This window comes from Crassostrea angulata, unplaced genomic scaffold (assembly GCF_025612915.1).
Source record: "Crassostrea angulata isolate pt1a10 unplaced genomic scaffold, ASM2561291v2 HiC_scaffold_134, whole genome shotgun sequence".
Taxonomy (NCBI): Eukaryota; Metazoa; Mollusca; class Bivalvia; order Ostreida; family Ostreidae; genus Magallana; species Magallana angulata.
The window spans coordinates 1-144,179 of record NW_026441689.1 but is presented as its reverse complement, the minus strand read 5'-3'; the positions used below and the strand labels follow the sequence as shown (position 1 = coordinate 144,179).

Below are 144,179 nucleotides of genomic sequence, written 5' to 3'. Positions count from 1 at the left end.
CTTGGTTTCAGTCTTTCTACTTCGTTGTTCGCTGAGATATACCTTGCCAGTTTACTTGTTGTCATATTATTTTTGTTCAACACGTTTTTCTACACGTCTTTTCGTCCAAGGTTCGGGTGTATGAAATGCCTGAATGCAGATACATGTATATAGGGGGTGTGTATCGATGAGCCACAACTAATATGGCGGTAGTCGGAGATAAAAGAGAAATAATGCGTATTTATGAATTCATGTCAGCTTTAAATACGAGGACTATTACATGCATTTTAATGTCTTAATTGATGTTGCTTTCTTGTGTTTGTTTGTATTTTATATTGTTTTTTTCTAGTTTATGTTATGGCTGAGGTAACAGCTTAAAATCATAATAACTTTTAGATATCAATGAATGTCTTGACAATCCTTGTCAAAACGGAGGAACATGCAGCAACAGCGATGGATCTTTCACGTGTACATGCGCATGGGCATTCACAGGGGCACTCTGTAATGAAGGTAAATGTATATTATTCTTCCCCCCTCTATCAATATTAATGTATATTTCTCTTTTCCCTCTATCAATATAAATAGGTATGCCTTGCTCCTCTGTTTCTGTGTTTCTTTCCGACTATCTTAATTTAAGTTGATGTTTATCAACTCTGATTGCTATTTCTGTATATCTGCCTTCCTCTCTCATGATTATCATTATCTCTCTAAATGAATACTTATCTTTACAGTGTTCGTACGTTTTAATAACAACATGTTATTACAACTTTATCTTTTTATATGTATAAAGAATTTAACTGTTATTTGGTCTTCCGTTTCCAATAGTGATTGTTAAGTTTTTTCTTTCTTTCTTCTTCTTCTTCTTCTTATTTTTTCCCCCTTTTTTCTCTCGTGAATTTCTCAGAGATGTCTTGATTGATTTTTATAAAAGTTTCAGGAATGACAGAAAATAAAAAGATCTAGAGAATTTTGATTAAAAATGTTCTAAATTCACTCCCGGTCGTCCGTTTCCTGCCCCGCAACAAAAAGCTTGTCACCTCGAGATCTAAAAAACGGTAAAGACTTAAACATTCAAACTTTGTGGGATGATAGACCTATACCTGTAGATGTGTTTAAACGCTTTTGTTTTGTTTGTCATAACTTCCGGTCGTCACCGGAAGCACTTAAAAAATAAATTTTTTAACGCATCAAATTTTTTGTCAATAGAATAAATATATAAGAATAAATCTATACATAGGAAATCTCTGCGATGTAATATCACGAAAACATTTCTACTTCCGGTGAGATATCTCAATTATCTCAGGTAGCTTTTTTAAAACACATTTTGTTCCCGCGAGATCTCAGAAACTATAAGCGAACAAGACACGAAACTTTCATGGATGATAGACATTTGATTGAAGATATGTTTAACCGGTTTCATTTTGTCTTCCGTCACTTCTGGTCCATACCGGAAGAGTTAAAAAAAATCGAGCTGTTTATCAGTTTAACTGTTTTCCTTTGATATATTTTAGTTAGATAAATGAAAAATAATGTGCAAAAGGCAAGTTTACAAGAAATATTGAATACAATTTACATTGAACACTTCCGTTTGCCCGTTTCCTGTCCAGAGACCAAAAACCTGATTTCGACGAGATCTCAAAAACAGTAACGACTTGAACAACCAAACTTTGTGGGATAATAGACCTATGTATGTACATGTGTTAACACTATTTTGTTTTATCCGGCGTAACTTCCGGTCGTCACAGGAAGTACACCCAATTTAGATATTTTTAAAAATATTTGGTTATTTAGCATGGAAGTAACGTTTTAGCTATAGAAATACAAAAAGTCATCTACACATGGCAAAAAAAAGATCTACTTCCGGTGAGACATCTCAAATATCTCAGGTAGCCTTCCTTTTTAAAAACAAAGTACCCACAAGAAACTGTGATAGATCAAGACTTGTATAGATAATGGACATTGATTGAACATGTGTTTAACGGGTTTCATTGGGTCCTATGTCACTTCCGGTTAATACTTGAAATGTTCAAAAGCTATAGAACTTTTTTTTAAAACTTTTAACTTTTTTAAAAACATTTAACTCAATGTGATGAACAGTAACGTACGTAGGTAAATGAACTAACATATCTACTTTCCGTTTTTTAAATCACTTCCGTTTGTTCGTTTCCGGTCCCTAGATAAAAACCTTTTTTCAACGAGATATTATAACTAACGAAAACTTGAACATCCAAACTTTGAGGAAAGACAAAATGTACATGTATCCATTTTCTGTTTACAAGATAACTGGATTTTTTGTGCAGATTAATACATGAGGAACGGAAGACCTTTTTGTTGCTATAGCAACAAGAGTCTAGTTAAGGTCTTCCGTTTCCAACGGAAGACCTTATAGTGATTGTAAGGTTTTTTATTAAGGTCTTCCGTTTTCAACGGAAGACCTTATAGTGATTGTAATGTTTTTTTATTAAGGTCTTCTGTTTCCAACGGAAGACCTTATAGTGATTGTAAGGTTTTTAGGGTTTTCCGTTTTTCAACGGGAAACCCTTCTGTTATTCTACTGTTTCTTATTATTATTTTTTTTTTTATCCGCAAATTTTGTGTAGGCCATTTCTCGTACATTTGTTGTCTGATTGTTATGAAACTTTCAGGGTATGTAGACAATGTTAATATCTCGAGAAGTTTTTTTCAAATTTTTAAAATTTACTTCCGGTTATGAGTTATTGCCCTTTAATTGAAAATTGGGGGGTCTTTTGTCCAGAGTTGATCTCGGGAACTACAAAAGATAGTTGCATGAAATTTAGCAGAATTGTTGGTAACATTTTATAGTTTTGCTGGCATGAAAAGTTTGGCAAAATGTTTATTAGTTTTTAAGCTATTTGCCGGTAAAGTTTAAGGTTTTGGGGGGTCTGAAATTTTGTTGCTTTTTGTATAATAACCTTTAAACTAAAAATATTTTGTTAATACATATAGAACAAAAGTTGTTTAGAATAACTAGAGCTTTCATTTAAAATTAAGAAAATAGGGCTGGCCCCTATAATTAGGGGTCAGCAGCTCATACACGTATTTTTCTGATAGCAAAAATCGTTTAATGAAAAAAAAATTAATTCAGTTATTGTTAATATATTAAATAATGTCATTTGGTATCAAATGAAACAAGTTCTGTGCTATATTTTTTTTCAAATTTCATAAAACAAATATGTGAGAATCGTACATGAACGAGTTAATATGTCTACATAGACACACAAGCGAACAAATGCCACTTTAAGGCCCAGGCATTTACTGCATTACGTTGTGTTGCGTCTTAAATAAATTGTTGTGATTCAATTTCATTTTTTATTCATTTATATCATTTATGAATTCAATGAACACACATTATTTAAACGTTCTATGTGCAACTATTTGTCGGGGCGCCCCTGTTTGTAACCCCCGCGCGCGCGCCGAATGTAAACAGTAACGAACGGCATTGTAGAAAAGAGAGAGCCGTAATGCAGAAGAGAAGTTGTGTATTCTTTCGGTGTACACATGCATTTTCAATTGACTGTGAAACATATGAACATGCACAGGGAACAATACTACATATTTGTTTAAGGAGGATATTTTTCTCGTGTGAATCGTTTACGAGGAAATTCTGACAGCCACACTTCTGTCGACGATCAGCCGTTGATAAGCTACGAGTAATAAAGGACAAAAGATGGACATTAAAGAGTGTGATTTATGTGGATGTTACTGAAGAAGGTGAGGCTTTTACTCCTTTTAAAGTTTCTTGTTAACTGGTTAAAATTTAGTATGTATAGATGTACATGTAAGTACGTGCACACTGTTGGATGTTTTTGTTATGGTGTGGGTGTTTGTTTACTAACGTGTAATTTTTACATGTTTCATGGATGTTTAGACTCGCTCGAGGTTCATAGGGGACTGTAAAGGGTAACTGAATTTATCTATTTAAAAAAATAACAAATTGTGAATTTTCAACTCAAAATTCAAAGCAGGGACTAATTAGAAACATATCATATATTCTTGTGCAGAAGACTCCAAATGTAGTCATGAATACCCTGTAGACATAACTTCAAGTAAATAAAATTGTATACTTCAGACTTCAGAGTTAAAACATGACTTAATATCTTTATGATGCCGATCATTGTATCATTAGAGAGGTTTAGCAGACCAACGGGTACCCGGTATATGTACTTCTACATGTAGGTTACAAGTTAGAACTATGCCTACCATTCTACCAGTTCACATAATTTTTCTTGTTTAGCAGTTATGATGTGTACTTAAATTGTCTTTGTTAATGTTTTAAATGTAATTTTTTATTCTCTTTTTTTAATCTGACTACTGGCAGTACTGGCGTGCGAGCAGTTCTCGCCGAGGACCATTTCTCGCTGGTGCACTGTTACATCATATTTTCGTATATAATTTTATGTGTTGATAAAATGACGTAACAATGCACTGGTGAGAAATGGTACTCGGCGAGAACTGATCGCACGCCAATATTGATTAATTACAGACAAAAACTGAAGGTTGCGAGTGTTATTTTTTATTGAACAACATTGTTTAAAATAATTCTTTATATATGTGACAATCAGACCGGTTTGAATACCAGTGCTAGATAGCTCAGTTGGTAGAGCACCTGACTAGAGATTCAGGGGCCCAGGTTCAAATCCCGGTTACAATATTGGTGTTGTGACCAACCCCTGGAACTAACAGGTTAACTCGATCCTGCCAGGGGTGATCTTCGAGGGTGAAGATCATTTAAGGGGGGAGGAATGTGACGGTCAGACTGGTTTGAATACCGGTGCCAGATACATGTAGCTCAGTTGGTAGAGCACTTGACTAGAGATTCAGAGGGCCAGGTTCGAATCCCAGTTTGTTCCGTCGTTATTTCTCCCATCTTTTACATATGCAGGTATATCAGATATATGACAGATGATTAAGGGTCATCACATGTTTTGCAAGATGCAATAAGTGTTAAAAACCTTTACTTTAATTACAACACAATACATTTATGTGAATATTTATGTTTCTTGTTATTATTTGGTGTGGTTTGCTTGACAGTGTCGCATAAACAATTTACCCGCTCCTAAAACACAAACTTTCTTTTTGTGGATTCAGCTTACCGCTGATTGGCTGCTGTTGCAGCAGACAAATAAGATATGCACGCACAAAACACAATGAACTTATCAGAGAATGAGCTGAGTTTATTTCAACTGTTGGAATTTGGGTATTTTTTTTAAAAATGTATACTTGTGACAAAACATATATGTGGTACATACAGCTGTAGCTTTATGAAGAAAATTTTGGTTAGACCATATATACCTATCATGCAAGGAAACGATATTTACAAAAAAACTTGCAATTTATGGCGCATGAAATATACGTTAGTTTTATAAAGATTGACATACATGTAATGTACCACATTCTGTAAAAAATAATCTATTAAAAATTCTTCATTAAGTTTACGCATACATGTTTTATGCTTATTACACATAGTATTGTTTTTAAAACATGTAATTTATAAGAAAATAAACAAAAACCCCCGCTAAATTTATTTGCAAAAAAAAAAACCAAGTAGAATTGATAAAAAATGGTATACCAGAAGCTAATACCAGTACATGTACTTTGACGCTGTTCGGTGGGTAATATTCGTTTGTAATTTACGAATTGAAATATTGACTGTTGCACTACAAGTACGGTAATAAACTCTCTCTCTCTCAAACTCTCTCTCTCTCTCTCAATTTGATAAGTGTTTATACCTATGAAAATTTTTTACTATTATATTATGACTTGATATGCAAATTTTTGATCTTGTACTGCCTAAATGTTATGTCATGTATTGGGATATGTCATACTTATTACACTGCATGGTCAGTGTATTTTTTACAGAAATACTATGCATATGTTAATGTAAACACAGCTATTACTAGTACATGTATGTAAACACAGCTAATTATTTTTTTTTATTTCAGCTCAAAACAGACTCTTGTTACCACATGGCTTTTACCGGTACCTGTTGATTATTGTGGGTCAGCTCTTGAGATTAACCTGTCACCTCTATCCACATGCAATTTCCTTGTGTTCTACAGACTTTTTAACGGTAATTCAAATTAAATCGGATAATGCATGAACAATAATGGAACTTTATGAAAGCATCATCCCATGTTGTGGTTTGTGTTTGATAAGAAATTATGAAAAACAAAATTAAGGCTATATATTTAAAGAAATTCATAATTATTGTGAACATTTGTTTTTCAATAAAAGTATGCAATTATGTTTCCTTTATTTTTTATTTTATAAAGGTATTTAGATGTGTTTACATAATTGAACCCCACCCCCCATCCAATTGTCTGCATTAAGATTACATGTAGGATATGTAAATGTACATTTGACTTTGAAATATCATCTGCTATGATAATTACTTTTGAAATGAACAAGAAACAACCTATTTCTACCTTTCTAAGGTATATATGCATAAAAAAAGGAGAAGAACATGTCAAATTTTGAACATTTTTCATGGAAATCAACTCTGTCTCCAGCTACCTGGGTGTTTGAATTTTATTTTAATTTAAGGCAGATGTCTAACTAGTAGGTTGTAACTTACTGTTTTAGCATGGTTAGATGGAGACTAGAAACGAAAATAGATTAGATATTCACTAAATATGATTGTTAGCCTACTTTTTTCATAAAAAAAAGAAATCACAAGCAGGACAGCTGTCTATTTGTTAATTAAAATGGTGTAAATAATAAAATAAACAAATAATTAGGATCAAATTTTAGAATCATTGATGATTGTTTTCAAATATGTGTGAGAAATGACTCAAGGAAATTGCCATAAGTTTCATAAAATTAGGTAAAACATTTCAAACCATGACTTCTTATGAAAATCAAAAGATTGGGGGGGGGGTATACATGTAAGGGTATTTCTAAGTGATGTGAAGCTTTTATCATGATTATATCAAGTAGGCGTATGTTGTATTGAATAAGGTTTCTTTTTAAAGGTGGTTGAACAACAGTTGACCTCTAAAAGGTCAGGTAAAGATGTTTTACTATGGAGAACCCTGTAAATCTGTGTTTACTAAAGGAAATTGGAAATGGTGGGTTCACTTAAATTGCCATATTTTTATTTAACCTCAATGGAATTGGCAATATGTGGTATTATTTTTCTCAGAATTGCATTAGCTTTCTTATTCTAAGACAAACCGTCTTTTCATAAAAATGTTAGTGTACTAAGTTAAAGGTACAATGAAGAGTTTCGGATAAAGTACCGTCAATATTTTTGTAAAATTGAGAGTGACTGTACTTGAAGGTTTATCATTGTTGCTCATGAAATGAATTTTAATGATTATCAATAGTTAGAGGGATGTCTCTTGTTGGAATTGGTAAGCAATATTTAGGCCCCTAATTTTAAGTACATGAGAAGCAGAAATAAATTGTGAAACTTGCGGCTATGACAGATGTGTTGACTTTACAGTGAAATTGAAGGTTACAAACGGGAGGTTATATAACATGAAATGTAGGTGGATGGGATATTATATGCCTATTTAGTATTTACTGGGTATGAGGACAATAGCAAGTTTATTGTCCCCAAGACAGCAACTATTTAATGAGGCAAAGCCAAGGGAAATAGTTGCTGTGGAGTGGGACAATAAACTTGCTATTGTCCGAATAGTCAGTTAATTGGTATTTCATTATACAGAAGAAAACTTTATTTGTCAGCGATGCAGAATTTCTTGATGATAAACAAATTAGAGTTAAATCAAACTTTGTATTTAATGCGGCAATCTTATTAGGTCAGAGGTGTTCCGAGTTTAAGGTGATATGGGACACTTCCATGTTGTGACGTATTGTTTATCGAAAAAAAATGGTCATCTAACTCCTTAACGCAGTGGGTTAGAGGGTTTACTAGGAACCTGTAAGTCATGAGTTCGAATCCCGCTGGGGTTTTTACAATATTTACCTTTTCAAATATTTTTAAAAGCTATTTTTTGGTTAAATATTGTAAAATTTGAAAATTCTAAACCGGTGAAAATTTTTCAATTATATAGTACTTTAATCCACATTAATATCGACAGATGTCCCATACCACCTTAAAAAGGAGGGAAATCAAATTCTGCTGATGAATGGTTTTGATGACTATTCACCATGGGCAGATAGCATGGATACTATTTTAAATTAGATAAAAAGGCATGTTTATGCGGGCGCCTTCTAGTGATCAATTTGTCCGTCTGTCCATCCGAGATTGCTTGACTGGAGCATAGCTTCTCTCCCCTTGGCCCAATCTGGCTCATACCTCATCCACAGGGTTCCTTTGGTTGAAGGATGCACAGTGACCTTGAACCATGTTTTTAGGTATAAGGTTATGGTCATAGCAGAATTATATATATAAAATCCTTGTCCGGAGTATATCTTCTCTCCCTTTGCTCCATTCAGCCTCATACTTCACCCACATGATGCCTTTGATCAAAATATATGCAATGACCTCGAATGATATTTGTAGATGAAGAGTCAAGGTCATATCAGATCACACAAAAATCCATATTTTAAGAGCATAGATATACTCTCCTTTTAGCCCCTATTTGGCTTATATTTTACCTTTACCGAGTTTATTGGTTAATGGCGTGCAGTGACCTTTAACCAAGTCTGTCAATGTGAAGGTCATAGCAGATCTTTTTAAAATTAGTTTTAGACAGTAGATTATTTTCCAAATATGCTTAATCTTTGTCAGTTTGAACAAAAATGCATGTATGTTAGGGGGAATGAAATTGAATTAAAAGTTCTATGCCAGCTGGAAAAATTTCAAGGTCAAGGTCAAAGCAGAATTCTCTGAACTAACATAAGCGGGGCCCTTTGAAATATTCACCATTTCAATGTTGTCTGGTTCATAGTAATTTTACATAGAAAATATTCACAGAGGTACAGTAAAGTAAACTTTACATCGATAAGTTTCTGACAATTAATGACGCAACGAGCACACAGTACGAAAGGTCAACCCTTTGAAAAGCAGTGAAGAGGAAAAGTTGCTCAGAATTATCTTTTAAACAAAATTGATTTTTTACGTAAATTTTAATTTTGCATTCTGGGTTAAGAAAAAAGATGTTAGTTCAAGGTAAAGTTATCTTGTACCTGAAATGAAGTCAAATTTGTTAAGTCGTACTTAAACACATTGTATTTTTGTTAAGTCGCTCTTGAAATGGTTAAGGGTTTTTGGTTAAGTCGTACTTAAAATCATTCGGATTATGTTAAGTTGTACCAAGAATCATTCGATTTTTTTTTATCTTTTTGTACTTAGGTTTCTTTGTTACTAGATTAAGAACGCTGCATCTTAGACGTACTTCTAGCGTTGCTTTCGACATTAGCGGAAAACCCACTCGTTGCTTTGCAACGAGCTTTGCTCTAGTTTATTATTTTTTTTTCCCTTTTCTTGTCCACAAGATTTCTCGGAGATGGCTGGATAGATTTTTTTGAAATTTTTTGGAATGAAAGAGAATGAAAATATCTCTAGGCGTTTTTTTTCATTTTTTCAAAATTCATTTCCGGTCGTCTGTTTCCTGTCCCGCGTTGAAAAAGCTTGTCACCACGAGATCTCAAAAACGGTAAATTTTTGAACACCCAAACTTTGTGGGATGATAGACTTATAGTTTTAAATGTGTTTAAACTATTTTGTTTTGTTCGTCGTAACTTCCGGTCGTCACCGGAAGCACTTCAAAAATAATTATTTTTACGAATTGAATTACTTTTCCATAGAATAAACATAAAACTATAGTTCTATACATAAGTTATCTATGCGATGTTATATCAACAAAAAAATTCTACTTCCGGTGAGATATCTCAATTATCTCAGGTAGCTTTTTTAAAACACATTTTGTACCCGCGAGATCTCAGAAACTATAAATGATCAAATCATGAAACTTTCATGAATGATAGACATTTGATTGAAGATATGTTTAACCGGTTTTATTTTGTCTTCCGTCACTTCTGGTCCACACAGGAAGAGTTAAAAAAAATCAAGCTGTTTATAAGTTAAACGGTTTTCTTTTGATATTTTAAGTTTTTTTGATTAACAATTATGTACAGAAGGCAAATATACAAGAAAAATTTAATGCAATTTACACTGCGCACTTCCGTTTGTCCGTTTTCTGTCCCGAGACAAAAAACCTTATTTCGACGAGATCTTAAAAACGGTAACAATTTGAACAACCAAACATTGTGGGATGATAGATCTATATATGTACATGGGTTCACATTAGTTTGTTTTATCCGGCGTAACTTCCGGTCGTCACAGGAAGTACACCCAATTTTGATTTTTTTAAAATATTTGGTTAATTAGCATGGAAGAAAACATTTAAGCTATAGAAATACAAAAGTTCATATACACATTATATATAAACAACAAAAAGTTCTACTTCCGGTGAGACATCTCACATATCTCAGGTAGCCTTCTTTTTAAAAAAACAAAGTACCCACAAGATCTCAGAAACTGTGAGAGATCAAGAAACAAAATGTATATGTATAATTAACATTTGATTGAACATGTGTTTAACGGGTTTCATTTGGTCGTACGTCATTTCCGGTTCTCACTTGAAGCGTTCAAGGAATAGAAGTTTTTTATTAACTTTTGATTTGTTTTAATATTTTACTTAATTTGATGAACAGAAACGTACCGTAGGTAAATGTACTAAAATATCTACTTTTAATTTCTAAAGTTTGTTCGTTTCCGGTACCGAGACTAAAAACCTTTGCTCAAAGAGATATCATAACTTAAATCAAAACTTGAACATCAAAACTTCGAGGAAAGACAGAACAATGTATGAAGATATGTTTACTATGTTCTGTATGATCCGGCGTAACTTCCGGTCGTCACAGAAAGTACTCAAAAATTGACATTTTGTCTTTTTTTTTTTCTTTGGAATTCTTTTACATTATATGTTATATCCACTTTCTGTTTACAAGAGAAATGGACTTTTGTACAGATTAATACATGAGGAACGGAAGACCTTTTTGTTGCTATAGCAACAAGAGTCTAGTTATTATCATTAAGGTCTTCCGTTTCCAACGGAAGACCTTATAGTGATTGTAATGTTTATTAAGGTCTTCCGTTTTCAACGGAAGACCTTATAGTGATTGTAATGTTTTTTCTTTGTTTCTTTCTTTTTTTTTCCCCTTTTTTGTCGGCAGAATTTCTCAGAGATGGCTTGATAGATTTCCCTGAAATTTTCAGGGATGAGAGAGAATGATAATATCTCGAGCCGTTTTTTTAATTTTTTAAAAATTCATTTCCGGTCGTACGTTTCCTGTCCCGCGTCAAAAAACCTTGTTCCCTCGAGATCTCAGAATCGGCAAGCACTTGGACATTCAAGCTTTGTGGGATGATAGACCTATAGTTGTAGATGTGTTTAAACTATTTTGTTTTGTTCGGCGTAACTTCCGGTTGTCACCGGAAGCACTTTAAAAATAACTATTTTTAAGCATTAAAATACTTTTCCATATAATAAATATATAAGTACAAATCTATACATAGGTTATCTATGCGATATTATATCAACAAAAAAATTCTACTTCCGGTGAGATAACTCAATTATCTCAGGTACCTTTTTTAAACCACATTTTGTACCCACGAGATCTCAGAAAGTAAAAGTGATCAAAGCAAGAAACTTTCACGGATGATAGACATTTGATTGAAGATGTGTTTAACCAGTTTCATTTTGTCTTCCGTCATTTCCGGTCCACACGGGAAGAGTTCAAACAAATCAAGTTGTTTTTCAGTTTAACTGTTTTCATTCGATAGTTTCAGTTACTTTGATAAATAATAATCTGAGATAGGCAAGTAAACAAGAAATAATAAATTAAATTTTCATTGAGCACTTCCGTTTATCCGTTTCCTGCCCCGAGACTAAAATCCTTATTTCGACGAGATCTCTAAAACGGCGACGACTTGAACAACCAAACTTTGTAGGATGATAGACTTATGTTTGTACATGTGTTAACGCTATTTTGTTTTATCCGGCAATACTTCCGGTCGACACAGGAAGTACACCCAATTTTGATTTTTTTAAAATCTGTTAGTTATTTAGCATAGGATAACGTTTTAGCTATAGAAATACAAACGTCATCCACAGATGGTATTAAAAATTTTTTTACTTCCGGTGAGAACTCTTAAATATCTCAGGTAGCCTTCTTTTTATAAAACAAAGTACCCACAAGAGCTCAGAAACTGTGACAGATCAAGACAAAAAACTTGTATGGATAATGGACATTTGATTAAACATTTGTTCAAAAGGTTTCATTTAGTCGTAAGTCACTTCCGGTTCTCACTACGAAGCGTTCAAGCAACAGAAGTTTTTATTTTTAACTTTAGATTTTTTTAAACATTTTACTCAATGTGATGAACAGTAAAGTATCGTAGGTAAATGTACTAAAATATGTACTTTCAATTTCTTTAATCACTTCCATTTGTTCGTTTCCGGTCCCGAGATAAAAACCTTTTCTCAACGAGATATTAACAACAAATTAACAAAAACTTAAACATACAAACTTTGAGGAAAGACAAAACAATGTATGAAGATATGTTTACTATGTTCTGTATGATCCGGCCTAACTTCCGGTCGTCATAGAAAGTACTCCAAAATTGACATTTTGTCTTTTTGTTTTGTTTATTTTTGGGGGAATCCCTGTACAGTCAATATAATATCCATTTTCTGTTTACAAGAAAAATGGATGTTTTGTACTGATTAATACTTGAGGAACGGAAGACATTTTTGTTGCTATAGCAACAAGAGTCTAGTTATTATTATTATTATTTTTTTCCAAGTTTTTGTCCAGAAGATTTCTCAGAGATGACTAGATAGATTTATCTGAAATTTTCTAAAATGAAAGAGAATGACAATATCTCGAGATGATTTTTTGATTTTGTCAAAAATCATATCCGGTCGTCCGTTTCCTGTCCCGCGTTGAAAAAGCTTGTATCAACGAGATCTCCAAAACGGCATAGACTTGAACATCAAAACTTTGTGGGATGATAGACCTATAGCTGTAGATGTGTTTAAACTATTTTATTTTGTTCGTCATAACTTCCGGTCGTCACCGGAAGCACTTAAAAAATAACTACTTTTTCGCATAAAGTTCCTTTTCCATAAAATAAATATATAAGTATAAATCTATGCATACGTTATCTATGCGATGTTAACTCAACAAAAAAATTCTACTTCCGGTGAGATATCTCAAATATCTCAGGTAGCTTTTTTAAATACATTTTGTACAAACGAGATCTCAGAAACTATAAGTGATCAAAGCACAAAACTTTCATGGATGATAGACATTTGATTGAAGATGTGTTTAACCGGTTTTGTTTTGTCTTCCGTCACTTCCGGTCCACACAGGAGGGGTTCAAACAAATCGAACTGCTTATCAGTTTAACTTTTTTCCATTGATACTTGTAGTGTGCTGGATGAGAAATGAAGTACAAAGGGCAAGTATACAAGAAATATTAAATACAATTTAGATTGAGCACTTCCGTTTGTCCATTTCCTGTCCCGCGTTGAAAAAGCTTGTATCAACGAGATCTCAAAAACGGTAAAGACTTGAACATCAAAACTTTGTGGGATGATAGACCCATAGCGGTAGATGTGTTCACACTTTTTTGTTTTGTTCGTCGTAACTTCCGGTCGTCACCGGTAGCACTTCAAAAATAACTTCTTTTACGCATAAAATTCCTTTTCCATAAAATAAATATATAAGTATAAATCTATGCATAGGTTATCTATGCGATTTTAACTCAACAAAAAAATTCTACTTCCGGTGAGATATCTCAAATATCTCAGGTACCTTTTTTGAAACACATTTTGTACAAACGAGATCTCAGAGACTATAAGTGATCAAAGCACAAAACTTTCATGGATGATAGACATTTGATTGAAGATGTGTTTACTTGGTTTCGTTTTGTCTTCTGTCACTTCCGGTCCACACAGGAAGAGTTCAAACAAATAAAGCTGTTTATCAGGTTAACTGTTTTCCTTTGATATTTGTAGTGAAGTCGATGAAAAATTAAGTAGAAAGGGCAAGTACAAAAAAATATTAATTACAATTTACATTGAGCACTTCCGTTTGTCCGTTTCCTGTCCCGAGACAAAAAACCTTGATTGCTGGAGATCTCAAAAACGGTAACGACTTGAACGATCAAACTTTGTGAGATGATAGACCTATGTATGTACATGTATATACACTATTTTGTTTTGTTCGGCGTAACTTCCGGTCGTCACCGGAAGCTCTTCCAAAATTTGTTTTATTCATTTTACATAAAATGAAAATATCAGTATACAATCTTACATATGTCATCTATATAATGTTAAATTGGCAAATAAATTTTACTTCCGGTGAGATATCTCAAATATCCCGAACCTTTCATGATTGATAGAATTTTGATTGGGGATGTGTTTAACGGGTTTAATTTTGTCAACTGTCACTTCCGGTTCTTACTGGAAGGGTTCAAACAAATCCTGTTTTTAACAAGTTTAACTGACTTTCTTGGAATTTCATCTAGCCTGATAAACAGTGATGTACATTAAGCAAATGCACGAGAAATACCAGCTTTTGTTTTTATTAATCACTTTCGTTCGTCCGTTTCGGTCCCGAGACAAAAAATATTGTTTCAAAGAGATCTTAGATTTGGCAAACCGTGAACAACCAAACTTTGAGGAAAGATTGACAAATGATTGTACAATTGCTTAACATTTTTGTTTAGTTCGGCGTTTCTTCCGGTCGTCACAAAAAGTACTTCAAAAATTGATTTCTTTTTCATTCTCGTTGTTTTACATGTAAGTAACGTCTGGATATATCATTCACAATAATTATCATATCCACTTTTTTTTCTATGTGAGAGAAGCAATGTCTTACAGTTAAATTGATACATGTATATCAAAACGGAAGACCTTTTTGTTGCTTTTGCAACAAGAGTCTAGTTTTTCCCCCTTTTTTTGTCCACAAGATTTCTCAGAGATGGCTGGATAGATTTTTGTGAAATTTTCTAGAATAAAAGATAATGACAATATCTGGAGGTGTTTTTTTCATTTTGTCAAAAATCATTTCCGGTCGTCCGTTTCCTGTCCCGCGTTGAAAAAGCTTGTACATTCGAGATCTCAAAAACGGTAAAGACTTGAACATCCAAACTTTGATGGATGATAGACCTATAGTTGAAAATGTGTTTAAACTATTTTGTTCTGTTCGTCGTAACTTCCGGTCGTCACCGGAAACACTTCAAAAATAATAACTTTTGCGCATTAAATTCCTTCTTCATAGAATAAATATATAAGTATAAATCTATACATAGGTTATGTATGCGATGTTATATTAACAAAAAAATTCTACTTCCGGTGAGATATCTCAAGTATCTCAGGTAGCTCTTTTAAAACACATTTTGTACCCGCGAGATCTCACAAACTATTAATGATCAAGCCACGAAACTTTTATGGATGGTAGACATTTGATTGAAGATGTGTTTAACCGGTCTCATTTTGTCTTCCGTCACTTCTGGTCCACACAGGAAGAGATCAAACAAATCGAGCTTTTTATCAGTTTAACTGTTTTTCTTTGATATTTGTTGTTAGCTCAATGAACAATAAAGTGCAAAGGGCAAGTATACAAGAAATTGTTAATACAATTTACATTGAGCACTTCCGTTTGTCCGTTTTCTGTCCCGCGACAAAAAACCTTGTCACCACTAGATCCCAGAAACGGTAAAGACTTAAACATCCAAACTGTGAGGGATGATAGACCTTTGGTTGCAGATGTGTTTAAACATTTTTGTTTTGTTCGGCGTAACTTCCGGTCGTCACCGGAAGAACTTAAAAATTTTTTAGTTTTACGTATTTAATTAATTTTTCGTAGAAAAAAGATATAAGTATAGTTCCTTTTATATGACATCTATGCAAGTTTAAACATAGAAAAAAATTCTTCCGGTGAAATATCTCGCTTATCTCAGTAAGCTTTTTTAAAACATATTTTGTACCCGCAAGATCTCAGTAACTATAAGTGATCAAAACACGAAACTTTCATGGATGATAGACATTTGATTGAAGATATGTTTACTCAGTTTCATTTTATCATCCGTCACTTCCGCTTTACACCGGAAGAATTCAATCAAATCAAGCTGTTTATCTGTTTAACTGTTTTCACTCGATAGTTTTAGCTACTTCGATAAATAATAAAGTAAAATAGGCCAAAAAACAAAAAAAAAATTAATTATTATAGACCTATGTATGTACATGTGTTCTCATTATTTTGTTTTATCCGGCGTAACTGCCAGTCGTCACAGGTAGAACACCAAATTTTGATTTTTTAAAAATATGTTGGTTATTTAGCAAGGAAGTAACATTTTAGCTATAAAAACACAAAAGGTCACCTACACATGATAGAAAAAAAAACGTAAAAGATCTACTTCCGGTGAGACATCTCAAATAACTCAGGTAGCCTTCTTTTTAAAAAAAACAAACTACCCACAACATCTCAGAAACTGTGAGAGATCAATAAACAAAACTTGTATGGATAATGGATATTGATTAAACATTTGTTTAACGGGTTTCATTTGGTTCTACGTCACTTTCGGTTATTACTCGAAGCGTTCAAGCAATGGAACTTTTTTTTAAATCTTTTAACTTTTTTTAAACATTTTACTCAATGCGATGAACAGTAACGTACCGTTGGTAATTGTACTAAAATATCTATTTTCCTTTTCTTAAATCACTTCCGTTTGTCCATTTCCGGTCCCGAGACAAAAACCTTTTTTCAACGAGATATTATCACTAATAAAAACTTGAACATCCAAACTTTGAGGAAAGACAAAATGTATATGCATGTATTAAATCAATTTTCTGTTTACAAGATAACTGGATTTTTTGTGCAGATTAATACATGAGGAACGGAAGACCTTTTTGTTGCTATAGCAACAAGAGTCTAGTTAAGGTCTTCCGTTACAACGGAAGACCTTCTAGTGATTGTAATGTTTTTTTATTAAGGTCTTCCGTTTCCAACGGAAGACCTTATAGTGATTGTAATGTTTCTTTTTTTTAAGGTCTTCCGTTTTCAACGGAAGACTTTATAGTGATTGTAATGTTTTTTCTTTCTTTCTTTCTTTCTTTCTTTTTTTCCCCTTTTTTGTCGGCAGAATTTCTCAGAGATGGCTTGATAGATTTCCCTGAAATTTTCAGGGATGATAGAGAATGATAATATCTCGAGGCGGTTTTTTCATTTTTTCAAAATTCATTTCCGGTCGTCCATTTCCTGTGCCGCGTCAAAAAGCCTTGTTCCCTCGAGATCTCAGAATCGGCAAGCCTTTTGACATCCAAGTTTTGTGGGATGATAGACCTATAGTTATAGATGTGTTTAAACTATTTTGTTTTGTTCGTCGTGACTTCCGGTCGTCACCGGAAGTATTAGAAAAATATGTTTTTTTTACTGATTTAATTTATTTTCAACAAAATAAATATTTAAGGAGGCCGATTTGGGGTTTTTTTGCGGAAAAACTACAATAGCAAAACTCTTTATTTTTTAACCATATGTAATTTAAACCAACTCTAGTTTATTCGCGAAGGTTCATGAAAATCGACCGTCTGGTTCTTTTTAGGGACCATCTCAAAATCGAGGTACATTTACTATAGGAATATATAGGAAACTGTCATTTTCCGCAAATCAATGCAGTTTTAAAAAATACTACAATAGCTTTTTTTCTCATATTGTTATATATGATTAATAATATCATTTCCTACCTTATATGTAAAATACACAAAATTCTACTGTCTGGTTTTTAATTGGGGGCCATCTCAAAATATTAATATGCACCAAATTTTGCTATATATTTGGATGATCACGAATGATGATTGGTGTAATGGATTCATTCCAAAAATGAGGAAAATGTCCTCGAGGATAGCATCATTCTGTATATAAAATTTCATCAGCATGTAGAAAAATATGCTGCTATCCAAAATCAAAAGCTGCGCAATTTTGAAAAATTGTGGCTTACATGGAAAAACATTTTAGATTAGTTTATGATATTATGATTATTACTATTCGTATTATTATTTGTTATTTATTTTTTGGTTTTTTATTTTTTTTTTGGTTTTTTCTCTTTTTTTGGAAGCAAAGTAACCATTTACCACTAATATTGAAAAATGTATGTAATTATACTTGTGTGTGAGTGAGTATGCATGTGTATAAAATTTATAACAACTGAATTTAATAATGTCAACATTAGTACTAGTATGTATGGAACAAAAACAATAAATTATAAAAAAAAAAAAAAATTTCATCAGCGTACAATTTTTACTTTTTCTTTTATGTTATTTCTTATAACGTACTCCTTCAAAGCTTCATTTTATCATAACGTCATAAAAGCGCAATGGCAATGCTCCCCTACCGCACAACGAAAAATCGTGTTAAAAATAAAAATTTCCTTTAAAAATCTAAATATTTTTATCTGTATTTTGTTAATTGTGTTCAATTTTAGAAATGATATCGAAAAAAATTCATAAGAAGTATATATCAACTGTATTATATTAGAATGCGCAAAAACATGCGCAATGCAAACTAAAGTCGGCCTCCTTAAGTATAAATTAATACAAATGTCATCTATGCGATGTTTAATCAACAAAACAATTATTCTTCCGGTGAGATATTTCAATTATCTCAGTTATCTTTTAAATAATAAATTTTGTTCCCACGAGATCTAAAAAACTACTTGTGATTAAGAAACAAAACTTTCATGGCTGATAGACATTTTGACTGAAAATGTGTTTAATTGCTTTTCTTTTGTCGACCGTCACTTCCGGTCCATACAGGAAGAGTTCAATCAAACGATCTTGTTTATAAGTTAAACTGTTTTTCTTTGACAATTTTTGATAAATTGATAGACAATAAAGTCCTGTTGTCTAATGTTTAACAAATACTGACCTTCATTTTCATTTAGCACTTCCGTTTGTCCGTTTCCTGTCTGAGCATAAATAACTTGACTCCTTGAGATCTCAGAAACGATAAAGACTTGAACATCCAAACTTTGAGGGATGATAAACCTCTCTTTGTAGACGTGTTTAAACATTTTTGTTTTGTTCGGCATTACTTCCGGTCGTCACTGGAAGCACTTCAAAAAATTTTGTTTTTACTTATTTAATTTATTTTCCGTAGAATAAAAATATTAGTATACATCTTTTAATATGTCATTTTTGCAATGTGAAATAAACAAAAAAATTCTACTTCCGGTGAGAAATCTCGATTATCTCAGGAAGCTTATTTAAAACATACTTTGTACCCGCAAGATCTCAGAAAATGAAAGTGATCAAGACACGACAATTTTAGTGATTATAGACATTTGATTAAAGATGTGATTAAACAGTTTCATTTTGTCGACCGTCACTTCCGGTCCACACCGAAAGAGTTCAAACATATCAAGTTGTTTATCCGTTTAACTGTTTTCATTGGATAATTTTAGTTATTTCGAACTAAGATGGGCAAGTAAGCAAGAAATAATTAATCTTATTTTATTGAGCACTTCCGTTTGCCCGTTTCTTGTCCGGAGCCAAAAAACTTTATTTCGACGAGATCTCAAAAACTGTAACGACTTGAACAATTAAACTTTGTGTGATGACAGACCTATGTATGTACATATGTTAGCACAATTTTGTTTAATCCGGCGTAACTTCCGGTCGTCACAGGAAGTACACCTAATTTTGATATTTTGAAAATATTTTGGTTTTCTAGCATGGAAGTAACATTTTAACTATAAAAATACAAAAGGTCATCTACACATGGTAAAAAAACAAAAGAAAAAAAAGTTCTACTTCCGTTGAGACATCTCAAATATCTCAGGTAGCTTTCTTTTTTTAAAAACAAAGTAACCACAAGATCTCAGAAACTGTGAAAGATCAAGACACAAACCTTGTATGGATAATCGACATTTGATTAAACATGTGTTTTACGGGTTTCATTTGGGGAAAGACAAGGCAATGTTTGAAGATATGTTTACTGTGTTCTGTATGAACGGCGTAACTTCCGGTTGTCACAGAAAGTACTCAAAAATTGATATTTTGTATTTTTGTTTTGTTTTTTTTCTTGGGAATTCCTTTAGAGTCTATATTATATTCTGTTTACAAGATAAATGGATCTTTGTGCAAATTAATACATGAGGAACGGGAGACCTTTTTGTTGCTATAGCAACAAGAGTCTAGTTTTTTTCTCCTGTTTTGTCGGCAGAAATTCTCGAAGATGGCTAAATAGATTTCCAGAAATGTTCAGGGATGATAGAAAATGATAATATCTCGAGGCTATTTTTTAATTTTTTTCAAAATTCATTTCCGGTCGTCCGTTTCCTGTCCCGCGACGAAAAGTTTGTGGCATCGAGATCTCAAAAGAATGTAAAAATTCTTACATGTGTCATCTCTGCAATGTTAAATTAACAAAAACATTCTACTTCCGGTGAGATATCTCAATTTTCTCAGGTAGCTTTTTTAAAACAAATATTGTTCCCACAAGATCTCCATAACTTTAAGTGATCAAGACAAGAAACTTTCATGGATGATAGACATTTGAATGAAGATGTGTTTAACCGCTTTTATTTTGTCGACCGTCACTTCCGCTCCACACCGGAAGAGTTCAAACAAATCATGTTGTTTATAAGTTAAATTGTCTTTCCTTGATAATTTTAGATATATTGTTAGGCAATAAAGTCTTGTTTTCGAATGTTTAACAAATACTAGCTTACAATTTCATTTAGCACTTTTGTTTGTCCGTTTCCTGTCCCGAGACAAAATACTTTGACTCCTCTAAATCTCAAAAACGGAAATGACTTAAACAAAAAAACTTTGTAGGATGATAGATCTATTAATGTAGATGAGTTTACATTTTTTTGTTTTGTTCCTCGTAACTTCCAGTCGTCACCGTATGCACCTCAGAAATTATTTTTATACATTAAATTCCTTTTCTATAGAATTAATATAAAAGTATAAATCTTTGTATAAGTTATCAATGCGATGTCAAATCAACAAAAAAATCTACTTTCGGTGAGATACCTCAATTATCTTAGGTAGTTTTTACTAACCTAACCTGTGTTTACTGTGTTCTGAATGATTCGGCGTAACTTCCGGTCGTCACAGAATTTTGTCTTTTTGTTTTTTTTTTTTTATTTCTTTGGAATTCCTTTACAGTATATGTTATATCCATTTTCTGTTTACAAGAGAAATGGATTTTTTGTGTAGATTAATACATGAGGAACGGAAGACCTTTTTGTTGCTATAGCAACAAGAGTCTAGTTATTTTTTTTTTCCTTTTTTTGTCCACAAGATTTCTCGGAGATGGCTGGATAGATATTTTTGAAATTTTCTGGAATGAAAGAGAATTATAATATCTCTAGGCGTTTTTTTTCATTTTTCCAAAATTTATTTTCTGTCGTCCGTTTCCTGTCCCGCGTTGAAAAAGCTTGTGACCTCGAGATCTCAAAAACGGTAAAGACTTGAACGACCAAACTTTGTACGATGATAGACCAGTGTATGTAGATGTGTTTAAATTATTTTGTTTTGTTCGTCGTAACTTCCGGTCGTCACCGGAAGCACTTCAAAAATTATTATTTTAACGCATTAAATTTCTTTTCCATAGAAAAAACATAAAACTATAATTCTATACATAAGTTATCAATGCGATGTTATATCAACAACAAAATTCTACTTCCGGTGAGATATCTCAATTATCTCAGGTAGCTTTTTTAAAACACATTTTGTAACCGCGATATCTCAGAAACTATGAATGATCAAATCATGAAACTTTCATGAATGATAGACATTTGATTGAAGATGTGTTTAACCGGTTTCATTTGGTCTTCCGTCACTTTCGGTCCACACAGGAAGAGTTCAAACAAACCGAGCTGTTTATCAGTTTAACTGTTTTCCTTAGATATTATAAGTTTTTTTAATTATCAATAACGTACAAAAGGCAAGTATACAAAAAATATTTAATACAATTTACATTGAGCACTTCCGTTTGTCCGTTTCCTGTCCCGAGACAAAAACCTTATTTCGACGAGATCTTAAAAACGGTAACAATTTGAACAACCAAACATTGTGGGATGATAGATCTATGTATGTACATGGGTTCACATTAGTTTGTTTTATCCGGCGTAACTTCCGGTCGTCACAGGAAGTACACCCAATTTTGATTTTTTTAAATATTTGGTTAATTAGCTTGGAAGTACTATTTCAGCTATAGATATACAAAAGGTCATATACACATTATAAATAAACAACAAAAAGTTCTACTTCCGGTGAGACATCTCAAATATCTCAGGTAGCCTTCTTTTAAAAAACAAAGTACCCACAAGATCTCAGAAACTGTGAGAGATCAAGAAACAAAATGTATATGTATAATTATGATTGTTTTAATATAAACGTACCGTAGGTATATGTACTAAAACATCTTCTTTTAATTTCTTAAATCACTTCCGTTAGTTCGTTTCCGGTACCGAGACAAAAAACCTTTTCTCAAAGAGATATTATAGCTTACAAAAACTTGAACATCAAAACTTCGAGGAAAGACAAAGCAATGTATGAATATATGATCACTATGCTCTAAATGATCCGGCGTAACTTCCGGTCGTCACAGAAAGTACTCAAAAATTGACATTTTGTCTTTTGATTTTTTTATTTCTTTGGAATTCCTTTACAGTATATGTTATATCCATTTTCTGTTTACAAGAGAAATGGACATTTTGTACAGATTAAAACATAAGGAACGGAAGACCTTTTTGTTGCTATAGCAACATGAGTCTAGTTATTATTATTATTATTAAGGTCTTCCGTTTCCAACGGAAGACCTTATAGTGATTGTAAGGTTTTTTATTATTATTTTTTTTTTCCATTTTTTGTCCACAAGATTTCTTGGAGATGGCTTGATAGATTTTTTTGAAATTTTCTGGAATGAAAGAGAATTATAATATCTCTAGGCGTTTTTTTTCATTTTTTCAAAATTCATTTCCGGTCGTCCGTTTCCTGTCCCGCGTTGAAAAAGCTTGTCACCACGAGATCTCAAAAACGGTAAAGTTTTGAACACCCAATCTTTGTGGGATGATAGACCTATAGTTGTATATGTGTTTAAACTATTTTGTTTTGTTCGTCGTAACTTCCGGTCGTCACCGGAAGCACTTTAAAAATAATTATTTTTACGCATTAAATTTCTTTTCCATAGAATTTAAACTATAATTCTATACATATGTTATCTATGCGATGATATATTAACAACAAAATTCTACTTCCGGTGAGATATCTCAATTATCTCAGGTAGCTTTTTTAAAACACATTTTGTACCCGGGAGATCTCAGAAACTATAAATAATCAAATCATGAAACTTTCATGAATGATAGACATTTGATTGAAGATATGTTTAACCGATTTCATTTTGTCTTCCGTCACTTCCGGTCCACACAGGAAGAGTTAAAAAATCAAGCTGTTTATCAGTTTAACTGTTTTCTTTTGATATTTTAAGTTTTTTTAATGAACAATTATGTACAAAAGGCAAGTATACAAGAAATATTTAATAAAATTTACATTAAGCACTTCCGTTTGTCTGTTTCCTGTCCCGAGACAAAAAACCTAATTTCGACGAGATCTTAAAAACGGTAACAATTTGAACAACCAAACATTGTGGGATGATAGATATATGTATGTACATGGGTTCACTTAAGTTTGTTTTATCCGGCGTAACTTCCGGTCGTCACAGGAAGTACACCCAATTTTGATTTTTTTTAAATATTTGGTTAATTAGCATGGAAGTAACATTTCAGCTATAGAAATACAAAAGGTCATATACACATTATAAATAAACAACAAAAAAATCTACTTCCGGTGAGACAACTCAAATATCTCAGGTAGCCTTCTTTTTAAAAAACAAAGTACCCACAATATCTCAGACACTGTTAGAGATCAAGAAACAAAATTTATATGTATAATTAACATTTGAATGAACATGTGTTTAACGGGTTTCATTTGGTCGTACGTCATTTCCGGTTCTCACTTGAAGCGTTCAAGGAATAGAAGTTTTTTTTTTTAACTATAGATTTGTTTTAATATTTGATGAACAGAAACGTACCGTAGGTAAATGTACTAAAATATCTACTTTTAATTTCTTAAATCACTTCCGTTTGTTCGTTTCCGGTACCGAGACTAAAAACCTTTTTTCAAAGAGATATTATAACTTACAAAAACTTGAACATTCGAACCATAAGGAAAGACAAAACAATGTATGAAGTTTTGATTTCTATGTTCTGTACGATACGGCGTAACTTCCGGTCGTCACAGAAAGTACCAAAAAATTTGACATTTTGTCTTTTTGTTTTGTTTAACTTAGAAATAATTTCTTAGGAATTCCTTTACAGTATATATCATATCATTTTTCTTTCACAAGAGAAATGGATTTTAATGTGCAAATTGATACACGAGGAACGGAAGACCTTTTTGTTGCTTATTATTATTATTTTTTTCCCACTTTTTGTCCACAAGATTTCTCAGAGATGGCTGAATAGATTTACTTGAAATTTTCAGAATTGATAGAAAATGATAATATCTCTATGCGTTTTTTCATTTTTTGAAAATTCATTTCCTGTCGTCCGTTTCCTGTCCCGCGACAAAAAGCTTGTCACATCGAGATCTCAGAAACGATAAAGATTTGAACATCCAAAATTTGAGGGATGATAGACCTATAGTTGTAGATGTGTTTAAACATATATAAATATTTGTAGTGAGCTCGATGAACAATAATGTACAAAAGACAAGTATACAAGAAATATTTAGTACAATTTACATTGAACACTTCCGTTTGTCCGTTTCCTGTCCTGAGACAAAAAACCTTATTTCGACGAGATCTCATAAACGATGTCGACTTGAACAATCAAACTTTGTCGGATGATAGACCTATATATGTACATTTTTTAAAACTATTTTATTTTGTTCGGCGTAACTTCCGGTTGTCACCGGAAGCACTACAAATAATATGTTTTTTCTTTATTTATTTCTTTTACATGGAATGAATATATCAGTATACAATCTTAGATGTGTCATCTTTATAATGTTAAATTTTCAAATAACTGTTCCTTCCGGTGAGATATCTCAAATATCTCTATGAAGCTTTCCCTTTTACAAATTTGATGCCCGCAAGATTTGTGTCACTGTAAGTGAATGAGACACAAAGCTTTCATGAATGATAGACATTTGATTGATGATATGTTTAGTGGGTTTTATTTTGTCAACTGCCACTTCCAGTTTTCACCGGTAGGATTCAAATAAATCAAATTTTTAACAACCAAACTTTGTAACCTGTTTTGTTTAGTTCGGCATTACTTCCGGTCGTCACAGAGAGTACTTCAAAAATTGGTTTTTTTATTCAATCTCGTTGTTTTACATGGAAGTAACGTCTGGATACATCATTTACAATACTTATAATATAAACTATTTTCTCTATGTAAGAGAAGCAATGTCTACGGTTAAATTGATTCATGTATATCAAAACGGAAGACCTTTTTGTTGCTTTTGCAACAAGAGTCTACTTATTAGGGTCTTCCGTCTTCAGCGGAAGACCCTTCTATTATTCTTCGGTTTCTTTTTCAATTCTATTATTATTATTAAGGTCTTCCGTTTTCAACGGAAGACCTTATTGTTATTGCTTTGATTCTTTTCCTCTATTATTATTATTATTCTTTTTTTTTTCTCCCACGTTTTCTCAAAAATGCTTCAGCCGATTTTCATGAAATTTTCAGATCTTATTTATGACAAAATTTGTAAGAAAATTACACGAGTTTTTTTTTGGTCGTCACTTCCGGTACCGAGATATTAAAGATTTTACGTTTTTACTTGTTCACGACTTTTCTCAAAAAGTATTTAAGATAGAACCTTCACATTTTCAGAGATGGTAGAGAGTGAACGGCCGCAGTGCCCTTCGCACATCCGAACGTCGTCCGTCACTTCCGGTTATCACCGGAAGGAAATGAAAAACCTTAATTTTTTAATTTTTTAAACTTGAATTTTATTTATGTTTTTATTCGATAGAGACGTCTAAAACACTTCAGAATATAAAATTCGTTTTAAAATCGATCAAAGCATTGCTGAGATTTTGAGCTCAAAAGTTCTGAAGCGAGAGTCCGCGTAGCTCAGTCGTTAGAGTGTTGGACTTGTGCCCAGGCGACCCGGGTTCCATCCCCGAGCGCCGATTATTTTTTCTTCCCTAATTTTGTTTTCTTTAATGGTTTTATATTTAACATGGTGGTTTTTATTGTTTTCCGTTTAATTTTTCTCATAAATAAAAAATAATAACAGCTTTTTTAGTACAAATATAGTTCTCGTTTCTGTCAGCAGTTTGCATGATTCAGACGCTCGTCGCATCGCTGGCATCAAAGACATGCCGCCGAAGCGCCCCTGCAGTACGACCGCATTAGAGTTCACTGGGTCGTTTTGCCGGCATCAAAGAAATGCCGCAATCTCCATGATTGTATGCACACACACATTACTTAACAATGCACAAACGATATTCTACATGGCTTTAAAAGGAGGACTGCTTAGTATTTATTCACATAATATATAGATACACGCATGCATGTATACATGCGTTTATTGACATATGTTGCTTATATATTGATTTCCTGAACACTATAAAACACTATGAAATATCTCTCTCTCTCTCACTCTCTCTCTCTCTCTCTCTCTCTCTCTCTTTTTTTCTCTCTCTCTCTCTCTCTGACAACCGGTGACTGCGATACGGTGTGAAAACTGACCACCCTTGTATCTGTGTTTGGGCCTATGTATTAACAGATGTAAACACTGATCGTTGAAATACACTGTTGAAACAAAGAGTCTGATTATTCACTTTTGATTTATAAAAATCGTTACGGCAGGGTTGATTGGGATTATAATCATATACAATCAGTCTTATAAAGTTTATATTTATTTACAAAAGTCTATAAACATGTACATGTTCGCCCAAAAGCGGGATTAGTGATTAAGCAGTGGGGTCAATAATTCTCTCTCTCTTTCTCTCTCTCTCTCTCTCTCTCTCTCTCTCTCTCTCTCATTATAGCTAGATAAACAATGAATGTGCATATCCGTATAAATTAGCCTAGCGAACATTTTATATGGGTATAATATATGTATTAATTTATTAAATCAGAATTTGAATTAATTATTCTCCCCTGGGAATAAATCCCGTTTCAAAATCGCCCTCACTTGGTTTCAGACTTTTGACGAGTCATCGGACAATATGCTTTGCCCTGCGTATAATCTCTCTCGGATGGGGATCCGATTACTATTGATGAAATAAAATCACTATTATTGATGAAATAAAATGTTTTTCTATTAACTTATATAGCAAATTAAAAATGCTGAGGTGGATTGAAAATACGCGTCATATAACAACAGTTTCAATCCAGTGTTTTCTCAGACGTCCGCGTCAATTTGTTCCCGCCCATTTCAAACGTTTTGACCTGTTGCATTCATCTCCATGTACCTAATGTTAATGCTATACATATATTAGAATAAAAGTAAATATCAAAGAAAAAATCATAATTAAGATTTTGAGATTTTTAAATTTCAAATCAATGGTACAGTGGCTTATACAGCGCTGATACATTGTTCTAACATATGTATTTTGTTTAGAAATTGTGTAATATGTGATATTTAGAATTTAATATTCTACGTTTAATATAGAAGTCACCGACCCCCCCCCCCCTCCCCATTCATAAAATCATTTAGTTTTTCTGGCCCGATTTTACTTGATCTTTGATCTTGGGCCTTTAATTTCAACTAAGTACCATTCTAGATTACTGTACTAGTTACCAGACCAATTCGTTCATTATTATTTAACAGAGTTAAGAAGTTTTTGGCATTTGAGTTTCAATTGTCGTGTTTGACATGCACTGTGAAAAAAATTCTAACTCCCAAGCCCTTCACTCTGAAAATTCGTGAAAATGAATCTCGGACCCCATTCTTATTGTCTGTCAAATATGCAGCGGATTGAACAATTAAGAGGAAATTCCTGAGATTAAACGGCGCTTATTGCCTAAACGTGGAAATGAAATTTACACAGTACACTCACCGACCCCCCCCCCCCCTTCCTATTCACAAAATTATTTAGTTTTTCTGGCCTGATTTTACTGGATCTTTCATCTTGACCCTTAATTTTCAACCTAGTTCAATTCTAGATTACTGTACTAATGATCAGACCTATTCGTTCATTTTTTAGAGAGTTATGAATTTTTGGGCATTTGAGTTTCGATTGGCGTGCTTGACATGTACTGTAGAAAAAAATTCTAACTCCCGAGCCCCTCACTTAAATCCTAATGAAATTTTATGTAAATGTACCTCGGACCCCATTCTTATTGTCTGCCAAATATGCAGCGGATTGAATAATTAAGAAGAAATTCCTGAGATCAAACGGCGAGTTTAGCCTGTACGGGGACTTAAAATTTACAGAGTACAAAGGATGTAAGCAGCCGCGTAATATTTCTGTTGTATGTATATTTCTTGTTTTCCGTTTAGTCTGTATCTACGATAGTGTGTGAACTACTTATGAATGTTAGAACTGTGGAAATTACTGTCTTCAAATTTATACGTGTTACTGATTTCGTTATTTCTACATTTATAAAGATTTTATTAATCCTGCTAAATTAAAACAGTCAAACATAAAAGTAAACGACACGAAAAAAAATTATCAACACTGAAATACATGGGTAAAATGCATCAGTCATTGTTTTAGGACTTCCCCAAATTGCTGTTAACCGAATCCTAGATCCACACCTCAAAATTCTATTTTCGATTTATTTACGACGAAAATCACCCCCCTCCAGACACAAACACGCATCAATATTTCAAATGACCTCACACTGTTACCAAACCTAAATAGTCAGACATCTTACACTTTGTTTTTCATCTCATACAAAAACTCAGCTCTTCTCCCTGGCGGAAACGCCCCAAATTCAAACACAAATTCGGGAATTATTTCGCGTCAGCCATGTTTTGAGACACCTGCAAAGGCTGTGTGTTCTAATCTCGCCGGAGCCAAGATTTGCTCTTTCTCTCCTTTTTATTTAATTTGCTAACTAAAATAATCAACATAAAAGGGTTGTTGGACTGTAGTACAAGTTGAAAAACACTCTTTAATTAAGATTTAGACAAAAACAGTCTTTGATTATTAAGGTCTTCCGTCTTCAGCGGAAGACCCTTCTATTCTTATTGTTATTAGGGTCTTCCGTTTACAAAGGAAGACCCTCTTTTTTTTTCTTCGGTTTCTTTTTATTACAGGTTAATAGACCTGTTATTAAGTCAAAAGACCTCTTATTTAATATGAAATAAAATGGGACTGGTCCTTAAAATTAAGGATCCTACAGGGTGGATAATCCTTCATCCATCGCTCTTTTAGATCACATCTGCATTTCCTGATATGTTTCGTTGATGAAGATAAAAGGCAAGGTCATTTCCTCTTCTAAAAATCGGACGGAAGACCTCCTCGTTGCTCGCAACGAGATCGTGTTATTGCTTTGATTCTTTTCCTCTATTATTATTATTATTCTTTTTTTTTTCTCCCACGTTTTCTCAAAAATGCTTCAGCCGATTTTCATGAAATTTTCAGATCTTATTCATGACAAAATTTGTAAGAAAATTACACGAGCTTCTTTTGGTTGTCACTTCCGGTACCGAGATATTAAAGATTTTACGTTTTTGCTTGTTCACGATTTTTCTCAAAAAGTATTTAAGATAGAACCTTCAAATTTTCAGAGATGGTAGAGAGTGAACGGCCGCAGTGCCCTTCGCATATCCGAACGTCTGCCGTTACTTCCGGTCGTCACTGGAAGAGAATGAAAAACCTTAATTTTTCAATTTTTTAAACTTGATTTTTTTTTATGTGTTTTTATTCGATAGAGACACTTAAAACACTTCAGAATATGAAATTCGTTTTTAAATCGATCCACGCATTCCCGAGATTTTGAGCTCAAAAGTTCTGAAGCGAGGGTCCGCGTAGCTCAGTCGTTAGAGTGTTGGACTTGTGCCCAGGCGACCCGGGTTCCGTCCCCAAGTGCCGATTATATTTCTTCCCTAATTTTGTTTTGTTTAATGATTTTATCTTTAAAATGATGGTTTTTATTGTTTTCCGTTTTATTTTTATAATAAATAAAGATAACAGCTTTTTTAGTACAAATATAGAGCTCGTTTCTGTCAGCAGTTTGCTTAATTCAGACGCTCGTCGCATCGCCAGCATCAAAGACATGCCGCCAAAGCTCCCTTGCAGTACGACTGCATTAGAGTTCACTGGGTCCTTTGCCGGCATCAAAGAAATGCCACCATCTCCTTGACTGTATGCACACAACATTTACTTAACAATGCACAAACGTTATTCTACATGACTTTAAAATGAGGACTGATTAGTATTTATTTACATAATTATATAGATAAACGCATGCATGAATACATGCGTTTATTGACATAGGTTGCTTATAATATGATTTCCTGAACACTATAAAACACTATGAAATCTCTCTCTCTCTCTCTCTCTCTCTCTCTCTCTCTCTCTCTCTCTCTCTCTCTCTCTCTCTCTCTCTAAAGTACAACTGTTTTAGCATTTGAATAAGAACTAATACAAGTAACATGCAGTAAATTGGATAGAGGCTAAATGTACATTGCGTACAAAAATTATACATGTATTTATTTTAAGTTACGGGATAATGTCTATGGATTCAAATAATTTGAAATCCATTGTTTAATGATTGTCTTCTTACTGATTGGAAGTCAACGCTAAAAAGTCATCTTTATTACAGATGGTGTACTTTTTTCTTTCTTTTTTTTTTGTGCATGTCTATATACTGATACAAATCTGTTGCCTGTCTGGGATTAAGAAAAACCTCCGAAGTTTATACACGTAACTATACAAACGAACGGGTGACTGCGACAAGGTTTAAAAATTGACCACCCGTTTATGAGTGTTTGAGCCTAAGAATAAACAGATGTAAAAAAAAAAAAAAAAAATAGTTACATCTTTCAAACAACGCTTATACATTGTTCTAACATATTTATTTTATTTAGAAATTATACATGTGTAACATGTGATATTTAGAATTTGATAATCTACGTTTAATATAGAAGTCACCGACCGACCGAGCCCCCCCCCCCCCCAATTCATAAAATCATTTAGTTTTTCTGGCCAGATTTTACTTGTATTAATAACAGAGTTATGAAGCTTTTGGCATTTGAGTTTCAATTGTCGTGTTTGACATGTACTGTAAAAAAAAATTCTAACTCCCAAGCCCTTCACTCAATCCTAATGAAAAATCGTGAAAATAAACCTCGGACCACATTCTTATCGTCTGTTAAATATGCAGCGGATTGAAGAATAAGGACGAAATTACTGGGATTAAACGACGCTTATTGCCTATACGTGGAAATTCAATTTACACAGTACACGCACCAACACCCCACCCCTCTCCTCCTTCCTATTCACAAAATCATTTAGTTTTTCTGGCCTGATTTAACTGGATCTTTCATCTTGAACCTTTATTTTCAACCTAGTTCAATTCTAGATTACTGTTCTAATGACCAGACCTATTCGTTCATTTTTAAGAGAGTGTTATGATTTTTTGGGCATTTGAGTTTCGATTGGCGTGCTTGACATGTACTGTAGAAAAAAATTCTAACTCCCAAGCCCCTTACTCAATCCTAATGAAATTTTGTGTAAATGTATCTCGGACCCCATTCTTATTGTCTGCCAAATATGCAGCGGATTGAACAATTAAGAAGATATTCCTGAGATCAAACGGCGAGTATAGCCTGTACGGGGACTTAAAATTTTTAGAGTACAAGGGATGTAAGCAGCCGCGTAATATTTCTGTTGCATGTATATTTCTTGTTTTCCATTTTGTCTGTATCTACGATAGCGTGTGAACTACTTATGAATGTTAAAACTGTGGAAATTACTGTCATCAAATTTTTACCGAATAAATTTACGTGTTACTGATTTCGTTATTTCTACCTTTTATGTTGAAATAAAACAGTCAAACATAATAGTAAACGTCACAAAAAAAAATTCTCAATACTGAAATACATGGGTAAAATGCATCAGTCATTGTTTTAGGATTTGCCCTAATTGTTGTTAACCGAATCCGAGATTCACACCTCAAAATTCTATTTTCGATTTATTTACGACGAAAATCAAGCTCGGGTCTTTTCACCCCCCTCCAGACACAAACAAGCATCAATATTTCAAATGACCTCGCACTGTTACCAAACCTGAATAGTCAGACATCTTACACGTTGTTATTCATCTCATACAAAAACTCAGCTCCTCTCCCGGGGGGGGGGGGGGGGGGGGTCTTCAGCGGAAGACCCTTCTATTCTTATTGTTATTAGGGTCTTCCGTTCACAAAGGCAGACCCTATTTTTTTTCTTCAATATCTTTTTATCACAGGTCATTAGACCTGTTATTAGGTCAAAAAACCTCTTATTTAATATGAAATTAAGTATGGGGATGGTCCTTTAAATTAGTGATCCAATGGGGTGTATAATCCTTCATCCATCCCTCTTTTAGATCAAATTTGCATTTCCTGATATGTTTCGTTGAGTAAGATAAAAGGCGAAGTCATTTCCTCTTCTAAAAATCGGACGGAAGACCTCCTCGTTGCTCGCAGCGAGATCGTGTCTAGTTATTATTCTTTTTTTTTTCTCCCACGTTTTCTCAAAAGTGCTTCAGCCGATTTTGATGAAACTTTCAGATCTTATTCATGACAAAATTTGTAAGAAAATTACACGAGATTTTTTTGGTCGTCACTTCCGGTACCGAGTTATTTAAGATTTTATGTTTTTGCTTGTTCACAATTTTTCTAAAAAAGTATTCAAGATAGGACTGTCAAATTTTCAGAGAAGGTAGAGAGTGAACGGCCGCAGTGCCCTTCGCATATCCGAACGTCTGTCGTCACTTCCGGTCGTCACCGGAAGGAAATGAAAAACCTTAATTTTTCAAATTTTTAAACTTGAATTTTATTTATGTTTTTATTCGATAGAGACGCCTAAAACACTTCAGAATATGAAATTTGTTTTAATATCGATCAAAGCATTCCTGAGATTTTGAGCTCAAAAGTTCTGAAGCGAGAGTCCGCGTAGCTCAGTCGTTAGAGTGTTGGACTTGTGCCCAGGCGACCCGGGTTCCGTCCTCGAGTGCCGATTATTTTTCTTTCCTAATTTTTCTTCTTTAACGATTTTATCTTTAAAATGGTGGTTTTTATTGTTTTCCGTTTTATTTTTATCATAAATAAAAATAATAACAGCTTTTTAGTACAAATATAGTTCTCGTTTCTGTCAGCAGTTTGCTTAATTCAGACGCTCGTCGCATTGCCGGCATCAAAGACATGCCGCCAAAGTGCCCCTGCAGTACGACTGCATTAGAGTTCACTGAGTCGCTTTGTCGGCATCAAAGAAATGCCGTCATCTCCATGATTGTATGCACACAACATTTAGCAATGCACCAACGATATTCTACATGGCTTTAAAAGGAGGACATATTAGTATTTATTCACATAATTATATAGATACACGCATGCATGTATACATGCGTTTATTGACATATCATGCTTATATGAATTTGATTTCCTGAACACTATAAAACACTATGAAATCTCTCTCTCTCTCTCTCTCTCTCTCTCTCTCTCTCTCTCTCTCACCCTGACAACCGGGTGACTGCGATACGGTGTGAAAACTGACCACTCTTGTATCTGTGTTTGGGCCTATGTATTAACAGATGTAAACACCGATCGTTGAAATACACTGTTAAAACAAAGAGTCTGATTATTCACTTTTGATTTATAAAAATCATTACGGCAGGGTGGATTGGGATTATAATCATTTACAATCAGTCTTATAAAGTTTATATTTATTTACAAAAGTCTACATGTACATGTTCGCCCAAAAGCGGGATTTGTGATTAAGCAGCGGGGTCAATAATTCATAAATTTCCTGTTATTAACTGATTGCTTATAACACTGAGTGTTTAGACTTAACACTGGGGTATCATCACACAGTGTTAGTCGGCAAAGATAAACTTGAGACAAAAAGAAAAATAATCGATGTATCAACGAAGCAGATAAACAAAATTAACAATTTCTTTTACCATATCGATTTTTGATAAACTCATCTCTCTCTCTCTTTCTTTCTTTCTCTCTCTCTTTCTCTCTCTCTCTCTCTCTCTCTCTCTCCTCTCTCTCTCTCTCTCTCTCTCTCTCTCTCTCTCTCTCTCTCTCTCTCTCTCTCTCTCTCTCTCTCTCTCTCTCTCTCTCTCTCTCATTATAGCTAGATAAACAATGAATGTGCATATCCGTATAAATTAGCCTAGCGAAAATTTTTATCTGGGTATAATATATGTATTAATTTTTTTAATCGGAATTTGAATTAATTATTCTCCCCTGGAAATAAACCCGGTTTCAAAATCGCCCCCACTTGGTTTCAGACTTTTGACGAGTCATCGGACAATATGCTTTGCCCTGCGTATAATCTTTCTCGAATGGGGATCCGATTACTATTGATGAAATAGAATGACTATTATTGATGAATAAAATGTTTTTCTATTAACTTATAAAGCGAGTTAAAAATGCTGAGGTGGATTGAAAAAACGCTTCTTATAACAACAGTTTTAATCCAGTGTTTTCTCAGACGTCCGCGTCAATTTGTTCCCGCCCATTTCAAATGTTTTGACTGTAACAGGTGACGTGCGTTAGCTGTATATTTCCAATCTTGTCAGTTAATGTTCTGTGGTCTTTGTTTTGTATCCTTGCTGGTGAGGAAGATGTATTCTTATATGCTTATGACTGCTAGTTTACAAAATTACTTATTAATTATATGAAATTCATGCACTTTTTTAAAAATCAGGTTCAGCATGTAAAATTTAGATTTTTTATCTTCTAGATATAGGAAAAATGTCTTAAAGAACATATCATTATTTTGTGATCCTAACATTAAAAAAACGATGAAAATTAGTTAATTAGAAAACATTAAATAAATTTAACGACCTGATGCATTCTTTTCCATGTTCCTAATGTTAATGCTATACATATATTAGAAAAGTGAATATTAATGCAAAAATTCATACTAAAGATTTTGAGAAAGATTTTAATTTTCAAATCAATAGTACAGTGGCGTACAGTGGCGTTCAGTGCTGGTCAGTTCTCTGTACAGTGCCATACAATGAGGATACAGTGCTTCAGTAGGACTGTATAGTGGAGTACAGTGGTAGTCAGTGAAAGGTACAGTTAATGTACAGTAAACGTCAGGCAATGTATGTCAATTTTTGGGAATATTATTGGATTTTAAATTCAGTAATCTTAATTACTGCCTTCTTCTCTCGCTCTCTGTATCAACATTTCAGTGATGATTGTTATTCTTCAGCTGCAGTGCACTTCGCAAATCCGAACGTCTCCGGTCGGCACCGGAAGTAAGCAGAAACATTTATTTTTCATTATTTCTTGTTTTTAAATATTTTTTTCTGCCATATTACAATGCAAACGCTTTAATCAATGCAGAATATGTATTTTTGTTCAAAAATCGATCCATATTAGAATAGAAAACTTTTGTCCAAGCGGCATGGATTCAATCCCGGAGTGCCGCCGACTCTTATTTCTTCCTTAATTGTGCTTCGATTCAAAATGTTGTCTCAGAAATAATGGACTTTAATTATTTTTGTTTCAATTTTATCAAAAATCACAGTAACATCGCCTTTTCCTAATATGAAGATATGTCTGTTGAAATCCTTGGAGAGGCTTACTGGAATTTTAGAAAGTGTTTAGAAATAAATAAAAAATGTCCCGATAGCCTTTTTAAGGTGTTTTCAAACGGAAGATCCTTTCAAACAACGCATATACATTTTTCTAACATATGTATTTTATTTAGAAATTGTGTAATATGTGATATTTAGAATTTAATATTCTACGTTTAATATAGAAGTCACCGACCGACCCCCCCCCCCCCTTCCATATTTACAAAATCATTTAGTTTTTCTGGCCCGATTTTCCTTGATCTTTGATCTTGGGCCTTTAATTTCAATTAAGTACCATTCTAGATAACTGTACTAATTACCAGACCAATTCGTTCATTAATAACAGATTTATGAAGTTTTTGGCATTTGAGTTTCAATTGTCGTGTTTGACATGTATTATAAAAAAAAATTCCCAAGCCCTTCACTCAATCCTAATGAAAATTCGTGAAAATGAACCTCCGACCCCATTCTTATTGTTTGTGAAATATGCAGCGGATTGCACAATTAAGACGAAATTCCTGAGATTAAACGGCGCTTATTGCCTATACGTTGAAATTAAATTTACACAGTACACCCACCGACCCCCCCCTTCCTATTCACAAAATCATTTAGTTTTTCTGGCCTGATTTTACTGGATCTTTCATCTTGAGCCTTTATTTTCAACCTAATTCAAGTCTAGATTTATGTACTAATGACCATGCAGACCTATTCGTTCATTTTTAAGAGAGATATGAATTCTTGGGCATTCGAGTTTCGATTGGCGTGCTTGACATGTACTGTAGAAAAAATTCTTACTCCCGAGCCCCTTACTCAATCCTAATGAAATTTTGTGTAAATGTACCTCGGACCCCATTCTTATTGTTTGCCAAATATGCAGCGGATTGAACAATTAAGAAGAAATTCCTGAGATCAAACGGCGAGTATAGCCTGTACGGGGACTTAAAATTTACACAGTACGAGGGATGTAAGCAGCCGCGTTATATTTCTGTTGCATGTATATTTCTTGTTTTCCGTTTAATCTGTATCTACGAAAGCGTGTGAACTACTAATGAATGTAAGAACGGGAAATTACTGTCATCAAATTTTTACCGAATAAATATACGTGTTACTGATTTCGTTATTTCTACATTTATAAAGATTTTATCAATCCTGCTGAAATAAAACAGTCAAACATAATAGTAAACGACACGAAAAAATATTCTCAACACTGAAATACATGGGTAAAATGCATCAGTCATTGTTTTAGGACTTCCCCTAATTGTTGTTAACTGAATCCGAAATCCACACCTCAAAATTCTATTTTCGATTTATTTAAGACGAAAATCAAGTTCGGGTCTTTTCACCCCCCTCCAGACACAAACACGCATCAATATTTCAAATGACCTCGCACTGTTACCAAACCTGAATAGTCAGACATCTTACACGTTGTTTTTTATCTCATACAAAAACTCAGCTCCTCTCCCGGGCGGAAACGCCCCAAATTTAAAGACAAATTCGGGAATAATTTCGCGTCAACCATGTTTTGAGACACCTGCAAAGGCTGTGTGTTGTAATCTCGCCGGAGCCAAGATTTCTTCTTTCTCTCTATTTCTTCTCTCCTTTTTATTTAATTTTCTAGCTAAAATATTCAACATAAACATGCTGGATTGTAGTACAAGTTGCAAAACACTCTTCAATTAAGATTTAGACGAAAACAGTCATTTACTATTAGGGTCTTCCGTCTTCAGCGGACGACCCTTCTATTCTTATTGTTATTAGGGTCTTCCGTTTACAAAGGAAGACCCTCTTTTTTTCTACGGTTTCTTTTTATTATAGGTTATTAGACCTGTTCTAAGGTCAAAAGACCTCTTATTTAATATGAAATAAAATGTGGCTTGTCCTTAAAACTAGGGATCCAATGGGGTGTATAATCCTTCATCCATCGCTCTTTTAGATCACATGTGCATTTCCTGATAAGTTTTGTTGATGAAGATAAAAGACAAGGTCATTTCCTCTTCTAAAAATCGGACGGAAGACCTCCTCGTTGCTCGCAACGAAATCGTGTCTAGTTATTATTATTAGGGTCTTCCGTCTTCAGCGGAAGACCCTTCTATTATTCTATTGTTTCTTTTTCACTTTTCTTCTTATTATTCTTTTTTTTTCTTACCGATTTTGTGCAGACGATTTCTCGGAGATGGCTGGGTCGATTTCGCTCAAATTTTCAATATAAACGTGTTTTTATCTAAAGCTGATACATTTTTTTTCATTTTTGAAAAAACACATCCGGTCAGAAGTTATCGTCCGTTTACGATTTTAAAAAGTCAATTTTGTCTGTCGGGTCTCTCAAAAACGAGTAAAGATAAAAGGCTGAAATTTTCAGAGATGATAGATCTACCGTTTTTCTAATGTACCTCGGTATAGAGAATGTCCGCCGTCACTTCCGGTCGTCACCGGAAGGAAATTTCAAAAATTGAATTTTTCGACTTTTTTATTTTTTAATATTTTTCTTTTCTTTTTTAAACCTTATAGTGACCCTTTTACTGATTAAGAATATGTAATTTGTTTTAAAATCGATCAAGGCATTCTCGAGAAATTAAGCGTCAAAGTTCTGAAGCGGAGTCCGAGTAGCTCAGTCGTTATAGTCGTGGACATGGCCCAGGCGACCCGGGTTCAAGCCTCGAGTGCCGCAAATTTTTTTTCTCTTTTTTTCGCTTAGATCTACGATTTTATCTTTGAATTGATAAGTTTAATCTTATCTTTTCAAAAATTGGACGGAAGACCCACTCGTTGCTCGCAACGAGATCGAATCTAGTTATTATTCTTTTTTTCCTTACACATTTTGTGAGAAGATTTCTCGGCGATTACTCGTTCGATTTCTTTTAAATTTTCAGTAAAGATGCCCCGCTGTCTGAAGTTTGTACCGCCGGAATATTTTTCAGAAATTCACTTCTGTTCGGAAGTTATCGTCATTTTACGATTTTTAAAAGTCAATTTTGTCTGACAGGTTTTTCAAAAATGAGTAAAGATATAAGGCTGAAATTTTCAGAGATGATAGACCTACTGTTTTTCTGGCGCAACACACTCAAGAAAATGTCCGCCGTCACTTCTTTTTGTCATAGGAAAAAAAATTTAAAAATTTAATTTTTCGACTTTTTAATTTTTTAATATTTCTTTTTTATATTTTAAATGTTGATAGTGACCCTCTTACTGATTCAGAATATGTAATTTGTTTTAAAATCGATCAAGGCGTTTTCGAGAAATTAAGCTTCAAAGTCCTGAAGCGAGAGCCCGAGTAGCTCAGTTGATATAGTCGTGGACATGGCCCAGGCGACCCGGGTTCAAGCCCCGAGTGCCGAAAAAAAAAATTCCTATTTTTTTTTTTATAGATTAACAATTTCGTGTTAAAAGTCGTCTTCTCTACTCAAAAAACTCACGGAAGACCCACTCGTTGCTCGCAACGAGATCGAATCTAGTTAAGGTCTTCCGTTTCCAACGGAAGACCTTATAGTGATTGTAATGTTTCTTTTTAAGGTCTTCCGTTACAACGGAAGACCTTCTAGTGATTGTAATGTTTTTTATTATTATTAAGGTCTTCCGTTTCCAACGGAAGACCTTATAGTGATTGTAATGTTTCTTATTATTATTTTTTTTTGTCCGTTTTTTGTCCACAAGATTTCTCAGAGATGGCTGGATAGATTTTCTTGAAATTTTCAGGACTGATAGAAAATGATAATATCTCTAGGCGTTTTTTTCATTTTGTCAAAATTCACTTCCTGTCGTCCGTTTCCTGTCCCGCGACAAAAAGCTATGGACAATGAGATCTCAGAAACAATAAAGACTTGAACCTCCAAACTTTGAGGGATGATAGACCTATAGTTGTAGATGTGTTTAAACTATTTTGTTTTGTTCGTCGTAACTTCCGGTCGTCACCGGAAGCACTTCAAAAATAACTATTTTTTCGCATAAAATTCATTTTCGATAAAATAAATATATAAGTATAATTCTATGCATAGGTTATCTATGCGATGTTAACTCAACAAAAAATTTCGACTTCCGGTGAGATATCTCAAATATCTCAGGTAGCTTTTTTGAAACACATTTTGTACAAACGAGATCTCAGAAACTATAAGTGATCAAAGCACAAAACTTTCATGGATGATAGACATTTGATTGAAGATGTGTTTAACCGGTTTCGTTTTGTCTTCCGTCACTTCCGGTCCACACAGGAAGAGTTCAAACAAATCGAGCTGTTTATCAGTTTAACTTATTTCCATTGATATTTGTAGTGTGCTGGATGAGAAATGAAGTACAAAGGGCAAGTTTACAAGATATATTAAATACAATTTAGATTGAGCACTTCCGTTTGTCCGTTTCCTGTCCCGCGTTGGAAAAGCTTGTATCAACGAAATCTCAAAAACGGTAAAGACTTGAACATCCAAACTTTGTGGGATGATAGACCCATAGCTGTAGATGTGTTCACACTATTTTGTTTTGTTCGTCGTAACTTCCGGTCGTCACCGGAAGCACTTCAAAAATAACTACTTTTTCGCATAAAATTCTTTTTCCATAAAATAAATATATAAGTATAAATCTATGCATAGATTGTCTATGCGATGTTAACTCAACAAAAAAATCTACTTCCGGTGAGATATCTCAAATATCTCAGGTAGCTTTTTTGAAACACATTTTGTACAAACGAGATCTCAGAAACTATAAGCGATCAAAGCACAAAACTTTCATGGATGATAGACATTTGATTGAAGATGTGTTTAACCGGTTTCGTTTTGTCTTCCGTCACTTCCGGTCCACACAGGAAGAGTTCAAACAAATCGAGCTGTTTATCAGTTTAACTGTTTTCCTTTGATATTTGTAGTGAAGTCGATGAACAATTAAGTAGAAAGGGCAAGTACAAAAAAATATTAATTGCAATTTACATTGAGTACTTCCGTTTGTCCGTTTCCTGTCCCGAGACAAAAAAACCTTGATTCCTGGAGATCTCAAAAACGGTAACGACTTGAACGATCAAACTTTGTGGGATGATAGACCTATGTATGTACATGTGTTTACACTATTTTGTTTTGTTCGGCGTAGCTTCCGGTCGTCACCGGAAGCACTTCAAAAATTTGTTTTATTCATTTTACATAAAATGAAAATATCAGTATACAATCTTACATATGTCATCTATATAATTTTAAATTGGCAAATAAATTTTACTTCCGTAAATCTCAAATATCTCTATGTAGCTTTTCTTTTTACAAATTTGATGTCCGCAATATTTTCGTCATTGTAAGTGATTGAGACACGAATCTTTCATAGATTGTTTGATAGAATTTTGATTGGGGATGTGTTTAACGGGTTTAATTTTGTCAACTGTCACTTCCGGTTCTTACCGGAAGGGTTCAAACAAATCCTGTTTTTAACAAGTTTAGCTGACTTTTTTGGAATTTCATCTAGCCTGATAAACAGTGATGTGCATTAAGCAAATGTAAGAGAAATACCAGCTTTTGTTTTTATTAATCACTTTCGTTCGTCCGTTTCGGTCCCGAGACAAAAAATATTGTTTCAAAGAGATCTTAGATTTGGCAGAGTCGTGAACAACCAAACTTTGAGGCAAGATTGACTTATGATTGTACAAATGGTTAACATTTTTGTTTAGATCGGCGTTACTTCTGGTCGTCACAGAAAGTACTTAAAAAATTGATTTCTTTTTCATTCTCGTTGTTTTACATGTAAGTAACGTCTGGATATATCATTCACAATAATTATCATATCAACTTTTTTTGCATGTAAGAGAAGCAATGTCTTACAGTTAAATTGATACATGTATATGAAAACGGAAGACCTTTTTGTTGCTTTTGCAACAAGTGTCTAGTTAAGGTCTTCCGTTTTCAACGGAAGACCTTATAGTGATTGTAGTGTTTTTTCTTTGTTTCTTTCTTTTTTTTTTCCCTTCTTTTGTCGGCAGAATTTCTCAAAGATGGCTTGATAGATTTCCCTGAAATTTTCAGGGATGAGAGAGAATGATAATATCTCGAGCCGCTTTTTTGATTTTTTAAAAATTCATTTCCGGTCGTCCGTTTCCTGTCCCGCGTCAAAAAACCTTGTTCCCTCGAGATCTCAGAATCGGCAAGCACTTGGACATCCAAACTTTGTTGGATGATAGACCTATAGTTGTAGATGTGTTTAAACTATTTTGTTTTGTTCGGCGTAACTTCCGGTCGTCACCGGAAGCACTTTAAAAATAATTATTTTTAAGCATTAAATTACTTTTCCATATAATAAAAATATAAGTACAAATCTATACATAGGATATCTATGCGATATTATATCAACAAAAAAATTCTACTTCCGGTGAGATAACTCAATTATCTCAGGTAGCTTTTTTAAACCACATTTTGTACCCACGAGATCTCAGAAACTAAAAGTGATCAAAGCAAGAAACTTTCATGGATGATAGACATTTGATTGAAGATGTGTTTAACCAGATTCATTTTGTCTTCCGTCATTTCCGGTCCACACGGGAACAGTTCAAACAAATCAAGTTGTTTTTCAGTTTAACTGTTTTCATTCGATAGTTTCAGTTACTTTGATAAATAATAATCTGAGATAGGCAAGTAAACAAGAAATAATAAATTAAAATTTCATTGAACACTTCCGTTTGTCCGTTTCCTGTCCCGAGACTAAAATCCTTATTTCGACGAGATCTCTTAAACGGTGACGACTTGAACAACCAAACTTTGTAGGATGATAGACTTATGTTTGTACATGTGTTAACGCTATTTTGTTTTATCCGGCGTAACTTCCGGTCGACACAGGAAGTACACCCAATTTTAATTTTTTTAAAATCTGTTAGTTATTTAGCATAGGATAACGTTTTAGCTATAAAAATACAAAAGTCATCCACAGATGGTAAAAAAAAAATTTTACTTCCGGTGAGAACTCTTAAATATCTCAGGTAGCCTTCTTTTTAAAAAACAAAGTATCCACAAGAGCTCAGAGAGATATCAAGACAAAAAACTTGTATGGATAATGGACAATTGAACATGTGTTCAAGAGGTTTCATTTAGTCGTATGTCACTTCTGGTTCTCACTACGAAGCGTTCAAGCAACAGAAGTTTTTATCTTTAACTTTAGATTTTTTTAAACATTTTACTCAATGTGATGAACAGTAAAATATCGTAGGTAAATGTACTAAAATATGTACTTTCAATTTCTTTAATTACTTCCATTTGTTCATTTCCGGTCCCGAGACAAAAACCTTTTCTCAACGAGATATTAACAACAAATTATCAAAAACTTGAACATACAAACTTTGAGGAAAGACAAAACAATGTATGAAGATATGTTTACTATGTTCTGTATGATCCGGCCTAACTTCCGGTCGTCATAGAAAGTACTCCAAAATTGACATTTTGTCTTTTTGTTTTGTTTATTTTTTGGGGAATCCCTGTACAGTCGATATTATATCCATTTTCTGTTTACAAGATAAATGGATGTTTTGTACAGATTAATACTTGAGGAACGGAAGACCTTTTTGTTGCTATAGCAACAAGAGTCTAGTTAAGGTCTTCCGTTTCCAACGGAAGACCTTATAGTGATTGTAATGTTTCTTATTATTATTATTCTTATTTTTTTCCACGTTTTTCTCAGAGATGACTGGATAGATTTTCTTGAAATTTTCAGGAATAATAGGAAATGATAAAGTCTAGGAAGGATTTTTTTATTTTTTCAAAATTCATTTCTGGTCGTCCGTTTCCTGTCCCGCGACGAAAAAGCTTGTCACCTCGAGATCTCAAAAACGGTAAAGACTTGAACAACTAAACTTTGTGGGATGATAGACCTGTGTATGTAGATGTGTTTAAACTATTTTGTTTTGTTCGTCGTAACTTCCGGTCGTCACCGGAAGCACTTCAAAAATAGTAATTTTACGCATTTAATTCATTTTTCATAAATTAGATATATAAGTATAAATCTATACATAGGTTATCTATGCGATGTTAAATTAACAAAAAAATTCTACTTCCGGTGAGATATCTCAATCATCTCAGGTAGCTCTTTTAATACAGATTTTGTACCCGCGAGATCTCAGTAATTATACGTGATCAAGACACCAAACTTTAACAGATGATAGACATTTGATTGAAGATGTGTTTATTTGGTTTCATTTTGCCTTCCGTCACTTCCGGTCCACACCGGAAGAGTTTAAACAAATCGAGCCGTTTATTAGTTTAACTGTTTCCCTTTGGCATTTTTAGTTAGATAAATGAAAAATAATGTACAAAAGGCAAGTATACAAGAAATATTTCATACAATTTACATTGAGCACTTCCGCATGTTCGTTTCCTGTCCCGAGACCAAAAACCTTATTTCGACGAGATCTAAAAAATGGTGACGACTTGAACAACCAAACGTTGTGGGATAATAGACCTCTGTATGAACATGTGTTAACACTATTTTGTTTTGTTCGGCGTAACTTCCGGTCGTCACCGGAAGTACTTCAAAATTTTTGTTTTTTTTCATATTTTATTCATTTTACATAAAATGAAAATATCAGTATACAATCTTACATATGTCATCTATATAATGTTAAATTAGCAAATAAATTTTACTTCCGGTGAGATATCTCAAATATCTCTATGTAGCTTTCTTTTTTACAAATTTGATGTCCGCGAGATTTTTGTCATTGTAAGTGATTGAGACACGAATCTTTCATGATTGATCGAAATTTGATTGGGGATGTGTTTAACGGATTAAATTTTGTCAACTGTCACTTCCGGTTCTTACTGGAAGGGTTCAGACAAATCCTGTTTTTAACAAGTTTAACTGAGTTTCTTGGGTGTTTCATCTAGCCTGATAAACACTGATGTTCGTTAAGCAAATGTACGAGAAAAACCATCTTTTGTTTTCATTTATCACTTCCGTTCGTCCGTTTCCGGTCCCGAGACAAAAAATATTGTTTCAAAGAGATCAGGGATGTGAACAACCAAACTTTAAGTAAGATTGACTTTTGATTGTACAAATGGTTAACATTTTTGTTTAGCTCGGCGTTACTTCCGGTCGTCACAAAAATTACTTCAAAAATTGATTTTCTTTTTCATTCCGTTGTTTTTATTAGAAGTAACGTCTGGATATATCATTCACAATAATTATCATATCCACTTTTTTTCTATGTGAGAGAAGCAATGTCTTACAGTTGAATTGATACATGTATATCAAAACGGAAGACCTTTTTGTTGCTTTTGCAACAAGAGTCTAGTTATTATTATTATTTTTTTCCCAGTTTTTGTCCACAAGATATCTCAGAGATGGCTGGATAGATTTACTTGAAATTTTCAGGATTGATAGAAAATGATCATATCTCTAGGCGATTTTTTCATTTTTTGAAAATTCATTTCCTGTCGTCCGTTTCCTGTCCCGCGACAAAAAGCTTGTCACATCGAGATCTCAGAAACGATAAAGATTTGAACGCCCAAACTTTGAGGGATGATAGACCTATAGTTGTAGATGTGTTTAAACATTTTTGTTTTGTTCGGCGTAACTTCCGGTCGTCACCGGAAGCTCTTCAATTTTTTTTGTTTTTACGTATTTAATTTATTTTCCATAGAATAAAGATATTAGTATAGATCCTTACATATGCCATCTATACAATGTTGAATAAACAAAAAAATTCCACTTCCGGTGAGATATCTCGATTATCTCAGGAAGCTTTTTTAAAACATATATTGTACCCGCAAGTTCTCAGGTACTGTACGTGATCAAGACACGAAACTTTTACTAAACATAGACATTTGATTGAAGATGTGTTTAAACAGTTTCATTTTGTCTTCCGTCACTTCCGGTCCACAGCGGAAGAGTTCAAACAAATCAAACTGTTTATCCGTTAAACTGTTTTAATTCGATAGTTTTAGCTACTTCGATGAATAATAATGTAAAAGAGGAAAATAACAAGATATAAAAAATATAAATTTCATTAAGCACTTCCGTTTGTCCGTTTCCTGTCCCGAGACAAAAAACCTTATATCGACGAGATCTCAAAAACGGTAACGACTTCAACAACCAAACTTTGTAGGATTATAGACCTGTGTATGGACACGTGTTAACACTATTTTATTTCATCCGGCGTAACTTCCGGTCTTCACAGGAAGTACACCCAATTTTGATATTTTTAAAAATATTTTGGTTATTTAGCGTATAAGTAACATTTTAGCTATAGAAATACAAAAAGTCATCTACACATGGTAAAAAAAATGTTCTACTTCCGGTGAGACATCTCATATATCTCAGATAGCCTTCTTTTTTAAAAACAAAGAATAAATAAGATCTCAGAAACTATGATAGATCAAGACACAAAACTTATATATATTATATTCATTTTTTGTTTACAAGATAACTGGATTTCTTGTGCAGATTAATACATGAGGAACGGAAGACCTTTTTGTTGCTATAGCAACAAGAGTATAGTTATTATTATTTTTTTTTTCCTTTTTTTGTCCACAAGATTTCTCAGAGATGGCCGGATAGATTTTTTTGAAATTTTCTGGAATGAAAGAGAATGATAATATCTCTAGGCGTTTTTTTCATTTTTTCAAAAATCATTTCCGGTCGTCCGTTTCCTGTCCCGCAACGAAAAAGCTTGTCACCTCGAGATCTCAAAAACGGTAAAGACTTGAACAACCAAACTTTGTACGATGATAGACCTATAGTTGTAGATGTGTTTAAACTATTTTGTTTTGTTCGTCGTAACTTCCGGTCATCACCGGAAGCACTTCAAAAATAATTATTTTTACGCATTGAATTTCTTTTCCATAGAATAAACATAGAACTATAATTCTATACATAAGTTATCTATGCGATGTTATATCAACAAAAAAATTCTACTTCCGGTGAGATATCTCAATTATCTCAGGTAGCTTTTTTAAAACACCTTTTGTACCCGCGAGATCTCAGAAACTATAAATGATCAAATCATGAAACTTTTATGAATGATAGACATTTGATTGAAGATATGTTTAACCAGTTTCATCTTGTCTTCCGTCACTTCCGGTCCACACAGGAAGAGTTAAAATAAATCAAGCTGTTTATAAGTGTAACTGTTTTCTTTTGATATTTTAAGTTATTTTAATGAACAATTATGTACAAAAGGCAAGTATACAAGAAATATTTAATACAATTTACAATGCGCACTTCCGTCTGTCCGTTTCCTGTCCCGAGACAGAAAACCTTATTTCGACGAGATCTTAAAAAACGGTAACAATTTGAACAACCAAACATTGTGGGATGATAGATCTATGTATGTACATGGGTTCACATTAGTTTGTTTTGTTCGGCGTAACTTCCGGTCGTCACAGGAAGTACACCCAATTTTGATTTTTTAAAAATATTTGGTGAATTAGCATGGAAGTAACATTTAAGCTATAGAAATACAAAAGTTCATATATACATCATAGATAAAAAACAAAAAGTTCTACTTCCGGTGAGACATCTCAAATATCTCAGGTAGCCTTCTGTTTAAAAAAACAAAGTACCCACAAGATCTCAGAAACTGTGAGAGATTAAGAAACAAAATTTATATGTATAATTAACATTTGATTGAACATGTGTTTAACGGGTTTCATTTGGTCGTACGTCATTTCCGGTTCTCAATTGAAGCGTTCAAGGAATAGAAGTTTTTTTTTTAACTTTAGATTTGTTTTAATATTTTACTTAATTTGATGAACAGAAACGTACCGTAGGTAAATGTACTAAAATATCTACTTTTAATTTCTTAAATCACTTCCGTTTGTTCGTTTCCGGTACCGAGACTAAAAACCTTTTTTCAAAGAGATATTATAACTTACAAAAACTTGAACATCAAAACCTCGAGGAAAGACAAAACAATGTATGAAGATATGTTTACTATGTACTGTATGATCCGGCGTAACTTCCGGTCGTCACAAAAAGTACTCAAAAATTGACATTTTGTCTTTTTGGTTTTTTTTTTATTTCTTTGGAATTCTTTTTCAGTATATGTTATATCCATTTTCTGTTTACAAGAGAAATGGACTTAACAGATTAATACATGAGGAACGGAAGACCTTTTTGCTGCTATAGCAACAAGAGTCTAGTTATTATTATTTTTTTCCCCTTTTTGTCTTGTGAATTTCTCAGAGATGTCTTGATGAATTTTTATAAAATTTTCAGGAATGACTGAAAATATAAACATCTAGCGGTTTTTAGTAAAAGATTTTCTAAATTTACTTCCGTTCGTCCGTTTCCTGTCCCGCGACAAAAAGCTTGTCACCTCGAGATCTCAAATACAGTAAAGACTTGAACATCCAAACTTTGTGGGGTGATAGACCTATAGCTGTAGATGTGTTTAAACACTTTTGTTTTGTTCGTCGTAACTTCCGGTCGTCACCGGAAGCACTTAAAAAATAATTATTTTAAGGCATTAATTTTTTCGGCCGTAGAATAGCTATATAGATATAAATCTATACATAGGATATCTCTGCGATGTAATATCAACGAAAATATTCTACTTCCGGTGAGATATCTCAATTATCTCAGGTAGCTTTTATAAAACACATTTTGTACCCGCGATATCTCAGAAACTAAAAGTGATCAAGGCACGAAACATTCACGTATGATAGACATTTGATTGAAGATGTGTTTAAACGCTTTTATTTTGTCTTCCGTCACTTCCGGTCCACACCGGAAGAGTTCAAACAAATCGAGCTGTTCGTCAGTTTAACTTTTTTCCTTTGATAGTTTTAGTTATTTCGATAAATAATAATGTAAGATAGGCAAGTAAACAAGAAATTGTAAATTTAATTTTTATTGAGCACTTCCGTTTGTCCGTTTCCTGTCCCGAGACAAAAATTCTTATTTTGAAGAGATCTAAAAAACGGTAACAACTTGAACAACCAAACTTTGTGGAATGATAGACCAATGTACGTACATGTGTTACCACTATTTTGTTTAATCCGGCGTAACTTCCGGTCGTCACAGGAAGTACACCAACTTTTGATTTTTTAAAAATTATTTTGTTTACTTAGCCTGGAAGTAACATTTAAGCTAAAGAAATATAAAAGGTCATATTCAAATGGTAAAAAAAATCTACTTCCGGTGAGATATCTCAAATATCTCAAATAGCCTTATTTTATAAAAACATATAGTACTCGCAAGATCTCAGAAACTGTAAAAGATCAAGACAACAAACTTATATGGGTGATGAACATTTGTTTGTCCATGTGTTTAACGGGTTTCATTTTGTCGTACGTCACTTCCGGTTCTCACTTGAAGCATTAAAAGCAGAAGACTTTTTTTTACTTTAGATTTTTTTAACATTTTACTCAATGTGGAGAACAGTAACGTTCCGTAGGTAAATGTACTAAAAATATCTACTTTTAATTTCCTCAATCACTTCCGTTTGTCCGTTTCCGGTCCCGAGATAAAACTCTTTTCTTAACGAGATACTATAGATAACAAAAACTTGAACATCCAACCTTTGAGGAAAAACAAAATGTATATATTATATCCATTTTCTGTTTACAAGATAACTGGATTTTTTTGTGCAGATTAATACACGAGGAACGGAAGACCTTTTTGTTGCTTTAGCAACAAGAGTCTAGTTATTATTATTATTTTTTTTCCCCTTTTTGTCTTATGAAATTCTCAGAGATGTCTTGATGAATACTTATAAAATTTTCAGGAATGACTGAAATTATAAACATCTAGAGGTTTTTTGTAAAAGATTTTCTAAATTCACTTCTGTTCGTCCGTTTCCTGTCCCGTGACAAAAAGCTTGTCACATCGAGATGTCAGAAACGATAAAGACTTGAACATCCAAATTTAAGTGGATGATAGACCTATAGTTGTAGATGTGTTTAAACATTTTTGTTTTGCTCATTTTTTTTTGTTTTTACGTATTTAATTTATTTTCCGTAAAATAAAGATATTAGTATAGATCCTTACATATGTCATCTATGCGATGTTAAATCAACAAAAAATTCTACTTCCGGTGAGACATCTCAATCATCTCAGGTAGCTTTTTAAAACATATTTTGTACCCGCGAGATCTCAGAACCTATAAGTGATCAAGACACGAAACTTTTATGGATGATAGACATTTGATTGAAGATGTGTTTAACCGGTTTCATTTTGTCTTCCGTCACTTAAAAACAACACAGGAAGAGTTCAAACAAATCAAGCTGTTTATCAGTTAAACTGTTTTCCTTTGATATTTTTAGTTAGATAAATGAAAAATAGTGTACAAAAGGCAAGTGTACAAAAAATATCTATTACAATTTACATTGAACACTTCCGTTTGTCCGTTTCCTGTCCCGAGACAAAAAACATTATATCGACGAGATCTCAAAAACGGTAACGACTTCAACAACCAAACTTTTTAGGATTATAGACCTGTGTATGGACACGTGTTAACACTATTTTGTTTCATCCGGCGTAACTTCCGGTCATCACAGGAAGTACACCCAATTTTGATTTTTTAAAAATATTTTGGTTATTAAGCATTGAAGTAACATTTTAGCCATAGAAATACAAAAAGTCATCTACACATGGTAAAAAAAGTTCTATCCATTTTCTGTTTACAAGATAACTGGATTTTTTGTGCAGATTAATACATGAGGAACGGAAGACCTTTTTGTTGCTATAGCAACAAGAGTCTAGTTTGTAGATTCTTTTTGTTGGATATAGTTTCATTATCATATCAATACAGGGATGCTTGAAGTTTATATTCTTTGTAAAGAAGTCGGATATAATTTTTAAAAGGTTTACAAATTCATACGCTTTATTTGATGTTGACTTATTTGAAATTATACCTAATTTTCAAACATTCAAATAAAAGAAACTGTTGTAAAATACATCAGGTATTTTAATTTTAGGTAACTTAAGGCACTCTGATTACTTATTAGAGTGATCCATGTCTTAACGGAGCCACATGCATCACAAACATTGCAAAATATGCTATTTGATGCATGTTGTAGTTTCGACATAACATTACCTTATTTCATAATACTGACAGTTAATATCACATGCCGATCATTTCTTTAATAGGAATACTTTGTTGCTGTACTGTTTACCGACAACTTTACAATTATAGCACCTTTGAACTTATATGTGCATATAGCATGGAATCCCGATCCCGATTCAGATAAAGGTGTGCTAGACTGGTTCTCTGAGCTACACATTACGCACAGGAACCAGGCTAGATCATGCCCAGGCTGAATTTTTCAGACAGCATCCGGTTTGACCTCGCTTATATATTTTCTACGTGGACCTCAGGGTCCATGCAGTTACATGCCTATCAAAACATGATCGTGTAAGTTAAAGTTTATTTAGGTTTTTTTCCAATAGAAATCATGTTTTGCTAACTGTATTTAATATTTTTTATATCTGGCGAATTTTAATATTGTACCAGTACTGAAGCATCGTATTAAAACGTTATATATACATGTACTCTGTAACTAGTTGTCTTTTATATGTAATACATATACCTTTCTTCTGTTTGTTAAAAATTAATTCAATCTTGTAAAAAGTATATCATTTCTTCTAGATTTTTTTTCATGAAAATACCTACCAAAGAGTTTTGCCAATCACAAACAGTTTTAAGTAATGTAAAACACGGGCGCCATTTTGAAACATTTTAATTGTCAGAGAGTTCCGATTGATATCTGATGAACGTTTCACACGGTTCTCGCACGCCTTGCTCGAAACGATTTACACGCTTTGCCCGAAACAATGCACGCTTTGCCCGAAACGCTAAACGGTTTTCACGAAACGCTTTACGATTCGCACGAAACGCTAAACGGTTTACACGAAACGTTTTTCGCACGTAAGTCGCTCGCTTTTTTGGTATAGTAGTACGTTTCAGGGTCTGTAAATTTGTCAGCACGCAACAATTCTAAATTGCACATAGTCTTAAAAATTTAGAACAATTTAGATAAAGAAGTTATTTTAGAGATAAGGTTACGTGCTTTGTAGGCGGGTTCGGTTTTTAAAAAAGAAGACGAATGACAGCACTTCCCCCTCTTGAGTCTGAGGACTCTGAGCGACCAGTTTATAAAAGAAGCACCCAAACTGCTTCTGGTTATCCAATGCCAACAGAAAGTGAGTTTTTAGTGGTAAAGTTCTTAATTTTCTTCTGCTAATGATAAAAGATGATACATACATGAATCAAATTTTTTAAATGTAGGGGTTTGCTTCAAACTTAGAAAAAAAACATTTTTGAAAATATTAACGATTTCAGCGTCGAGTCATACAGCTGTTAGTTGAAATTAGAAATAACTTAAGGAAAGGAGACCATGACCGGAGGGTGGAGGAGGAACAAGGAGAGTTTGAGGTCCCTGAGTGTGATCAGATTCCTGAGTTTGAGGAGTTCGACAATGCTCTAGATGATAGGGAACCACAGAAAAGATGGTTCTTATTAAAATGTTACCTTTAAAAATGATCACAACCATTGCATTTAAGTTACTGCATCAAATAATGATATGCTGTTAAAGGGATTATTTATGCTGTTGGTTAAGTACGGGTCTTCTATGGTCAAACAATATGCATTGGTATTAAATACATGGATGTGTAAATTCTCATATTAAATTTGTCAGTTTTTAACCATCTGTGCAGGGGTATATTACAAGGTTTAAAGCTTACCACGTAACTAGTGTTAATTTCCCCAAAACGTTAATACATGTATCCAATTTTACAGTAATGAAAATCAATCAATCTTGTCTTAAGAGCATAACATATATAAATTCTATCACCGTGCAGAACCTTTCACTAATTGGTTTTTTTTAATTGAAGAAAGCAAAAATGAGATTAATTGGGGGTACCAGTCTTGGAGACCATGTCAAAAATGCCATGAAAAGGTAAGAAATAATTGCTTGAAAAAGTAAAATAGAAACTGCTGGAGTTAAATTCAATCGACCATTTTCACCACCTACTTACTCAATTTAACTATCATATACACAACAGATGCATGACAAACGGTCTAATGGCGAAGATGAATCTAAAAGGGAAGAAAGGGAAATATGCCTTTGGAAACACAAACATCTGCAGAATTATCAAAGGTATGATTAGTTTAAATGAAGCACAAACAAAACAGAACATAATGAAATATTGTTTTTCCCAAATTATTTTTACAACCAAACAATTATATATTTAATAGAGTATTATAAAGAATTAATTGATTAATTGATTATGTAAATATTTAAGACGGAGTTATTCAAAGCCATCAAAATGCAACGGAAGCGAACATCTTTGATGAAATGAGCCGATACGCGCCAGGAAGAATTGGAGGAGGTGGAAGAGGAAAGGAGTCATGGTAATTAATAATTAATTTAATTATTATTTAATATCATTATCTAAGAAATAAACAGCAGGTTAAAAAGTTCAATGGGATATGAGATTGATTGGTCCTGTGATCAAATCCTATGAAGCCCAAAGGGCTGCTAAGAAGATTTAATCACGTACCAACCAAGTTCATATCCCGGTGAACTTTTTAACATTGCTGTTTAATACGTATATTTACATTTGAAAAAGGCAAATTGTTCAGACATATTAACGTCGAGATTTTATGTTTACAATAATCCAAGAGAGAAGCGATAAGCGCGTGTTATGATCGTTTGGTTCATGATAAAGTTCATACAGAATTGAAAGTTTTTGCTATTCTGTAGGTTCATAAAAGGAAAACATACTTGCAAATGTAAATATTTATAAAAATGATATTTGATAATTTCATATCTGGTTTTAAGTTAATGTAGAATCATAATACTGTTTGAATGTAAAAACAAATTCAATTTTTTTATAAAATTTTTTTTGCAGATTGGCAAGATAACCATACCCTACCCAAAGCTGTCATTATTTGTATTTTGTTGAGAAATAAACTTGAAATTATTCAATTAAGTGTTTTTTTTATGAATCTAGAAGTTTTTAATATTGTCCAACGCTGTTTCAACCTAATTGTAACGTTTAAATGAAAAGTTAATATAGTTTAAGGGTTTCAACCTAATTTCAACATTTGAAAAACAGTATCCATGCCTCAATAAAGTGTCAATATTCAACTAAATATCAACGTTATTTCAAACAAAACTTAACCTAATTTCAACCAGTTTTCGCCAAATATTCAACGTTGATATCTGATGTTGAAACCACGTTGATACTTAAACGTTGCCTCAACTTTCATATGCAACCAAAATTCACCAAGAAAAAAATCCAAGATTCAACGTTGGAGGGTGACGTTGATTCAACGTGGAAATGCCCGCTGGGTTATTATGCCCCCTGCAAACGAAGTTTGGGGGGTATATAGGAATCACCTTGTCCGTCTGTCCGTCCGTCTGTCTGTGCAATCGTGTCCGGTCCATATCTTTCTTACGGAGAAACATTGGAAGTTCTTTCTTCACACAAAGATTGCTTATGACCTAAAAGTGTGTCATGACTTTGACCTAAGGTCATTCGGGCAAGGTCAAGGTCACTGGCAGAAAAAATACAAAATTCATGTCCGGTCCATATCTTTTTTGTAGAATTATTGGAAGTTCTTACTTCACACAAAGATTGCTTATGACCTAAAAGTGTGTCATGACCATCATCCAAGGTCATTCGGTCAAGGTTACTGGCAGAAAAAATACAAAATTCGTGTCCGGTCCATATCTTTCTTATGAAGAATTATTGGAAGTTTTTACTTCACACAAAGATTGCTTATGACCCAAGGGTGTGTCATGGCCTTGACCAAAGGTCATTTGGGCAAGGTCAAGGTCACTGGCAGAAAAAATACAAAAATTTCGTGTCCGGTCCATATCTTTTTTATGGAGAATTATTGGAAGTTCTTACTTCACACAAATATTGCTTATGAAATAAGGGTGTGTCAAGACCTTGACCCCAGGTCATTCGGACAAGGTCAAGGTCACTGGCAGAAAAAGTGCAAAATATAAATCCGGTCCATATCTTTCTTGTGGAGAATTATTGGAAGTTTTTACTTCACATAAAGATTGCTTAAGACCTAAGGGTGTGTCATGACTTTGACCAAAGGTCATTCGGGTAAGGTCAAGGTCACTGGCAGAAAAAGTGCAAAATTTAAGTCCGGTCCAAATCTTTCTTATGGAGAAACATTGGAAATTCTTACTTCACAGAAAGATATCTTTTGACCTAAGGGTGTGTCATGACCTTGACCTAAGGTCATTCGGGCAAGGTAAAATGCACTGGAAGAAAAAGTGCAAAATTCGTATCCGGTTATTATCTTTCTAATGGAGATGCATAGAATGTTCTTACTTCACACAAAGATTGCTTATGACCAACAGTTTAAAAATAAATAGAGCAGTTGTTATTTAAAGAAAATGGACGGTGAAATAGATTCATCCAATATTTTCTATAATTGGAAAAATACACGCATTATGATTTTTATCTTAGCGGGGGGTATCAATTGTGAGCTTGCTCACAGTACCATTAGTTATATCATACTTTGCATCTAATGTTCAGAAGAAATGTTTTTAATTAACATATTCATTTATACACATCCTATATTACATCCTTTATAACATTTTCATCGATTGCAAATGTAAATGTTGACGCATTAAACATGCATTGGTTATTTTTTTTTTATGAAAAATCTTGATATATTTGCTTGCTCCCATTGTCTGCACTGTTTCGGAGAATGCAACTCTCATACCTTAGATATGCCTGACGTCAGACAATAATGTCTATCCTACTATATCTTATACCATGAAACCATTTATGTTTAGAAATAAAATAGTTAAATGAAACCAAATTTAAGACAATAATAATTTTATCAAAAAATAATCGAGTAATGTAATAATAAAAATGTTTAATACTCTTTTGAACGAGGTAAGTTAAATATCTGTGCATCGGGAATATTAAATCGTACGCGGAGTGTAAACCGTTACGTAAATGAACAGATAAGCGATTACATTAGATATATGTATTATAACAAATAAAGCAGTTAAAGAACTTTTCTTTTTTTTTAAACAAACATTTCCATCATTTTTCCCTAATTTATAGTAATTAAATGAGTTTAACGGTAATCGGCTGAGTTGTTCGGGGAAATATGTAAACACGATTCGAGGAAATTATAACTACTTTATAAATCCTTGTAAACGCATTGCATTAACGGATAAATTGTTTGGATTTTTTACTATTCTAATTCAATGGCCGGAACGGCCACAAAGGCGTCGAGCTGACATTTTCTTTTCTATAAAATGATATCAGTAATTTAAATTTTTGTACTAAAAGTCGTATATCAAATAAAAAATTAAATGAATTATATTTTGTGCTGCTTTAAAAACACAAATTAGTATCTTCCCTTACAAAATAGGTAGTGATTTGTTTGTAATACAATAACTCACCATGGTTACAAAAATTGAAGAAATTAAAAAAAATATATATTTTCTTCCTGCTTAAAACAGTCTTTGAATATTTTTAGGTTCATAATTTGAATACATTAACAGTGTGTCCCTAAATATAAAAATAAAACATACTTTTATTTATTTCAATTCCCTTTTGAAACAAGATTACCTATAGTATGGTTGTTTACAAACAAATCCACAACACGTGCTATCTAAAATACTCGACCAAACCAACTGCATTATTTTTATTTCATTAGATACGTTTATCGCTTATATTTATTTTGGAGACCGTGCCCGATAACAAATAAATTTACATATTAAATTTTATTTCTATCGGGCACGGTCTACACTTAAAATGTAAGCAATAAACTAAAATAATATTTAGTGGTTTACACCTTATTGTATTCATCCGCCATTTCTTGATTAAGCAAATTTATACTTATGCAATGAGTTGTCAATAACCAGAGAGGCAAAGTTGGGTTTTTTTGTACACAATTAAGTTGAATAAATGCAAAAAAAATGTTTAATACTTTAAGGATCTTATTTCTTATGCGCATTTAAAAGGCGGTGCAGAGCATGAATTTTTGGACGATTGCCAATCCAGACGATCGCTAGAAGGCTGCCGAGCATTTGCTCGACGCCGTAAAAATTACACGCATCTTTGGTAAGCTACATTTGTTAAGTTGATCTGTTCAGTTTATTATCGAGAATGGATACGTTTGTGTTCGGACATCGGAGGAATTATATTAATCGTGAAAAGTACACAAACGCCCGTTTCTTATTTAAAATTTTGTCTATCTATATATGTATGGAATCGTTCGTTGATTAAATTCTTCTGTTTTAAACGACTAAAGTCTCTAAATGAATCATTAAATATATTTGTGTAGTAATTTATCGATGTATCGTGGAACTTAAAATTTTCACAGTAACTGCCTACTTACATAATTACGCCATTTTCAAATCGACAAAAATCATGAAAATAATGCCCGTTAGGGAGGATGACAGTTGAAGTTGACACCCCGATAATTCCTTTATCAAGGAATGTATTAATTCAAGAAAACGTTCCTGCCTTGTTTTATCATTTATTCGCATCATATTTCTTCAAACATATATTAAATGACTTCTTCATAGGAATGATAAAAAACATAAAACGGTATTAATTCTTGAAGTCATAAAAAATAACAACTAAAAACGGACGTTGCCAGCTCAGAAATGTGTACTTTAAATTCTTCTTAAAATGATGTTTTATGTTTATTGTAAGTTTCCACCTTTTCGCTCGGGTTCTTTTTCGCTCACCTGAGCTGAAAGCTCAAGTGAGCTATTCTGATCACATTTTGTCTGTCATCCGCCCGTCCGTCTGTCTGTAAACTTTTCACATTTTCAACATCTTCTCAAGAACCACTGGGCCAATTTCAACCAAACTTGGCACAAAGCATTCTTAGCCTAATGAGAGTCAGAGTTGTGAAAATTAAAGACCACACCCTTTGGCAAAGGGAGATAATTAGGAATTTATGAAAATTTTCCAGATATTTTCAGAAATCTTCTTCTCGTGAACCATAAGACCAGGAAAGCTGAAAGTTGTGTGGAAGCATCCTCAGGTAGTGTTGATTCAAAGTTGTGAAAATCATGAACCCCGGGGGTAGGGTGGGGCCACAAAGGGGGTCAAAGTTTAACATAGGAATATATTTAGTAAATTTTTAAAAATCTTCTCAGAAACTAATCAGCCAGCAAAACTGAAACTTGTATGAAAGCATCATCAGCTAGTGTAGATTCAAAGTTGTGAAAATTATTACCCCCGCGGGTAGGGTGGGGCCAAAATGGGGGGTCGAAGTTTAAGTTTAAAGCCATAGCCGAACAAATTGAGAAACGCGATGTTTCATTGGACTATCTTTATTTAGTCCAATGTACAGAAAATCAAATGTTATATTGGCCTCCTAGATTAGGTGCACATGAATTAACGTTCTGTTTTTTTCGACATAGTTGGATATGAGCCAATCAGAAAGCTAGGAATTAATCAATTTCATAACAAAAGTTAATGCGTACTCTTTTCTAGAAATGAGACGGATCAAGAGGTTTCATAAGGGGGAGGGGGGGGGGGGGGAATTATTTTTATCGGCATGGGGTTCGGAGAGCGCCGTGAGGTCCATCGTACCTCGATTGCTTCTGTTCTGTTCTAAGAATTTTGAGAGAAAATTTTTAACTCGGTTTTCCGGTTATTAAAAAAGTGAAAACGGCGGGCGGGGGAAAGGCTGCCATAAAGGTACCCTTATTGTATCGATAACCCCTAGTACAGGATAACTCCTCGTACAGGATAACTCCTCGTACAGTTGTTTTTTAAGATAGGAAGTTGTTCTTTTGCAGATCAATTAAACACATATCAGAGGAATGCAAATTGCTAGGATTATGAAAAAATATCAGCTGTTGAACTTGGTCATTTTTGGCAAAAACATTGCATATAGAGTACCCCATTTTTCTGGATAGGTAGTTTGTATCAACTCAGGATGGTCAAATGGATTATGGATACTGTTCACACAAAATAAAAACCCGGTTTTCTGTCACATTAACAGCTTTTCTCTTGTTATTTTTGTTATTTTTCTGAATTAGTTAGAACTAAACGACTTGCAAAGACTTGGTAATTTTTCGGGGAAAACGTAATGTATATCTATACATGTATTTATACTTTTTTAAATATCAAAATGATTTTGTTGTGCAAGTGAAAGATAGATAATAAAACAACCTAAAACTGTAATAAAAAGAAGTTTTATAAAAGTTAATCAAAGTTTTGTTAAAAATTGAAAGGTTTTGAAGAAAAGTAGCATGTTTAGGTTTTTTGTAATTATGATTTTTTTCTTTGGAAATTGGTTTTCTAAAAGTATGGAACGAGGTGGGTCAGATGAATTGATCGTATATGAACTGGGAGTGTTTTAATTATAAAATATATTAAGATAAATACTGTATTGACAATATTTTACAACATTAAGTAGCTGCTTTATGGTAAACAGTACACGTTCACTAGTGACTGTAATGTTGTATTATAATAGCTCTCCGGAAAATTTTTATTAAACAACTTCATTAGGTGAGTCTATATTGAACCGACATTCAGGACGTCGTACTCTTATCCCGTAATAATTGCTTGAAATTAAAAAAAAATGCCAATTTTCACCAGCATGAACTTTTTTTCCCTATGTATTGCCGACAATGCAAAATGAAACATTTTTAAAAATAATTCATACACATTTTAAATTCACGACAGTTAACCCAAACTTTGGAATTTTTATTTATTTTTTTAAAGGGGGTGGGGGGTTGCTTTTTATTTCTCATATTAATCAAAATCTCAAAACCAATGTCTTTAAATATTTTGTTTTTCTTATCGATTACTTTCCAACTAAGTTATTTAATTGACTTGCTGGCCGACTCTGTGTAATTTTTCGCGGGGTAGGGGTCTTGTCCCAACTTTGTGGTAGCGATTAGAAGCTTTTGGAGATATATTCTTAATTCAACCTAGCTCTTGACTTCTATATACATGTATATTCAAACAAAGTCATTATATGTAGTTGTTTTTCCTGTTTTTAGAAGATATCGGAAGCCGATCGAATTCTTCACTCCTATCTTTTAAACATTCTCTTGTTAAAATGTACACCAAGCTCATAAGATATTTTTCCGAAAAATTATACTTCCCAAGAAAGGTTGTTATCCAGAGAAAATACCATTATAGGCCTACCTAATATATATGTTTTTTATTTATTCCGTCCCCATTCCGGCGGTTACGGCATGCCTTTACCTGCAGCTAGCTTTTCTATCGTTGACGTCACTTTTTCCAAATATGGTCATGTCAATATTCGACAAACTTGTAGATTTTACATTTGCTGATTTGTAACATATCAGCCGTGCTATTTCGAAATACGGATATACAAATGCAAAGACTACAGATAGAAAGTGTGTATTATAGTGGCAGGTTACATGTAAATATCAGACAGCATTTTACAGCTGCAATTAAGCATCTGTAGGAAACATTCGATTGAAGGCCTGCGCGGTCAACTCTAAAGTGTTTATTCCTGTGTTTTATAGGTGACATGATCAAAATTACACTCATTCATACTCAGGCTCACACACCAACATGATTGCATATACGGATTTACAAGTTTACATGTCTGGATATTTGAACACGATTACCCTCCATTAAAAAAACAGATTCATAAAGTTTTCACTCTAATGCCAGTAAATTGTAGAATAGACGTTGACATAGTTTTTATGCTAAATAATTTTGTATGTGTATTTTAATAATGTCTAAAATCATATTTAATATGAAGTCATTTATGAAAGACTTCATATCAAGTCTATAGCTGAATATCTCCAAAGAAATGAAATGAAACAAAATTTTGCAGATCGGCTTCATTTTTGATTAACAAACTGTTTCTTCATTCCATATTTAAATTGTATTGCATTTTCGTTACGTAATCACTAGACATCGGCATATTTCTCTGAATTAGTGTCGATAGTTCTACCGACCATCGCATTAGTAAAACCTGCCGAACAGTCGTCATCTTACTATTTAATATATGGACCCATTGCGGCAGTAAATTGCTTAAATATTACATTTTCAGTTCAGTTTAATAACTTAAGAACAACTATCACAGCTATTTCTCTATTGTAGTTAATTATATCCTCATATTTTTATCACGCAAATATTATTATTTATTGTAATTTCGTTGACAGTTCTGCCGAACATCGCATTAGGTAAACCTGCCACACAGTCAACAACGTATCATGACGATAATGCCGCGTATGCAGTGGATGGCAACAGAGGAACAGATATTTATGTAGACAGGTGTACAGTCACATATTATGCTGACACCAATCCCTGGTGGAGGGTGGATCTGCAGGCTGTGTATACCATCACATCTGTCAGAATACTCAATGCAGGAATATATAACTACGCAATAGGTAAGTGTAAAAAGTAGCAACATTGCAAGGCTTGTTTGTTTTTATATCCAAACTTTATATATGTATAACATCAAAACTGTCAGAATACTTAACAAAGGAATAGACAGTTAAACACAGGTAAGCGTATCTAACAACAACATTACAGAATCGAAGTATAGCAAATGTAGAGGAAAATGTTGTTTAAATTCTAGTTAACTGGTTCATAGCTTCGATCGAATGAAGCCCCCAAAATATTGATTTACTATTTTGTTATATCCAAAACTCTTTAAATTCCTCTTTCTTTTTTTTGACACAGTATCTATCTTAATCATGATTAGGGTGGCCTATAGATGTGCAATAAGGTTTCGGAAATTTAATTTTCGGCCAAGGGGTTAATTAAATGCTGAAAAGTGACGTTTATTTTGTTTTAAAAAAAATGTGGTTTCAATAAATTAACTAGTTAATGCATAGGCCAAACCAACTCCTGGCATATAATTGGAGGCGTCCTGTTGATGTATAAGGTCGTTGACATTTTATTTTAACCCTTGGGGTAAAAAAGGTGTTTCTTTTTTTTTTACACAAAAGAAATGGTTCCAAAAACTCCTAGAACTGAATTTTCTTAGGAATTATGAAATGCGATATCGGTCAGATGCACAAAAACCTTTTGAAAAATTGTCATATTGATAAGTAAATAATAGTTAAAATGACATTAGTACCACCAAGATAAATTTTCTTTTTCAACACACAAATAAAAACAAGAGGCCCATGGGGCCACATCGCTCACCTGAGTAACAATGGCTTTATATAGGTGTTCAAAGGATATTGTGCCATATGGCCCCTTGGTAGAATACCATAAAATAAACTGTATCCAAATTTTACACTTATATTCCTACACTTATTCTATGACATTAAACCCCTTTTTTTTTACCAAAAATAAGATCCTATGCAAGATAGAACATTTTGGTAGGGGTACACTCTTAACTTCCAATTCTCTTTATTTCAGTTCTGCCCCCTCACTTTATAAAACGATCAAATTATATATGAGAATATGCACATAGGTACATATTCATCTTCAACTACATTGTACTTGCTAGTTATTGTATTTTATTAAAAAAGATTCCTATATGTGAAAGAGGAAAAGTGTACCTCAAGGTGCTCAATTAAAAACATTCAAATATTCAATAGGTCTTCCACATTATAAACCATTGTTGTTTACAAGACGTGAACTCGTGCTAGGTTTTATAACCTTACTCATTTGATCGATGAATACACTCGAATGAAAAATGTTTTCATGTAATATGTTAAAGAGCTATTACATGTATAATCAATGCATAGGCGTCGGAACTGGGTGGAGGGGTAAGGGGTTCTCCCCCCCCCCCCCAACACACACACTTTTTTGGAAAGTTAGACATAGCCACACTCAAATTCTTTTTTTTTTTTGCTTGTCAAGATTTCTGATAAGTTTTAACCCCCCCTCCCTCAATGAGCCTCAGACTGCAATGTATTGACAGGCATATCGCTCTATTTTACTAAGCCCTACATTTTATTTTCATCTTTATTCAAGATCACATTAAAAAATGGCTACAAATCAAGATGATTTTCCGCTGTAATTTTTTCTTAAGAATAGCGATAATAGATTTATCCCCGTAACAGAAATGTTTTAAACTGTTTTAAAGAGATCGTTTTAATTGAATTGTGTCTGAATAACCACCAAAGTTGGTGTAGATTCATCGCATAAGAAGGTGGCCCCAAAAAGTTGTTATAGCATATTATCCTTTTAATTTTTTTTGTACAAGTATTTAACGTTTAGTGAGACATTTCTAGTGATAAATCAAAATATCAGCGTCAATCGTAGAATTAATAGCAAGATACAGAACTCACAATTCTGCTTGGTTTGAGTCAATTATTTGTTCACATGAGTTAATTACATTCAACTTAATATTTTTAAACTTGGTATTTCCTATTCAGAATGAACAAAAGCATGACCTCAGTTCTGGGAGCAAAGCTCTGTATCTTGCTTATAATTCGAAACTTGACTCAGCTGAAAATGATTAGTAAAAGAAAATTGTAAATAAACAATTAAAACAGAAGAAACATGCACTAGAACAAAGAAAGAGCACAATTTATTTTTCATAATATATATATACCTATATATTTCTAGCAGCAAAAACAATCTCCGTTTAGACTGAAAATGCAGAGCATCTTAACAAAACACGTTGTATTATAATCAACCATAACGTAGAGATCGTACCGAATTACCAATAAAATGTATAGTATTTATAATATGATATGCTGTTAGTGCATCAAATTATGCTAATTTTGCGCCGGTGAAATATTAACTGTCTGATTTACCGAAGTCTATATTTGATTTAATACATAAAATCCCAAAATACAGGCAATATTTCCTCTTAAGTTAAAAAGCATAAACGAAATTCAAAACAACGTAAAACCATGGTCAGGAGTGAAATGGTCAACGCATCGAAAGATTGAATCTCAATTGACTTCACTAAATTGGCACAAATATATTTAACATGTTTCAAGTATTCCTTCGCATGTAAACTGTTGCACAACAAGCAAATACATCTTTGTCAGTTTGACCCGTTTACCATGCGTCAACATTCAAACTTTGCTGCCTTACACAATGAACTTTCGTTTTCGATATGGAATACCGAACCCGAAGTTATAAACTGATTGACAGCGATTATCTCTTTATTTTTATTTTCGTTAATTACTCAAAATTGAAACAGAGTTCGCCAATAATTTTTTGCAATTTATGATTTCCTTTCCATAAGGATTATTTTTGCAAAATTACGTTGAATTTGCTTCAATAGTTCTTGAGAAGATTTTTTAAAATGCACCCCCTTTTTCTACAGTTTCGAGGTTTTCTCCGTTTTAAATAAAGATTGGTCTTTCATTTCTGCAATTTATAATCACCTTTCTAAAGGGATGCTTTGTGCCAACTTTGGTTATAATTGACGAAGTGGTTTTAGAGAAGAAGTTTAAAATGTGAAAAGACGGACGGACAGACGGACGACGGACAAATAGTGATTAGAAAAGCTAACTTGAGCTTTCAGCTCAGGTGAGCTAAAAACCAAAAAAAAAACAAGAAGAAAAAAACAACAAAAAATCCGAACATTCATATTTAACATAATGGTCAAAATTCTAATGAAATATAAATGGTGGTTTTAATATTAACTGGTAAAAATGACAATTTTTCTTTTAAAAAAATATAAACAATATTAAATTCTCTAACTTTAAAGAATTTATAAACGATTTATCCAGATACGATCGTTGGTGTCTGTTAGAGTTCCAGAATTTTTTTAAGGGGGGATCAATAACATATACTCAAGTTATATTTATTGACTATATACGGTTAGAATGATACACCTTTATTCCCATCCTACAGTATCGATCAGACCAAACCAAACAGAAGGTAAACCCCAACTAAACCCTGGGTTTACTTTCTGGGATTACTCCGGGTTTACTAGAGTAAACCAAAAGTAAACCCCGATCAGAAAGCAGACGGTACATGTGTATTCATAATATACATGTACAAGGGGCGGGAACTACAGGCAGTAGGATAGTAAGATAAATCAAAGTACTGACGGGAGTTGATTTTATCGATTATCATTTATTTTAAAATCAACTTATCTTGCGTGGCAATTAGTTTCTAGTTTTTATTTAAATTACGCACTTTTTTTTTATAATTAGACTTTTCAGACAAGAATTAAGAGAAACCCCATATGAATCATGTTGTGTAATATTTAAAGATAGATTTCAAACTATGTATTAACAATCGAAACAATTCTAAAAAGTGTATGGATCAAAGCAATATTGATATTGAACTCCAGTCTCGTTCAACCAGACGCTTAGCTGTCTCCGTTAATCTCCGACAAGCAAGAGAGCCTCTCTGTTTGTCGAAGATTTACGGAGACAGCCGAGCTTTTGGTTGAACGAAGTTAAACTTTGGCGTAGGAATACAAGAGAGTACACGGATATCTAAATTGTTCGTATTATATAAAATCTTACTATTTTCAAAGTGTTTATATACAAGTACCACTGACGAAATCCATGATCATCTTTACAAAGTCTTGTTGCATCTTCTATTTGCAAACATGTCCTGCTATTGTAAACATCATTTTACCAAAAAGTAGCATCTTTTAATAGGACCAATAACGTTGTGGATTTTATGTTATGTTTTATTTTTTCTCTAATATCGGCGTTCGTTTTCTACATTTTGTACCGTTAATAATACCCGGTACTTAGTGAAATTAGTATTTTAAGCAGTGCAATTTTTTAATACGGTTGCATTTCTTGACAGTTGTTCATTCCTGCAGCTGTATACATAAGATCTGAATATAGAGATCTACACGTTGCCTGGTTTGATTTTCCGTTTATAAATTGGGACTTTGGTGTGCTGATCTCAAAATATTAATAGTTATACAACACATTTGGACGATTTTTAAAAACAAAATATACATACCTGTGAAAGATGCAATTAATTCAGATGAAACGGGAAATATCCAAGAAAACTTCATTGACACATTATCATTTTTTTAATCGGAAAAATTCAGAGGATCGAAAACAGATTTCTTACGGAGATTTATAATGGGAAATGTTGACATCTTTTCTCCATTCGTAGGTCACTCAGAAGACCTTCGCACAATTTTTCAACGTTATCATCCGGGTTAGTTGAGATGCAAAACCCTGTAGACTTCTTTATTTTTAGCTGTGTATTGAACCTAATGAGCTAGAGAGGACGTTTTAAAGAAGAAATCATGAAAAATGTTCATGCTTCTGAAAGAACATCGCTTGAACCCTGAGGTACATAAAAATATCGAGCTATTCAGCAAAATGTGAATCGAGGATATTTTAGGACAGGGTATGGTGGTCAATGCATGTACTGTTGATTTTGGGGAAATAATTATTCTTGAATAAATAATCTCGGATTGATAATCTTTCAAAAAAATTAAATATTAGACAAAGGATATCGGTTTTAGCATGATAAACAAATCTATAAAGTAAATAACATTAGATTAGATTTTCCGTTTTCTGTTCTGTTCCGCTCTCCGTTCCGTTTTCCGTTCCGCGTTTTAGCAACACCCCGTTTAGTTGACCCCAATCGCAAATCCCGAGTAAACCCAAAGTGGACACAAATTCTTAAGAAGTAAACCTATAGTAAATCCAAGGAAAACCTCAAATGTAAGCCCAGGGTTCAGATGGTGTTTACTCTGGTGTTAGGTTGGGTATAATCAATACTGTAGGGTTTTTTTCTTCAAAAACAAAATATATTTCAGTTGCAAAACCATCTCTTGGAATAGGATTGGTATTGTCATACCCCCGCTTCAAATGATATTGGGAGTATACGTCATATACTCGTCTGTCTGTGTGTTTGAATGTATTTGTGTTTGTCTGTCAATAACACATTTATGTTCCATTTTCCCCGTAATTTAATGCTTGAAATTTTAAGTCTTTGAATAGGTATGTCATGTGGTGGGATTCATTTTTATCATTGTCAATCTGAAGAATCAATATTGAAATATGAGTAAAAATGGATTAATAGAGATGTGGATCTTCATAATCATTAAAATATTTTATCATTTTCTATTTGGCAACTCCTCGGGATTACACCATTTGATGCCCCCGACATAAAAACACATGAATATATATGGCTACAGTGTAGGCGGTAAGATGAATCTCAACAGTTTTCAAGATAGTCAGCCTTTTTCCGTTTCATGAGGGACAAAACCATCCACAGGATCATGATATACATAGTATTTGATATGCCATAAAACATAAAAACAAAAAAAATATAATTGATGAAGAATGCATGTTTTCAAGATACTTAGTCTTTTTTAGTTTGTTGGAGGGTAGGGTGAAGGGTGAGGTGATGACCCCATGTTTAGGGGCTATGTCTGAATTGGGTCTTGACATGATCAACGGGAATATATATGGGTAAGGGATATCAAAAAATTTTATGGTTAAGGGATAAGGATTAGACCATATACAAGACATTTCAATAATTTGTAAATAATTGATAAAGAGGGGGTGGATAAAGCCCCTGAGCTTTGATAAATATTATAAACATAAATCAATTTCAAGTTAGTTCCACAGCCTTTTTATTTGGCAATATTTTGGAGGGGAGTTATCCATAACTGTTTGTTCTGCAGACAGATTACACATTTGTATACAGAAATTACTCTTGCGCGATTGTTTAGTGTAAAGTTACTGATAATAAATTTATTGGCTACTACGCAATGCAAGTAAAAAAAGTAAAAATTTCTCAGTAGAATTTCAACACATTGTCATAATATATAAAAACTTTTAAATGGCGGTGGGTTTGTAGCAAACATACAGTTAGATTCATAAAGTGGAAATAATATCAGGTTTAGCACGATATATTAATTTATAAAATCCAGTGCAATTATATGCTATTAGTTATAGGTTATAAGGCTGTTGTTACAAAGTAGTTATAATAATGTGAGCTATTCAGATCTTTGTTTTTGTAAATTATTGAAGTATAAAAGCGTTACGTCTAGGTTGTTTCCTACGATTGTCATAGAAAACATTAATATAATATATAAAATATCAATAATCATTTAAGAGAACTTTGCCTTGACCTTAACCCTTGACTGAAGCAATCCAGTTCATGCATTTCGTTTCTTTGTAATAAACATGGATTATTTATTTGTGTAGTATACAGGAATTAAGTTAAAGAGGAGAAAATAAGTCAAGACGAGGATTATGCAGTGAGCTTTCACATAGAAACTTGACGTAAAGTCACCGCAGAGAATATGATAGAGTGATTACTATAGGGCAAATGCATAGTTGGGCCTCAATTAGACTGCTTAGAGTAACAAAAGTCTACGACATTATAACGTTTTCCGTAGTCATCAAGATAGTTGAAAGTAGCACGTAATATCAAGGATTTACAACGATAATAATATATTTACATCCACCAAGTATTTTTCCCTATATTAAAACTAATACTGAAATTTACACGCACATGTTCATCGATTGGTCGAAACCTACATGTACAGCAACCTACGTAATGCCACGGACTGCACAAAACAATCAAGATGATGTCAGACTCAAATTCCAATGGGATACGATCTGGCTGTTACTTTTAGATAACGTACTGATGTACATAATGTACATTAACAGCACTTAAGTGGATTTTACCAACTTTTTACAATCAATTTATTAATTTGTTAAAATATAGATGTAAATATGTATGTGTCATAATATAAAATCTTTTTTGAGATTCATGCAGGTTCTTAAGGTAGCCATCATGGCAGAAAAAAACTAAACCGGCTAAAGAAAATGAATTAGCATACTTATTCCTGCCACATCCTACAATTAAGCTGCTAAACATATATTAACTTTCAACAAATGTATTTGTCAATATTAGGTACATTCATTGTAATTATGACCCGTAACAATATTAGAATCGCCAAAGCAAGATCTCGTCAAACTTAAATCATTCTTATTGATCACATTTTTCTTAAAAAATTATCACAGAAAATTTCAACCTTTTCTTTTTACGTTAAAAACAAAATAATCATATTTTGCTTCTTATGAGCCTTTTTGTATGGGTTAATCATGCAAAACAATAAAAATTAAAACAAGTACAAGGAAGTGTAATTAGGGGAAACACCTCGGCAAGGCTTTTCCTGTGATATATTAATATATAATTATATTGTGCATATTTTTATGATCATTAGGCCTACAAGACAAAATATAACAGCATTTATTTACACCTGTATTTTGACTTTTATTTAGATTTGTCATACTGGCTGCATGATGTTACCGTCACTGTAGGACTGACAGAATCAGACGTCAACACTACCTGTGGTTTCTTTGCTGGTCCCGGTAAAGCGTCACAGCTGGTCGTCATCGACTGTCCGACATTACCACAGGGGAGATTCGTTAAGATCTCAAAGACAACTGGGTCTCTCATTCTTTGTGAAGTTGATGTGTTTGGCGTCCCTGTCTGATATTCATTAAAGCCGATGACTAGGCTGAAATGTTGCCGACTTCAGATACATGTATATTTTTTTGCATCTTGAGGAAATGATTATCTGGTCTTATTTAATGTGACTTTACAAATCGCTTCAAGTTAAAATTCTACATCTGTTGCCCTATTTATCCCTAAATATGTTTTTGCTTTTAATGTTACATGTCTGACTTATTTATAATGCTTCTTACATTGGATATAACTGTAAAGCTTTTTAATGTACCTTTAAACTTAATTCAACGTATTTTAAATTATTTTGATCAGTACGTATTGGTTTTATTTCTGTTTAATTACTGTGGTGTCAATAAATTACATTTAAGGTATATTTTGTTTTCTTTTAATAGAACATTAATTAGGGCATGGTAATTACTTACACAACAAAATATATTATATAACTTTTTTCTAATGGAGTCGTTTAGATTTGAAATCATTGAAGACATTTTGTAACCAGAACTTATTTTGATTGCTCTGTGCAGAAAATATAACATTTAAAATTGTGTAAACTAAAATATAAACAAATTAGAATTCAGTACAACCCGTCGCTAACCCGAAGCTTTTCAAAGCTGAACATCGCTCGTAAACAGGCTCTGTCCGCCTTATTTCTTTTTCATCACTGCTGTCCCTACAACCCCTATATAAGGCACAGACCGCTAAACAGTTCAAAGTACTTCGCTGTAGAGGTCTCACCTGTGTGGACGTACATCCTCGCCGTGCTACTCGGTCGCAATGAAATTATCAAATTTTACACACATGAGAATACTTACATCAAATAAATTGGTCAATTTATTATTTACAAATAATATATGCACATGAATAAGAAATAAATGCATTAAAGACCACGAAAAGAATACCACTCGTCGGCCACGAGTTTCAGGTGTGCAATCGGGTGTTCCGAAATCGAAGGGTTTATATACAAGGTACTTGACATTATGTGCCGGTGCCTATTTATGAGGGCGTTCAGTTTTAAAGTAAATCTGTGTGAAAAAATGTCACACTGAGTTTGCAATATATTTTCTTATTGACTTTGCAAATATCCATACTAGATAGAACTATCGGACGATATCATAGCATCATACTCTATCATATTATTGGAAACATTAATCCATTATTCTTTGAAGAATAAGGAATGTATTAATTTACTTAATTCCCGTATAAAATCGTAATTACGTTGATTTAATTCTCACGTATGCCGTTAAAATTCCCTTTTCTTATTATATTTCATTCACTTTTGAACATGATAATTCAAAATTTATGAAGAATAAATCAGCAAAAAAACAACAAAAAACCTAAAAAACTGACGCAAATAAAAAGTACACATTTCACCTATGCTCGCAAATATTGTTACACGCGAAAATAACTAAATATTGAATATGTGTAAATATCAGACTGTTTAAGAGTCTTAAACCCAACTCAATTACAAAATCAATTATATATTTAAAACAATGTTTCATCAAATGATTTCAGTTGGTTATATTAAGAATTTTGTAAAATAACAAAGGTTAAGGCTGTTTTACTGTTATTTTAAAATCTGAGTTCAAACCTAGGAAAAAAGCCAGTGTGCATTAAAACTTAACAATATCAAGCTGGTACACATTATTACATGATTTAAAGCTATGAGGTCTGTTTCAAAGACACTTTCTTAAAAGGTGTCATAATCGCAAGTGGTATTTCCTTCATGTATATAGCCGGCTGATTGGTGCAAAATTGCTCACTAAATGAAGAAAGCACCAACTTTTGCATGGTTGTATATTTCAGTGTACTAAGCATAATTAACAATGGACCAGCTCTCAAAAATCAATGTGGCCGCCATTTTCAGGATGGCCGCCATATATCTTATCGTTTTATAACTTTGTTCAAAAGAATAACTTTATTTGATCCTATGAATTCAAATTTTAAACAGTTGATAGGTTGTGAATGCTTTAATAGACGTTTTAACATTCAAAATAAAAAGAATATTAATATGGCCGCCATATTTAAATTGGCTGCCAAGTAGATTATCTGTTACATCTCCGGGTTTTTTTTTCCAAACAATATTACTTTTGATAATAATTCAAAATTCAACAAAATTTATTAATTTTGATTAAATTAGGACCCTTAATCAATAGTTAAATTTGATCTTTCAATATGATTATCAGTTTTGGAAGGCAGTTTTACCAACCAATCAGGAAAACGCACGTGTGCCACTAGTTTATATCACAGTGGATTAGATGAGCAAATGATAATGCACAGAACGGGTCACCAAAGCCTAACTTGAGTCCGTAAATACAGAGAGAGTCCAAAGAGCAACTGAAGGATGTAAGCAACCTTTTAAATCCTCCATCGAAAAAAATGAAAACTGAAACTGAAACCGATAGCAATTTATTTAACCTTGCAACAGTTACTCCTTCATGCGACAGTGTGCCCATTCCTTCTCTCAACAAAGAAAATATTTTTGTTCCTTCATCAAGTTCATGCAACAAATCTTACTCAAATTGCAACTTTACCCTGTAGGGCCCTCAACTCTTGCATCACTGATGGCAAATTAGTTTATTAACTCCAAAAGATGTGTTATTTGTTTTTGTATGTGTTCTAGTTGTACATGAATCTTCTTTCAAAACAAAATAAAGGTTTGTTCTTTTTCTGTGTGTTTTTATTTTCATGATATGCAGTTATCCCATATAGGATAACTGCAATGTGTAAAGGTTTTACTGATTTATTAACAAGTGCCTTTAACATAGGGGCAATGGAAGCATCATAGGTCAATATGTTTACCGTAAATGTGGAAATTTTTACGTTGATTAATGTTTGCGAATCTGAGTCAAAAAGCTATAGATTAATTTTTACGTTTAAAATTTTTGCGAATTTTCATCGGCGCTAAAAATAAAAAGCACTCAAATATTAATTTTCACACATATTGACATGCACACTGTTAGCTAACCTTCGGATATCGTATATTTCTGCCGCCTCTATAAATACTACCACTATAAAATCAATTTGATCTCTAGGCATGATTGATGGTCGGTTTTTTTATTTTAAGGTGGCTCTATACACCCACAGTTTATTCCAATTTTCAATAGGAGACCACAAAACATATGCTTATCAAATATTAAAATGACGATAGGGATACTATAGGTATTTTTAAAGAATTTTTTAATGTTTTTTCGTGTTTTTGTAAAATATTTTTTAAAAAGATAGCTATCAACAAATTGAGAGAAATTATTTTTGTCTTAGATGGATATTTCCTTCGGACACATAAAAAAAAATATAACACTTAACATTCAAAGATGTTATTATTGCAATTTTTTTTTAGTATTTCCCCAAAACATATTTTTTCATATTTTCTTACTCTGTTGACAAATCATCAGAAAAAGTTGCTTGATGTTATAAGAAAATGTATTTTAATAAATGTGACAAAAAAAATTGAATGAAAACCATTGCAAATAAACACAAAAAATATCTTAAATTTTATTTGGTATGAAAGTTCCTCATGAAAGGGTTATCGTTCCTAAGTCCCAAGGCCCAAACACCTTTGGGACTTTTCATTTCTGAGTTGAAGAAAATTTCCTAAATATAATGTTGGAATGATAAATTCATACATATTTTATTATAGACTTTGCCCTGTATAAGTGAATATATTCGCTTTAATGCAAAACTAAGTCAAATAAATAAAGGGGAACATTGACTAAGCTAATAGGATTTATATGTATCCCAACCTGAGAGAAATTCAAAGCAACCCTCTCATCCCCGTTAGGTGTCGATATTAATGTGCATTAAAGTATATTATAATTGAATTATTTTCACCTGTTTAGAATTTTCTTTCACAGTATTCAACCAAAAAATACGTTTAAGAAATTTTTGGAAAGTTAAAAAATTTAATGTTCTCAACGGGAATCGAACTCATGACCTACTGGTTTGTAGTGAACCCACTAACCCACTGCGCTACGGCGTAACATATCGAACATGCTAAAGAAACTCTTTAAAAATTTATACTTGATTTTATTGTTTATTGCGATAAATAATACCACACAACGTGAAGGTGTCACATACTACATTACTTGTAAGTAATGAATTTTCCAATTATCAAATTAAATCTATCCATTTAACACATTTTTCAAAATAGCGGTTCCCATACAATTCACCTCAGTTTAAATCAGCCAGTACCGGAAATGCATGTTACCAGATTTACTTTTTTGCGTACTGCGTCATCAAAAAGTGGTGTATAGAGCCACCTTAACCAACAAGCACGGTCCTAACGAATGTGGCGATAATACTTTTGTGAATATATTGACGTCCATTTTGAAATGGTAGCAATTTCTGAAACCAAGTCCTGAACTTTATTGTCTAGGCTTTCTCCGAACGTTAGCGGCCGACCCCGTTTTTTCCTCGGGAGCTCTTCGATCTCCAGATTTAACTTTCTTTTACGATCAGAAACGTGTGTTTTTCTTAGATAGATTCTTTTACGTTAAATTCTCTAAAATGCTTCAAGGTTTTCGGAGTACCGTTTTCGTTTGCAAATTCCGCCACTTTCGCTCGCATTTCTTCTCTAAGGACGGTGTAATTTCCTCGTTTTTTCTTGGGGGTTTCACTGTTTTTGTACACATCGTTAACGAGTTTCCAAGAAATGGAGTTGCCATTCTCTGTGTTTAAAAGTACTGGTCTGTCTTTAAAAAAAACAATTTAAGACAGACATGCTGCCAGTTAATCGAAGATACCAATGTTGAGTGAAGCCCTTCTCCACACGCGGGTTGTAGGGTGTAATAACCGGGTTATGTAAACAGGCGTTTTTTAAATGAATACTACTTACGGACACCTGTTCATAGAGTAAGGAGTAGAGACCAGCCTTCGGCAAAATTTTTACTTACATTTTTTTTTATTGTTGATTATTTTTTTGGAAAAAAAAATTTGCGAATGCAGAGCCACGCAAATTTGGTAAAATTTTATCTACGGTAAAAATTTCCAGATTTATGGTATAAACAAAATGTTTCACTTAAAAGTTATATATATATATGATGGAAAGTTAACTGAAAAACATTTAATTGTTGCACATTTAATTTATCCTGGAATCAAGCCCATTTGTGTCCCATGTAAGGTCTACCAGGGGGTTAGGTTACATGTATAAATCCCTCACTAGAGATAAAACACATTCTGGCATTATTTCTCTGTGTCCATACAGAGCTTTCTACTTCTTCATCACGATTATAATGTTCAGCTTCTTTCGCTTGATATCTGGGATAGTTCCAAGCATATCTACGAGACATCACAGTCCGAAACTATATGTACTTTGTTTTCCTAATAGCAGAATTCCTTGTATGTGGTGGTCACCATTACCGAGCCACTTCACGCATGGATAGCAGAATGAATATCTACATTCTTTGTCATTGATCTCTGGCATTGCATCGTCGCCTCCATGTCAAGGATCACCACCTGCTGCTTGCTGCTCGATGATGTCAAGATTGTGAAAGCACTTACTTTCTGACTAACTCTTATCTCTAAATCTGTATTGTCTTCTACCCAGTTGTTAAAAACAACACGCAAGTCAAAATCCCAGTAACTGTGTGAAAATAGAGCTCGGATGGAATAAGGTTCGACTTCTGTAATGTTTAAACAAACTTGCCTTCTAGGTTGTGACATTGACATGGTAAAGCAAAGAAAAAAGAAGAGTGTTCCATTCACTGATGATTTCATGTAGAATGGCAAGACTGATTCCAAGACAGACTGGGTCTGGACGAATTACAGACGTTTAGGCCCAAGCTAATTAGATGTTTAGGCCTCAAGATGTACAAAATATAAAACATGTATAAATACACGGTGCTTTAAATTAGGTTCTATTTAAAATATGTTCAGAATCAGAAAATAATTTGACAATAGAATAATTAACATATTATTATAGACATTTTAATAATTTGCAGATTGTATTTATTCATAATAGAAAACAATGTAAAGTTATAATTGAGGAAAAGTGTATGTTAGTCAAACATCTTAAATGGGTGCTTTAACATCTTTGGGTCTAAAAATCCTATCATTTAAAGGCCTAAACATCGTGGTGCTTAATCCTCCTGCTACCGCCTGGACACCCACTTCCCATTGAACAGGAAGTGCCCAAATATCTCAAAAACGGTTGAGATCCCCACCCCTTAACCAAATATATTCGTTCCTTGTGTCAAGGAGCATCAAATAGTATATAGGTCATGGGCCCCAAGGGTGGTCATGACCCCCCCCCCCCCCCAACTTCCCCCCCTTTGGACAGGAAGTGCCCAAATATCTTGAAAACAGTTGAGATCCCCGCCCATAAATCATATACTTGTTCCTTGGGTCATGCCGGTTCACCTGATGTACAGTATCAAATCAAATCATATCAATCAATTAAAATTAAAAACAAAAATGAGTCTCCTTGCAGCATTGAAAAGTAAGAGTTTATGGGCTTACATAAACAGAAATATTATATTAATATTCAATAGAATTGGTAATTTTTTGTATTTATTTTCTCAGAATTTGTTAAATCTTATTGTTATAAGCTCTATTAAGTCATTTCAAGAAGAATATGTTATTGATGGTACATATAATTTAGCACGTGTAATTCATTTGATGGATATAATGACATTATCTAATAAATTTTTTCATTGGTTGTTTGAATATTGCTTTTACTAGACTATATGATCAGACAATTGAATCATAAGTGTTTAGTTAACCCCAACATACAACTATCAAGATGATATATGAATATCCTAACATGGTCATTCATAGGAGTTTAAATCCTATAAAAGCCTTTTATAGGATTAATTATCCTATCAACACCGATGATGGGAGAAAAAATCCCACGGAAGTTTATATCCCACAAAGATGTTTTTCTCACATGGGATTTTGGTGGGGTTTGAGATGGGATGAAAAATCCCACCAAAATCCCATGGGAATTTGATATTTGAGAGACAATTATAAGAAAACTAGAGCAATGTGTACATTTATGCTGACATGATAGGATCAAAGTAAAATGTCCCACCAAGATATATAAACAAAAGTAGGCTATGTCCAACGGAAAGGGTAGCTAAAAGCCCGGACTTTGTCATGTCCGGACTTATATGTCGCTCTGTTAATAGTGAGCACTGTTATGTACATTCTGTCAAATATTTTAACACTTTTTTCACGCGAAATTCTCTTATCTTGCAATAACACACTGACTATCCAAATTACTTTGAAATCGACAGCGCATGCCGGACAATGCAGGATTCATCAAGCCTCACAGCACGTGGCCTGGGTACTATACCTATGCACTGAATGTGTTGGGGTTTTTCTTTGCGTTTAAGGGTGTAGTCTGGATGTTTAATTTATTTGTTTTACTATCCTTATAGTAGGTTTAGTATGCATGCTATGTAAAACTAAACTAAAATGTGCCATGCTACGATCACGGTTGTCTGTACTTAATGGAATACTCAAGTTCACATAGCAGTGGTTCAACTTGTTGAATAATCATTTTATTGAATCGATGCCGGGGGAGGGAGTGTAGCTATACATAGAAAGATATATCTCCGCAGGAGATTAATTGATGCTTTTTTTCATGTATCTTGTGGGGTGTATAGATTGTTCAGTTTTCGAATAGACTGTTATCTATGATACAATGAAATATTTACCGTCCACAATTTGGGTTGCATATATATAAATATACAAATAATCTGTTTTTAAACGTAAAATCGGTTGTTTGAATGATTTAGTTTTAAGTTGTACTTGATATGTAATATTCAGAAGTACCTGTTCATATGTACATGTATGCTATTGAACATTCTGAAATGTTTGGAGATACATTATGATGTTTGATATATGGATTCCAATTATATCCCGTTCCAACCATCCATCGTACCATCGCCTTCTTCACAATGTTCGTAATGCTTGTTACCATCACCCCTTTTAAAGCTGACATGAATTCATAAAAGCATTTGCTCGCCATATTAGTTTCGATAGCTCCTCTACTGTCACTGGGGTATATAAACCGGTTGAGAAAGTTACGGTCGGTTGCTTTCTGATCGAGGCATTCAGGTTGCACGGACTTCTAAATGCATGATTTACACAATGTGCCTGTAGTAAAATGTAATAAATAATAAAAGAAACAACAGTCAATAAAATACAAAATATATTTATTCTTTGACAGAATTTCCAAGGTATCCGTAATATTTTGCACAGAGAGTGCTGCCTTACTTCGCATGCACATCGAACACGTCTGTCGTTCATACAGAATGCATAACGTCTGCATCATTTTTAAAACCCCGGCGGCAGTACATCCAACACAGTAGCTAATTGATAGTCAATCCAAGAACGTAACAACGTTACATCGTTTCCATCCGTTCCTACAAAAACGCCCAGTTTCTAAAATCCATGCGATCATTGACATTGCTCGATCTGCCACAGTGTGCAGTTTGCGCATGTGCGATGTTATAACATACATAGGAAAACGGTCTACATTTATCGAGGATTTTTTAAGTACCTGTCGCTGGATTTCAGTCTGCCTTGTTTCGTCATTCATTGGATATGCCTTGCCAGTGAAGTGGTTTTCATATTATGTTTGTTCCCAAAGTGTTTCTACACGTCTTTTCGTCCAAGGTAACTGGTTCGGGTGAATGAAATACCTGAATGCAGTGAAGCATGAATAGTGCTCTCGGCCTTGTATAGGGGGTGTGTAGCGATGAGCAGAACAATAGAAATCGACAACTAATATGGCGGTAGTCGGAGAAAAAAGGGAAATGACGCGTATTTAAGAATTCATTTCAGCTTTAATTTTATGCTTATGGTTATATTCATTTCAAAACAGTTTTGTTATTTTTCGCACACTTAATTAGGTGACGCGAGAGTCTTTCTTTCCGAATAAGATAAGTTTTATCGTATGGACAAATTACTATATCAAAATTTGATGTCTAATAAATACAGACAGCGGTGATTTTATCCTAGACTTCTAATTACGACTCTGATGCTTATTGGAAGAATTTTTGGAAAAGTTTACTACTACTTCTACTAATTACTTATATATTTTTACCAATGAAAATATAGTTAATGAAAACTTTCTTATTCATTCACATCAATTTTAAGTCAATGACCATGTAAGGACAGAATATCATGTCGAGAACCTTAAGCTCATAAACCTCTATACATCAAATACCCTAATTAGCCCTTTTTTATCAGATAGTCAATACCCGGTCAGATGTTCTCAATTGTCACACCTCTCACACTCTGGGAAGAATCTCCATAACAACTCTATGGGAGGGAGGACACTAATCTAGATCCCTCAGATTTTTAAATGTCAAGAACTTAGTTGGGTTGTACATCTTCACACATCAATACTCCCATTTGACCTTTCTTATCAGATTAACAATTCTCAGTCATGTCTTTTTATTTTATAATAAATTGATTAATGTTTTTTCGTTAAATATTTAACTAACTTAGTCAATCCTAGCAACTAAGGAAAGCATGACTGAATCAACATATGCTATTTCAATGTTAATGTAGAAACTTAGAATATCGAAACTTTGATCCCTTTGTCGCTGCTTTTTCGCTGTGTGATGATGATATAACAAGAAAATGAAACTGATGATAATGCCAAATATTAAACTTATAATTAAAATTTAAAAAATTGTAAAATTCAATAAAAGACATGTAAGGTAATGAAAAGATGCATTCCACTGGCACACTATCACATACTTATGTCACCTCTGACAAGAATCCCCAATTGTTTGTTCCATAAAAAGATGTTTGTTTTCTGACTCTTTGTGGATATCTTCTTTTTTCAGTGTACTTTTCTGTTTAAACATTATTTTAAGTCATCTGATTTTGACTTATATACATAATGAAATTTTTTGATAAAACCATAATTGTTGTTACAAAAATTCTAATGTATTTGTACATTTGAAACAAAAGGTTGTGTATTGCAGCAAGCATTCTTCTAATCAGTTCTAGCTGACTTTTAATGTATGTGAAAATACCAAGAATGCCTACAAAGAAAAATCAAAACGGTATAAAACTGACATCAATCAGAGTTACAAATTTTTAGCAGATGCTTCATCATTTAAAATCGATTCCTCGTCCAGTGCTTGTACTGATGAATTATTTAATCGCAGAAGTCTTGCTCTATTTCATTTCTTTCTTATAATGCAAGCTATTGAAGAACAAAAGCATCCAAGGGATATTGTTGACAAGCAAGTAGATATAACTGAAAGCAAGAGAAAATATACTAGGTATCTATTGCAGTTAACTCAAATTGTTCATAATATTATGGAAAAAGTACATTGAACTGTCTCCTTTTTTTTATAGCAAAATAAATATAATATTACTAATGCAAGAATAAAAGTGGAAATTTAAAGCAGAATGATATTGCGGACAAGCATAGATAAATCACTGAAAGTAAATTTATAATGCATTGTTGTATATCATCATAGAAAAGAAATGTCTCAAAATTAAAATAAGAAACTTCTTTGTTACCAAATATTGTTAAATTCATTTTTTTACACAGTGCAGTGATAAATAGTTATGGATGTACTTAGAATAAATTATAACTGATAATCTCTTTTTTTCTAATTGGTATTGATTATGATCTTTTGGATACAACAGATTATGATGTCTTTTCTTTTTTAACCAAGAAATATTTATCATAATTAATACAAATAAAAAAGTGGTCGTGAAAACTGCACAGACAGCTGAAAAAAAATTAAAGAACATCCTTATATACGGTAATTCATCAGTGTGTGGTCTTAAATAACCTTCCGAATCAAAAGAATCAAGCGAGAGACAAGTAGTTGATCCAGTATATATTGGACTTCTTAAAGACTGGCTTTGTTTTATTTTTATATGAAATAATCTTAAAATAGTTATTGTTGTTATTGTAATAAGTGACAAACAGAAAGATGAAACAAATAAATATTTACTTATTGAAATGGTGATAGTTGTGTCCATAGTCTTTAGTGTGTCCGCAGTCGTTGGTGGCTGAACAAATTTGAAAAATCAATTAAAAATCCTGATAATTAAATATTATAATCAACGCACTTTTTAAACATATTTGGTAGTTATAGGTGGTTGATTATTGCTCTAAAAAAGAAGAATTATAATTAAAGATTATAATCAACGCACTTTTTAAACATATTTGGTAGTCATAGGTGGTTGATTATTGCTCTAAAAAAGAATATAAGAACTCGTACTGCATGCAATAACATAAATATAAAGATTACAGTTGTGTCCATAGTCCTAGGTTTGTCCGCAGTCCTAGGTGTGCCCACAGTTCTAGGTGTGCCCGCAGTCTCAGGTATACCCACAGTCCTGAGTGTACCCTCAGTCTTAAGTGTGCGCGCAGTCCTAGGTGTACCCGCAATCCTAGGTGTGCCCGCAGTCCTAGGTGTGCCCGCAGTGTCAGGTGTACCCACAGTCCTAGGTGTACCCGCAGTCCTAGGTGTACCCGCAGTCCTAGGTGTACCCGCAGTGTCAGGTGTACCCACAGTCCTAAGTGTGCCCGCAGTCCTAGATCTACCCGCAGTCCTAGGTGTGTCCGCAGTCCTAGGTGTTCCCGCAGTCCTAGGTGTGCCCGCAGTCCTAGGTGTGCCCGCAGTCCTAGGTGTACCCGCAGTGTCAGGTGTACCCACAGTCTTAGGTGTGTCCGCAGTCCTAGGTGTACCCGCAGTCCTAGGTGTGTCCGCAGTCCTAGGTGTACCCGCAGTCCTAGGTGTGCCCGCAGTCCTAGGTGTTCCCGCAGTGTCAGGTGTACCCACATTCTTAGGTGTGTCCGCAGTCCTAGGTGTGCCCGCAGTCCTAGGTGTACCCGCAGTGTCAGGTGTACCCACAATCTTAGGTGTGTCCGCAGTCCTAGGTGTGTCCGCAGTCCTAGGTGTACCCGCAGTGTCAGGTGTACCCGCAGTGTCAGGTATACCCACAGTTCTAGGTGTGCCCGCAGTCTTTAGTGTGCCTGCAGTCCTAGGTGTACCCGCAGTCCTAGGTGTACCCGCAGTCCTAGGTGTGCCCACAGTCCTAGTTGTACCTGCAGTTGTAGGTGTGTCCGGAGTCTGCAATGAAATATTACAATGAGCTTCCATGCATGTAAATTAGTTATATTTAAGGTAAGGTTTGCGGCTTGCATTTTTTAGAGGTTGTACCAAAGTTACATACGATTTTGTTCACTATACTAAAGTCTTTTTCTCATGAAATTCAAATGAATTTTGCCCGTCCTTTTTTATAACTACAAAAGGTCAAAGTTCATGATTTCCAATTTTCATTTTGATAAAATGTTAACAATTTCGTGAAAATATGTACATTTTATATGTGACTATTATGGGGGTTATTTATGCTTAAAATGTTCGAAAATAATATCACTATTAATATCATGATTCACTTTTATTAATTTCTGATGAACTATCTAAAAATAGAATAAAATGCAACAAAAGTCTTAATTTTGGACTACTATTATGTAAACGAAAACATCTTTTTTGAAACCTTTCCAGGTCCACCGATTTCAGGAAAAACGTATCTTAGAATAGGTGTAATCTGATGTTTCTATGACATTATTCAAAACTATATAATGCGGATTTCGTTTTCGTGGAAATTGATGAAATGATTGTGTCCTCTTATTTTTTCATTGAAACTCAAAAAAACCGCGAAATAAAAAAAACCCTGAAATTAATTATGACGTCATAAATTTTGACGTCATAACTGAATTAAAGGGTAGTTGGTGTTACGTCACAATGAAAATGTGTGAGTTATCTCCCTGTAACCGCAAACCTTACCTAATGTTCAGCTTTGCTTTATTAAGGCATATACTTTTTGGTTGTAGGAAACTTTTAAAGCAATAATTTGCATAATGAAAAAGAAAGGATGAAAATATAGACATACAAAACACATCTTCACAAAATAATTACACAATGTGACTTCCACAATGAAGGTGTGGTGACAAGCTTTGTCGAAATATGGGAAGATCTTTGATAATGGGGAGAAATGAAATAATGTATAGTACTACAATATGTCATATGATGAACAATATTAACCAAAAAAATACCTATACATTTCACACCTCCACAGTACATTTCCACAGTCATTACACTCCATAATAGTAATTCTGTTGATATACGCACTGCAACCTAAACAGATCGTTGAACTTTTGTCAAAGTATTGAAATTCGATTGTAGTGACATCCGTGGCGACACAACCTCTGTACACTGTATCAGAACTCCAATCGCAGACCAAACAGTAGCCATTGTCTGAACATTCATAGAAATAAATACTGACAACTGAATGGAATCCAATAACTATAGTAATAAGGACAAAAATGTTCATTCTATCCATTGCGAACCTCATGCAAGCGCGCGGAAATCAGCAAATTAAACTAGACACGATCTCGTTGCGAGCAACGAGGAGGTCTTCCGTACGATTATTATAAGGAAATGTGACGTCACTGACTTTGATTCTCGACAACAAAACATGACATGAAAAAAGGAGTGGAGTACTAATGTTTTTTTTGGTATCTCTTTTTAGAAGTTCTCTGACATTGCTTTTTTAAATACTTTCACTCTTCCAATTAAGATAGAAAAAATGAGAAAATCATTATGTTGTTAGGATATATTAACGTATTATACCTAATCTAGCTTTAATAACCTTTAACAAAATGGCTCTGAGTAAAAGGATATAGGTAAAGTACTTTTGAGCCCTTTGGTTCCCTAATTGAAGAGGCCAGCCCCTTTTTCTTGATATCATATGAAAGGTCATCTAATTCTAAACACATTTTGTTCAACAAGAGTTTAGAAATTCGTTATCGTTCTGGAGATATATGAGAAAGAAGGTTTTAGGGGCCGATCCCTTATCCCCTTATAGGGGCCGTTTGACGAAATTTTGAAGGTTGCATTTCGTTAAGAACATTATTTTGAACAACTTTTTTTCTATACTGCATTTCAAAAAAAATTCCTTTCTGAGATATGGGTGATCAAATTTTGGGACCTTTGGTCCCTAAAAACCCCTAATTACATAACACATGATAACATCCTTACATTACTTAGATACATAACTGTAAGATAAACATATTTGCTTCTAAAACATTTCACAAAATATCTCTCAGTAAAGGGCTACAGATAAAAGACTTTAGAGCCCTTTGGTCTTCTTATTTAAGGGGCCAGCCCCTTTTTCTTGATATCATTTGAAAGGTCATCTAATTCTAAACACATTTTGTTCAACAAGTGTTTAGAAATTCGTTAATGTTCTGGAGATATATGAGAAAGAAGGTTTAATGGGCCGATCCCTTATCCCCTTATAGGGACCGATTGACGAAATTTTGAAGGTTGCATTTCGTTAAGAACATTATTTTGAACAACTTTTTTTCTATACTGCATTTCAAAACAGTTTTCCTTTCTGAGATATGGGTGATCAAATTTTCGGACTTTTGGCCCCTAAAACCCCCTTATTACATAACACATGATAAAATCCTTACATTACTTAGATACATAACTGTAAGATAAACATATTTGCTTCTATAATATTTAACAAAATATCCCTGAGTAAAAGGGTATATGTAAAAGACTTTAGAGCCCTTTGTTTCCCTTATTAAAGGGGCCAGCCCCTTTTTCTTGATATCATATGAAAGGTCATCTAATTCTATACACATTTTGTTCAACAAGTGTTTAGAAATTCGTTATCGTTCTGGAGATATATGAGAAAGAAGGTTTTAGGGGCTGATCCCTTATCCCCTTATTGGGGCCGTTTGACGAAATTTTGAAGTTTGCATATCGTTAAGAACATCATTTTGAACAACTTTTCTTCTGTATTGCATTACAAAATATATTTCTTTCTGAGATATGGGTGATCAAATTTTGGGACCGTTGGCCCCTTAAAACCCCTAATTACGTAATACATGACAAAATCATTACATTGCTTGGATACATAACTGTAAGATAAACATATTTGCTTGTAAAACATTTCACAAAATATCTTTCAGTAAAGAGCTACAGATTAAAGACTTTAGAGCCCTTTGGACCCCTTATTTGAGGGGCCAGCCCCTTTTTCTTGATTTCGAAGAAAAGGTCATGTAAATAGAAACGTTTTTTACATTACATGTCTTTACAAAATATTTTTCAGAAAAGAGATAAACAAAGAAAACCAGAAAAAATAACGACGTTTTTTAAATCTCAATTTTCGGGTCCAGGCGAGCTTCAGCGCCTTTTGAGTCAGACAAAAATGAATACCTAAAGACACATCTACAATCTTTCGACAACAATCCCTGAAAGTTTGAACTCAATATCTTCAATCGTTAAGGAGAAGATCCCAGGACAAGCCGACCCTCTGAAAATCGCTAAAACGTCAATATATCAAAAACGGAAATGACGTCATCAAAATAAAAAATTACGTATAAAGTTTAGATCAGTATCTATCATATCTGAAAGTTTGATGAAAATCGGTTGAGTCATTTTTGAGAAATCGCGTGCACAAAATTTGTTGGAAAAAAAAGAAAAATAGCGAAGAAAAAGAAACAGAACGAAAACAATAAGGTCTTCCGTTGGAAACGGAAGACCTTAATAATCAGATATCGAACCCGATGTATATTATACTATGAGATATTTATTGTTAAGCTGTTCTTAATATTTTCTGATGTTTTTAAAATATCGATCTATTATTATAGGCAAAACTAGTCTCGCTCTCGAGACTTGCCTCGTGCGAGAGTCTGGTCCGATTCCTATTCTAATTTTGTGATTTGAAACCGAAGCTTACCGAAAACTCGTTATCGTTATCTTCATTGGATGATAGAAACTGTTCTGTCAACATGGCTGAATTTAAGTTCGACGAAGCGGTGAATGTTTGTTTACAAACTTGACAGCTGGATTTTAAATTGAAAGACCTTCAATTAAGTGTTCATTAAGATGTCATTGTTCACAACAAAGACGTTTTAGCAGTGTTACCTATGGGTTATGGAAAGACAATCATTTACTTTTTTATTCCAACGATTGTTGACAACTACAGAGATGTTTCTAACACCATAGTTATCGTTATTTCGCCACTGTGTATACGCTAGCAAAACACAAAGTCAGGGTTGGTGTGCAATATAAACTTTGTGATTTCTTATGCAGGTCCAGAACAATCTGTTGATTTATACAGTATGTAGCTGTAAGATTGTACGTACTGGACTTGTATTATAAGCAAGTTTGTCAGCTAGACTACCAGTGAGTTGAAAACAAAACATTGTTGTAGCCTTTATAATGTTTGTCGATGAATGCATTTATTTAAATATCTCATAGATCTACACAAGCTTGTGTTGGACTTGTTATATATAAGCAAGATTGTCAGCTAGGCTACCAGTAAGTTGAAAAAACCCACATTGTTATAGCCTATACAATATTTGTTGAATGATGTATTAAATTATCTCATATATTTACAGAACACAGTTCAATTGAAACAACAAAATAAGATTTTAACAATTGATATTAGACTATTTTTACCTAAATATATCTTCATCGAGATCTCATAAATCTTTTACAAATGTTATGGTAAAGATGTCAAAAACTAAGTCTGAATTGTTCAATGTTTAATTCAGAAACTCGGAGAGAGCAGGAAAGTGGATCTGTTCCTGTCATCTTGATGAGCCCCGAGTCCCTTTTCACCGAGAATCTGAATGGAGGCAACTATTTTCAACGGAAATATACCTGTCACGAGTGGCAGCCATAGCCGTGGATGAGGCACATTGTGTAGAGCAATGGTCATTCAGAATTGATAATAGCAGTAATATTTGAAACTAATTATTTTGCTCTGCCTACGATGAGTTTTTTTCCCTGTATAACATTCTAATAAATACAGGTTTATTTTCAGTATTTACATTTGCAAACATGCTTCCTCATTTAAACCTATAAACTAGCAAAAACTTTCATTTCTGTGACATCATGATTACCACATTTGCTTATCGCTTTACTGTTATATTATTGTTAACATTAAGAACATACCGTTAGTTGTTTTTTAATAGTTCCATAGCTTTTGCCTTTTATCAAACGTATTTATAATCATATAAATAATAAACAGCAATATTTAAAAGTTAATGGGGATGAACTTGGTTGGTATGTGGACTTAACAGGATTTGATTGCGTGACCAACCAAGTTCATGTCCCAGTGAACTTTTTTTATTGCGGTTTGTTTCTTAAAAAACACGAGAGAGTTAGATCAAAAGGAAATGTATACAGCTTCAAATGGAAATGGAGATTGTAAACAAAATTTATATATTGGTCATAAATCATAAGTCAATGGAGGTTATAAACAAAATTTATATATTGGTCATAAATCATAAGTAATGAATCTAAATTAACAGAGAAAAATACATTAACAATAAACATACATCAATCTGAGCAAATTCTGTTATGGGTGGGTGGGAAAGTGGAGTAGTAGTAATTATTATGCACTAAAGTTTCAGCACAGTCAAACTAATAATTAAAACAAGATTGTCTTCTTTATTTGTTAAAATTTTAAGTAGTGTTTTCTTAATTTTATTTGTAGCATGAACAATTTTTAAAATATATTTTTTAAAAACTGTTTTTTCATAATTAAAGGGGAGATGCATTTCGGACAGGTTATAGAAGATTACCAGAGCTTAGAGGAGGACCAGGCTACAAAAAAAAAGTAAGAGTTGTTGTTAATACGTGCTGGTATCTTTTTTCTATATAACTAATTATAGTTAATTTATAAACGGGTCAGTGTGCAAACAAATGCGTTATATATATAAGTTTGTATGTTTAATTCATTTAGTATTGACGCTTGTCTCTATCAGTCTGATATATGTTTGATCAATATTTCACAACTTTGTGTTTATCTCGTATAATTGTTGTCTTTTGGTGACTTATTTGCCTGAGAAGGCATAATTTACATCCAAACTGTATCAATAAATGGATATTTTTTTCCTATTTATTCATAGCATTTATTTTATGAATTTCAGAATCTCCGAGTGTATGTTCTTCATGAACATGTATGTTCTTCATGAACATACCATAAGGACAATAAAAAGCCGGTATGAAAAGTCAGGAAGGAGTCTCAAATATTACGTTCCGGCTATTGTTCAGGTGGAGACAACAACAAAAACATTTCCACGTTCAAGAAAACGCTGATCGAGTCCCTGAAGCCGGGGAGGCATTATAGACTTGTAAATGCCACGTGCCACCCTACCTTCGGCATCGAACTTAAGGCTGACTCAATCGTAGGTTGCTTTTTTTGGTTTTGTTTTTAATTTACGTCCTTATAGTTTAAATTAAAAACATATCAAAAGAAACACAAATACACACTCCCACTATGTATATGTATATGAATTATAGGAATATTGTGTAGTTTTTCTGAATATTTTTTTGTAGATCATGGACACCCTGTTTGACTTGACAGAAGATGAGAAGAAAATGAGGACAAATTTCTTTTCTCCTCCCACATTCACTATGGCGGATGCATCCTCGTTGGCTAACTGCACGAGACTCTGCCTTGGCCCGGTCCAAGTAAAAAATGTAAGTGTATAAATAATGTACGTCGATGTCTTTTTGAATGTACAAACGTACATAATATATTCATATTTGATTTCAAATTCATATTGGTGAGACCGGTCTAGTTTCTACCGGGTCAAGGCGGAGAGAGGTACAGTTGGCAATGGAGGGCAGACCTGCCGCCCTTACCTTCTGGGGTAAGGAGACAGATCTTGAAGTCGTTACTGGGGAGCTGTACATCGTAAAGAATATAGTCCCCCGTAACGACTTCAACAAACAGCGTTGTTATTCTTCTACACCCCTAACAAAGTTTGAGGTAAAATGGATATACACTATCTCATTGCAATATCTTATCAATTGTTTTGGTAAAATCAATGCATTTAGACAAACATTACTTGAAAATCAAATAAATTATATATTTCTAAAAGCATGAAATTGAAATATTGTAAAAAAAAAAATATCTTCATAAAACAAATGTTATTTAGAATTTTGAGCACACTGTTATATATATTGATATTGGTCTATAATTTCAGACTTACGAAAGCGCAGATTTGATGGAACATTTTGAAGGGGTGGTGCAATCGGTATCGTTTACCAGGTATTACTTACAGTTTTTTCTTTCGTTTTATTTTTTTAAATTGCATTTCCCGTTCTCATAGACTATAAGAATACTGCTGGTGTTTAGTGCATTAATTAGTTTTATTATTTTGCTTATATTATAACTATTATCATCATTATTATCATTTTTATTATTGTCTGATTTTTAAGGTTACATATATTGACGTAATTTTTAATAGTTCAAACTTTTACTGACAACATTGACGTTTAAAATTACCAATTTATTGTAGCAATCTCATCGAAATCCAGGATAACATGTTCACAATATCCAAGAACAACCTGGCGAAGATTTTCCCTGAGGGAAAGTTCAAGTGCGTAGAGGTGGTGGGGATGAAAAACAGCAGTGAAATTGATTGCTTTGAGTACATACCAACATTGGAAGTATTAAACAATTCAAAATCAGCAACTGTTAGTTACAATGCTTCTTTGCAATAAAATATTACACACATATTCTAACACATTTTTGTTGTATACACCTTTGAAATGCATAGTAAATATGTCGTGAATGTCGTTATGCGCTATGACCAGATTTTTTACTTTCCAAATCTGGTCATGACCAGATTTTTACATGTTGAAGCTTGGCAAGTATGCTGGCATTAAAAATTCAAGTGACCTCGAATTTTTACAAAAGTGGGAAAATCAGGCAGCTTACACGTTGTTTTTAATCTCATAAAAAACTACAGTTCCTGTCGCTGGCGGAAAACCCCTAAAAACGAAAGGAAATTCGGAAATTAGTTTGCCTCGGCCATGTTTTGACGTGAACCTTCGGAAAAATAGTGTTGTTAGACCATAGATGTATGTCGCTTAAGGGCTAAGAATGTTAAAAATGTGTGAATTACCTTTACTTTTTCAGGATAGAAATGTTTCTATGGGCTAAGATAAGAGGGATGCCCAATCAAATGAGATGGCCTGTAAAAGCTCTATCTGAGGATAATGAGGATGATGTTAGAATTCAAGTGTATTGCTTGTGCGATGATGCTATGTGAGTATTCATAATTAATAGTTCTAGTAGAATCTATTCTAAGTAATTAACAATGATTATTGATTAAATAATAGTAAATGGATATTTTAGTTTGTAATAAATCCATTTCTATATTGCATTAACATACATATAGCTCTATTCTCTAATATGATTCTGTGTGTCTTCATTTGTGAAATGTGCAATATATTACATGTATTTTGACTTCATTTGGGCAAAACCAGCAGGCATTTCATGTTTGCTTTATTTGCAATGATGTCCACCTCTCGGAATATTTTTATATTCCGGTTTCTTAAGAGGAGGTTCTCCTATATAATGAAATATAAAAAAATATTTTTTTTTTATTTTGGCTAAATTAAGGTGATTATTGCAATTCATATGACTTGTCACTGTAGATTTTCTCTCAAGAGAGGTGATGTAGAACCATTTGAAAATATCCCGAACTGGGAAGAAAAGGCAAAAAGTATATAATATATACAATTCAAGGGTTGAATATTTATTATCATTTAAAGAGGAAGGAAAGTCAAACATATACTTTATTTACATTAATAAAGTAGTTTAAATTATCACATGTAGTAAAGCTGTTTTGAATATAAACTAAATAGTTAAACTTTAATGCATGTTTGAAGTTAGAGAAATCGTAATTAATGGAAGCTGACATGATGTAGAACTCTTTTGTATTAAAAACCAAAAAATTGATTTTTTTTTACGTCACACCATCTATTCTGGTTTGGTTTACATATACAATGTACAAAGTTCTCTGAATAAAATGCTTACTTGTGCCTTTCTGTTATTCAAGTAATCGACTGAAAAAAATTGATGATGTTTAGGTTCACACCTCAATCTAAAGAATAAGTACAAATATGCATAAATATATGCATTTTTATGAAATAAATGACAGCTGTTAATCTCCTATCATTCAAGGTTGAAACCAGCCTTCAGTAAATTTTTATTCCAAGTCAAATTCTTCGCTATAAGTATGTTATAAATTGTAATTGGGCTGTTTAAATATTTTCTCTAAAGTCGGAATTACCATGTCGAAATAACGACGGCAGTCATTTTCTACAATACTTGGCATCTACGTGGAGATTTCCTCTGTCTCCAATACTTAACTTATTCAACGAACATGCTGTTTGAGGTTGGTTTGTAATTTAGTGGAAAGTCAAAGGTAAAAGAATGGTATCAAGTCGATATTGTTTCAGAGTTTCCAGAACTTGTCATTTGGAGTGAATATCATGATTTACTAATACTGATGCTATGTTGATAAAACAAACCTGAATAGATGGTGGGACGTCATAGATTAAAGTTCAATGGCAGCTCCCATAGTGGCGGGAAATTTAAATAAAGCGATCGATTTTCTTAATTTTTTCTTTGTTCCGAGGGTTCTTAATGAAAAGAAATACAATTTACAATTATAGTAGATGATAATTAATTGATTTATTATACAACATATTTTGAGTTTCCTTCCCCTTTGACAACAAAATGCTGTCCAGAGTTTATGCTTGTAGTTAGAATTAAATGTAGGGGGTATATATTTTTGATTATGAGAAAATACACTGCACCTGTGCATGGACCTCATGTTTCCAACTTTCATGATATGATAAATACAAGTTTTGTTAACTTTTACAGAAATTGTGAAAACTATCTTGCCTATTACCTAAAAGATAAAAGCAAGTCAATTTTGGGGTTATTTTTTTGTACCAAGATTATTTCAAACTTGCATGAACTCTATCTCAGCTGTTTACATGCATGATAAAAAGTTCTACTATTAATAGTCAAGTTCGGTTTTACTAATTGCCACAAACTGTGTGGATCCAATTTATCTTGTGTATGTACAGTAATTTCTTCATGAGCCAAACATACTAACTGAATCAATTTTGTTTCAATTGTTGAATTATAACACAAAAAGACAATACAGCAAAACTTGAATATAACGAACACAGATAAAGATCTATATCAAATATATACATCTATAACAAATTCATATTTTGACATGTCCCTGCAAAAGTTCTTATATAAACCTATAGAAAATTACTTAGTCTAGATAAAACGAACACAAATCTATCGAATATGCAGCTATAAGAAATTAATTTAAAGATGCCCACTGGCATAATTGTTATTTTTTATTCAGGATAGATTGTCTGCACATTAAAGCTGAATATACAAATTTTGAAGTTTGTCTAGGAAAGTTAGATATGAGAGAACCAGTGCAGTCTGAGTCTGAAACGATTAAAGCCAATACTAGTAAAGAATTCGGTTCTAAATTTTGAATAAGGTGTACAATGTAATAAAAAATCAAATTCGTCTTCTATTGCTTCTACAGAACGTATAAAACATTGCCTATCGTATACTTCCTCCCCCCTAAATCGCCCTGTTTGTATTCTGATAGGAAGAACACCACACACACCTAAATTGTGCTAATATAGATCTGTGAGGTTTGTGTATGTCCATTGTAACATATTTTTAGGGCCCCGCAAGGATTTGCCGGTGCCCTATAGTAATCACTCTGTCCGTCCGTCTGTCACTCTTCCGTCCACAAATTTTATGTTTTTTTCTAATAACTTTTTTTATGGTTGCTCAATCAAGTTCAAATTTGGTATGGTAGTTCAGTAGACAGAAATACATATTTTGATGCTAAGTTTGGTTCTTTATGTCTTTTGGTTTAGAGCTGGGGTGGTGGGATAGATTCCTTAACTATGCATAATAATGAATGGGCAAAGAGAGATAACTGCTGAGAATGTTACCATTGTATACTTAGAAGGCTGTGCAATATTTGTCCTTTGGGATTAATTAACCTTCCACAGGAAGAAATTCCTAAGCTTTATCTTTATTTGTCACATTGAGATTAATTACTGCACTGCTTGTGTCTGCAAATTAACTTTGTTTTGAAGTTAAGGTCAATTTTGAATGATGTGTAGTATTGTGTACATTCTTTGAAATATGGATTTAAAATATAATATTCATACTTTATTTTAGTTTTAATACCGTACACAATGATTTAGGATAATTTTATTGAATTCTAAAATCAAGATATATATTAAGATATCCTTTTTCACTATTTTATTTTTTATTTATTTATTTTATTTTTTTCTGCCTTAATGCTGTTAATTTTAACAGGTAATCAGATAATAACCCCATTCTGTCATTTCTGGAAAAAAAATCTTATTGTAAATTTAGAAGAAAAGGATGAGAGAGCAGAACAATTAACCCCCTGGGATTAATTATATTGCCTGCTGCAGAAAATTTAGAGGCTTATCTCTATCTGTCATATGAAGATAAATGAACACCTTTGTCTGCAACTGATGTTTGTTTTGAAGTTGAGGTCAACCCTGGGTGATACAATGTATTTGCATTCACTGAAGGCTTGCATTTTATAAAACACCTGTTTAAATCTTTTTTAAATACACGTATAATTTATTTTTTTTTTTTATAAGACATGAGGTTATATCCCTGTTTTATGCAGATACAAGGTTACTATTTAGAGTTTTTGGACATTCAGGAATTATCTTGAAATTTTAAAAATACAGTTGTTACTTATAATTTTCAAATTTATATTTAAATGTAATCAAATTAAACTCTCATTCCATGAGCTGCACCCTTATATTTTTACCCCTCAGTTTAACACTTTAATTGTTGGATGAAAATCATATCCAAATACAAATCCTGAGATCTTATATATTGCAGTTCTTTACATCTTATGCCGGGCATTTATTTTTCATCATTGTTAATATAAAGAGGATGGAATTCAAAGTTATTAGTTGTCATAGCGGGGCCCCTCCTGACTGGTCATTTTCTAGTTCTAAATTAAAATCACTTTTAAAAGACCTGTAAGTTCTGAGTTTTGAAACACTTTGTAGTTCATTGTGCCAATCATTCACAAATTTTGGTTGAAGATTGATCTTGGCTAAGTTCAAGTTATATACCTCCCGATTTATAAAACATGTTGACATATCGCTAGATTGGAGTAAAAGTTTAAGATGGTGTCCCACATGAAAACTAATTTCGTAACTCTGTCATCATTCATAGTAACAAGATGATTTCACAATCGTAGCATGTTAAGTTGATGGCGATAGAATGAAGGAAACCAGCCACTATCTCCTTGAATAGGCTTAGCTAAAATCGGAGTTAACCAGTGCACCCCCAGAAAGTATCGCAGCCCGTAGCTGTTCGGATTCGATGTAATGTTTTGTGTGCCCCAACACTCCACTGCAGTTGTCAAGAATTGGCACAACTCTGCATCTTTTAGTATGTGTAAAATCCTATCAATTTGTTTGAATGTATTTTCGAAATAAGGCACGTCTGCCAGATTTAACGAAATTTTCTGTATTATTTTTAAATGTAGCAAATTCGTCGAATAGAACACTGAGATATTTATAGGATGTTGTATAGTCAAGACAGTCCCTTCCGATGCAAAATACATGATTACTTCTCTTTCGCTGATGCTTACGAAAATGTACTACTTTAGATTTGAGAGAGTTCATCCGTAGCCACCATTTCCTACACCAGCCAGACACAACAACGAGCATTGCATCCATGTCACTCTCGTTTTCGGCAATTTATGCAATATTGTCTGCATACAGAAGGACATTAAGTTTATTGGGGCCAATTTGAATCCCACTATTGAGATGTTTCAGTTACATGGCGAGGTCGTTAATAAGTGTAAGTGGGTTAAAGGGTTGGACTCATGAATACCCCAAATACACAGATCGAAGTATAAAGACTGATTTTATAAATATTGTCATTAGGCTGACACAATTAAGAAACTTTTATCTGTAAAAGGTATAAAATTAAAAAACACATTAATATTTACATGAATACAAATGAAATAACCTTTTTTTTTTAAATTCTAAAAAATTGTTTGATTTTTTTCTTTGCCACTTGACATCTAGAAATTAAACAAAAACTTTTAGGGAAATTTCAAATCTTACATTAAAAAACTTGTATCACATACTGTGAATATATTTTTTTCCTTTTCATTATTGCACACAGGTTCTTAGTTTTAAAAATAATTTTTTTAACTTACTTTTTAAAAAAATCCTTTCAATCTACCCTACTGGTATTTTTTTGCTCTGGGTACAGTACATAAAACAAGGGAAAACTTTCCCAATATCTATCAAAATGTCACATTTTTCCCAATTCATTAGCCCCGGCCCCAGTACCAAAAATGGGTGTGAGAGGCCAGACAAATTACGGTTATTGAAGTTTTTCTACATGGTCCCTTGAAATTAGTGAGTTTTGCTGTATCGTTCTTACATTGATTTTATGTCAGAAGTTTATTTGATTCTGTATGTATTAGGATTTAGATGTTATATTTTCAAACATTACTGTTCCACCAAAATCATAGTCTTAACTAGGTTTCAAAGTCAGTAAGCTATTTCCATGTCATGTTTTACAGTTGTAAGAAAACTTAAGTATTTCATATATAGTCTAATGTACTTGTACTTATATGTAATTTTATATTTTGAATACTCAGAAACTGACAAGACTTGCTAGACTAATTTTAACATGATTGTGAATTAAAATTTTGATTCCGAGTCCTTCTTACATGCCAATGCCAAGCTGAGGCATGGTCAGATTTTGGTCAAAATTTATTTTTCTATTTTAATTTTTTTCAGTGCTTTCAAAGTAATAAATGCATTTCTATTGATCAACCAAACTTTGAGTGTCAGTCGTCGAGTAATAAATGAGAGATTATGCAAATTTAAGCTTAGGTCATGTATTCTGCCTGGTGCAGGCAGATAGCTAACCTTGCACAACGCACAACGCAAACAAAAGTCACACGGGTTTCATAGTTTATTTTGTGTGGAAAACGTTGCCGTCGTGAATAATATTGGTAAAAAACTACAACAAAAAGAAATAACAAATTACTAAATAGGAAAATATAGAACCTTACTTCATACATAGAAAAAATATGTAAATTACTTTAAAGACCATAATGGCGTGCCATACTTTTGAGAATGTTTTATCTGCATAATAAAATTGTCATCTGTAACTAAACTTCAAAAATACAATTAAATACTGACAGATTTAAGCAATTACTTCAATTAAAAAAAACTTATTTAGTGGCTCGAGGCACGCATCTAACCAGATTGAAGACGATAGACAAAGTGAGACCGGACTGGTCAGTAAGGCTGACAGGAAGTGAGTGATTGACCAGATATACGTTGTAGTTAACTTGTACCAAAAAGGATTACCGGATATACTAAACTCAGAGTGGTTAACTTGTACAAAAATATTTCTGAAGAATTTAAATTTTAAACTATAGACAGCACACTCCCCGTCTGATATGAAAATATCACTTAAATGCATAAACCGTACTCTGTTCACAAAAAGTTGTTAATGAAACTGTTTTTGTAAATTGTCACAACACAATAAGCATTAAATGGAATGACACAAAAATATAATTTCAGAAATTGGACGCACATATATACGCGACTGTCCATCTTTGATAACACGAACTTCAAGTTTGCGCACAAGTCCATCTTTGCTATGAAACACTCTTTCAACAAGTCCTGTCGGCCAATGGTTGCGATGTGCATCACTGTTCTTCAAAAGAACGACATCACCAACTTGGATGTTATCTCGAGTGTCTTTCCATTTTCGTCGCACTTGTAGACTCTGCAGGTATTCATTTTTCCAACGACACCAAAATTTCTCCGCTAGAGACTGAACAAATTTCCATTGAATGTTATAAACTTCGCTAACATTGAGATTTTTAAAATCCTCGTTTGAATCAACGGTTTTTTGAGTAAGTGAAACAGCTGGAGACAAAGCGCAAGGTGCTTCAGGGTCGGTGGATACAGGTACCAGTGGATGGGCGTTGACTATCGCTGTCGCTTCAGCCATAAACGTGCTAAGGACTTCATGGGTAATTCTTGTGTGCTTAGAATCCAGTAAGATTGAATCAATGATTCGTCTGATTACACCAATTAAGCGCTCCCAAGCGCCTCCCATGTGAGAAGAGAACGGAGTGTTAAATTTCCAAACTGCTCCTTGCAACTGTAAGAAAGATTTTATCGAGGGGTCTTCTACAAAAACAGCGTTTATTCCAAGTTCACGAGTTCCACCAATGAAATTTGTCCCTCTGTCTGAATAAAACTCTTTCACTTTTCCTCGAATAGATGTAAAGCGACGTAAGGCGTTGATGAATGACGAAGTAGTCATCTCCTCAATTACTTCTATGTGGACACCACGACATGATAAACACGCAAACAATACGGCCCATCGTTTAGAGTTCGCAGAACCACCACGTGTTCGACGCGTGACAACATCCCAAGGTCCAAAACAGTCGACACCAACGTAGGTAAATGGAGGACAAGGGTGTGACAATCACTGTTCATATCGAACGCACCCGATTTTTTTCCCCCAAAATTCTTTGCAACGTGCTTGGCCGACCCTAACAATAGGCGCTAAGATATACCCGGCCGAGCTGTCCAGCAATTAAGACGTGCTTAGTGTTAGAAGGGGGTATCGTGTTAGAAGCCTGTGTGGCATGTTTTAGTTTCACAAGTTCAGCATTTGACGCGGACACGGATAGCTGACCGTGGTAAGTATTTATTTAGTTTGGTGTAGTTTATTAGTAAATTTTTGCCTTTTTATTAGTTTTACGCAGTCGTCCTATAAAGTCACCTTGACCATTGTTCACTGTAGAGTTACCTGTGTGTTCACTGATGTGTGACTTTAGCGAGAGTGTTTAAATGGAATTCGTCTTTTTCTATAGTACAGTTTTTGCTGTTGAGACTGGTGTAGGGGATTCGGGGTTTGAAGGACGACGATCAATGTGCATCCGCTGTACAATTTTTGGACACATGACTTTGTGAGGCACAACATCGGAAACATAATTTCTCATCACGGTCAGCTATCCGTGTCCTTAATCGCTGGACAGCTCGGCCGGGTATATCTTAGCGCCTATTGTTAGGGTCGGCCAAGCACGTTGCAAAGAATTTTTCAACCATTGAGGTCCATTTATCCAGCGCTGTAGAGACGTAGTAATTGCTGTATGTGAATATCTTGTTGCAACATCAGCTGAATTTTTGTCAGTTGAGACGTAAGACCACTGAGACGGAGACGAGACTTTGTGTGACTTTTTTCCACACGGTTTGTAACATACACAAAAAATCTACGGGTTTTGTTATAAATGTAACCCAAGACGATTCTACTGTCAGTATAGTAATGAAATCGATCTTGAGGAATCTTCAAGTAGTCACAAACTGCTTCTCCTAACTCTGTGGCGAGAACTGCTGCGCACAGTTCGAGTCTCGGTATTGTGTGACCTTTCAGAGGTGCCAGTTTAGATTTTCCCATTAGAAATCCAAGAGAAGTTTCTCCAAATTCATCTGTCACTTGAAGATATGCCACCGCAGCTATCGCATGTTCTGACGCGTCTGAAAAGACATGAACATCCACTTGATGAGCCAAAGAAATGGCTACCATATCTTAGCGCCTATTGTTAGGGTCGGCCAAGCACGTTGCAAAGAATTTTGGGGGGAAAAATCGTTCGATATGAACAGTGATTGTCACACCCTTGTCCTCCATTTACCTACGTTGGTGTCGACTGTTTTGGACCTTGGGATGTTGTCACGCGTCGAACACGTGGTGGTTCTGCGAACTCTAAACGATGGGCCGTATTTGAGGATAAACGCACTCGTCATCTGTTCCCTTGAGTAGATCGGAAGATCAATCTTTTCTTCTTCTGTGAAGTCCGCTTCTGCTGAGATGATTTCTTTCTCCTGTCTGACGATACTAATTTTTGCTTCGATATCAGTTTTTTGTTTTAAAAGCTCACCTTCTCTCTTGATCAGCTCTAGTTTCGCCCTTTCAGCTTGCGCTTTAGCTCTTTGAAAACTTGATACATTAGACGACACATGACTTAGTGTTTCAAGGAGTTCAAATTTGGTTTCCTTCAACTCATCACTTGTTCTTTTTACAATTGAAAAACATTTGTTCATTGAAACTTCTAATGCATTTAACAAGTTGACCGCCTCCTCTGTATTTTGAGAAAGTAGATAGTTCTTATAGTCTTCACTAGATATACAGAAATCTTTGAATTTCACAGAAATTAAACGTTCTACTTCTCTTATTTTTTGGAAGTCCTTTCCGCATGTTCCAGATGTTACAAGAGCATCCTCCACTTCCGCCCAGGTTTCATCGGTTTAACTTTTCAGCTTTTCACACTGTTCGTTGAACATGACGAGACCTTTGGATGTGAGTTTCCGTATCCGTCGATCCTCAGCAGACATGCCAAACGAATTCACTAATTTTTTACTATTCTGCCTGGTGCAGGCAGATAGCTAACCTTGCACAACGCACAACGCAAACAAAAGTCACACGGGTTTCATAATTTATTTTGTGTGGAAAACGTTGCCGTCGTGAATAATATTGGTAAAAAACTACAACAAATAGAAATAACAAATTACTAAATAGGAAAATATAGAACCTTACTTCATACATATAAAAAATATGTAAATTACTTTAAAGACCATAATGGCGTGCCATACTTTTGAGAATGTTTTATCTGCATAATAAAAATTGTCATCTGTAACTAAACTTCAAAAATACAATTAAATACTGACAGATTTAAGCAATTACTTCAATAAAAAAGACTTACTTAGTGGCTCGAGGCACGCATCTAACCAGATTGAAGACGATAGACAAAGTGAGACCGGACTAGTCAGTAAGGCTGACAGGAAGTGAGTGATTGACCAGATATACGTTGTAGTTAACTTGTACCAAAAAGGAATACCGGATATACTAAACTCAGAGTGGTTAACTTGTACAAAAATATTTCTGAAGAATTTAAATTTTAAACTATAGACAGCACATCATGTTTTTACTGTTACATTGCACCATTGTAAGCAAAATCATGCCATGAGCCTTGTTTATATAAAAAAGAATTGTAAGCTATGTATCTTGCTTATAGTTTTAACCCCACAACTGACACTCAAATTTGGGTTGATCATCAGTTACTATTGTAACTAAAACTAAACCATTGTAAGCAATAAAAATAGAAAAATAAGATTTGGCCAAGATGGTGACCATGCCCTTTAAAGTAAAACCCTCTAAGATGAATAACACACATAACCTTTTTTGTGATATGTACTATTCAACAAAATTATAAATTTCAGGTTGTCTGTCAAGAGAGAAAAACACATTAGAGTGCTTTTTGGAGGACTTAAAGTGGACTAAAGGTAATCATGTACTATTAAGACTTGCAAATTGGTTCTAAATATAAAACCTGAATGCATATTCATATGGCATAGAAAGTGAAAAAAGCACATGCAAGATGAAATTATACATATGGATCAGTTTTCAGATTTACAAAGTACATACATGCAATCAAGTATGGTTGTAACAAGCCTGACACAAACTATTGAATTTATTGTTTGGTTGATTTAGCATGAAATGTTTTGCTCTTAATCCATTGATAGATAAATTGTATTAATGATCTCTGAACCTCAGCAATGTTCGATTATTCTAAATTAACCTGATTTCCTTTATCCGTACCATAAATTGACTTTTATACAGACAGTGTTCTATTGTTAGTATTACCACCATTTACACAACTAGGGTGTCCAAGTAGCGTAGTTAACAATGCACTCGCTTATCACCGCTGTGTCCTGAGTTCGATCCCCGTGATTGACAGTGGTTGTATGTAAAAGGGTATGGTGGTCGCCCGCTTGGACATGTGGGTTTTCTCCGAGTACTCCGGCTTCCTCCCACAACAATGACCCCCTCGCACTAACATCCGTGCCAACGAAAGATATTAATATAAGTTGTAGAACTTGTTTATCAATCGTTGTAAAATAAATAAAGTTCAGTTTTTTTTATTTACACAACTACATGCTTGGCATTGTGGATCCACAGAGAACTACTAATAAGTGACATGGTGGTAACGAGTTTGAGCCATCGGTGCACCAGCACTTTTTTCAAATGCGTTATTTCTACTACCAGTATATCCACCGTAGGAAAATTTGCAATAACTTTGTAAAATGCATTGATGCCATCTAAAATTTTATTTTATTTCCTTTCATTTATAAAGTTTAAAAGAAACATAACACTTATAATGAATAAATACTTTAAGGCTGAGGATCGGAGAACCTTAAAATGGCCATTTAAAATTAATATAAACTGTTTATTCAGCAAGGGCAATCGAGGATGAAAGAGGGGAAAATAGAATAAGGGCGAATATTTTTCTGTATACTGAACTATTTTAGAAAATTGTACAACATATTTAAATAAGCTTACAAATTGCTACATATTATATATAAAATATATTACATATTTCCTAGGGAAAAAAATCATTATTTAAATGTAAAAATCTTTAAAAATATCACAAGCAAGGGTATAAAAATTACTTCGTTTTTTGTGCATCCATGCAGTCATAATTTCAATGTCTAAGATGTAAAGTTTTCTATTAATAGAAAGTCATGACACAAGTAAGTGTCAAGTAAGGGTCTCTAGAAAGAGAAAGAAACAGAAAGGCTGCAAGGTAAATTACATTATGTAAGAATTTAAGTTTATTTTAATCATTCAAAAATTGACCAAAGAAAAACAAATTCAGAACGGTCACAAGGTAAAAAAGAAAAAGAAGAACATCGAAAATGTTTCTCTAACATTTATTGTTCATACAAATTTAAAGTTGAACTGATGATTATTTTAGTATTTCAAATCTTGTTTAGGAGCAGTGCAGCAGACAGAAGAAAAAGAGAAGAAATTCATAAAAATTCAAGAGGTTAGAAATAAATTACCAATTTCAAGCTGCTTGGATTGATTTTAGAGTAATTTTTGGGCATTCGTAAAACATTTGTTTTACCAAATATATGTATATAAATGGATGATGTTTATTTGCATATAACTGGGCGATGTAGTAGCTATTAAGTTGAATAAAGCAAAATTACTTTGAATGAAACTGTGTGTAATTTGTATAAGCAAAACAAACTAGATGCTGTCATTAGACAGTAATACCCGCACCATGTGTTTGCCCCTAAATAACACTGTTTTGTACCAGTTTAATTAAAAATGAAGGCTATATGCAAGCTCCGGTAATACAATTAAAATCTATAATTTTCATAACTGAAGGATGAGATCCCTTCCCATATGTTAATACACATCATGACATGAGCAGCACTTTATATGCAATTTGGGGTAGAACTGTTTGCAGTGAATTTTCAGTTAATCAATAATCTTAACATTTTATGTCATAGAAAGTATAATGGTCTACATAATTATTACAAACAAAATTAAAAATTAAATTATGCCCCCTCCCCGTGGCGGTTGCCGGTTTTAGATTTGCTTCTGTGTGCCTATATGAACATCATCATGTGCACAGATTTAGAGAAGGGGTGGGAGTGAGGGGTCCAAACCCCGCCCCCCCCCCCCCCCACCCCCCATGAAAATTCATTTATATCAATTGTAAAATTACCAAAAATACACCTTGGACCCCAATGCTCTTACAGACAAACGCTCAAACCCATTGCGCTTCAATGTTAGGTAACATTATTTGGGGGGTAAATATTTAATCAATATTTAATATACTTTATTGTTTATCTCAATAGAAAGTATACAGAAAGTAAATCACAATATGCAGGTGTCCTGCACCACCTTAAAGCTGTTATTTACCTTATAAAATAGTGCAAGTGGATTTGAAGAATAGGTCATAAAAATACATGCATGTAAGAAATGAATGATCTTTGTCTGAAGTTACGTACACAACACAGGTCTGCATGTCTCATTAGCGGGTACTAGTTTTACCCAGCTCTTCGATTACATGGGTGTTGCTAAAACGCGGAACGGAAAACGGAACGGAAAGCAGAACGGAAGGGAAAACGGAAAATCTTATCTAATGTTATTTACCTCGTAGATTTGTTAATCATGCTAAAACGATATGCTTTATGTACCTTTTTAATTTTTTTTGAAAGATTAGTAATATTAGATTATTTATTCAAGAATATTTATCTCCTCAAAATTAACAGTACATGCATTGACCACTATATTCTGTCCCAAAATATCCTCGATTCACTTTTTGCTGTATATTTATATATACCTCAGGGTTCAAGCAATTCTCTTTTAGAAGCATTAAACATTCTCATTATTCTTTCTTTAAAACGTCCTCTCTAGCTTATCAGCTGGTATAAATACACGGCTAAAAATAAAGAAGTCTATGGGGTTTTGCATTTCAACAGACCCAGATGATAGTGTTGAAAAATTGTGCAAGGTCTTCTGAGTGACTTCCAAATGGAGAAAAGATGTCAATATTTTCCATTATAAATCGTCCAAATGTGCTGCATGAATATTTTGGGATCGACAGACTATAGTCCCAATATATAATCGGAAAATCAAACCAGGCAACGTCTAGAGCTCTCTATTCGGATCATATGTATATAGCTGCTGGAATAAACAACTGCTTAGTAATGCAAACGTAAACAAAATTGCATTGCTAAAAATACTACTTTCACAGATTACTAGTTTCACAAATTACCGGGTATTTTAATGTTTACTGTATTTTAATTTTTAATGTCGTCAGTCCTACGGTTTTTTTTCTTCCATCTCAATAATACTGTATCGTCTGTATGATAAAAGATCGTCTAGAACACCGAAAATTCAATTTTGATGTAAATATATACGTCATGTACATCATATTTGAAATATAAAAATACTCAAAACACGCATAAAACGGTTTCACTAACTGCGTACGTTACGCTGATATGCCAGCAATACCATATAAGAGAAATAAGTAAAAAGTTATAGCTAATTTGCTCGTTTAATCATGTTAATGTTTCACAATTCGTATACATTTGATTTTTCCGTTTCCGTACTCAACTAAAGCCGAATGAATACAATGCTATAATTGATAGACATTTATATGAATATTAATAAGATAACAACATGTTGATAATCATTCATTAGATATTAATAAAAAAATCAAAGTAAATCGTTTCTGGCCAGTCTATACCCTTTTTAAGCGATAAACGTGATATTTTCCATTCCGTTCCGATTTCCGTTCCGTTTTCCGTTACGCGTTTTAGCAACACCCATACATGCATGTCTGTGTTTTCCGTATGCAGAAAAGGATTAATTAAGATCAGCTAAAGGAATTCATTATTGTGTTTTAATTGGATTATCATTATGATGATGACCAATTTAGGTAAGCATAATACATGTAGTAGCAGTAGCCCAATAAAATGAGATGCCAGCAATGCCAGCATACATATATAAGTTCTACTTTCACTTTCTAAATGTGATCTCCCTTTGACAGCATACTGTATCATCATCTTTTGATATTTAAATAAGCTTATCATCGTTACCTATCCTATCGCATTTGTAAAGTTTCTGTCATTTTAGTTGCAAAAGTTATTTTTTTCATTTATCAGACTGCATGCACTATATTGAGTTGACCCCATATTGACCCTGTATAAACAATTTCTTTTTAAATTTGTGTATTACATGTAAGTAGGTGTAGACACTTATTATTTTTACATGAGTTATAATAGGAAGGAAGGAGTATTTCTTTCTTAATGTATTATAATGCATCAAATACAATGTAGGTCATGACCTTATGGGACTGTTCTGACCCCACGAAACAGGAAAATACAAAATATCTTCTAATGTCATTATGATGCATCAAATGGTGTAAAGTACATTAATGACCCCCAGGTGTTGTCTTTAACCCCCCCCCCCCCCCCCCTTTATGAAATAGGAAATAATATGATACACTGTATATTTTGTTAACTTCTGAGATCTGAGATTCTCATCCCTAAACCATATAATTTATTTTTGCTCTTTGTGTCATTGCGCGTAAAATTGTTTGTAGATTATGCCCCCTTGGAGACACCCTGACATTTTAGAACTAGGAATAATAATGTATTTTATCTTATTCATATGTTATACAGTAGTGTTCGATCTATGTGGGTAAATCCTAGCCTAATGATGTCACTGCTTTGTTTAGGAGACTTTACAATTGCCCCAAATAGGCGAATACACATGGAAGTGATGCATATAACATTTTGTTTATAAATCTTAAAAATTGAATTAAGCAATTTCCAAAATGTTAATGTGAATCACGAGAGAAAAAGCAATCAAGAAATAATTTAAAATTTGCTACTGTACACATGTAAGAATGTATTAAGAAGACTGCATGAATCTTTATAACCATGTTAGATTGGGAGGGGGGGGGGGTGAATGTGGAGTATAAACATTTATAATTTGAATCATTTATTGTTATTAATTTTAACTTGTCAATGAATACTACTTATTGATCCCAAGGTAGAAATATGACCTCTGATCATGTCTCAATAGATCATTTGTCAATTATGCAAGGTGTTATATAAATTTTTTTAAGAATAACATTTTTTACCAGTTTATAAAAGTTTTTAGACACCCAAATTATATTTTGATTTTAATAGATCATTCGACAAGGGAGGGGGGGGGGGAGGGGGGGGGGGAGAACAGTTTATATTTGAGTTTGTTTGGTAGTGGGGGTTCCAAGTCATATATTTGACAATTTTTTAATGTTATTTAAAATAAGACTAAGCCATATTATACAGTCATGAACATGAATAGTATAGAACAAAACACAAACTAATACATGTACATGTATATATACATAGGAAGTATTACAAAACAGATGATTGATCTATATCTGGGTTCTTAAATTGAATCATATATCATGTACATATTATATTATTGTTTCTTTCTTCAAGGCATTTAAGATGGTATGTAGGTCATGATCTCAAGTGCTCTTCCTGAAATTATTAAATATCTTAAAAACCATTGAGATCCCCACCTTAATCCAAAGATATTATTCCTCCTTAGGTCATGCAGGCGCATCAGATCATTATGGCATGTAAGTCATGACCCTAAGGGGTCATCCTGACCCCCTTAGAATCAGAAATTGTCAATTATCTTTAAATTATTGATTTGATGATTCTATCTCTATTTAATCTTTATTATTAAGTCTCCCGAATGAAATTTGGAGACTTCTTGTTTTTGTACGGTTCTTAATACGGTACATGTATTATTATTCTTCGTCTTCTTTTTCTTCTTTCCTGCTCTGAACTTGTTTCTCAGAGATGGCTGAACAGAATTGTACAATACTTTAGGATATGATAGGCCTGCATATCTAGTTGTGCACCCTGGTTTGATTTTTCTCATTTTGGGTTAGACAACAACTTTTAGGGGGAGGGGGGGGGGGGAGGGGGGTGTCAAAAGGGTGTGGGGTCTAACATTGAACCTTGTAGGAAGAATCGTAGACTCTATTGTAAATGGTAACTTGAAAACGGACAAAGATAATAATATAGGGTTTTCATAATCATATATTGGCTGTTACTGGCAATATATAGGGTTTATTAGATCTGACCCCTGGGGTCATCCCCACCCGCGAGGAATTTGAAATTACCATATATCTCAGAAACTGTTATAATCATGACCCCTAAACCATATAATTTATATTCATGTTTCTGATGTCAAGGGGCATCAAATGTTATGTAGGTCATGGGCCCTGTGGGTGGTCCTGACCCCCTCAAACAGCAAGTCCCTTAATATCTTCAAAACAGTTGAGATCCCCACCCTTAAACCATATATATTCTTGTTCCTTGTGTCAAGGGGCATCAAACGGTATGTAGGTCATGGGCCCCGGGGATGGTCATGACCCCCCTTGAACAGGAAGTGCACGAATATCTCGAAAACGGTTGAGATCCCCACCCCTTAACCATATATATTCTTGATCCTTAAAGGGCATCAAAAGGTATGTACCGGTAGGTAATGGGCCTCAGGGTTAAATTTAATTTTTTCAAAACCGTTATGCACATCTATGGAACAGTTCCTATCATATCCCAAGATATGATGTGTCTATCCATTAAATCATAAAAGGAGTTCTAGGATCTATGTTTTTTTGAAGTGATAAACGTCAATTTTCTGCTTCTTTTTGACTCCCTGGATGAAATTTAAATTTTGAAAACCTTACTGCACATCTATAGAACAGTCCCTATCATATCCCAAGATATGATTGTCTATCCATTAAATCATAAAAGGAGCTCTTGGATCAATGTTTGTTTTTTTAGTGATAAGCGTCAATTTTCTGCTACTATTTGACTCCCTGGATGAAATTTAAATTTTTTAAACCTATTGCACATCTATAGGACAGCCCAAATTATATCCCAAGAGATGACGTAGCTACTCCAAAAGTTGTAAGAGGAGTTCTGGGAATCATATTATTTTTGCCAAAAAACGTCATTTTTTGTTGCCCACTGATCCCCTTAATAAAACAAAATTCTGGAACCTGATCACGCCTCAATATGACACCCCCAATCATATTCTAGAAGATCATTTGGCTACTGCCAAAAAAAAATGACGTTTTTGAAACCAGTTTTTTGGTAAAAAAAAAAACGTCATTTTTTAGCCATTAAATGACCCCCAGGACAAAATTGAAAATTCCGAAACCTTATTGCGCATCTATAGGATACCCTAAAACATATTCCAAAAGATGATTTGTCTACTGTTGAAAATGTAGGAGGAGTTCGAGGAAGAAGGTTTTTTGTGAAAAAACGTCATTTTTTACCAATTATTTGACCCCCAGGACTAACAGAGAATTTTTGAAACCTTTTTACAAAACAACATAATACCCCAAATCAAACTCCAAGAGTTCAGTTTGCTGGTTTATAAGATGTAGGAGCAGTTTGAGAAAGTAAAACGTGACAGACGGACGGACGGACGGACGGACGGAACAGGGTAACAACAATATACCCGAACTTTCTTTAGAAAGTGCGGGTATAAAAATACTGAGAAGAAGATATGAATATTTAAAAGAATAATGGGCAATTTTCCCCTTAGTTATATTTATTGGGCTGATATAATGCATTTATATAATAAAATGACTTAAATTTTATATATTTTTGAAGGTCCAAGGTTCGGGTGATGTCGACTGTCCCTATTTACAGCCCAAAGATCACAGCTGTATGGAAATCCAAGCAGGTCTTGGTGATGTAGACTATCCCCAACTCCAACCTGATGACCACAGTTGTTCAGAATGCCAAGAAGGTCTGAGTGACATCAACTATCTCCAACACCAGCCCAATGACTACAGTTGTCCGGAACTCCTAGTAGGTCCAGGTGACGTAGACTATCCCCAACTCCAACCCACTGACCATAGCTGTCTGGAACTCCAAGTAGGTCCAGATGACGTCAATTATCCCCAACTCCAGCCCACTGATCACAGATGTCAACTTCAGTCCGATAACAACAACTGTTCAGAACCAGAACTCCAAGCAGGTCCAGGTGGTGTTGACTATCCCCAACTCCGGCCCGATGACCACAGCTGTTCAGAACCAGAACTCCAAGCAGATCCGGATGAAGTAGACTATCCCCAACTCCAGCCTGATGACCACAGCTGTCTGGAACACCAAGCAAGTCTAGGTGACATTGCGCAGCACAGTTAAGGCTGAAAATAAGAGGCGGAGCTAATTATCACGTGATCATTTTGACGTAAGCTCCGCCCATTATTCATGAGTTTAAAAAAAACTTTGTTATTGAAATAATAAACAAGATAAGTTGATAAAAGATTTAAAATCAAACTTAAGATTTTTTATTTCACGTAATTTTAATGTTAAACTAAAAGACTTCTACGGTTTTGCTTAAATTTACGGAAAAAATGTTGTCGTATGCTTATCGCTCCGAATCACTCCGACGCTTGATCACCCATGGCAAAGGAGATGTAAACAGCTGACGACGGAGAAACGTATTTTTGTTTAAAATTTTCTGTTCTGTTGCGTAGCTTACACAATTGTAAAAGTACATTTTATCATTTGTGGTTATTTGCTTAAATCTCAACATTTTATATGGACAAACAAAGATTTCAGAATTTTCCATTTGCTGTTGAAAAAATAAACCCTGTGTGATTTTGTTCTTGTAAACAAATTCAAAGCGTACATCATAGTATGTCTGAAGATATTTATGCAGCACACTTGGACCATTTTTTATACAAATGCACATACCTGTTAAAAAGGTGCAGTTGAAATAGATGAAAGGAAAATTATCCAAAATAACACACAGTATATCAATTTTCACTGGAACGAAAACAAAATTCTATCAAAGATTTATAATGGTCAGGGAAATGTTGACATCTTTTCTCTATTTGAAAGTTATTCAGAATACTTTACACAATTTTTCAACATTATCAGTCTGATCTGTTGTAATACAAAATCCCCGGTTCCCTGTAGACTTCACATTTTTAGCCTTGTATTGCAATTTTACCTGATAAGCTAGAGGAGGCATTTCAAAGGAGAGTTCTTGAAATTTTTTCTTACTTTTAAATAAACTTCAAACGGAGTTTGAACCCTACGTATTTATTATAATTATCGAGTTATTAAGCAAAATGTGAATCGAGTATATCTTGGGACAGAGTATAGGAGTGATGGAAGGGTTAATGTCCAAATACATGTAAATCTTCATTAATTTAATAAAAGTTTTTTTCTATTCCTTGATAATGTCACAACCTAAAAGCTGGGCATTCTATCTGTTACCAGATAATGGTTTCTAACGGAGACTCAGAGCGTGGAATCTGTTTCAATCAAAATTTTTAAGAGGGATAAAAAAGATAGCCTCAAGATGATTTGCTGTAGTGAGCACATTAGTCTTGGTTCATGGTAAGTAAGTCACATGTAGTTAGAATAATATAACATTAAATATTTAACATTTCATATTATTAAAAACTGATATGTCTTTTCACCAATAGCGCAGATAAAATAAGACAACAATGAATAAAGTAAATTACCTTATGACGAAACGTCAAAACATTAAATTGGTATTTTTTTTTATACGATAGACAATTTGTTTTATTATACTTTCATGTTAAATACTTAAATCTGATTGGTTAAGATGCAGTTGGTAATCCGTTCTATTACCCTCAGCGTTAGCAACACACTTGGCAACGGGTAACACAACGAATTGTTACATGCGCAAAAATTGTGCACGTACGGTTCGCCGTAGAATTCACTTCATTTCTGTATAAAAGCAGTAAAATTTTCTTTGAAAATAAGACATTTAGTATAATAAAATAAATAGTGCCTGTTTGGGAGGGTAACTGTTGAAATCGACACCCCTCGAAAACCATTGTCAACCTCTGTTTCGCTTCGGTTTTCTCGGGGTGTCAATTTCAACAGTTACCCTCCCAAACAGGTACTATTTATATAATGGTTGATAAGAAACGAAACACTTAACATGGCCAAAATGATCATTGAGAAAACAGCCATCTGGATCCCAGATTGCCATGTAAAACATCCTGATATGTTTGTTTTATCCCACTTGATTATTTTTTTTTAAACAGCATAATAGTGAAAATTTTTACAATTGGTTTCTTTTTGTGGGAAATAAAATTGAGGGAAAAAAACTCAGTGCTTAGCTTAGTAGTAAGAGTGCCATATTAAGGTAGTACAAAACAGTATCCGAAAACCAAGCACTTCCGAAATCCTTGCGCAAGTCAAACGCTAACGAGATACAAATAAATGAGGTACATCATGTTCTACGTGTCTTATTATGACGTCATGCCGTGGAAGAACTGTTAGAAAAATACTTTTTCACAAAGTGGGGGATGGGGGTTTAAACTACTTTTTAAAAATATCTAGTGGTGGAATTGTTTTGGTTTTTACATAATATTATCTACATATTCCAACAATTTATATGATTGTTCTTTGTGGAATTTGAATGATAGGAATTTAAATAAAAAGATGAACTATGGAGAAAATTTACACTCTCTTTTTTGTACTACCTTAATTTTGTCAATTCTATGTTTTGCAAATGACACATTTGGACCTAAAGTCTCATGAGGCGTCACATATGTGTATTAAGTATTACATTAGAACATATTTCGGTATACATGTACTTATAATCTTGTTCATTGTATATGGTTTTCTTGCTTGAAAAATTAAAAAACATAAATGAAAACATAAATATTGAAATTCTATTCATTAATAAATAATAGATTAATTTATTACAATAATACAAGTATAAAAGTTGCACTTAGAGGACATGGACACAAGCTCAGACCATGATTTTGTTTACATTATACAGAGTTTAAACTTAAAATGAATGTGACTAATGTTAGGAACTGTTCATTTGTATTCAAAATGAACTAGCAGATAGAAAAAAATTGTTTGAAAGAGAACTTTAAAATTTAAAGAAAAAAATGTAAAATTACAAAAAGAATTGCTGTAAATGTCATGTGTCTTACTGATATTGCATCATCTCAGATTTAAATTTGAGCTGAACATTGAAATTTTGATAGCATTTAAAAAGAAATGTTATAAATTGACAAAAATTTCCTCAATTATCCTTTTAATGTCTGTAACATGTACTAATTTTTCCATTCGATAACTGCAGATTAAAAAAGATATATCCCCCAATGATTTAATAGATCTTCCGCAACTTTTAACAAATCTTTATTGCTGTTGGTTTTCCTGAGATTGTTATGAATTTTGCTGACGGATGTCTGCAGCTTTGCAAGAGCAACCTCGTAGGATTTTACTCAAATCTTATCCCGAGGATTTCCCTTAAGCAGTCTTCTGTACTTGAACTATTCTTGTGCAGTTGAATCACCGGGGAGAATTTTCTCAATTCTGCTTGACATGGATTCAGCATCTTAAGAATCATATAAATATAAAAAGGAATTTTATTTTTACATGCATCTATCATGTGTATATATATAAAAGTAAATAGTGCCAAACATTTTAATATGGTGATAAATTTGAATAAGCATGGATCCAACCTTTTACACAAATTACATTTTATGATGTGCACTCTTTATTAATTTGTATCAGGTTATTATAAAGAAAACTGTATGAATTCAGACTTTGTAATATACAAACTTAACATGCAAAGTACATTTCTTACCTGATTTTTTTTGTTTCTTGCAGGGGGAATGTTTATTTGAGGCTGACCTGTCTTCTGCAAAATTAATGTACTTGTATTGGTAAGATTTCATAGCAAAGTTTTCTGCTTTATTTGTCTGCTTTTAAAGACATTGTGCAGTTAAAACTTAATTGTTACTTGTTCTCACCTGTTCCAGTATCAAACAATTTCCTGTTGCACCTTGTAAATCTTTTGATTTGTTTGCTTCCAAATTTGACAGCTAAAATTAAAATGTTTACCAGTAATTAAAATATTTAAAAGAATGGTTTTTAATAAGAATAAAAGTTTTCAACTTCATTTCGGAATTTGTTATGTAGAGGAAGGGTGATGAAAAACCCAAAGGGCTACTCTGTGATATTAAAAGAGTTGTATAATTATTTCTTGTATGCTGGATTTATAGCATACTATGTAATAATTTTTTTTCATTTTATATTAGAATCATTATGTTTTAAATGATGTACATTTCATAAAACTTGAAAGTATTTTTTTTAGATATACCAGCTGCTTGTGTGGTTTGAAGATTAATGGAAGATGCACCAGCAGACTCATTCCCACTCGTGTCATTACTGTCCCCAATGTGGCTTACTTTGTCCTTACACAAAGTGACACCTACCAAAGAAAATGAAGGCATGTACTCATTGTAGAACATACAGTAAAATCTTTAAGTGTAATACATACTGTTTGCATTTCCTTCTTGAATGCTGGTTTGATGCATGGGATGGCGGCTCGTAGATCAAGAAGAAGGCTGGGATAGACCTCGGGGTTTAATCCCACTCTAAATCCCGTAAGATCCATAGAGTCGACTATATACGGGTTCCTTGTGAAGGAGTCCGGAGTAAAATGTTCAGAAGAAAAGACAGAATTGTTTTTTCGGTGTCCATAATTTGTCTTTTGGGGAAGAAGTCGAAACCATGTTAACTTTGTTTACTGCGCGTATCCACTTCGAATAAAGATCTTTCCTCTTCCGTACATAAGGAAAACTGTAACTCACACCAACGTAATATTCTGGATTGTTCTTGCAACTCACAACTGCACAAATCAACATATTCTATTAAGGGTGTTGTTTACTCAGGGTTTGAGTTCTCAAATTCGGATTGTTATAAAGTTCAATGTCATGAGTAAAATTTGTTCTAAACACAAAAAGTATCTGTGAAATGAATTATTATTGACATAACATTCGATATTTCTACTATATTATGGACTTATGCCAAATCAAAAATAGAGTTTTAGCCAAACAGGAAATTCGGACTAAATTTTGCAGATTTTGTTTTCTGCTAAAATGTTTTTGGAAGTACTCTAATATTAAAAGTTAAGATTTTATATTTTAGTCTATATAATTTTGTATATTTTCCGTTAGTTTTACCTCATTTATTCATTATAATAACTGTATGGCCCGAATTTAAAAAATATTGAAATATGCTTAAAAACAAGAAAAGACACCATATCTCAAAATTTTGATCATTGACCTCATATAAATTATATGCCAACAGAATGAGATCAATATAAGTAGGAATTTGAAAAGTGATAGAGGAAATTCGGACTGGAATATTTATTAAAATTGTGAACGAAAACTTAATGCTTGGTATGTATTCAATGTCATTGCCATTCATAAATTGTATTTCATTTTCAAAAGTGTTGAGCAATTTGTATCATTTTCATTATTAAGAAAATCTCAATCATAATGTAAAATTTTCAGGGATTTTCCTTTAATTTTCCAAAAATATACAATGGCCATTGACTCAAAAAGTAGGTCATTGACCTACTTTTTTAAAAATGAAAATTATCACTACAATAAAAGGTCTATATCACACAATAGTTGGTTTTTCATTATCATCAGTGGAATTTTTTTTTCGTTCTGAGTAAACGTCATCCTTAACTATTAAAATTAATTCAAATACATCATTTATATAAAATGTCATTTCATTCAGGTCTTTCGTGTTTGAGGTCTTTAGTATGTCCCGTGTCGGTTTGAAAAGAAAGTTAAACTCCGAAAGTTTCCGAAGATAATAAAGTCTCGATAACAACGCGTATAACAGAACAGACTATGACCAACTTTTCATTTACGAGTAAAACAAAAAATATGTAATGATTTAAAAAGGCATTAAACATATTTCTACATGTAAATTTGCTTTAAAGTCATAAAAATAAGCATAATATTAATTCAATAAACAAGAGGCCAATTGGCCTTAACGGTCACCTGAGTAGCATATATCCCATACACAAACTTGTCATGGAGTATATGCATCTAATTAAGTACCAGTCCATATAAAAACCAGACAAACTTTAAAAAATGTGATACATGGTATATCATGAAATAAACTTTTACAGTGTAATGAGGGTTGGACTTTATTAAAAAATGATATGTTTAAAATTTTAAGGAATTTGCTTAAGTGGTTTAGTAAAGAGAGCATTTTAAAGTATGCTGACTTTTTTCTGCAATGCCTATTATTTCTATAGTATACATAGTAGCTTTGGGTTTAAGTTTTTACAAAGACCAGATACATGCTAACAAGATATATGTGTAATATATTCATTAAATGATAAACTATCTATTTCATATTAAAATTCCGTGGGCTCTATTACTTAAAGATTTTTACAACTGTCTAAACAATAGGAGTTTAATCCTTAAGATTATCTCCCTTTGTGGAACTCTTCTGAATTAGAAACAAGATTCCGTCCATTAAAAATGGCAGACGACTGTCATCCAAATTATGCATTTAAAAACAAATGCAGTTTTTCTGCATTTTCGAACATCACATGCGGATTATCAGCGTTTTTCCCATCTGAAAGGGAATTTGTTCAAATTTCTGACTGTGCAAAAGATGTAAGCGGGCATCTTAGGTCTTTAAAACTTGGACAGGACAGCATTCCATCTGAGGGACATTTACTTCTGCTCAAAATTGGATTATTTTCACCTGTTCGGAATAATTTTAATATATACCCTAATCATCGTGCAAAACTCGGTGTAAAATGGAAAAGACACAGTGTGAAGTGTTCATATCCAGACCATTCTCACAATGGAAAGATGGAACGGCCAGTGACACCACAAATGTCTAGATTCATCCTTGAGCACAAAGGAGAGTTAGTGCCTGTTGGATCAGGTTAGTTTCAGGATAATTCACTCTCAATTTTTAAAAAAAAGTGATGGTCTTTTAATATTACCAGGATCAAATCCCCCAGGGGGGTCTATTTTTTTAAACTCTCAACACTGTTCAAGATAAAATATTAATTTTAAAAATTGTTTTCACTAAATTAAATGAAGGGCTTTCAAGATTAATTTGTGCAGATTGTGTTAAGATTAATTACAGATGTATAGTGTTATGTAGATATTGTTGTTATTTCAGAAAATGCTGTAATATGCTCTCAATATATTTACTTATATCTTTAATTTTTTTTGTAAACCTTTAATTTAATAAGCAAATCTTGCCATTAAATTAACTTCAAAGTCTTCTTTTACTGTCCAGGCATTTGTCGGAGATGTAGATTTGAATTGTACAAGGAGATGGAAAATTCGAACAAGATTGAGAATGAAGTAAGATATGAAAAGTTGACACAGTAATATAAGAGGAATGGATATATATATATATATATATATATAAATCTGATTTAGGCATTGAGGAGACCATACCCTAAAATGTAGTTTAGGGAGACAATATACAAAAATTTTATATGTGCATATTTTTTATTGCAAATAGTCATTTAGAGGTCTTCAAGATTCAAATAACTTTACATGTGTTTTAATTTTTCAATAAATCTTGTCCTTTAAAAAATACAGCAAAAATGGTCTCCTTAATATTTTGTTACTCTCTCATAAGGCTTAAGGAGACCGTGCATATATTTTCATATATATTTTTTATGGCTTAAGTAGACCATTCTTTTTCCCCATAATTTTCATGATTTGAAAGTGCTCTATCATTTTTTATCGCCACGCAACATAGAATTAAGATATAATGCAAGATCACTGTGTACATGTGCATGTATATGTAAGCTTTGTTAATATCTCACATAGTTGATGGTGTGGACTTTTAATATTCATAGATGGTCATTTAGAGGTCTGTGGAATGGCAATAATCTCACATCTGTTTTAATTTTTCATTACTATTAGCCCTTAAAAATATACTATATTGTCCCTCTAATATTTTGCTACTGTCTTATGCGGCTATGGGATACCGATAATACATTTTTATTAATATTACTTAATTAGGGTTTAAGTAGACCATTTTTTTTTACCATAACATTCCTGATTTGCAAGCCCTTTAATTTTCACTGTCCGGTTTTTTTTCGCATGTCACGAAATTTGCGAAAATGGGGAAAATATGTAGCATTTTAAATTTGCGTCCCTACTGAAGATTATCTTCTCAATTCAATCCATTCTACATGTATCCTAATGTGTTTTAGAATTTCACATTAATAAATGAAAAAAAAAAACATTTCAAGTTCATGAACAAACTTTACTAATCATCAAAACTAATTTCAAATAGATTTCATTTATAATTTATGGACCAGGGTGTAAACATTAGTTCAATTTTGAAAGTTTAAACAATTAATCATTTCAAATTTATTAATAGAGCAATCATTTGCATTCAAAATTCGGTGTACATAACATGTCCATTATTTTGGTGAACTTGCAGTTCAATTACAACAGTTTCATTTTTTTCTGTGCAACAAAATCATGTATGTAAGGATCTGTAAATTTATGAAATCAAAATATTCATAATCTATTTTCAACCTTCATATTTCAAATTTCATACATTTCAAGAAAATAAAGTTTTTAAAATTGATTTACTTAATATTCTTCATAATTCATATATAACAATAAAAAAAAGGTGATCAAAGATCACGTATTGAATGAACCATTCATTCATAAATGTTAATGAATAACATTGATAATAAGTACACATGTAAGAAATTGACAAAGTATAAAAGTTACTCTGGGAGCAAAAATGACTGATCAAATGCATGGCATAAAAAATATTAAAGGACGAACAGGATTATGCAGCTAAAAAAATTTCAAAATTTTCAAACATAAAGACATTAGGATGTCGTCTGCAATACATATCACGTTTAGGGGCCACTTTCTTGCCTTATAAGAAACAAAGGTAATCACAGATTACAAAGCACCGAGACGAGGCATCACCTTTATAAAGCATCACCTTTATGAGACCACCTTTATCATATTACCTGAAAATCATAGTTAATGATCTTGGATATCTATGGATACTGTTTCGAATCAATATCATATTACTATATCATATGTTAAAAAATTGGATAATAATCATATGTTCATTTTATATATTAATATAAGATACACACATATAATAATAAAAATAAAATACTGTAATAAATAATGATGCAATATGATATTGTAACATATGATATGACATAGTGTCATGTTAAATACATTATAATTGCATTTGATCACATAATACAATATCATAATATATGATATAATGTCATATCACATAATACATCACAATTTTGTAACACATTATATTATATTGTATACTTAAGTATGATATTGTATGATATTATATCATATTTGATACATAATATGATATTGTATCATAAGATACAATATAACTTGATTCAACATTGTATCAAATCATATGATACAATATCATGTGATACAGTAATATATTATATAATACAATATCACTTTATACAATATCGTATCATATGTTACAATATTATATATTCCAATATCAAATAATACTATTTCATGTGATAAAATAATATATTATATAAACAAATATCATTTTATACAATATCATATCATGTGATAAGATATTATATATTACAATACAATATTGTATCATATTATACCATATTAAATATGGCAATATAATATGAAACAATAGCATGTGATAAAATAGTATATAATACATTATCATTTTATACAACATTGCATCATAATAAAAAATACTTTACATTACAATATAATGATACAATATCATATCATAATGCACAACAATATTGATACAATATCCTACTAACTTTTTATAATATAATATATGATATAACATTGTATCATATAAAACAATAGTGTATCAAATCTGACAATACTATATCATATGAATCATGTTATATCATTTAACAACAAACACATCTAGCAATCAGGTTAGAGTGAGGTAGGATATTCTTTTTAAACATCCTTGATAATAGAGATCAGGATCTGAAACTGAAGCTACCTCTATGATTCATTTATATTATAGTTAAATTAACTATGCAAGCTAATGTCTATAAATCATGTGACCTGTTCCAAAATAACTAAACCTCATCCAGCATCCAAAACCTATGACTCAGATTCGGCATTCAAGCCTGCCAGATGCATCAGTATCATAAGACGCATCATCAATTCAAGTTTGGTTAAGTTAGGACCAGTAATTACTAAGACATATTTTTTAGCATCCTTGATTATGAAGATCAGGCTCTGCATCTGAAGCTACCTTTGCAATTCATTTATATTATAGTTAAATCAACTATGCAAGTTTGAAATAGTACTAAATAAATTTAATATATGACCTGTTCCAAAAAACATAACCTCATCCAGCATCCGAAACCTATGGCTAAGATTCAGCATACAAGCCTTTCAGGTGCATCAGTATCTTACGATGCATCATCCATGCAAGTTTGGATCAGTAGTAATTTAGAAATTGCTATCAAAGGCTACCTGCACCAAAAACTTTAACCTGTTCCAAAAACCTTAACCTCCAGCATCTAAAATTCATTGCCCAGATTCAGCATCCAAGTTTTTCAAGTTCATAATAAGGTCCAGATGCATCATCCATGCAAGTTTGGTGAAGATATGACAAGAAATAGTTAAGATACAGGACCTGCAACAAAAACTTTTACCAGGTCCGGACGCCGACGCCAGCAGTATAGCATAAGTTCCCCCGAACTTCGTCTCGTTGAGCTAAAAATAAATTATCATACATGCCCTACGTCTTGTTGTTACATTACAGTTACATTACATGTAAAATGATGAGATTCATGTTTGCTTTTTCATTGATATCATTTCATTTCATTTTTTAAATGTCCTAAGTCTTGTTGTTTTTCTCTCGTTGAAGATTTTAGATCTAATCTTCAAAAATTTGGTCCTCTCATCAAGCCGTTCCAATGAATACATTTCATGTTTTTCCAAAAACTCCTGGATTTCTCTTTTACCTTGAAAAGATTTTAAAAATAATATGAACAATCAGAATTATTATATTGTTACATATGCATGTAAAAAGGATAATACCTATGTATAGATTCAAGGCATACCATACTCTGTATGGTTTTTGCTTCCACTACTTCTTGCTGAATATTTTGATTTTCATAAATACATTCATGCTCGAACTACATTTATCCACTGATATGCCAAGATTATCTGTTTTGAAATGCCCCCTCTACCGCTTTAGGCTTCAATACACAACCCAAAATAGAAAGCCTATAGGGATTTTGCATTGCATCGGCCATGAAATAGCCTGGATGACATAATTGGAAAATTGTATGAGGTATTACAAGTGGGTTCCGAATGGTGAAAAGATGTAAACATTTCACATTATAAATCTCCATGAGAAATTTGTTTCTATTCCTGTAACGGTCACCTGAGTAGCATATAACCCATACACAAACTTGTCGAGGAGTCTCATATACGCATTTAATTAATTAGGTTTTATTCTGGAATAGAAAAATTATAAATTACAGTAGTAATGACGGCCACCTCCTGAAATCTTTCAAAAAGAACTGTGAAACCTACAATTTTGGCAAAAAACTTAAAAAGACCGGGTCTACAAAATCATGAATTCAGTTTCCTTTCAGGTGTGTGGGAGTAAAAAGGGTATTTTTTTAACATTATATGCAATAACACCTATACATCCATTTTGGCCCTGCCCTAGAATTAAAACCCATACTCCAGGGGACATGAAAATTAAAATTTCAGTAGAGGACTTCCTGGTAAACATAATTATAGGTCAGTTTTTTTATACAGATGTGTGAGAATAGAGAAGAAAATGTTATAACATTATATGTATTAACACTATATTGCCTCCCCCCTCATGTCCTGAACCCCTGACCCAGGGGCCATGAATTTTACAATTTAGGTAGAGGAGTTAGTGGACATCGTAACCATGTATTCAGTTTTTTGCCCACATGTGTGGGAGTAGAGAAGAAGATTTTTTAAGATTTAAAACATTTTACTATATGGCCATATTGGCCCCACCTTAGAGCCTGAACCCCTGACCCGGGGGTCATAAATTTCACAATTTTGGTCGAGGGCTTCATGGACTTTATAACCAGATATATATATATATATATATTTATATGGGAGTAGAAAAGAAGATTTTCTAAGATTTAATACATTTTTACTATATGGCCATATTGGCCCCACCCTAGAACATGGGCTGCATTTTACAAAAGAAATTACGACAAAGTCATAACTATTTATAGTCTCATGGAGTGCCCTTTGGGTAACAAAATTTATATTGTACCATTAATTTACCCTTATTTCAATTTCTATAATTATTTTTTACAGACATTCAATTCAAATAATGATTAGTTTGTGATTAATAAGCACTCATTAATTTGGTCGTAAGTCGTAAGTTCTTTTGTAAAACACAGCCCTGAACCCCTGACCCAGGGGTCATTAATTTCACAATATGGACATCATAATCATGCATTTAGTTTTAACAAATATATATGGGGTAGAGAAGAAGATTTTCTAAGATCAAATACATATATACTATATGGCCATACTGGCCCCATTCTAGAGCCTGAACCCCTGACCCAGGGGCCATGAATTTCACAATTTGTGTAGAGGGCTTCATGAACATTATAACTATGCAACCAGTTTTTTCCTAACATGTGTGGGAATAGAGAAGAATATTTTTTAAAATTTGGCTCTTTTTTTGCAAATTTGGTCCCACATGTGGTGCCCCGGGGGTAGTAGAGCCATGAATTTTACAATTTAGATTCCACTCACCATAGAGATGCCTCACATCAAAAATGGTAATAATCAGCCCTGTAGTTTTTAAGAAGAAGTTAAAAATGTAAAATTGTTAAGGCACGATGCACGATAACGGACGAAAACGGATAGCAATAAACTCAGGTGACCTAAAAATTGCTAATTCATCAAATTGTGGAGAGATAGACCAAGCAACAAAGATATATCACCTGAGCTGCTTTTAGTCTTCTTGGCTGCAACTGGGCTTGCAAGAACTTTAGTTCCATTATCATCTTCGATCTCAAAGAAGCACTCTGTAATAACAATATCATGAATATCTTACTTTGCAAATACTAAGGACAGGCATGCATAAAACGTAATGAAAAGAGAAAACATTATGGATTGGTTTTAATTATTAAACGATGCAAATCAATGTACCATTGTCATCTTAAATAAAGAAAGAAAATTATTGAGAAAAGTTTTTATCATTTCAATAATATGACTTCTATTACCCCCCCCCCCCCCACCACTACCACACACAGATTCACACAAATAAAAAAAAAGACTGATCACCTTGTGGTGTAACATCCGATGCATTTGCATTTCCATTCTCGCAGGGTTTGGACATCAAATCTTCTTCAGTCACATGTGATTCAGGTGCTGTACTTGGACCTTTAGGATTGTGCACATGTAACTCTGACACTCACCCTTTTAGATAAAATTTCAAAAATGTATACAAATACAAAAATTATTTAATGAAGAAAAAAAAAAAAGAAATACATACACAGTGATTTACCACACTAAAGCACTGCCCATATGCAAATGTGGGGGTATTTTACCCAGTTTTAAGCTTAAGTGTAAATTTTCCCTTACATGTAAATAATCCCTTTTACAGTATTGAAAGTGGTACTCAGCAAATGTAATTAAACACTTTACATTTTCATTACTATCTGAACATTTCTTGAAAGTCAAATGGAATTGTGCACTACAGCCTCTGTCACAAGTCACAAGGAAATAACACCATCTATACATTGTCATTCAAAAGCCAGAAGCCTAACACCTAGCTGCAAAAATGTAGCCCTCTCCTGTTTTTATTTTTTTTTTGGGGGGGGGGGGGCGGGGAGGGGGGGGGAGTAAACATCAGTTATAAAAAATTGGAGAGGGCTACATTGTTGCAGCTACATATGTATGACTAACCTATTATCAAACAAGAAAAACATTCACAAAATAGATTGAAACAAACCTATCAAGTTGACTTCTTTCATCACAGGAACTGAGAGAGGGAAAACAATGGTATGGAACTGCAAAATATCAAAGAATCGTTATTGCATAAATAAAGTTTAAAACAAGAAATCTTTTAAAGAAACAGTTGCGCCTTTTGTGGCTTTATCAATCTTAAAATTATTACTTTCTTTTACAAGTCAAAATTAATTATTCTTGCTAGACTTTGACCCGTGCGTGCACGGGTTGACATTGCATATGATATCGGACATTTACTACATCGACCACCGTATTGTTTACAATTACATAACCAAGCTTTAAGCCTACAATAATGCTATTAATTTCACTACACTCTGCTTAGTTATAATAATCTGACAGGAATGCCTCCCATATACCCGTAATGTAGCAGAAAATTGCAGAATCGCTCCGAATCGATTTTTGAGAAAAATAATGAAGTTGTATTGAAAATAACAGTCAAATTATTCATAACAAACCATTCTGAGGCTGTAAATACTTTTCATCTAAATATTTAATTCATATTATTGAAGGATTCAACACTTTTTTGCTCGCTTCAAAGTTACACACCATGTTGATATTCGGATCTCTTGGGATTTTACTCTAACACAGTGCATTATATTTAGGAATATTATTACATATAGGAGAATTTATTACATCCATTACATTCCACTCATATCATGGAAATCAAATGCATTATCACAGCATTAGGGAGACCAGACAAACATGTTAATTGTTATACATAATAACGTTGCAACTTTGATTCTAATTCATTTACTTTGTTCAAAATACTCACATTTTTCTCTGAGGTTCAAGATGTCCTGTTTTTCCATTGCGTTGCGGCTAGCTCTCAATAAATCTGTGGTGGACTCTGTATAAAAGTACTAACATATTGTATTGTAAATACAAGCTTCAACATTTACTTTTTAAATCATTGCAAATTTTATTCCTTATGACGTATTAAAATAAATAATACAAATATATTACCGGTACATCCATTACATTCCACTCATATCATGGAAATCAAATACATTATCCCAGCATTAAGGAGACCAAGCCTTTTGTTTTCTAATCTGTATTGAATGAAATGAAAACTGTTGTGAGCTGGGGGTTTTCTTCAATCTCAAAAGATGTGTAGCATTCTACCTAATAAAAATACAGCAAAAGTCTTATAAGCTTTTAGAAGGAAGTGAAAATAGCACTTATATATTTTAGATTATACATAGCATAAAATTTAGTGCCCCATATTATTTAATTTAATTTAATTTGTTACCGATTCGATTATTGACCGATCATCAGTTGGCAAGAGACAACCAATTCTGCTGATTAATTGATCACGATTTTTAACCTATTTAACAACACTAACAGAAGTTTTAGGCTTGTTTTTCAATAAAAACATATAAATTATCTATTCTGATACTTTTTAAATTCTTGAGAAAAACCTATTTTTTTAGATTAGTTTAAAACAAATCAATGTACGAAAAATGCAAAAACAAAACCAAAGCCAGATAACAATATATCCAAAGCCTGGTTGTAAATCACTAAACTCTCTCTTAATAATTATTTTTTGTGTATAATTAATCCAACCATTTTCCTACCTTGCTGCGCCACCGCAAGTTTTTCCCATCACAACCATAGTCATATACATGAAGTATCTCTTCCCCAACCACAATGTCTCTCTTAGCAAACAATCATAGGTATTCCCTTCCATTAAACACTCTGAGTTTATGGTGGAGTTTGCATCGTCCTTGCCATCATTTACAAACTGGCAGATACATGTATGGTTGTTCACTCCTGACAGCATCAATACTACAGTGTACATAAAAAGAAATCAAACCTTAAATAAGAAGCATATAATTACTGGTATTTTTGCTTGACTTAATTAGAATTGTTTATAGTTATTTCTAGAAACATTACTGCCATACATAAATGTTAAAATATTACATTTAGCTGCAGGTCTGGATCCAAATCATCGCAGTGCAATGCACGAACAATATATAGTACGAACATTTTACAACATTTTGTATACTCGCAAGAGTGTAGGTGCATGATTGTTAAAGTTGACATAAGATGAATCGCTGCTGTAGAGAGAGAGAGAGAGAGAGAGAGAGAGAGTTGAATGTGATAATAGTCTACCATATATCATATGTGCATGTTCTAGTGAGAACATACATTAAATTGGTAAACAACAAAATATGTACAACCATCGACCATTTCTAATGCTATCATGTATGAAACATGTCATGTTATTCTAATAAATCAACAATTACAGGGGGAAGGGCGCCCCGGGTGCGCATAAACATTGAAATTAATACAAGTATCAAAAAGTAGTTTTAAAAGTGTTGCTACATTGGTCATGCTTCTGGATTGAATGTTCTTGAGAGCACATTGTGCACAACGCTGTGTAATCAAGACATACATGTTTTGCCTGGTCAACAGATCACACTCAGCCCAACGGTAATCTGCAGACACATTGTTTACATTATTATTAATCATCAAAAGCCAAAAATTTTACAAACCTGATAATATCCGAAAAGCCAAACGAGAGTGATACTATGATGTCACATTTGTAAATGTGGGTCACAATTGTAAATGTGGGGTGAGCATCCCGGTTGTAAACATGGAGGCCTGACTATCTTACCTATAATAAGTCAATTCGTACATAGAATAGTCGGCTATCTTTCCACTATACAAGTGAAAAAGAGCAACTGATCTTAATTTGCTTTTAATTCATTTAGGTAACAAGGGGTACATGTACATATATCTACATTACGTACATAATTAATTTAAAACAATATTACTGGTACATATAACTGTAATATAGAAAATTCTTCACGTCGATCTATTTACATAAAGCGACATTCTTCGGTTAACTTTTCTGTCCATTTTCAATAAACTAGCTATATAATTACAGGGTTTTTTCAGCCTTTTTTTATTTTGAAAATGCCATTTTTTTTGGAATTGGGAAAATTGTACAATGTATCAACAATTTCATGCAGTTGGGAGAAATCATATGTTGCATACATCATGATTTCTGAATTTATTATCATAATGGAAAATCAAAGAGCTAGACTTTAATTGAATAGAATCTAATTAACTTCACAATATAGATATATGTATAATATTCCTATATTTAGTTATAAGAACAAGTCTTTTTTACTGAAATAAACACCTTCAACACTGGTCATAAAAGTATTACATTATTAAGAATTTATCAACATCCCCTTTTAAATTGAGAATGTATTTTTCTGTTTGAAATATTTCATAACATTTACCTTTCACTTTTATATCAGTCTAGTGTGTGTAAAAAAAAAAAAAAAAAAACATGTACCATTTACAGTACTGTACTGTATACCACAAAATAACGATGTTTTAGAAAAACAGAGGAAAATCGGATTAAAAGTTGGCGATGTTTACAGCGTGTTTTGAAACTTTTATGACTGCAGTTTTGCTAAATGGGTTTAATCATTTGTTAATACTGAACATTTATGGACATTCTGGTTATTTTACGAAGTATTTTTTGATAAGAAATAAACATAAGAACTATTTACCAGTTGGGGAAAAATACTGCTATACTAATTGGGATCATAATTTGGACAGCTGCTGAAGTGAACTTATTTCCAATTGGGAATGGGGACGACTTTTGCTCCGGAGAAGGTACTGATAAATCCTTGATCTACATATTACATCAAACGTACAGTGGAAATGAATATCATGCTTTTATTGTTAACTTCGTTTCGAATGTCCTCGAAGATTAATCAACATTTGGTGTAAAATAGTCAAGTTGCACACATTATCGCCCTATTTTATTTGAATATTTAAAAAAAAAACTTCATAAAAACATTACTTTGTTCAATTGTGGTAGGATTATCAAAAGTACTTACCATAAAATGGCTTTGATTCCTAAAAGGCAACACGCTGGCGTAAAAAGGTCCAATGTTTTAACCCGAGACGTTCCGAGAGTACTCGGAACAAATGGCGGAGAGCACTTGCCAAATGTTCAAACATGGTCAAGAAATTAACGACTTTTTTTCTAGTTAGGCTTTATACATAAAAAGTGAAAAAGTATTTTGAAAACAACTTCATTTAGAATAAATAAAGGCTAAACAAATTATATATGTTAGATTTTTTGCAATATTGCAAGTTTTCGTTGGTCTCCTAAATGCAGAAAAATAGTCATTGCTAATTATACGATGGAGGCAGATTGAATTCCTTTTTACGAAAAAATATAGACAAAAGGCAACTATTGGATGTCAAATAATAGACACATTGATGCATTTTAGGCAAAGACACACCGTTCATTCATTTAAAGATAAGCCAATTACATTTTAGACAAGGTCAAAATAATACGGAGACCAAAATATGTCTCCCTAATCTACCGGTCTCCCTAATAAAGATAAAATAATACAATCGGACTACCAAATGCATAAGTCAGGTATATATATATATATATATATATATATATATATATATATATATATATATATATATATATATGCAATTATTTCATTTATAGTTTGAATGTGGTTAAATTAGATTAAATTGGTTTGGATACATTAAGTTTTACATGTAGTTGTTAATTATTATATTTTACAGTTACCACCAAAGTGTACACATCCAGATGTATTGACACCAATAAAGATTGAGGACACTAAGGAAGTTAATGTAGATATGGTACACATGAATATTTTTATTTTAAAATCATCAATGGTGAATTATTTTATCCTAATATATCACTTGTACTGTATGTGTAATTTGGTTAAATCACTGACAATCAAGAATATGCATAAAGATAATCAGCTTTCCTTATTTTTGATTATGTATTTCATGATTTTAATTAGAACCTCATTGATAAAATAATTGTGCATTTTAATTGAAAGTTTTATTTTTATACCGGAAGAAAAAGATGAAATTTGGAAAACTGATGATCACCTGGAGATATTTTCTGATGAAGATTCAGTGGGTGTAAGTATCTGTGATGACTATACTTGAATTGATTACAACTTTGGTCGTGGTGTACTTATAAAGCATTGCAAAATCAACTCATCATTTAATTAACTTTTACTATCAAAACACTAATCATTTATTATATGAATAAAATGTACGACATAAATTACTTGTTTAATTTTTATTGGGCAATATTCACTTGACATGTACTAACAACATATTTATGATAAAACCTACCAGGTAAATGGATGTTAGTTTAAATCAAGTTAATATATATGTATGAAACTGTTTACAATTTGTTAACAATGTTGATTAAATTACACTTATTCAGTAGTTGTAGTAAAAATATAGCTCTAGTTATAGATTTTTGGTTGTAAAACTGATTTTCTTAATTTTGCCAGCTTCTTGGTTCTCAACCATCATCACAATCCTCATCTTGGAGTGAAGAAAATAACAACACTCTAGATATTTTCAATAAGGCTGTAACTTTGCTTGGACATGGGAAGATGAGCCCACTTAAATTCAAAGTACATCAGAGGCTGGACAGCCTTAAGCCCTCCACTACAAGATTGCTTAAGAGAAAAGCCACAGAAGCAGTCAATTTAGTTCTTGAGAGTATGTTTTATTTCTTTTTTGCTCTATTAAGACTCTCTCTCTCCCCCCCCCCCTCTCTCTCTCTATCTCTCTCTCACAGAATCTCTAATAGGACTATCTCTCTCTCTCTCTCACTGACTCAGACTGTTTGTCTTTCTCTTATTGGCTCAGACTGACTCTCTCTCTCTCTCTCTCTCTCTCTCTCTCTTATATATATATTTTAACTTTGAACTGATTCATATAATATCCTATCTCTCTGTGAATCAAGATTTATTCTCTCTCTCTCTCTCTATCTCTCTCTAAAATAGTAGTAGTATCTCTCTATCTTATGGTGACTTTAGATCTGTCTTTCTTTGTCTCTTTTTCTTTCTCTCAAAAATTTTATTCATTTATATATAAAATCCATACTAGTAGTAGTACATGTATATCTCTATCTTACAATGACTCGATATTTGTCTCTCTGTTTCTCTTTGTCTCTCCATATTTACAGTTTTTTATTTATTTTAGGTATAGCTCCAGGACAGGGAAATGAATTGTTAAAGCTCATTCACGAGCCAGAGCAGCAGCAAGAAACAAGCTCTAGCAAACTTGATCAACTTGTTGTTAAACTGTACTGTGAAAGCACAGACAAGGCTGTTAAGAAACGACTGTTGTCCATGATTGCTTGCTCTCATACAAAAAACAGCTTCAGCAGATCATTCCCTCAGTCACCATGCATGGTATAAATGAGGCAAGGAAACATGCTGTTGAACATACTGAAGGTATAGTAATTCACTTTCATCACTTTATGACTTGCACATGTATTGAATGTGTGTGTTATATTCATGCCAATGTGTGCTTTAAGAACATTATAAGTGTAATTCATTATTAGCTAGAATAATGATAAATATTTCTAGATTTTTTAATTCCTTAATTTGATTGCTTCATTTTGTGCCCAAATAACTTGTGAATAAAAACATGTTGAGAATTAGCTTTGTTAATAACATTTAATCCATTTATTACAGGTGCTGAGGTTCCTAAACAGAAACCAGTATTTCATAAGAAAATTGATCTCATGAAATTGGACAATGCACTGGATTTTATCTTCAATCCAGCATTTCATCAGGTATCTATTACATATTTGTTTTGTATGTATCATGCAGTTCTTTGCAATTATGTACCTCAATGTAATGATAAATCTGTATCCGGTCATGCAAATTAAGGTTTCACTCATGATTTCACTTTGTGTATTGGCAGCTCTCTGTGTCTGCAAAAATAATCATGATTCTCTTTAACCAAAACCATTGGCAAAATGATTAATTAATATATTCATTTCAATTGAACTCCTTAAGTGCAATTCAATAAAATACGAAAATACAATTATAACATGTATTTCATGTATTTCAATTATGATAATTCAGATCATGAACGATGATCAAATAAATGTACTATAAACCAAGTACTATCCTTGTGTGATAAATATTCCTGAGTTCCAATGATTGCATAAAGTGGTATGGTACCATTTAAACAAGTTTAAACTTTTATTAATATATACTTATTAGAATACAGTTACCGGCCAAACATGCCTGTGAAAAAAATGTGACTACTTGTTTGCGGGGATTAAAGAGGTCACCCCCCCCAAAAAAAAATGATGGGGATAATAATTGGTTTACAGTAATTAAACAATCAAACATGTGCAATTGTAATTTTTGCAATTTCATTTATTCATGAACTCATAATACTTTAAATTGTGTAATTAAATATTGATATTACATGTGTAGCAGAGCAAAAAAGTGCAAGACCTAACTAGTATATATAACTTATATTAAACAGGTTTCCTCTGTTGGTACTAAAGAGATGAGACTAGAGGATGGCAGCATTGTGTCCATTCCAGAGGTGGTCAGAACAGTCTGGCACTCAACTCTGATCAAACACAGGGCGAAAAACCATCTTTAAGCAAGTCCTTAAAGGTGACTTAAAGGAGCTTAAGAAACCCCTGGAACTAACACAGAATATACAAGATATACACAGCAGTTGTGTCGTGTGCCCAGGTGCATGTTTGTGTATATCTAATTAAAGTCTATTGTTTGTCCAACTTAAGAAAACCCCTGGAACTAACACAGAATATACAAGATATACACAACAGGTGTGTCGTGTGCCCAGGTGCACGTCAGGGTTTCTAAAGGCGTTGAATCTTAGTATGTACGAGTATACGATAAGTCTAGTGAATAAAAGTTAATTTACATTTGTAATTCATTTTCAAAGTATTATTTCCTAGCTCTGGGTTTCAAAGATGTTACGTCTACAAATTAACGATACATGTATGTAAGAGTAAAATCTTGAGGCTAATTAATTAATGTACCGGTGATCATAAATAGGGGTTGATTATTTAAATATATGTATAAGGGTAAATATGTCAAATTTACCCGGCCTGGCACATCATACAATTGTATGTACAAGTCATTTGCAATTGCCACATGCAGTAAATACGTCACCGGTAATTGGTAATTTTGTTTGTTATAGAATTGATAGTTTAAAAATCATGTACATGTACATACAATTACATGTAAATATTTAAACATATTGGAACGGCGCCGCGATCATGAAAACCGGGAAATTGCAGGAAATTGAACAAATACCCTAATAGTATCAATGCATTTAATAAAAGAAATGATTTCATTTTCTTTCTTACATTTTTATAGCTATAAATTAGATGAACGTATATCTACTCGGTTTAAATTTATTAACTAAGAAAGCCTACTATAGTGAACCTAACGGTTTCCATTTAGGTATAAAATAATTTTGTTCACTGAAGACCAAGTTCCGTATTTCATTCTAAATACATGCATGCATGTAATTTATAAATTAGATATAATTGATTGTTACAAACTGAATGGTTTGTCAAAATCTTTTCAAGTAAACACATTCAATACAGTGATTCAATATCCACTGATATATAGGATATAAAAACGCTCATATATATGTAAGTAGCCGTGGCGCAGAGGATGTGTGGTGATGATAATAAAAGATAAAAAAAAAAAAAATGTGTGGTGATGCTAGTAAGCTAAGGGTCCCGGGTTCAATTCTTGCCGTGGCCGGTTTTTTTTTGTGGTTTTTTTTTTCATTTTTCTTTTTAGAACAAAAACCGTTTTAATACCTTTTCTTTCATAAAGTTAATACATTTTGTTGGAAATTAAGCACAATATTGAATTAAATTTTTTTTAATGGCTTAAAGGTTGGCTTAACGGTAGCTTAAAGGTGGCTTAAAGGTGGCTTAAAGAAGTTTGGACATTAAGGACCTATAAGTTGTCCTTAAAGGTGGCTTAAAGATAGTCTTTAAGCTGCCTTTAAGCCATCTTTACGCTTTCTTTAAGCCACCTTTAAGCAATACTTATAGCTTAAAGGTAGCTTAAAGGTGGCTTAAAGATCGTCTTTAAGCTACCTTTAAACACCTTTAAGCTATCTTTAAGGAGGACTTAAAGATGGTCATTCATCCTGTGAAACTCTATCTGGCATATTGTGAGAAGACAGAATTTATTCCTCTGTCTAGGTCTACATTGTTCCATATTCTTCGAGTTTGTCCCGCTTCAAGGCGCACAAATCTGAAGGGTCTGGACAATATAACAGCAGATGGAGAGTGCTCATATGATGTGCTTCTATCAGTAGTTGCAGGTTTGTAAAGTTTATTTTTCATGAAAGACAATACGTGTATATAGATTAAATTGCTAAATTCTCCTCAGCTTCCTGTAGAATTTATACCATAGTTCTTTGATATTGACTTTTTACACTTACGGTATGTGATGGAAATGTCACCAATCAAGGGAATGCTAAATGCACATGTATCTGTAACAAATTCTCATAACCAAAAGCGTGTTTCAAACAGTAAAGACATTCATATCCTCTACTCTTACGGTGATTATCGGTAATATAATTACATTACAACATGTATTATGACTTCATTATGTACTGTATTGTAGATGTGGAAAAGTACATAACAGATGGATTATTGCTAATGGAACTGAAGGAATGCAAAGAATCCTTGGCATCCAGTAGAATTTATATGAAAACAGATTTTAAAATGCATTTGAAATAGGTATTTAATTGCAATGTATTAAAATAATATGTTTTATTGCTGTTATATTCAATATGACTTACACTTTATCAATGTAAAATTAAGTGGCAAGTTTAAATGGGACTTTTTTAAATAAAATATAATATCAGATTTGATCCATTTTTGTTATTCATAATGGACTTGCTTTACTGAGGTAATTTAATTTAAATCAATTATTTTTTCTCTTTCAATGCAGACTGACCACTGCAGTGATCATTGCATTAACCATGCTCTAAGTGATCCGCTTGACATTCAGTTCCAGCAAGCATGTACTGACCACCAACATGATGTTGGTTGCGACCAATTACTTCCAAAAGCAGTTTTAAATTTGAAGGAAATCCTGAGCAATCTTGCAGGTAATTTGCTATTAATGAATAATTCTTATCAATTTGATAAGATTTGAAAGTGAAACATGGCACTGAGTGTATACTAAAAATATTGAATTTTTTTCGATTGAGTTTGATTTTAAAATAATGATTAATTTGACAGATCTTTCCCCCAGAGAAGAATTGTTTATGGATATTGATGCAGCAGTAACAAAGATTCTTCAATGGAAAAGCCACATAATTAGAACTATCAATCAGGATACTGCTAGGACACACACACTGGAAGATCTCCAGCCTGGTGATATTCTTATTATTATGGACTGGGCCATGAAATTCTTACCAATTACATTTAGATAAAAACAGAGCGACTGGTATGGCCAGAAGGGCATAAATTGGCACGTGTCTGTGTGCATTTACAAGGATGAAAACTCAAATTTAAAGGTGAGATTAGTGTGAACAATGTAATGTGTTAATTCTATGGCTATAGGATCTCTCATGATTTTTGATGGATTAAATGATATTGTTTGACAATAAGTTGCATTTTTACTTTCCAAGCAGCATTGCCAATGGGTTAATAAGCATGCACACACAATCAGTTCAATCTGATCGAATAAAAGTCATGTACAATGTACATTTGCAAATCAATATAAAATGACTTACAATGTAGTGATGCATTATGAAATCATGCATGCAGCATAAAAATACACATTGTTATATAAAGAATTTTAGGTCTACTTAATCTTTTAATGCATTACAAACTCATGTTAAGTTTTTTTGTTTTTAGCATAGAAGTAGTAAGGGGGACAGAGTGCAGTCACTCTGCAGTCAGGATGACGTCATGGGTTTTCCCCAGGGATGACGTCATGGGTTTTCCCCAGGGATGACGTCATGGTTTTCCCCAGGGGGTAGTCTACAGTCAGGGGGTAGTCTACAGTCAAGGACTTAGCATAGCAACAATTGAAGAATGATACTATAAATATATACTATCAGGGTCACCTTAGTTCGCATAGCAACCGTTGAAGGATAATACCATAAATATCTACTATTAATATCTACTATTAGGGTCACCTTAGTCATCTGTAACCACAGCAACAGTGTAAAGTATTGCTAAAGTTAGAATTACCAAAATATTGTTTCCAGGCATGGTTTTATAACGCAGTTTTTCGTAGGGCCAGTCCTTTAATAGTCAGTATAAAAGGTGCAAAATTTGAAGCATTCCTTCACTTCACTTTTGTTTTTTGCATCAGAGGTAGCACCATTCCTCAACCTTTTACAGTAAGTAAACTATCGTTATACTTTTTACAAAGTTTTGAGATTCTCTATATCTTTTTGTTATCAGGAGACCCAGAGACAACAGAGATAGTACAAGATATTTTATTTCTCAATCAAGGGTCCCGGGGGTATTTCAATATACATAAATATACAATTTAAACATTATCTTTTTTTATAATAATATAATTAATGTGTTTTAAACAGTTATATATATGACCGATGTACATAATGTTCTCTGTGTCACTGATCATACACATAATACAAGTGTCCAGAAGAATGTCATTGATTACAAAACAATACAAAATGTGATGCTATACATGTACAAATTTAAATGGCTTAGTATGCATAAACATCATGACAAAGTGCAAGTCACAAGTTGTTATCGAAAATCGTTCACCGAGAATATATAACAGTAAACAGTACACTAACAATCAAAAACTAAAGAGTTGTGAACTTAACCCTTTTAGTGTGGTTGTCTACTTTGTTCAGTTTATCTTCAACAAAGTTGAAGATAATTTGAATTTGTTCACAATCAGACATCACCCTAGTCAATAGGGTTCTTAAAAGGTCGAACTGTGGTTTAAATTCTGGTTCTCTCATTCTTTTCTCAAGTTTACGAATTTTTCCCGGGTTTGTTCGCCTGTTGATGAAATATGAAAAATATACCTTACAGAGTGTTCAATTAATGTACATCTCACATTCCGTGATATTGATTTGCAATTCTTAAGAACTCATATTTAACCTTCGTAAATAAATTAACATTAATTATAATAAAAAATATTATAATTCAATATTGCTACTGATCGAATTGAGGTGATTAAGCATTCAAAAATAGTTCAATAACGAATATAAAATATCATTAACAAATTAAAGTGTTTATAATCATCACCTTAAGTTTGTTAATATTGAGTCCTCCACTTTGGCGTTGAACTGGCATTCCGACCAGTTGGACAGACTGTTGGAGTCGTGAGCTGGGGAATAGCTGGGATAAATCAAGTGTCAAAAATTTATTACTGAATCCTAAGACACGACAATACTTTTGAAATTACATTAAAATGACATATAATAATCCATTTACTCTGATGAGTTTGATCGAAACTTATTCATTTTTAAATACTACAAGTAGTGCTACGATGATCGAGAAAAATATTAGTCTAATACGTACCCTTCAAAAGGGACGTGTGATGTACTGTCGGTTTCTGCTTTCTGATTTTTCTTACTTTCTGGGGTAGGAGTGGAAGGCCTTTAAAAAATATAACACACTTTCTGATTCCACTTAACACATTAATATTTGTATGAAAGTAGACATATTAAAATCAAGCCAAAGAAAGATAACTCTATCAAAATCTGTTCAACTCACCGCTTTGCCAGGCCCTCCATTTCTAACTCATCCCCCATTTTCATCCAAATTTGTTCGAACTCGTCAAACGATTTTGCTGAGCTAGTCGCTTCGCTGTCAATATAGAAAGTTTGTGTGCAACCCATAAATGATTTGATGACAAGTTTATTATATTAAAAAAACTTATAGATATATCAAATTTAGACCTTTTTCAGTAAAGTTTAAATAACCATTAATATTGCTTTAATTTGAAAAAAAAAAATAAAACAACTGTAGGATAAGGGAAAATGAACATTACTTAAAAATTTATTTGATTTTTGTGTTATGAAGTGAGAGAAAAATTATGAACAGATTCCTTTAAAAGTTAGTATACCAAAATTTGTTCTCTTAAAATTTGATAAGTTATTATTTCACTAGCTTTATTTAATTTTGAAACGATTATCTAAAAAAATTACTTACAGAAACTGTAGATATTCTTCAGCCATTTTCTCAAGATAATAACGTTAAGCAAAACTCCGTTGTATTTATATGTCTTGAATGAAAAATTCGGTGAGGGAATGAGGAAATAAAACAAAAAAATTAAGCGGGTTGGGAATGTTTACCACCCCAATCAGCGCTTTCTTCGTGGGTACGAGTTAAAGGATTTGACGGGTCAAAGAAAAAGTACATCACGATAATGACGTAGATGCTCTACCCCATTAACTGAATTATATTCCCTTTTTAAAAACACCGCTGTGTCGTGACATATCTGCGCGACACACAGGACAGGAGTGATCTGCGCATTACCCTAGGGTCTCTGATTAAGTGATATTGTGTTAATATTGCTTTAATTTGAAAAAAAAAAGAAATCAACTGCATGTAGGATAATTATCATTACTTAAAAATTTATTTGATTTTTGTTTTACGAAGTGAGAGAATGTACATGTACACTACATTAAAGGGTGATATTTAACCCCCCCCCCCTCCCCAAAAAAAAAAACGCTGTAAATTATTTATACCCACCGATATTAAGTGACAATGAAATTACTTCCAAATAGTTTGTTGTGAACAAATATTTTTTTTCTATTTTACTGATAAACTTACAAGAAAGCTTTCAACACTGTAGCGCATTTAGTCGATATTTAAAATTTACCTTTGATAAATGCAAGAAACCTACACATGCAAGAAACCTGACTTATTCGTGTATGTAAACGCATACTTGTAAAGGAAAATAACAAATTAAGGCTTATAATATAGTAATTGTATAATTCACAGGGCCTCAGTAATTAAAAAAAATAATAGTCACTGTCTCGCATGTAAATGTGTGAGATTGTTTAACACACAAATGCTTTGAAACTCTTTCAACACTAAATAAATATAATTATCCCTACATACGAGAACCATTGTTTTTAGTTCCCTCAGTATCTGTTTCCCTTATTTTGATTTGTAATCAGTTAAAATGCTTATAAGGGCGTTATTAGACAAATCGCGCGAAATCAGGGTGGCCTAAAGGTCACATGATGATGATGACGTTGAAAAGTCCGTGCAGAATTCGCGCCGTTGATGTTAAGATGGAAGGAGGGAAGCGAACATCACATGCAGCAGCTAGGCTGATATGCATAATATTCATTGTCATTATTGAGTTCTACACATGTGTTGAAACTAGATGTCCGAGATGTCCGTCCAGTCATGGTTTGGTCAATTGCGCTCTCTACGTACAAAGCAACTGTGTTGCCGTCGATGTCAATGTCCAGATACGCGAAATTCGGGTTGCAAAGTGCGATGTAACCATTGTCGTCAACGGAAAGGCGCCGTTTCCAGTAGTGCGGAGCAAACATGGAACTCAATGCCATGATCATGAATTCGGTAAGTAAATTATGTACATATCTATACATTGCGGAATATGGGTAAGGGGGGGGGGGGGGTGGTTCAAATTAAAATGTTTTGACCCTTTAATTTCTCATTTATGACCTGTAAGTCGTTAATTGTCTTAATATGGACTGGTCTGGTAATTTTGAGTGATTTTTAAAAGGAGGGGGCTTATAGGGAACGATTCGTAGACTTTAAAATTATCGTGAGAAAAATTAGAACACGTGATTTAATCAGCCAATCAAATCGTTGTATCTTTACTATGGAATGTGTTTATGTAGTAAATGATAAAAAGAAGGGGAGGGGTCATCTCACAAGTCGTTCTTTTTTTAAAAATATATTTCCGGTAGTTACAGTTTCTGTAATTCTGTGATTCAATTTGCCTTGTACATGTCATGTATTTCACGCAATTTTGTAAAAAAACGTGTGAATACCTTCCTTTAAATATTAAAAGAACAATGTATATTTTATAAGTACATTAGCCCCAATCCGTTTCACAAAGATATTTTTTCTGTGTATGGTTAATGTAGCTATATAGAGTAGCCTGGGGGTAAATATCTACTGTGTATACATAAACTATAGGGTGATTTCACCATGCATCGGACACCTTCGGATTTTTCCCTTTGTTCGCGAATAAAATATCATCCAAATATAAATAAAACTTGTTTTAAAAGTTACAGGTTTTCCCCTTGCTTAAATATTGGAGAAAAATTTGTAAAATTGTTAAAAATGTAGAAAATAAAGCAAATTATTGAGGTGTTGAACTATTTCACCATGGATCGGACAATATTTACCAAGCATCGGACAACTATAGCAGTATAGTAGAAATTAAAAATAACAACATTTTCTGGTTTTAATGCACAAATACAAAGGTTAGGAAAAATGAGTTTATTCAATTGCTATTCAGATTTCTTTTAATGTAAATCCTCAAATCTAGTGCTTCTGTTTTAAAGAATATTTATCAAAAGGGGTTCTTTATCGTGCCAGCTCCTACAGGAATTTTAGACTAAAAAGGCTGTGTCCGTAAAACTCGATTTTTAAGTGGTCTGAGGAAAATGTTTGTATCAATTATTTTTTCAATTTTTATTTTACTTCACATTTAAAGTATATCACAAGGAATCATCTGTAACTGAGGCACCTACATCTGTAACTGAGGGACCTACATCTGTAACTGAAGGACCTACATCTGTAGCCGAGGGACCTACATCTGTAGCCGAAAGACGAGCCCCCACATTTTGGCACAGAATTCAATTGTCACTCAGTGATGTGGGAACTGGTATTAGTCATATTATTTCAATATGGTAAAAAAAGCAATTGTTAACAATGTGTTTGTTTTAAAAGAAACAAGAATTATACAAAAAATAGATCAACGAAAAAATTAGGAAAAACTCGCTTTATAAAATGTACAGAAGTATAAATATTCGAACAAATCAAAAGATGACATATTTTCTCTTTCATATATAAAACCTCTTCCCACAATAGTAATGACAACGCTACTGAAAATCTACCAACTTAACTTGTAGCTGAGGGACCTACATCTGTAGCTGAAGGACCTACATCTGTAACCAAGGGACCTACATCTGTAGCCGAGGAACCTACATCTGTTGCTGAGGGATATAGAGCTACATCTGAGCCCCCCACAAGTTGGCACAGAATTCAACAATCACTAAGTGATGTGGGAACTGGTATTAGTCATATTATTTCAATATGGTGTAAAAAAAAAAAAGCATTTGTTAACAATGTGTTTGTTTTAAAAGAAACAATTAAGGATTATACAAAAATTAGATCAACGAAAAAATTAGGAAAAACTCGCTTTATAAATGTACGGAAGTATACATTACTTAAATTGTGCTAGAATTTAAATACTCTGTTGATAGTTCATGCATGTATATCTACTCTATTTTTTTTTATTTAGGATTTCTGGCTTGGGCAGTTGCAGTTACATCATTAATCATATTTTTTGGGCTGAGGAAACTTGTAAAGTTTTTGATAAATCGCTGCTGCCCGGAACTTAACATTTCGGATATACATTTGTTGTCACCATCATCATACACAACTTCAGCAGACACAGACACACCTCAACAACCTAGACAACAAGCCGCTCAGCAAGGACAACACGCCCCCGCTCCCCAGCCAGGACAACAAGCCCCCGCTGTTCAACCGGCACAACAAGCCCCCGTTCCTCAGCCAGGACAACAAGCCCCCGCTGTTCAACCGGCACAACAAGCCCCCGCTCCTCAGCCAGGACAACAAGCCCCCGCTGTTCAACCGGCACAACAAGCCCCCGCTCCTCAGCCAGGACAACAAGCCCCCGCTGTTCAACCGGCACAACAAGCCCCCGCTCCTCAGCCAGGACAACAAGCCCCCGCTGTTCAACCGGCACAACAAGCCCCCCGCTGTTCAACCGGCACAACAAGCCCCCGCTCCTCAGCCAGGACAACAAGCCCCCGCTGTTCAACCGGCACAACAAGCCCCCGCTCCCCAGCCAGGACAACAAGCCCCCGCTGTTCAACCGGCTCAACAAGCCCCCGCTCCTCAGCTAGGACAAGTCCCCGCTGTTCAACTGGGACAACAAGCCCCCGCTGTTCAACCGGCCCAACAAGCCTCCGCTCCTCAGCAAGGACAACTCGCCCCCGCTCCACAGCAGGGACCAACTACTAGAAGCAAAACAGCAAGAAAGAAACTAATGTTTGAAAGTCAGTAAGATTTAATATTTTGATGAATGTATAGTCTGTACTTTTATAAAGTATGAAAATTTGAAATTTTGATGACGTTGTATCAAGTAATTTTTTAATGAATGTACATGTAGTACAATGGTATTGTTTAATTAAGGACATTGACTCGTTATTTTTTCTGTTGTGTTTTCCTAGGGTTGCTTTTTATGGTTTTTTTGTATTTTTTTTTAATTTTTATTTTATGCGACAGTTTGTCTTTTACTTGAATACTGATGAAAGGAAAATTTTAACTCCTGTCTTTATTTGTTGATTAGTATTATGATTTACACATGACAGTGATTATTTGGTGATTTTTGCCATGCGCAATTGATGTTAAATGATGTTTAAGCCTTTTTATTTTTGTGATTTACACCTAACATTGATCATTTGCTTATTATAATTGTGATGTTTAAGTTATGACATTAGGGTTAATTGGTGTAGAACGTATTCCTATAAAATAATATTTAATATCCAATATTTATAGATTACAATCCTTAATATTATTTACCTGATATACAATGTGGGTTTTAAATATTTTTGAACATTTGTGAAGCTAGAAATTAAATTTATTGATTAAAGAAAAAGTTTGTACAAGGTTAATATTAAACATGTTTAGTGCTATTTAAAGATTTTTGTCATTAGACCAGTATTTTTGTTTACTTTGTTTTTTCCCTAATGTCATTTCTTAAAAATATGTTAAGTATTAAGAAATACTTAAAATCTATATTACAGGAATTTTGTTAATAAAAAGTATTCTATTTTGCTTTTTTTTTTATTGTTTTGAATTGAAATAAATTTAAGGTAGCTCTCTACATCAAATTTTTACTTCATGACTTGTCGCAATATTGTTAGGTAACCTTGATTTCCCTGTTCAAAGATGGACAGTTGCCTTCAATTATTTCATATGAATTTTTTAGCAATTAAGAGAGAAAATGGAAAAATAGTTTTTACTGAAAATGAAAGGTGATAGAGTTTCAAGTTTCCTCTAAAAATTATGAAATATAAATAAAGCATAACTATAAAAGTAAAATGAGATATATGTTTTTTTAAATAAAAAAAATATTTGTAAAATTAGTGCATTTTAAAAATATTTTTTAAAACTATGGTCAAAATATTTTAGACATGTTTCTATCAAGTAAAACTATTATATATAAACCATATTTTAGAAAGAAATTGGAAAAAATTAAAAATATTTAAGGAAAAATTGCTAATTTTCAAGATCAAACCGATCCCGATTAAAATTTGCCTGATCCTGATCTTAATTATTAAAAAAAACCTACTGGCACGAAAATAAATGAAGCTTCACCACCAAACTTCTTAATTATTGATAAGTTCATTCAATTTACAAAGGGTTTAATTAGTTATTAGCGTCATAACAATAAAAAAAAAATGAAGAATATTTCCATTTTTTCCCTAATTTAATTCCGATCAGGTTAGTGTCTACTTTTAAAGTAGGCTTTTTTAGCTTTATTTTTTTCTATTTTTTTTCCAATATCTTTTCAAAATATGTTTTTCTTATACTCAATGGCTGGAAATGACTTGGTTTTCAAATTAAAAAAAAATATTAAGAAAATTTGTTTCTAATTTTTAATAATTATTTTTTATTATAAAAAATACAAAGTCTTTATCGCCACTTTTAAATTATTGATAAACCTTATAATATACAATTTTTAGAAGCAATTTTAAAACTCTATCACCTCTCGTTTTCAGTCAAACCGATTTTTCAATTTTTTCTCAAAAATTACCAAAAAATTCATATAAAATAATTGAAAGCAACAGTCCGCCTTTGAACAGGGAAATCAAGGTTACCTAAAATTACTGCAACAAGTCATGAGGTAAAAATTCGATGTAGATAGCTACCTTAAGTTCAAACAGGCTTTGTTTTTCTTTTTTTAAAGTGTAGTAAAATGAATAAATTAAGGACATCATTAAATTTAATTGAATAAGTTATGATGTAATAAAGTTTTACAAATCAGTATTAATTTTTTAGAATTTTGAAGCATGCTTTACATTTATAAATATTCTGAATTTAGAATATGGCAGACAGCAGTCTATTGACAGAAATCCTCGACTCCTTGAACGACAGTGATGCTGTGCAGTTATTTGCCGCCGCAAATGGTTTAGTTGGTGATGCTGAGGTCGAGGACCGATTAAAAGAACTCAATTGGGAAAAACACATCGAAGACTTATGGCAGGAGGTTCTTTCGGAGATGGAATCCCCTGTCAAAAAAAGTCGACCTACCCTCGCTGATGGCGATCAGCCTTCAACGAGTGTACAGCTTGGGGGCGGTGAGGATAGCTCCGATTCTGAGGACACGCCAGAAAAACCTTACTACATTTGGAAGAGGGATACGAGAACCTTTAAGAAACATTGGGTACGCGATACGACATTCAAAGTCAAATTTAACGAACAGTGGCGGGGTAAGAAATTAATAGACATACAAAACAATTTGCACGACATGTTTGACGACCTGTTGTCGCAAGCCAGGGGTCACGATGCGGATCTCGGGCGAGTGGTCATCAGTCACCCGAGTCTCAACAATGCAATAGTGGTCCCGCTACAATCCTGGGAAACTCTGAATGCAGATGCTGTAATGTCAGAAATCGTAAAAGTACTCAATTCGAACGAAAGCTTACCCATAGACGAAAGCCTTTTGGTCACCATAGGATCCATCGATTTGCCCAAAGGGGGAGGTAACCCTAGAAAACTACCCATCACTTCTCTTTTCGGACCCAAAAATAGCATAGAAAGAAAAAAATCACTTTTTCATGTACAAAACGATAACAATTTATGCATGGCTATTTCCATTGGTCTGTGTTTTCTCAAAACGTGTAAAAAAGTAGACGCGGATACCTGGTCACAATTAGTGAAGAATGATTCCAATGAGGAGATGCTAGATGACGTTCTCAAACACCGTACTGTATCCAAGGCTTATTACAACAACGTCCTGAAAACGTCGAGAAAAAAAAAACAAACCGAGTTAGCGATGTGGCTGTGTCAAAGAGCAGGGGTGCCTACCTCTTAATGACATCGAGCCTTTCGAAACCTTACTCAATGTCTCTATAAACGTCGTGTCCTCTAGAGTAGGAAACAAGTTCGTCAGGGTGACAAAGGATCAGGAAAAACCTCGTCTTTATCTATATCATATCGACTCAGAAAACGAAAAACACTGGCACGGGATTGCCAGCATACAAGGGTTTTTCAAAGCGTCGTACTTTTGTCATACCTGTTTAAAACCGTATAAAGATAAATCAAAACATTCTTGTGCCACTTCTTGTGAGGTATGTTTACGCAACAACTGTCCGGAAACGGATGTCCAAATGGGCTGTCGTTCCTGTGGTCGAGTTTGTCGATCTCTAGTGTGTTTTAAAAGTCATAAAGAGCAACGAACAGTCAAAAATGAAAGTTATCCCCCTGCCTGCGACCTGTTTTACCAATGTACAAAATGTAGAGTCGTTCTGGAACGTGTGAAGCGTTCCCCCGAGTTACACGTTTGCGAAGAATGGCAGTGCCCTAACTGTCGAGAATATCAAACCGGGGAACATAATTGTTACCAGAAACCGTTTGGATCCGACATCGAAAAGCGAAACAAGAAATTCTTCTTTTACGATTTTGAGACACGGCAAGATGACGTGTTCCAATGTGAGGCGGGATACAGTCCGTCTCGTGTCAGATGTCGACATTGCGTTAAAGAGCCACGTCAGTGCGTCAACTGTAGACTGTGTCAGAACTGCCGTGATCCGTCCTGTGGTTTAATGCAACACAAAGTTAACTTTGCAGTACTACAGAGCACTTGTCATCAATGCGAAAAAGAGGAATTGGTAGAGGATGCCACCTGCAGTCATTGCGGAACACGATGTGGAAAATGCTCTCGGACACTCAAAGGAGAATACGTTTCACCGCCATGTCAAGACACGTGTGGAAAAAGGGAACTGGTGTTTTCCGGGGACTACGCCGCCGAACACTTTTGCGCTTACGTCACCAGAAAGCACTGCAAAGACTCGATTTTAATTGCACACAATGCAAAAAGTTTTGACTTGTACCCCGTTTTAGAAGTTCTCATCGACCGACACTCCATTCGACCAAGCAAAATCATATACAATGGTTCCAAGATCATGTACATGCACATAGCCCAAAAACTGAATTTAACTTTCATGGATTCTCTCAACTTTCTTCCCGTGAAATTAGCTAAAATACCAGAAGCGTTTGGTCTACAAGAACTCTGCAAAGGATACTTTCCTCATTTATTCAACACCAAAGCTCATCAAAATTACGTGGGCCCGTATCCAGACTTGCAGTACTACGGATACCAATTCCTGTCGACAAAAGAGCGAAAGAAACTAGAAGACTGGCATGCAACGAAAAAAGACGAGACGTTTCATTTTCGAGAAGAAATGTTGCAATACTGCCGCTCGGACGTCGATATCTTGCGACGGGGCTGTCTCGAATTTAGAAAGTTAATGATCGACGTGACGACCATCGAAGAAAACGTTGCACAAGCAGACGGAACGTTAAAAATACAAACTACTTATGGAGTCGACCCTTTCGATTACGTCACCATCGCAAGTGTATGCATGGGCGTATTTAAGTCTTTATTTTTGAAAGGCAAGGAAAAAATACAAATAACCAAAGACGGGGACACGAAATGGTACGACATCGAACATTTAAGAGGACTGCAAGTGGTCAACGTCGAAGAAGCATCATGGGTCTCCTTAGTCGACCTTCAACATGACGAGAACGTGCAAATAGGCAAACGACAGTTCGAGAGTCCAATAGCAGTCGTTCCCTCTCAAGGGTATACAAAACGCGATAACTACAGTAAAGTTTCGATTCAATGGTTAGAGTGGTTAATGGAAAAAAGCCGTCAGCGGGGAAACCCCATTCATATTTCACACGCTCTTAACGGAGGTGAATATCAGATTCCAGGCACGAACTACAGATGTGACGGATTTGTCCCCTCTCCAACCGGAAAAGGAACAGTTTACGAATTTTATGGTAAGACCATAAACCTACATATCTTTAACATTTACCCCCTCTCCCCCTCAATTGAAGGGGGGGGGGGGCGGCGGCGGCGGCGTATCGAGTGTTGACCATAAAATACGTTTATTGTTTTCTCTCATTTTTAACAAAAAAAAATAGGTTGTGTGTTCCACGGTTGTCCGTCTTGTTACGCCGAAGATCGTCATCATCTCAGACATCCTTCCACCAATCAGACGATCCAGGAATTATATGAAATGACGAAGAAGAGAGAACGAGAGCTCAAGGATCTAGGATACAAAGTCGTCTTTATTTGGGAACATCAATTTAAATATCAACTGGAAAAGAATGCGGCGTTACAGCAGTTCGTGTCGACATTGGATATACAGGACAGATTGGACCCACGTGATAGTTTTTTTGGTGGTCGAACTAATGCCATAAAATTACACTACAAGGCGGCGGAAGACGAAACCATTCAGTACTACGACTTTACCAGTCTTTATCCATGGACAAACAAATATTGTCGATATCCCGTTGGACATCCTACCATCGTCACGGACAATTTTCAAGACATCTCTCAGTATTTTGGACTTGCTAAAATTAAAATTTTACCCCCTAGAAATCTCTATCACCCCGTGCTTCCTTATAGTTCGAATGGAAAATTGAAGTTTCCCTTGTGTAGAACTTGCGCTGACAATGAAAATCAGAACGATTGCACGTGTTCCCTAGAGGAGAGGGCCATCACGGGCACGTGGTGTACTCCTGAAATTCAAATGGCTATGTCTAAAGGGTACACAATCTTGAATACCTACGAAGTCTATCACTTTGCCGAGTCGTCCATGTACAACGCCGACTCGTGTGAGGGGGGATTGTTTACTCAGTACGTCAACATGTTCTTAAAAATTAAACAGGAGGCGTCGGGATTTCCAGTTGATTGTAAAACGGAAGAGGCAACACGTAAAT

General features: G+C 33.5%; 3 protein-coding genes, 3 long non-coding RNA genes and 3 pseudogenes across 6 annotated transcripts in view; 6 read left to right on the top strand and 3 right to left on the bottom strand.

The window, feature by feature from the left end:
- The window catches only part of LOC128169447 (neurogenic locus notch homolog protein 1-like), a 72,099-nt gene extending 11,042 nt beyond the window's left edge, over positions 1–61,057 (top strand). The window contains exons 9-10 of the mRNA XM_052835591.1: positions 376–489; positions 60,813–61,057. Of these exons, the coding sequence (XP_052691551.1) occupies positions 376–489; positions 60,813–61,057 (359 nt within the window). The remainder of the gene's footprint in view (positions 1–375; positions 490–60,812) is intronic.
- On the top strand, positions 3,252–6,245 carry LOC128169448 (uncharacterized). Its single transcript, XR_008241535.1, has 2 exons — positions 3,252–3,711; positions 5,943–6,245. It is a non-coding gene; the product is annotated as an uncharacterized LOC128169448 (long non-coding RNA).
- Positions 61,058–93,677: 32,620 nt separating the features above from the next.
- LOC128169446 (uncharacterized) lies at positions 93,678–107,496 on the top strand (annotated as a pseudogene).
- Positions 107,497–108,001: 505 nt separating this feature from the next.
- On the top strand, positions 108,002–111,576 carry LOC128169445 (uncharacterized). The gene is made up of 3 exons (XR_008241534.1): positions 108,002–108,689; positions 110,955–111,010; positions 111,442–111,576. It is a non-coding gene; the product is annotated as an uncharacterized LOC128169445 (long non-coding RNA).
- A 6,101-nt stretch (positions 111,577–117,677) lies between these two features.
- Positions 117,678–121,953, bottom strand: LOC128169451 (uncharacterized; annotated as a pseudogene).
- A 766-nt stretch (positions 121,954–122,719) lies between these two features.
- On the bottom strand, positions 122,720–125,153 carry LOC128169453 (uncharacterized). Its single transcript, XR_008241536.1, has 4 exons — positions 124,993–125,153; positions 124,660–124,778; positions 123,628–123,749; positions 122,720–122,917 (listed from the first exon to the last, which is right to left on the bottom strand). It is a non-coding gene; the product is annotated as an uncharacterized LOC128169453 (long non-coding RNA).
- An 856-nt stretch (positions 125,154–126,009) lies between these two features.
- Positions 126,010–127,404, top strand: LOC128169452 (uncharacterized). The gene is made up of 3 exons (XM_052835594.1): positions 126,010–126,073; positions 126,457–126,670; positions 127,157–127,404. Exons 2-3 carry the CDS (start codon positions 126,562–126,564, stop codon positions 127,372–127,374), a joined length of 327 nt encoding a protein of 108 aa, XP_052691554.1. The 5' UTR covers positions 126,010–126,073; positions 126,457–126,561; the 3' UTR covers positions 127,375–127,404.
- Positions 127,405–132,587: 5,183 nt separating this feature from the next.
- On the bottom strand, positions 132,588–134,425 carry LOC128169450 (uncharacterized). Its single transcript, XM_052835593.1, has 4 exons — positions 133,698–134,425; positions 133,503–133,580; positions 133,227–133,319; positions 132,588–132,977 (listed from the first exon to the last, which is right to left on the bottom strand). The coding sequence occupies exons 1-4, from the start codon at positions 133,820–133,822 to the stop codon at positions 132,776–132,778; spliced, it is 498 nt and encodes a 165-aa protein (XP_052691553.1). The 5' UTR covers positions 133,823–134,425; the 3' UTR covers positions 132,588–132,775.
- A 284-nt stretch (positions 134,426–134,709) lies between these two features.
- On the top strand, positions 134,710–138,228 carry LOC128169449 (paternally-expressed gene 3 protein-like; annotated as a pseudogene).
- Positions 138,229–144,179: the final 5,951 nt, after the last annotated feature.

Excerpts from the sequence above, each read along its gene's own strand:
- LOC128169452 (XM_052835594.1), top strand. The coding sequence starts at position 126,562 with ATGAGCCCACTTAAATTCAAAGTACATCAGAGGCTGGACAGCCTTAAG. Across the intron at positions 126,671-127,156 it reads AGTCAATTTAGTTCTTGAGA|GTATAGCTCCAGGACAGGGA; the intron begins GTATGTTTTATT and ends TATTTATTTTAG.
- LOC128169450 (XM_052835593.1), bottom strand. The coding sequence starts at position 133,822 with ATGGGTTGCACACAAACTTTCTATATTGACAGCGAAGCGACTAGCTCA. Across the intron at positions 133,581-133,697 it reads ATGGAGGGCCTGGCAAAGCG|GCCTTCCACTCCTACCCCAG; the intron begins GTGAGTTGAACA and ends TATTTTTTAAAG. Across the intron at positions 133,320-133,502 it reads TCACACGTCCCTTTTGAAGG|CTATTCCCCAGCTCACGACT; the intron begins GTACGTATTAGA and ends GATTTATCCCAG.